The sequence below is a fragment of the Pan troglodytes genome, chromosome 7, assembly GCF_028858775.2.
Source record: "Pan troglodytes isolate AG18354 chromosome 7, NHGRI_mPanTro3-v2.0_pri, whole genome shotgun sequence".
Taxonomy (NCBI): domain Eukaryota; kingdom Metazoa; phylum Chordata; class Mammalia; order Primates; family Hominidae; genus Pan; species Pan troglodytes.
In genome coordinates this window covers 14,932,698-15,076,876 of record NC_072405.2, presented here as the reverse complement: position 1 = coordinate 15,076,876, position 144,179 = coordinate 14,932,698, and the positions used below count along the sequence as shown (strand labels likewise).

General features: G+C 41.8%; 1 protein-coding gene, 3 non-coding genes and 1 pseudogene across 12 annotated transcripts; 2 read left to right on the top strand and 3 right to left on the bottom strand.

Moving 5' to 3' along the window:
- Positions 1–22,043: 22,043 nt before the first annotated feature.
- On the top strand, positions 22,044–22,105 carry LOC112204267 (U7 small nuclear RNA). The gene has a single exon (XR_002937839.1). It is a non-coding gene; the product is annotated as a U7 small nuclear RNA (small nuclear RNA).
- Positions 22,106–35,880: 13,775 nt separating this feature from the next.
- On the top strand, positions 35,881–35,964 carry LOC112204334 (small nucleolar RNA U3; annotated as a pseudogene).
- Positions 35,965–45,974: 10,010 nt separating this feature from the next.
- MIR4660 (microRNA mir-4660) lies at positions 45,975–46,085 on the bottom strand. The gene has a single exon (NR_106622.1). It is a non-coding gene; the product is annotated as a microRNA mir-4660 (primary transcript).
- Positions 46,086–61,164: 15,079 nt separating this feature from the next.
- On the bottom strand, positions 61,165–142,210 carry ERI1 (exoribonuclease 1). 9 transcript variants are annotated; one of them, XM_063816864.1, is made up of 11 exons: positions 133,019–142,195; positions 131,718–131,819; positions 130,549–131,032; positions 91,270–91,760; positions 86,296–86,474; positions 82,694–82,904; positions 78,042–78,125; positions 76,038–76,147; positions 73,980–74,094; positions 64,419–64,708; positions 61,165–61,961 (listed from the first exon to the last, which is right to left on the bottom strand). In XM_063816864.1, the coding sequence occupies exons 4-10, from the start codon at positions 91,375–91,377 to the stop codon at positions 64,466–64,468; spliced, it is 1,050 nt and encodes a 349-aa protein (XP_063672934.1). In that variant the 5' UTR covers positions 91,378–91,760; positions 130,549–131,032; positions 131,718–131,819; positions 133,019–142,195; the 3' UTR covers positions 61,165–61,961; positions 64,419–64,465. The 9 variants fall into 9 exon arrangements, with proteins under 9 accessions (XP_063672934.1, XP_063672933.1, XP_016814552.3 ...); XM_063816863.1 differs by having other exon boundaries at positions 61,165–64,708; positions 91,111–91,760; positions 133,019–142,210; XM_016959063.4 differs by having other exon boundaries at positions 61,165–64,708; positions 133,019–136,893.
- LOC112204279 (small nucleolar RNA SNORA70) lies at positions 132,561–132,694 on the bottom strand. Its single transcript, XR_002937851.1, has one exon. It is a non-coding gene; the product is annotated as a small nucleolar RNA SNORA70 (small nucleolar RNA).
- Positions 142,211–144,179: the final 1,969 nt, after the last annotated feature.

Sequence of the window (144,179 nt, the reverse complement as noted above, 5' to 3'; positions counted from 1 at the left end):
CTTTGTTCTGAGCAGTTCGGTTGCTGGAAACTCATCATCCATCAACACACAGGACACAGAGAAGGAGAGGGAACAGAGCCAATCTCTCTCCCCTGTGCGCAGAGCAAACAGGTGGGGCAGATGGTGGGGAGGGTTTTTGCCTCATCAAAGAGGTACGTGGATTGAAAAGTTTGAGACTCAGCCCTTGCAGCCAATGCAGAGAGAGGGATTGCGAGGCAAATATCAATGCTTAACTCTTGGAGAGGCTTTTGGAATGCTGCCCAAGTCTGCACTGAGAATGAGGGCATGATCCTCTGCCCCTTGAGGAGACTCTGCTGGTTGCTTGGATTTGTCCTGAGAGTCCACGACGATTCTCATGCTCATATTGTAATATGCTATTATTTTAGAAATTGGAGCTTGTCAAGAAACACCGTAGCTAATGTTTCAATTGTCCTCAATGCCTTGTCTGCTATTTGTATTTGATAATATTCTCCAGCAAAGCTTTTAAATTGCTAATAATTACTACTATACTTGTTATTATTAAAAAATTAGTTTATCACAATTATTAGTAATTGTTGAAGCTAGCTGATTGGTGTATAGGGTACCACAATAAAAAGATAAAATAAAAAAGAAGTTTCCTTTATTTGCTTTTGAATGATAAGTAACACTTTAAACACACAGGCATCTTCCCGTAAAAGTCACACCTAGCTCTTCCATTGACAAAATAATTATTTTAAAGTCTTGGCCAGGCATGATGGCTCACGCTTGTAATGCCAGCACTTTGGGAGGCCGAGGCGAGTGGATCGTCTGAGGTCAGGAGTTCGAGACCAGCCTGGACAATGTGGTGAAACTCCATCTCTACTAAAAATACAAAACAAAAAAAAATTAGCTGGGCATGGTGGCATGTGCCTGTAATCCCAGCTACTCAGGAGGCTGAGGAAGGAGAATTGCTAGAACCCAGGAGGCAGAGGTTGCAGTGAGCGGAGATTGCACCACTGCACTCCAGCCTGGGTGACAGAGTGAGATTCCGTCTCAAAAATAAATAAACAGTCTTAAGCTGTTTTACAAACTTTCTTACTTTCTTCTTCTTCTCTTTTTTTTAGAGACAAGGTCTTCCCTTCCAAAAATATTATCCAGGTGTATGCATATACCTGTGTGTATATTTGTAATGGGTTGAAATGCATGCCCCCAAAATTCACATATTAAAGTTTCAACCCCCAGTACTTCAGAAGGTGACTGTGTTTCAAGCTTGTCCAACCTGCAGCCCTTGGGCCACATGCAGCCCAGGACAGCTTTGAATATGGCCCAACACAGATTCATAAACTTTCTTAAAATGTTAAGATTTTTTTAAAGCTAATCAGCTTTCATTAGTGTCAGTGTATTTTATGTGCGGCCCAAGACAATTCTTCTTCCAATGTGGCCCAGGGAAGTCAAAAGATTGGACACCCCTGCTGTGTTTGGAGACCTGGTCTTTAAAAAGGTGATTAAGTTAAAATGAGGTAATAGGGTGGGACTTGATCTAGTATGACTGATATCCTTATAAAAAGCGGAAATTTGGAGACAGACACACTCACACGGGGAAAGCAGCACGTGAACGTGAAGGCAACCATTAGAGTGATGGGCCCACGAGCCAAGGAACGCCAAAGACTCCCAGCAAACCACCAGAAGCCAGGAGACAGGCCTGAACAGATTCTCCCTCCCAGCCCTCAGAAGGAACCAACCCTGCCGAAACCTTGGTCTCAGACTTCCAGTCTCCAGAACTGTAAGCCAATACAATTCTGGGACTTAAGAAGCCACCCGGTCTGTTACTTTGTTATGGCAGTCTTAGGAAACTAAGACAAAACACATCTCTAAAAATATAAATCCCTGGTCTCAAGAACTCAGGGTATGAAGAAGTATAAATCTGAATCTTGTCCAAGTGGCAAACCACTGCTCATAGCCCTGGTTCCTTCCTGCTCTCAGCGCTCTCAGCTCACAGCCGTCATGCATCCGAAGAGGTTGATATGTGTGAGAAAGACCGAAGGAAAACAATTGCTCATTTGATTCCCCGTAATCTTCAGTGATGTCCCCTATCTGTTTACCCATGACAAGAGCAAATCTTATTTCCCGACATCTTCACCTACTTAACCAGTGAACCAGTTTGTGGCTATAAACAAGATATTTGCTCATTCCAGCCCGGAATCAGGTGAGCCTGACCACAGGCCATGTGTGCAGTGGTGTAGACGGGAAGATTCTGAACAGAACCAGAAGCCAACACCCCTCCAAATCCTCTCCAAATAAGGGTCTTCACACTTAAGATCCTTCACACTGTGGGGATGCCATCGCTGAAACACATACACAGGCGGGGCACAGTGGTTCAGGCCTGTAATCTCAGCACTTTGGGAAGCCAAGCCAGGCAGACTGTTTGAGCCCAGGAGTTTGAGACCAGCCTGGGCAACATGGCGAAACCCTTTCTCTACAAAAACTACAAAAATTAGCCAGGTGTGGTGGCACGTGCCTGTAATCCTAGCTACTTGGGAGGCTGAGGTAGGAGGATCACTTGAGCCCAGGAGGCGGAGGTTGCAGTGAGCCGAGATTGCACCACTGCACTCCAGCCTGGGTGACAGAGTGAGACCCTGTCTCAAAACAACAACAACAAAAACACATGCACACACTTCAGCGTAAGTTCAGAAAGCTCTTTCCAACATCCAAAAATTAACAATTTTGTTACTGGGTCTTTTTAGAGGGCATTTAGGAATGTCTGTCTCTTTAAAATATGTGGATGGGTTCTGAAATACTATTGTAAATCCAGAAACTTGACTTGACTCCCAAATGTACATTTCACATTTTTGGAAACTGGGAATAATTTGTTCTTAAGTGCTGTCATATGCTAACCAGACAGATGCTTTCCCTCGGGATTCTTTGGAAAACTCTCATAACATCAGACCCTGACCTAAGAACTACTGTCAAATTTATCTTCCCTGATGGATTCATTTACAGAAAGGCAAAGTTCAGACTTCTGTGTTTGACATTGAAATGCAAAATAAGCAAAACGTTTTTATTTCAGCACAATATCACCAAATAATGGCAAGAACTCTTTTTTTTTTTTTTCGAGACAGAGTCTCGCTCTGTTGCCCAGGCTAGAGTGCTGTGATGCAGCCTCCTCCTCCTCCTGGGTTCAAGTCATTCTCCTGCCTCAGCCTCCCAAGTAACTGAGATTACAGGTGCACGCCACCGCACCCAGCTAATTTTTGTATTTTTAGTTGAGACAGGGTTTCACCATGTTGTCCAGGCTGGTCTTGAACTCCTGACCTCAAGCGATCCACCTGCCTCAGCCTCCCAAAGTACTTGGATTACAGGCGTGAGCCACTGCTCCCGGCCAAGAATTCTTTCTTGTGGTGTTGTTTTCTAACTTTCTTGCATGTGGTGATTAAGTCAGATGCTGAAGAAGGGCCGACAGGGAGATAAAATGCATTTTCTGGGTGTTCTTGAAAAATTAACTTGCAGCATTATTTTAAACTTACACATAAAGAAAATAGGGGAACATATATGTGTTAATACAAAGACTGTTGATTTTTGGAAAAAAATATTTTCAGAAGATCATTGGTGTCCCTTGCTGAATTCTGAACTTAAATGCAATTTTCTAGCTCCTTAAATGCTAAGTATTAGAAAGTAATATTACACACTATAAAAAGTTTATAAAATACAGAAAATAAATATTATCCCAAATTTCATCACTCAGAAACAGCTTGGAATATTTCTTCTCTGTCTTACTCTCCTCTCAAGCCTCTCAAATTGCAATTATACTGGAAAGTTCATTGTTTTATTGTGTTGTTGTTGTTTTTTGATCTTGTGTCTTTCCTCCACTTATCATTACTTTGAATCCATTTTCTTGTTTCACCTATTTCTTTTCTAAAGCACAATCTATAACTGAGGACATAGTTTTATCTATAGAGGAGGACCCCAGAGAGAGTTTCCTTTCTCATTTCTTCTCTTTTGTCCTATTTAAACTTTTAACCGTGTGCATGTGTAACTTTTTCCATTTAAAAACAAATACTCCTAAAACATCATCTTCACAGGCTGTGTAATTCCATCATATTCTACTTCATTTTCCACTCCTGGTCATGTAGATTTTTTTCCACTATTTTACCATAATCAATAAGCTAGAGTAAGTACCCTTAACATAGATCTTCATCTGCATTGCTGATTATTTCCTTTGGCTGGATTCCTAGAACTAGAATGATTGGGTCAACCAATGAGAACTTTGAAAGGCTTTTACATCACTGGAGAAACAGAACAAGTTGGCACCAATGTGCCCCCCTCCAGCAAAATGCACCTGAGCTCACCACACCCCTTCTCTGTCGGCCCCTCTTCCTTTCCCCTCTCACAGCATATCAGGAGGAGGATGAAGCAGTGGAGTTTCTGCATAATTGGGTCAAGCAAGTGTCCTGGGTCCTTGGATAAGGTTTGCTTACAAGGAGAAGGTGGGATTTTCATTACCGGCTCTTGGTGCCTGTCTGTGTCTCCCGGTTGCACATCCGCACATGTGCAGATTGGAAACATGGCACAATGAGACTGATGACAATCCAAAAAAATGCAAATGTGATATCATCTCAGCCGCCATCCTTGCTTTGCAAGGAGCACACCCTCTTTGCCAACGGTCGGGTCAGGAGCCGTTCTCTGGGGTAATTTCAGGGACTCTGTGTCATTGTTCACATTCACATCCTCCTCCTCCCAATCTTATTTCCATTCCCACCAGCAAAATGCACCTGAACCCATCTTGCCACACCTTTCATTTCTTCACTGAAAAGCTAAGCGGACTCTCCCACCTAATCCCTCTATTTTTCCTAATGGTGTGAAACAACAAAAACCCAAGGCATCGCTCCGGCTACACAAACCTCGTCATTTTGTACAGCTGGTGAAGAAGAGGTGGGGAGAACAGCATAGGATTGGAATCTGTGGGCTCCGGGCAGGACTTTGATGGTGACCAGGAGTGGAGTTCTGAAGGTAGAGCCAGGAGTCTCCACTCAGAGCCAATGGGGCTCCTCTCTGCTTCCTCCTCATAGGGCATTTTCTTCCCTCTGAAGTTTGCATCATCTAGGGGACCACAGTGAACCACCAGTGGTCCATGGAACATACTTTGCAAACCCTTGTGTCCAAGTCATTCTCAGAAAAGGAAGAAGAATCTTAAGTTCCCCACTGGAAAGAGATCCAGGCTGGGTGTGGTAGCTCACACCCATAATTCCAGCACTTTGGGATGCCAAGGCAGGAAGCCCACTTGAAGCCAGTAGTTCAAGACCAGCCTGGGCAACACAGCAAGACCCCATCTCTATTTATAAATATTTTTAAAATTAAATAAACTAAATTAAAGAAGGTGAGAATGGTCTGGAATATGCCAGAATCATCTTTCCCTTTGGCCTATATGTTTTACAGGTAACAAAGAAGCACAGGTGAGAGAAACTCAGTGAAGAAAAGGAAAGAGGAGAGTGAAGCAGGAACCATGTTATTTCCCTAATCTATTTGAGGAAACCGAGCCTTAGTGATGGCGAATAACTTGCCAAATATCACACAGTGAGGAAGTGGTTGAGCCACAGTTCTACCCTAAGTCTGGCTAACTCTAAAGCCAAGGCCACCACATAACACTGTACGTGCTAACCCTGCGGCTTAGGAACTAACGTCACGCTGCTCTCCAGGGTAGGAGGAGCACGTAGTGGACCTATTAACTCACCCGCATGACCTGGTCAGGGAATGTGCTTGGCCTGTTCTGCAGAGACACTCATTGTCAACTCCCTGGTTAAACCCTCCAGCATGCTACAATCCAAAGGCAATGACGTGCATGTGAGCAATGAGGTGGATTCTCTGAAATTACCCAGGAGAACAGCTCCTGACTCAGCTGGTGAAAAGGAAGTGTGCTGCTTTCAAACAAAGGATGACTGACTAGCAGCCAGCTGAGCCCACAACTTGCACTGCGCCATCTCTCCCACCACTTATAAATGGGTGGATGGGCAACACACAGAGAGATACTCACTGTTAATCTCCCAGCAGTTTACACAAACGTCCGCTTGCATCACATGTCAAATTTCCTTCCCACACAAGGTGTGGTTTGCCGGTCACCACTCCTGGTCCTTTCCTCTTTCTCTTTAATGATAATAAGAATGTCGAGAGCTTTAGCAGAATGGGCACAACTTGAGCTAACGGAATACTGTAAATGCAAGTTCAGCGACATTAAATAGTTCAATGTTTAACAGCAAAGAAAGTGGGAAATTGAGTCAGTGAATGGCTAATTTGACCTGAATTATTCAGAAAACACTTTAATTTTTTTTTTTTAATTTACAGAGGCTCAGACACAGAACAAATGCATGCACTGGTGTTAAATGCAGAGAAGAGAAGGTGTTATCTCCTGAAATGGATTCTCCTTTCTTTGGGATTAGAAGGCCTCCTTTTTGAACTGACCTCAACCCTGCTGATTTTCTCTCCTTTCCTGGCCAGGAGGATCAGAAATCAGCGATGATTTCATAAGTAACTTCTCATGAAACCACATACCGCAGTGTGAGTCACACATGTAGCTCTGTGCACCTGTAGGCGTATATGCCATTCTTTTTAAATCTGCCAGGAATGGGATGATCAACTGGACCCAGTTTGCCTGGGATTTTCCTTATTTGTACTGAAAGTCTTGTATCCTGGGAAATCCCTCACTTCCAGGCATACTGGGGTGATTGACCATCCCACCCAGGAAATGAGGAAGAAGCAAGGGGTCCTTAATGTGTTGTCCCTACCTGAATCTGCCCCTTTCCCTCTCTGCGAAAGTAGAGAACCTGCAACTCTTGTGGGGCCTGATGCTCCCACCCAGCTGCATGGGGAGGACATTTATGTCAACTTGAGCAGAAAGTAGGGGATCTAAATTTATCTATTGAAATATGTTGTTACATCTCCAAACTAAGATGTCTGTATCTGCGTGTGCATTAAAACACATATAATTACACAAGGAATACATGATCACTGGAAAAAAAATAAAAAATAAAAATAAAAATAAGGGCAGGGTGCAGTGGCTCAAGCCTGTAATCCCAGCACTTTAGGAGGCCGAGGTGGGCCTAAGGTCAGGAGTTCCAGACCAGCCTGGCCAACATGTTGAAACCCTGTCTCTACTAAAAATACAAAAAAAAAAAAAAAAAAAATTAGCCACGTATGGTGACATGCGACATGCACCTGTAATCCACAGTTACTAGGGAGGCTGAGGCAGGAAAATGGCTTCAACCTGGGAGGCGGAGATTGCAGTGAGCCAAGATCGCTCCATTGCACTCCAGATTGGGCAACAGGAGTGAAACTCCATCTCAAAAATAAATAAATAAATAATAAATATAATTTAAAAATAAATAAAAATAAGATGAAGGTGGGGGGGGCAAGGGGAGGGAGAGCATTAGGACAAATACTTGATGCATGTGGGGCTTAAAACCTAGATGATGGGTTGGTGGGTGCAGCAAACCACCATGGCACACATGCACCTAGGTAACAAACCTGCACATTCTGCACATGTATCCCGGAACTTAAAGTAAAATTCAAAAAACTTAAAAAAAAAATAAGATGAGAAGGTGAGAAGGAGGTCGAAGTTACTCATAATCCTACCGCCCAGCACTAACTAGTTTAAAACTAGTTAAAATTTTGAGAATTTTCCTGTGTACACTTATAGATTATAATGTAGGCATATAAATGGGTATACATAATAGTAAGTCCATTGCAGGAAAACATACAGAATAATGGTTTGACACTATTGCTCAGTCAACAGTATGAGTATTTATCCAAGCCAATATGTATGTTTTCACAACATCATGTTAATGGCCACATAATATTCCATAATATGCGTATATCACAGTTAACCACATTGATTAGGTAGGACATTTAGGCTGCTTTTCATTTTTTACTGTTATAAACAGTGCTGAAACCAACAGGCTTGTTGCTATAATATTCAACACATCCTTACTTATTTTGTTACAGTGCATTCTTAAGAGTCAAACTATGGGTCAAACAGAATGAATTGGTTGGTCGGTTGGCTAGTTTTGACACGGTATCAATGTGACCCAGGCTGGAGTGAGGTGGCGTGATCTCAGCTTGCTGCAGCCTCGACCTCCCTGGCTCAAGAGATCCTCCCACCTCAGCCTCCAGAGTAGCTGGGACTACAGGTGCACATCAACACACCCATCTAGTTTTTGTATTTTTTGTAGAGATGGGGTTTTGCCATATTACCCAGGCTGGTCTCAAACTCCTGGGCTTAAGTTATTCTCCCACCTCAGTCTCCTGAGTAGCTGGGACCACAGGTGCAGGCCACCATGCCCAGCTAATTTTTGGTATTTTTGTAGCATTGGTGGTCTCACCATGTTGTCCAGGCTGGTACTGAACTCCTGGGCTCAAGCAATTTGTCCACCTTGGCCTCCCAAAGTTCTGGGATTATAGGTGTGAGCCACCACACCTGGCCCACTATCCCTGTTTTTTAGCATTCATGGTAAATGCCGCAGTCTAGACAAACAAATAAGGACTTGAAAGAGGACGGGAGTTATTTCCTAATAGTAGGATAAAATTCTCTTTTTTGTGATTCCTCCTGGTTGCTCAAGAGATTATCTTCTAGATACACACAAACCAACACATGCAAGCTTATGCACACACTTTAAAAAAGGCATCTTCATCAAATAAGAGTTTGCTAAATTTGTCCTCAGCATGGAGACTGCCATTAACAAGTTAGAAAAAACCTGCTGTTCTGCGTCTCACAGACCTCAGCTAAGGAAAGACCACCATTTTATGGACACCAATCCCAACAGCTATACTTTGTTATAAATTAGCGTCACATATTCCTGTTTCATTCTTATTGACTCCTCCTCTAACTTTTACTGTCTTATCACTTAGAGTGAATCTAAATCAGGGGCCCTGAACTTTCTCTGTTAAGGGCCAGATAGTACATACTGTAGGCTTTGTGGGCCATTACAGTCTCTATCACAACCACGACACTCTACAAGTTTAGTACACAAGCAGAGAGAGGCAATACATAAATGAATGAGTGTGGCTGTGTTCCAGTAAAAATTTATTTATTAAAAAAGATGGTAGGGCCGGGCGCGGTGGCTCAGGCCTGTAATCCCAGCACTTTGGGAGGCTGAGGCAGGTGATTACTTGAGGTCAGGGGTTCAAGACCAGCCTGGCCAACATGGTGAAACTCTGTCTCTATTAAAAATACAAAAATTAGCCAGGCATGGAAGTATAAGCCTGTAATCTCATCTCCTTGGGAGGCTGAAGCAGGAGAATCACTTGAACTCAGGAGGCAGAGTTTGCAGTAAGTCGAGATCATGTCATTGCACTCCAGCCTGGGTGACAGAGCAAGACTCAGTCTCAAAACAACAACAACAACAAACAAACAAAAACAGAAAGAAAAACAAAAAAAGCGGTGGGCACAGAATGTAGCCCTCAGGCTGCAATTTGCTGATGTAAAACACCTAGGGTTTGTTACAAAGCAAATTAGTAGGCCCCACCCCCAAGTTTCTGATTCATGAGGTCTTGGGAATAGGTCCAAGAATCTGAATTTATATAAGTTTCTAGGCGATGTTGATGCTGTTAGTTGGTGGGCTGGAGGGGGATGCAGGGGGGATTACATTTTGGAAACGACTGCTATAGGGTGGTCCCATAAACCCATACTTAATAAATCATCATATTCATACAAATCACAACATTTTTCTCCTGAGCGACTGAAGTACTTGTGTACACCTCTCCACTTCGGCTTCTTCAGAAGGTTAGAATGATCAGCTTTTGTATCAGTCCAGCTATCTGGTAAAAGTCAGTGGAATCCCTCTAGCTAGTGTGTAAAGGAAGGGCTTTATTAATGTAGTTAGGGTACTCACAAACTCCTTGGAAAAAGAGGGGGGAATATTTTCCTGGGTCATCTTCCAGGAGCAGTCCCCAGAATGCCATTGCAGAGCTGACCTGATGGCATGCACCCAACCCCTCCCGCTTCCTCCAAGCCCAAGTCCTAGTCAAAATCTTGCACCAAGAGGGTCTGACTTTCAAAACTGAAGTTGAGTGTCTGAGCTGTGGAGTTAAGGGAGGCTGGAAAATGCAAATTTGGGGATTTGATATCGGGAAGGCAGGCAACTACACAATGATAAACGTGGGGCAACAAATGTTCAGGTTTGGGGCAGCCACTGTCCATACAATTCCACTACTGGCAAAGAAAAGGTACAGTGAGAAGTAGAAAGTTACAAAGCAATAAAGTCCAGCTCTCTGGAATTCATTTCAAAATAATGTAGTTGGAATGGACAAAAATGTGGTGGAATAGATGAGGCGGTATTCTTTGAGACAGGGTCTCAGTCTCACTGTTTCCCAGGCTGGAAAGCAGTAATGCCATGAAAGCTCACTGCTGCAACCTCCAACTCCTAGGCTCAGGTGATCCTCCTGCCTCAGCCTCCCAAGTAGCTGGGACTACAGGTGCACACCACCACACCAGGCTAAATCTAAAAAAACAAATTTTAGGCTGGGCGCGGCGGCTCACGCCTGTAATCCCAGCATTTTGGGAGGCCGAGGCGGGTTGATCATGAGGTCAGGAGATCGAGACCATCCTGGCTAACACGGTGAAACCCCGTCTGTACTAAAAATACAAAAAATTAGCCAGGCATGGTGGCAGGTGCCTATAGTCCCAGCTACTCAGGAGGCTGAGGCTGGAGAATGGCATGAAACCAGGAGGCGGAGTTTGCAGTGAGCCAAGATCACACCACTGCACTCCAGCTTGGGCTACAGAGCGAGACTCTGTCTCAAAAAAAAAGAAAAAAAAATTATAGAGACAGGGTCTTGCTTTGTTGTCCTGCCTGGTCTTGAACTCCTGGATTCAAACAATTCTCCCACCTCAGCCTCCCAAAGTGCTAGGATTACAGGCATGAACCACTGTGCCAAGCACGAAGCAGTATTCTTCCCCCCCGCCTTTTTTTTTTTAACATGGACCATGCAAAACTCTGTATCATTTCAATTTTAGTATATGTGCTGCCAAAGTGAGCATCATGAGGCAGTATTGATTATGAGTTGATGATTGCTGAGGCTGGATACTGAGTACAAGGTGGTTCATTGCACTGTTCTCTCTTCTTTGGTATATGTTTAAATTTTTCCTTAATAAAGAGATAAAAATTTATAAGGCATCAAAAGCAGAAAGAAAAAGAATGGAGATAAACATCGATTTCTGACCCCTAGATGGTATGCTTTCTCTTGTTACGGTATGCTTTCTTTAGGGAGCATATACCATGTAATAAGAGATCTTTGGATGGAAGTTACCATCAGAGCACAGCCATTGTTTTAGCAACATTCCAAAAGGAATAAAAGAAGTAATATTTTTCAGTGAAAGTAGATCAAGATAAGGAATTATTACCACAGTCATTGACTTTGCTTCCCCCAGACAAATGCGCAGTGACCACTTGTTACATTCAATGGAGCGATAAAAGCTCTGTTTGGCTGGGCTTTTCTAGGGTTATCAGCAAATAAAAAATGCAGGGCCCCAGTTAAAATTAAATTTCAGATAAATAGCAAATACATTTTTTTAGTATACTTATGTCCCATGCAATATTGAGGAAATGCCTATGTTAAAAATTTATTTGTTGTTTACCTGAAGTTCACACTAAGGTAGATATTCCATATTTTATCTGGTAACCCTACTTTTATGACTTACAAAATTTAGGATATTCCATCATCCCCACTTTTCTCCAATGCATTCCATGTCTTAGTTCACCCTGAACTGACTAGACAGGACTCTTGCAATTATGACTCTTTGGGCATCTCATCATTCACTTTCTCTGTTTCTAGAAAGACTTTCTCCTAGACCTTAGATAGGTTCAAGGGTGGACTTTCTGTCCGACCTTCTGGCCCCTGAAGGGAAATGGGGAAGGAGAGAATCCATTTGCCTAAGTGTTCCCAAGCAGGTGCCTACTTTCTAAGATGAGGAGCCCAGATGTAGGTGCTCATCCATTTCTTTCAATATCCTTTCAACACAGCAGAGATTAAGACCCCCAAGAAGTACAGATCATTCCTGCTGTTGCACCTTTTACACAGATATGGACTTCAAAGGAAACAAAGGAAGAATGATTTCATGCCAGAAAGCAGGAGATACCTTCTCATCCAGCTTAACTCTCATTTTGTGAATGTCATTTTCAGAATATTAACACCAGATGATCAAGTTTCCATGGCAGAGAAGCCCTTCTGTCTTTTCCTGCCTACTGGTGACTTGGCAACTCATTAGCATCTCTACTGGACGTGAGCCAGAGGAAGGAAGTGATAAAACACCATGAGTCAACATGTTACTTGCCAGAAGTTCTGGTAAAAGGAGTAAGAGGAAAACAAGAAAAACAAAGAAAACAAGAGTCTTAGGACATTGTGAGGGTCTCCATTCTCCTTCCCCTCTAAACCAGGCTCATAGTGGACCTCACCTGATGGAAGGTTCTAGAAAGAGACTAAACTTCACTTCCTGGAGTCGTAAGAAATATCTGCCATTCATGCTTTCCATTCTACTCTGAGGTTAAACAAATATTAGAGTTCTAATGGGGTGGGGGGATACAGTGACTTTAAAAGTTGGCTGCAGGGTCCAGATGGACTAAGATGAAGGCAGAATTCTTCATACAGAGAGAACAACTTTTGCTCAGAAAAACAATATTAATGGGTTTATTTGGTCTTCCAGTGCAGGCTAATGAGAAGTCTAGACATAGAATAATTAAATTGCTTGTTTTTCATAAGAAATGGGAGTTGTGGGGGTTCCCTCTCTTGGCTTTGGAGCACCCCTCCCTTTGTCTCTGTACAGCAGAGCTTCTTTCTTTCTTCCCCCTTCTTTCTTGCCTATTAAACTCCCTGCTCCTTAAAACAAACAAACAAACAAACAAACAAAAACCAAAAAAAACAAAAACAAAAGAAGAAGAAGAAGAAAGGAAGAAATGGGAGTTGTTTTAAGTGTTCCCTTTAGGTAGGGAAGACAAGAATTCTGAGAGCCATAGAAAGAAAGAGAGTGAAGAAATGGGTAGCAGAGGGGAAGAGGGATCCCAGGGAACATATCAGGGGAAGGATGGCCGGAGAGAAAATGGCTGAGCTGGCAATGCCTGAGGGATTCCAGCATCCACTTTGAAAAAAAAATAATTTATTGTGGGAAATTTCAAGTATGTACAAAAGTAACCAGCCTAGTATAAAGAACCTCAATGCACCCTTGGCAGCTTCAACAATTATTAATGCACAGCCAATCTTGTTTCATCTAAAATGCCCCACTCACTCACCTTTCTCCCATGGATTATCTTGAAAGAATCTCCAGTGATATTGTTTGGCTCTGTGTCCCCACCCAAATCTCATCTCAAATTGTAATCCCCATGTGTCAACAGAGGGTCCTGGTGGGAGGTGATTGGATCACAGGGGTGGTTTCCTTCAGGCTGTTCTCATGATAGTGAGTGGGTTCTCACGAGATCTGATGGTCTTTATAAAAGACAGTTGTCCCTGCTTTCTCTCTCACCTGCTGCCATGTAAGACGTGCCTTGCTTCCCCTTCACCTTCCACCATGATTGTTAAGTTTCCTGAGGCCTCCCCAGCCATAAGGAACTGTGAGTCAATTAAACCTCTTTTGTTTATAAATTACCCAGTCTCAAGTAGTATCTTTATAGCAGTGTGAGACTGGACTAATAAATCCAGATAGCATATTTTGTCAGTGAACATTTCAGTATAGCATTAAATCTTAAGTAGTAGCCAACTCTGGGCTGTGCTGTCTGCCCCATTCTTTGCACCGCTGCCCTCCACCCCCCATTTAGCTGATATCTGCACTAAATGCTTGTTCCTGCAGGAGCCGAGTGAGTGGTGCCTTGGGGGAGGGGCAAATGAAGAAGTGGCCAAGGTCCACACTGGTGACGATTCCACACTCAGAGCTCTGTGCTGCTAGAACCCAAAGACACATCTAGAAAACAAGAGACAATGGGGAATAAGGCAATAGCAAGGTGGAACGGGTGAACATGAACCTTGTGAAAACCTGCAGGAAAATCAGGGCAGGGGTGCTGCACTTCACAAAGGTGTGCAGTGTGGCCTCAGGAACTGGAGAAGTGTCAGGGCCTCTCTGCCTCATCTCCTCTAGGCAGCCTAGCATATGTGCTGTTCACGTCTCTGTCTGCTAACTGGTTCTTACTGCCAGGCTGCAAGGAGAAATGTCACTGTCACTCAGAGGGCAGACTCATCACAAGCCATCCTGTCAGGACATCACATGAACATGGACAACAGAGGCTCCTAGACACTGGCAGGGCACATCTAGTCAGGCTACTTGGGTTATACAGTTGAGAAAATAAATGGACTTTGATTTGAGGAATGCAAGTCCTCTTAAATTATCAGGCCCAGGGAGACATTAAAATGAGACAGCAATCACATCCTACTCCCCTCTTAAAACTGCTTTCTATTACCACAAGTAGCTGTAAAGTAACCTAATAATGCCACATCAAACACTATAACCACACCCTATAGCCTAACAATGTACAGCCAATCACTAATCAATGTTATTGCTGTAAGCCAGCTCCTGACAAACAACTTTGTATCAGCCTACTCCCTGTCACTCAAACTTTTTTTTTTTTTTTTTGTCTTTAAAAACCTGCTTGTGGGCCAAGCATAGTGGCTCACACCTGTAATCACAGCACTTTGGGAGGCCAAGGCTGGAGGACTGCTGGAGCCTAGTTGTTCAAGACGAGCCTGGGCAACATGGCAAAACCTTGTGTCTACAAAAAATACAAAAATTACCCAGGCCTGGTGGTGTGTACCTATAGTCTTAGCTCCTCTACAGGCTGAGGTGGGAGGATCATCTGAGCCTGGGGAGGTCAAGGCTGCAGTGAGCCATGATCCACTGCACTCCAGCCTGGATGACAGTGAGACCCTGTCTCAAAAAACAAACAAACCTGCTCGTAAAAAAGATCGAATGGAATTCATATCCAAGGCTACCTGGGGGCTGAGTCTTCCCAGCAGCTGTCCTCACTTTGGCTAAACTATTCCAGTTATATTTTAGGCCTCAGCTTCTTTCTTTTAGATCGACACAGTCATTTGAACTTCAGCAAGCTCCTCTTTTTTGCTAGCCCATTCTGGACACATTTTAAATGAGAGTCACAACCAACATTTTTGCATTATTCAAAATAGCTTCAAGAAACCAGGAACCCTTCACATGTATTTGTTTTCTTCTTTAGAACAATGCATTTGTTTAGGGAAAATGAAAACAGTCTAAAGCTGAACTCATGTTAGTGTTTTCCGGAATCGAATGCTCACAGGAACTCAAAGCTCTTCTCCGGAGATCAGGGCTTACCCTTGCCTTCAGTGCTTCATCTTCGGCTCTCAACATCTGCTACTCCTCCCCATTGTTCCACCCTTTTACCAAAGGCCTGCTGTCAGCAATTTTCAGTAAATAGCCTTTTTTACAAAAGTGTCATTTCTTTCTCATATTAAAATTCCCTAATAAATCTTTTTCCCCTCCCTATGAGTTTTCTGACACCCATAAAGAATTTTCCTTTCAACATCCCGTCTTCTTGCCTTCTCCACTCAAAGCTTCACTTGACACCTGCCTTCCAGGTAAGACAACACCCCTTAGAGCTCATAATCTTGCCAGGTTAGTCTTTACATTTTTTTATCCTGATAAAATCTTTGCTCACTCAGCACTAGTAGCGATTCTGTCCTCTGAGAATTGAGGTTTGTGTACTTGTTAATGATCCCATAATGCCCCTGTAGTCTCTGTAGGACAAGGGCCCCACAAAAAAAAAAAAAAAGAGAGAGAAAAAAGATAATCTTCTCTTACAGTTTTGGTTCTCAGACTTTGAGCATGCAGCAGATACCTGGAAGGCTTTGTTGTAACAAAGTCTGCTGGACCCCACCCTGGAGTCACTGATTCAGCAGGTCTGGGTGGACCTGAGAATATGCATTTATATGCACAGATGAAAATGACTTGGTCTCTGGCTTCCACAAGGCTGCAGTCTAATGGATAAAACCCTCTTTTGATCTGGGTAGCACTTCAGAATTTGAAAATCTCTGTCATATTGATTAGACTTAAAAAACACCCTCACAACAGTGTGAGGGGAAGCAGAGTCTGCACTTTGGGTTAAAAAACTTGAGTTTGAATTCCAACCTTACCAAGTATTAGCTCTATGGTTATGGTTAAGTCGCTTAAACTCTCAAAACCTGAGTTATCTGTGAAATGGGAATACTACTCTCCCAGGTAGGTAATACTTGTGTTTGTAAAAATACTGTATGAGCTAAAAAAAAAAAAAAATGCTATACAGATACCTAATTAGAAAAAACACAGGGCAGTAGTGCAGGTGTGGTGGCTCACACTTGTATTCCCAGCATTTTGGAAGGCCAAAGTGGGTGGATTGCTTGAGGTCAGGAGTTCAGGACCAGCCTGACCAACATGGTGAAACCTTGTCTCTACTAAAAATACAAAAATTAGCCAGGTGTGGTGGCGCATGCATGTCGTCCCAGCTACTCGGGAGGCTGAGGCAGGAGAATCACTTGAACCCAGGAGGTGGAAGTCGCAGTGAGCTGAGATCACGCCACTGCATTCCAGCCTGGCTGATAAAGGGAGACTCTGTCTCAAAAGAAAAAGAAAAAAGAAAAAAAGATAGGCTGGATCAGTGTCACAAAGACCATGAGAGTATTATGGGAACACAGGAAGAAAGCAGCGCATTCCCCTCGCATAAAGAAAGGTTGGATGGGGTCGGTGTTGGGGCTCAGAAAAAAATTCCCCAAATATGCTGCTTTGGACTTCAAACTGAGAGTACCTGGGGAGTGGCAAATGCAGAGAAGAGCTTTCTCTAGTCCTCTCTTATCTGACTAAGGGAAGTTCCTCCAGAGGAATGCAATCATCAGCCAGGGAAGCTTAACTCAGGAAAATAGACTAAAGGTCTGACCTCTTGCTCAGAGAGACTTTTACCATAGGCTACCAATGTATTCCTCTGACGGCTGCTGCCTGAGACACTTTCTCTGCATTGTAAGCAGATAAAGCAGCCTTTGTTCACAGTGCATTTCTGCCCCTCTGTCTCCCACATCTCATCACCACCACCCTCCAGAAGCCCCCAGCCCCTATTTTTTTCTGTGGGGTATAAAAGCGTCAGTCAGCTGGTCCACCTCTGAGTCACAGTTTGTGCGGCTCCTGTGCGCATGGGCACATGATACATTTGTATGCCTTTTCTCCTGTTAACCTGTCTATTGTCAGTTTCTTCCAGAGACTCAAATTACTGAACCTTCAGAAGGTAAAAGGAAAGTTCCCTTTGCCTCTACGTAGGTTTCATGAAACAGGTGGAATTTTTGCTGGGCCCTGAAGGTTTTCAACAGGCAGGGAATTAAGCAGGGAAGGAATGTGGCAGGGAAATGCATGTCACATTTAAGAACTGGAGAACATGAGAAAATTATTAATCTGATGATATGGCTGAAAAAGAAGTGTAAAACCACAGAAAGCTTTGAATACCAGGAAAAGGAGTTTCAGCATACTTCAGTAGGTAATGGGTAGCTAATAAACATTCTGACCAGCAGATAAGTAACACTGGTATGCGTATGAGGTAGATCGGAAGGGGAAGAGCATGGAGGCAGCGAAAGCTGTGAAGTCCACATTCTTTAACAGCCATCTCTACCTCACCTTTGGTTTTATTCCCATGTCCCCACCTTCCACTGGTGTGGCCTTATAATAAATCCCTATCTTCTGAATCATCAACTCTGCCCCAGAGAGATCCTTCAAAGGTGGGGCAGCTCTCCTGTGGTCCCAGCCCTGCCTTCTGCAGCACTACAGGAGAACACACATCCCCGCTTCCCCCTAAAGATTCTTGGCAGCCCTCTTGTCCTCATTCAGATTTCTCTTCTTGTTAAATATGCCCAGTTTTTCATCCATTTCTCACTGAAGTGGCTTTTCCACCATTCTAGTTACACTTCTCTGGATATTATGTAGTTTCTCCCACAGAAAGAGAAGCACATGGTATTACCAAAGGCAATGGATAATTTAAACAAACAAACTCTAGATGGGCAAAAAAGAACTTAATCCCCCACCCGCCTCTTTTCCTTACTGGGTAACTTTATTGGGAGTACTTGAGAGAAAGTCAAGTTCAAGGCCCAGATGAGTTCTCACTTGTCTATGGTATCATTTACATGTTGGCACCTTGGTCATATTTAAATCCTTTATCTCATTCTGACTTGGGTTTGCTTTGACTTACAGATGAACCCTAGATGTTGTATATGTTTCCCTTAGGGAATTTTATGGATGCCAGTCCTGTAATTTATACCCTCTCTTCTGTACCGTAGTTTTAGGGGACAAAACTGTGTATACATGGCTTGCTTGTATTTTTTCCTTCAGATTTTCTTTTTTCTGGCTGGGCACAGTGGCTCACATCTGTAATCCCAACACTTTGGGAGGCCGAGGTAGGAGGATCACCTGAGCCCAGGGGTTTGAGACCAGCTTGGGCAATAAGTGAGCCCTCGTCTCTACAAAACAACAACAGCAGCAAAAATTAGCTGGGCATGGAGGAATACACCCGTAGTCCCAAGCTACTTGGGAGGCTGAGGCAGGAGGATCACTTGGACCCAGGAGACTGAGGCTGCAGTGAGCCATGAGTACATGATTGTGCCACTGCACTCCAGCCTGGGTGACACAATGAGACCCTGTCTCCAAAAAAAAGCCAAGTGCAGTGACTTACCCCTGTAATCCCAACACTTTGAGAGGCTGAGGCAGGAGGATGGCTTGAGCCCAAGAGTTCAAAACCAGCCTGGGCATATGGCAAGACCTTGTCTCTATAAAAAATAATAAATGAAAATTTTTTTATGATTATTTTTCTCTTTCACTATAATAGTTAACCTAATAGTTAACCTCTGGGTGATCATTACATTTTATTTCTTCAGTTCATGTTCATTTTCCCTGAGCCTGAAGGGTTAACCTGTCTGTGGTTGATGTGTGCACACCGTGGGGATTCTTTGTGGCTTTCCTAAGCCCCCTGTAAGTCTCTTTAGAAGCAACAACAACAACAAAATGCATGGCTAATAGATTTCCACTTCTAATAATAGGGTCAGTGCTATTCCATGTAAAGACCATGTTCATAATGAAAATAAAGAATTGCAAAAAAAAAAAAAAAAAAGGCATGTTCAGCATGTGATATTAACCTAATGTTTACATGGAGGCTCTCAAAAGTGAATGTCTTTAGCTGTGTTCTTATTATTGTACACAAACTCCTCGGTAATCTCTTAACAGTCTCCAAACCCTGAAAATATTTCGCAATACATGTCTCCCTCATTTCCTCATAGTATATAACACATGTATCCAAGGAAAACTAAGGAGAGACTGGGTTTTCGCTTTGTGTGGGAACGCATTTCACTTTGCTTGCAAAACTGAAAGGTCTGTCTGGGCTCAGCTGATAAGATGTTTTGGTTTGATAAGACTTTTCTTCTGTGTTGCTTGGTGTGGAGACATACTCAGATTCATTTAGAAAACATTTTTTATTGACTGTGACTCATTAGAAAGAATGTCATGTGCTGGCATTTCATCACCGAACAGGGAATCTTGGCCATATAGGGCCTTTGGCTCAGATACGATTCAGGAAAGGAATAATGGGCTTCCACGGGACCAGAGGAATGCAAGTAAACACGTGGTGCCCGGCGCTCTTCTGTGTCACCTCACTGTGGCGCTGGTGGGGGCAGGCTTGCTCTTGTGACACTGAAGATTAAGACCACACCAGACCACACCAGGAGATACCGCTTTTCCCTTAGAAGGACTCACAACCTCAGAGGACGATGTGCCCTATTAATTAAGGTTTTAGGAATTGAGAAATTTTTAAAAAGGAAATATGACAGGAAGTTCCCATATAAATGCAGGCACAATAAATATAAAGTACTGGCTGGGCGCAGTGGCTCACGCCTGTAACCCCAGCAACTTTGGAAGCCCAAGACGGGAGGATCACTTGAGTCCAGAAGTTTGAGACCAGCCTGGGCAACAAAGTGAGACCTCAGCTCTACAAAAAATTAGCTGGGCATAATAGTATATACCTGTAGTCTCAGCTACTCAGGAGACTGAGGCCAGAGAATTGCTTGAGCCCAGGAGGTCAAGGCTACAGCGAGCCATGTTCTTGCCACTGCACTCCAGCCTGGGTGACAGAGCAAGACCTTGTCTCAAAAATAAAAACTGAAATTTAAATTTAAAAATATGGATCAGGTGCAGTGGTTCATGCCTGTAATCCCAGCATTTTGGGAGGCTGAGGAGGGCAGATCACTTGAGGTCAGGAGTTCAAGTCCAGCCTGGCCAACATGGTGAAACTCTGTCTCTACTGAAAAAGAAAAAAATTAGCCAGGCATGGTGGCGGGTGCCTGTAATCCAGGCTACTCGGGAAGCTGAGGCAGGAGAATCACTTGAACCTGGGAGGCGGAGGTTGCAGTGAGCCGATATTGCACCATCGTATTCCAGTATGGGCAACAGAGCAAGACCATGTCTCAAAAAAACAAAAACGAAAAAATAACACACACAAAAAAGTATGGCTGGGTGCGGTGGCTTATACACCTGTAATCCCAGCATTCTGGGAGGCCAAGGCAGGAAGATTGCTTGAGCCTGCGAGTTCAAGACCAGTTTGGGCAACATAGCAAGACCTCCTCTGTAAGGATAAAAATTAAAAAATAAATTTTAAAAATAATAAAATTTTTGTAAAGTACAATGTTTACTTAGTCTTTTATAAGGTATTTTAAAGGGTTTGACTTTTTTAAGAAGTTAGTTGTGCATAAGTAAAAGACCCTAAACAAAAGGTGTACTGGATTCTACGTAGTTTCATGTCAGTCTTTAGAGTCCTGATTGCATAGAGAAAGATTAATTGAAATATGTTTAAGCCTGTTTAAGAAATAAGAGGCTTTCTAATATCAGAAGAATATAATTATTTCATACCAGAAGCATATAATTATTTCATACCAGAAGAATATAATTTTTCAGCGACATTTAAAAAATATTTTTCACCCTCCTGCACACTGATTCAGCAACATTTTTTAAAGCCTGAGTTAATGCCTCTTCAAAACAATATTTGAATATGGAATGGTTAAAAATTGAACTGGAAAACTCACCAAAATTCTACCTGTTATTTTATGAAAATCTTACTTCACTGATCTCCTTTACAATGCTCTATTTGCTAACCTGTCCATCGGTAACCTCCCCCCAGACACCCCCAACTGTATCTTCTCTCACGCTTACCCTTCTTGGAAGTATTGGGGATCATAAGTTGAGATACTTTACTAAGAGTAGACAATATCCTTCAATAAAGAAGTCTCCTCTTCAATAACAAATAGTGTCTTGCATGTTCGGGATGATTTGACAGATTAATGCTACTATGTGGTGGTTAAGATACTGCCTTCTTCAAAGATAAATAATGTTGATTCACTGCGCTTCCAAAATCAAGGACAAAGCCGAAGGCATGAGGCCAGGTGATAAAGTTTATGGCTGAGAAGGCAACCAAGATTCAAACTGACTGACAGCAGAAGCCAGATGAAGGATTATGCATTTGTTCCCTGATGAGTGTGGTGAATAAAAATAAAAAAATCCTGAAGGCCAGCAGAGTAGAAGAGGGGTGTAAATTAAAGAAAACCACAGAGTGAAAATACAGTGAGCAGCTAGACCACAAAATGTTTTTGTACTTCAGAGGAGGCCGAAAGACGCATCCCGGCAGGTGTTGCCGAAGGAAGGGGTGCAAGGCTGAGGAGGTCCTCAAGACTAAGTCAGGACTTGCAGTTCACGCGAGCACACTCGGTGCTGACCCTGACCCTGACCCTGACCCTCTGCTTCTCTCTCTGGGGCTGCTTCTGTTGGGAGTGGGGTGGGGGGTCACTCTGTTCCTTAGCACTGTGGCAGAGCACATGTCAAGATGAAGCTCTGGTGAAGAATTGATCAAAAATAGTGGCGGAGTGAGATGGAGATTTAAATCACAGGGCTGATTTATGAAGGTTTCAAAGATTTTTTTTTTTTTTTTAAAGAAAGAACCTAGATTAGTTGTTTCTGAGGGCTGGAGGGGACAGAGATAGAGGCGGCAAAGGAAGGATCCTTCAGGTTTCTTCTTGAGGTGATTAAATGTTCTGAAATCGCGTGTTACAGCTCTTTTGGAATTTGTCTAGCAGGTTTTCTGGTTTTCACTGCAAAACCCCCACAGTAAAAAACAGAAAGAAAAAATTATCCTAAAATTGGCTGTGGTAATGGTTGCGCATATGCTGTGAATAGGCTTCCAAATATTGAAATGTCCACTTCAAATGAGTGAACTGTATGGTATGTGAATTACATATCAATAAAGCTTTTTAAAATAATAACAAAAACCTTCAAGCCACTAGAGAGTACAGTCAACGTGGTATGAAAACAAGACTCAACACGGCAACCTCACAGGGCTATGAGGTAAAACCAAAGGTCACTGATCACCCAAAAGGAAAGCTATTGTCAAACATTAGGGAAAGAACTACAGGAAAACTACATCATGGTATTCTGTATTTCATTTCCACTTAGGAGAATTCTGCCTCTCTGTCATTTTTGCGTGTGTGTATGTGTGTGACAGGGTCTTGCTCTGTCACCCAGGCTGGAATGCAGTGGTGCAATCTCCACTCACTGCAGCCTCGACCTCCCAGGTTCAAATGATTCTCCCACCTCAGCCTCCCAAATAGGCGGGACTACAGGCACGCCCCACCACGCTTGCTAATTTTGTTTGTCTTTTGTAGAGACGAGGTCTCACTATGTTGCTCAAGCTGGTCTTGAACTCCTGGATTCAAGCAGTCCTCCCACCTTGGTCTCCCAAAATGCTGGGATTACAGGCATGAGCCACTGCACCCAGTCTCTCTCTGTCATTCTGTTTCCAAAGTTGAATCACCTTGCCCTGTTGGAGCTCAAAAACTAAAGGTGTGATGAAGGTGCTATAGTCTGAACTCTTTAAAGGAAGGCATCGGCCATACAGAGTGAGCCACAGGGAAGGACTTCTCCCGTTTCCCTGTAGAATGGGGTACCAAGTTCAAGAAGTCAATCATCCCGTCCTATCTGGAGAAAGCATTCCTCAGGTGAATAAACTGGAAACGGAAAACTGGAGAAGGTGTTTTTATTTCTTTTCGTAATTAGGACATCATTTACAAGACTTATATTTCTTGGATGTTCCCCAAATTTTTCACATAGAGCTGGCATTACTAGAAACTTAAATACTTGCTGCTTTTAATTATATTGAATTCCACCGTGGGAGCTTAAAGGTTAGGCATTTTGTGATGGGTGTGCATTCTACTCCCAAATGTAATAACTAGAATAGAAATTCCAGAAAAGGAAAAGTATTTATCAAACACTGAAGCTGCTTTGAGAAATGGCTTTGTCAAGTTAACTGGTTATCATTAGATTTATTACAGTGGTTAGGAAAAACTGACCTCGTAGATGTCTGTCTATAACAATGCAATCATCTGCTTAGAATAATGCCCCGCGTTAGACAGCTGTAAACACAAGAACTTTCCCTTGCGAGTTCAATAATCTTAGCAACAGTTCTCTTTCCAAACAGGCCAAGAAAGATATGTTGCTTTGGGAAACTGGAAATCAACAGACCAAAACAGCCAGAAGAACTGGGTGGAGAGAAGATAGAGCCCGTTCACTCTGCAGTCTCCGCAGGGCTACAGAGTGATGGCAGCCATGGGTGCCCTTGTAAGTCTCTGTCCCAGCTCCCAACCCTGCCACCCGGGGCCACCACCATGATTCCCTGCCCGGCCCTGCACACATGGGCTGCAAAAATGCTGAGGAAAAAGGAGATTTCAAACGAATTCATCCCCAAGTTACAAACGTGGTTCATGGAGCTTTAGTAAAAATTATTTTTAAATTTTTACTTTGATCCACAGACATGCGACTTGAACCAGATTCTTTCAGACGCCAAATGTTCTCTTTCTGTGGGCATTTGCAAGGATGGACTCCACTGCATAAGTGGACTAATTGATCCTTATGAGCAATGACTCCTGTGTGTGCTCATTAGGAATGTTCCGTGGGTGAATAAGTACTTGGGAAATGAGTCAATCAATTTCTTCCTTTCTGTTCCATACTAGTAGTTCTGAACCTGCCAATGTATCCTAAATATAACTAGGTATCTTTAGAGTCCTTTTTGTTTTTCTTGAGACAAGGTCTTATTCTGTTGCCCAGGCTGGAGTTCAGTGGTGGGATCATAGCTCACTGCAGCCTTGAATTCGTGGGCTCAAGCCATCCTTTGGCCTCAGCCTCCCAAAGGGCTAGGATTATATGTGGGAGCCACCACACCCTGCTTCTTTAGACTACTCCATTTTTAGACATATATGTTATTTCTTTTTAAATTTTTGTTATTTTTTAATAGTCTTTTTAGTTTTGGTTCGGTGTTTTGTTTTTTCTTTGAGACAGCGTCTCACTCTGTCACCCAGGCTGGAGTGCAGTGGTGCAATCTCAGCTCACTGCAACCTCTGCCTCCCAGGTTCAAGTGATTCTCCTGCCTCAGCCTCCTAAGTAGCTGGGATTACAGGTGCCTGCCACCACGCCCAGCTAGTTTTTGTATTTTTAGTAGAGGCAGGGTTTCACCATGTTGGCCAGGCTAGTCTCAAACTCCTGACCTCAGGTGATCCACCCACCTCAGCCTCCCAAAGTGCTGGGATGACAGGTATGAGCCACCTCCACCCAGTCATAATAGACTGTTTAAAATTAAGCAAAACTAATCAATAATCAGAATGACTGGAGCGACTTTCTAAAACCTGCAATTTCCTCTGTTGACTTACAATAGTTAAAATACTCAGGGAGGAAATAATATGTGCAATAGTGTAATCATTTCCTTCTCTATAATTCCTCCTGTTCCCATATTTGTAAAGTAATACTTTACTTTTTTTATTTATCTATTTATTTAACAATTTCAACTTTTATTCCAGATTCAGGGGGTACATGTGCCGGTTTGTTACATGTGTATATTGCACGATGCTGAGATACGAAAGATCTTGTCACTTAGGTGGCAAGCATTAGAGTAATTTACAAGTGCTATTTGAGTGAAAGCATCGTCTTCTATACTCTCATCTTGAGCAAAAGAAGTCATTCTGATTGCATAACTCGTTTATACTTCTCAAAATACTTTCAAACGTGTTTGATGCCCATAACTAAGACAGGGTGATACAGTCCCCTTTGATCCATCCAGCATTGTCAGGGAAGATTACCAAGGAGGTATTGACATAACGGAATGTTACCACACCTTTTAAAAATCTGTTGGAATAAAAATCTTTCTAAAATACATTGCAACAAAGAAATGCAAATTAAAATATAAGTGCTTTTAAAAATTTTTCCTATCATATTAACAAGGATTTTAAAAACTATCATAGCCAGCTTCAGAGAGGATTCAAGTGAAAAGATCCTCCTAGACATTCCTAATGGGATTGTGAATTCTGACATTTTTGGGAAGGTGATCTGAGAATATGGATCAAGATGTTGAAACTGTTAACCCCACAATCCTTTTGTCCTTTTAATAAATATTAAAAATGGCCGATGTGGTGGCTCATGCCTGTAATCCCAGCACTTTGCGAGGCTGAGGTGGGAGGACGGCTTGAGCCCAGGAGTTCGAGACCAGCCTGGGCCACACAGCGCGGCCCTCATCTCTATAAAAAATAAAAAGATTAGCCAAGCATGGTGGTGCACACCTGTAGTCCCAGCTACTAGGGAGGGCTGAGGCAAGAGGATTGCTTGAGCCTAGGGAGTCAAGGCTGTAGTCAGCCATGACTGCACCACTGTACTCCAGCCTGGGTGGCAGAAAGAGACCCTGTCTCAAAAACCAATAATAAAATTAAAAAAATTTAAAAAGAGTGCCAATCACTCTCTGGTCACTCAAGGTACTCAGGTGAACAACACAAGCCAGCTCTCTGCTCTCAGGAAGCTTACATTCTAATGAAGAGAGAGTAAGACAATACATATGTACACAGATAAAGAAAGAAGATAAATTCAGACACAATGCATCCTAGGAAGAGAAGCAAGCATGGATATGAGGACCCTAAAGGCAAGGGAGGAGGTTGCTTTGCTTGGTGCTCAATAAAGACCCCTATGGCAATTGGCCATTGCTCCCACCAATCCAGCCTCCACTCAGCGTTCATAAGAGAGTCTCTAGCCAGGCGTCATGGCACACACCTGTACTTCCAGCTACTAGGGAGGCCAAGGCAGGAGGATCACTTGAGCCCATAGGTTCTGGCCTGCAGTGAGCTATGATGGTGCCATTGCACTGCAGCCTGGGCAACAGAATGAGACTCTGTCTCCAAAAAGGAGAGAGAGAGAAAGAAACTATGAAACCCAACCTACTTTCCCCAAGGGCAGGACAGCCACATGAGGTGCGAGGGAAGGTGTCGGGCGAGATTTCCAGAAACGCTTCTTTAAATCTGAGACAGTCTCAGGTCAATTGTATATAATACTATTTTAGATATATCTGAAAAAATTTTTGAATTTAAAAAGAAGTTAATTAAGGGCTAAGGAGAAAAGCAATTCTGGATTAGATGTTGCTCTGAAGATATATGTTCTCTGCTTCCTCCACTTTTTTAGCCATAAAGCTTTGAGTAAAATTGTTCAAGGTTGAGTGGAAACTTCTTGCTTGGGGGAAGGACACTGTTGAGGAAAGAATGTTATATAATATTTGTGTATGTATATACATATATGTGTGTGTGTGTGTATTTGCAGCATAACTCTCTGTGCTCATATGTATGGCAAAATTGTAGAAAATGTGAAAGAAGCAAAAGGAGGTAAAAAAACCTGCTGGGGCAGGAGTTTGTTCACTTGGAGACCTGTCCCAGTTCTGCTCAGACTAGCTGTGTAATCTTGAAATCATTCAGTTAATACCGTGGAACCCAGTTTCTTTAAAACTTGAGGAAATTGGACTGGATCATCTGTAAGGCCTTATCCACGTTATGGAAGGTCTTGTCACCTTTTTTATTTTTTCAGACAGGTTCTCACTCTGTTGCTCAGCCTGGAGTGCAGTGGTGCGATCTTGGCTCACTGCAGCCTGGAGGTCCTGGGTTCAAGCGATCCTCTCACCTAAGTCTCCTAAGTAGCTAGGACAATAGGTGTATGCCACCATGCCCAGCTAATTTTTGCATCTTTTGTAGAGATGGGGTTTCTCCACGTTGCCCAGGCTAGGTCACCTTTCTTTTTTTCCTTCTACTATTGATATTGCACACACACACACACACACACAAACGCACACAGGTTAAAAATGAAATCCCATCATGACCTTTATAATAAACAAGTGCATAGAGCAGGAAAATTCCAGTCATAAAATAATGGACTCTTTATATCTAGAAAACTTAATACAGATTTCAGGCTGATACAGGAACGTGTATACAGTCTTTGAGTATAACATACTTCATGTGTATGAATGACGTACCCTGCAGCTAAATCAATAATGAGGGCTTATATTTGTATAGGTCTTTAGTGTTCCCAAAACAATTTTATGTCATATCGCTTGCAATTTTGGAGTCTCATGCGATTTTTAGAAATAGGTAGGGCAATGAGAATGATTTCTCTTTTACTGAGGCTTAGAAGTGTAAAATGGCTTGGCCAGGTTTACACAGCAATGGGCAGCCGTCAAATCTTCTCCCAGTTCATGGGCGTTTATTCCCATCTGCCACATTGCAAGGCAGCTGGAATGACTGTCACCGTTCGTGCTTCCTCCACCCCTCACTCCACTGCAGCTCAGCTGAGGCCACTGAGAACATCAGAACAGTGAGGCAAGGCGATCACCAACTTTCCCAAAATAGAAGCCACCACAGAGACAAACCAGCCAGCTGTTTCCCTCTCAACTCACCCGCCTGTCACATTTTAGTCTCTGCAGTGGGGGCTGCCAGACCTCTTATTTCTTCCTTTCTTTTAAATTTCAGGTAAGAAAATAGAATACTTAAAATGTTAAGTATGTCCCTTCCTTTAAAAACAATGACCGGCACTCAAAACTGAACACTCCTTGAATAACAAAATGTCCTACATCTTCACAAAATCGTGCATCTGATGCCTTTCTGCCTGTCATTTGTCACCCTCCTTCACCGTGCCCAACAACCCAAAGGCCAGGTGAACACAAAATCAAATCACTGCCAGTGTTGGTGAGTTCAAAAGTCATCAGGTGCCCACTGGCTGCTCTGAAAAGCCATCTTTGCATTGTCCCCATTTTACTGGCAGAGTCCTCAAACTCTTGCTTTCTTGTTATCCAACACGTGGGATCACCGGGGAGCCCGCTGTGTCACAGACATCCATCTGTGGACACCAACTCTGAGATGAGCACCAACCACTTAAAGGAGAAGAAACAAGTTGTGCAGGTGGAGAAAGGGGAAGAGATGCCCCTGCTAGTGGGAACTCCAATGAAGAAAATGGGGAGATGAGGCTGACGATGAGGAGGACAAAGAAGAGGAAGAAGGTGGGGAGGAAGAGGAGGAGGAAGAAGGTGGAGGCAAGGAAGAGGGTGGAGATGAAGAAGCTAGAGCCCCTGGTGGCAAACAGGGCACTGCAGATAAAGAAGATAGTGGTGTTGATATCGCAAAGCAGAAGATGAGGAGGATAGCCAGGCAGCAGAAAAGCCAAAGAAAAAAAAGGCGGCCGTGACCTATTCACCCTCCACTTCCCTTCTCATAAACTAGACATGGTCACCTTGGAGAGAGAGGCCCAGCCACTGCCGACAGCGCCGCCTGCTGGTGACACACTCTCCACCACCCACCCAAAACCACAACATGAGTTTGCAACAGGAGAGGAAAAAGGAATCAAAACTTCCAAGGCCCTGCTTTTTATTATTTTTTTTAAGTAATTTTAAAAGGAGATTTGTTAGTATTTTTTAGTTTCCTTTTATATTTTTGCACATATTGTCAGGAGTCAGGAGTCAGCCTTTTTTTTTTTTTTTTTTGAGATGGAGTCTCACTCTGTCGCCCAGGCTGGAGTGCAGTGCTGCGATCTCAGCTCACTGCAAGCTCTGCCTCTCGGGTTCATGCCATTTTCCTGCCTCTGCCTCCCGAGTAGCTGGGACTACAGGCGCCTGCCACTAAGCCTGGCTAATATTTTGTATTTTTAGTAGAGACGGCGTTTCACCACGTTAGCCAAGATGGTCTCGATCTCCTGACCTCGTGATCTGCCTGCCTCAGCCTCCCAAAGTGCTGGGATTACAGGTGTGAGCCACTGCGCCCAGCCAGCAGTCAGCCATTTTTAATGATCTCAGGTGATCAAACCAGCCTACTGAGCATCCTCTGCCTTACTTCTGACTTTACTTGTGGTGTGACCAAGTTCATCATCACCTCAAAGGACAAAAGAAACCTCGTAGAAAGAAGCAAAAACAACTAAACAATCTTATTCTAAGCATTCCAGTAACTTTTTTTGTACATGCACTTAGCTGTACTATAGATAGTTGGCGTCAGGCCTCTGAGCCCAAGCTAAGCCATCATATCCCCTGTGACCTGCACGTACACATCCAGATGGCAGGTTCCTGCCTTAACTAATGACATTCCACCACAAAAGAAGTGAAAATGGCCTGTTCCTGCCTTAACTGATGACATTATCTTGTGAAATTCCTTCTCCTGGCTCACCCTGGCTCAAAAGCTCCCCTACTGAGCACCTTGTGACCCCCACTCCTTCCTGCCAGAGAACAACCCCCATTTTTCCTTTACTTACCCAAATCCTATAAAACAGCCCCACCCCTGTCTCCCTTCGCTGACTCTCTTCTCCGACTCAGCCCGCCTGCACCCAGGTGAAATAAACAGCCCTGTTGCTCACACAAAGCCTGTTTGGTGGTCTCTTCACACGGATGCGCATGAAATTTGGTGCCATGACTCGGATCAGGGGACCTCCCTTGGGCGATCAATCCCCTGTCCTCCTGCTCTTTGCTCCGTGAAAAAGATCCACCTAGGACCTCAGGTCCTCAGACCCACCAGCCCAAGGAACAACTCACCAATTTTAAATTGGGTAAGCAGTCTCTTCTTACTCTCTTCTCCAACCTCTCTCACTATCCCTCAACCACTTTCTCCTTTCAATCTTTGCACCACCCTTCAATCTCTCACTTCTCTTAATTTCAATTCCTTTCATTTTCTGGTAGAGACAAAGGAGACACGTTTTATCCGTGGATCCAAAACTCCGGTGCCAGTCATGGACTAGGGAAGGCAGCCTTCCCTTGGTGTTTAATCATTGCAGGGACGCCTCTCTGATAATTCACCCACGTTTCAGAGGTGTCTGACCATGCAAGGACGCCTGCCTTGGTCCTTCACCCTTAGCGGCAAGTACCACTTTTCTGGGGGGCAAGAACCCCCCAACTCCTTCTCTCCATGTCTCCATCCCTTCTCTGCTTTTCTGGGGGGCAAGAACCCCCCAACCCCTTCTCCTTCACCCTTAGCGGCAAGTATCGCTTCTCTAGGGGGCAAGAACCCCCCGATCCCTTATTTCCACGCCCCGATCTCTTATCTCTGTGCCCCAATCCCTTATTTCCATGCCCCGACCTCTTATCTCTGCACCCTGACCCCTTATTTCCACACTCCAACCTCTTATCTCTGTGCCCCAACCCCTTATTTACACACCCCAACCCCTTTCCTGCTTTTCTGGAGGGTAAGAACCCCTGAACCCCTTCCCTCCGTGTCTCTACTCTCTCTTTTCTCTGGGCTTGCCTCCTTCACTATGGGCAAACTTCCACCCTCCATTCCCCTTCTTCTCCCTTAGCCTGTGTTCTCAAGAACTTAAAACCTCTTCAACTTACACCTGACCTAAAACCTAAATGCCTTATTTTCTTCTGCAATGCCGCTTGACCCCAGTATAAACTCTACAGTGGTTCCAAATAGCCAGAAAATGGCACTTTCAATTTTTCCATCCTACAAGATCTAAATAATTCTTGTCGTAAAATGGGCAAATGGTCTGAGATGCCTGATGTCCAGGCATTCTTTTACACATTGGGCCCTCCCTAGTTTCTGTTCCCCATTCAACTCATCCCAAATCTGCCGTCTTTCCCTCCCGCCTGTCCCCTCAGTCCCAACCCCAAGCATCGCTGAGTCTTTCTAATCTTCCTTTTCTACAGACCCATCTGACCTCTCCCCTCCTTGCCAGGCTGAGCTAGGTCCCAATTCTTCCTCAGCCTCTGCTCCTCCACCCTATAATCCTTTTATCATCTCCCCTCCTCACACCCGGTCTGGCTTAAAGTTTCATTCCATGACTAGCCCTCCCCCACCTGCCCAGCAATTTCCTCTTAAAAATGTGGCTGGAGCTAAAGGCATAGTCAAGGTTAACGCTCCTTTTTCTTTATCCGACCTCTCCCAAATCAGTTAGTGTTTAGGCTCTTTTTCATCAAATATAAAAATCCACCCCAGTTCATGGCTCGTTTGGCAGCAACCCTGAGGTGCTTTACAGCCCTAGACCCTAAAAGGTCGAAAGGCCGTCTTATTCTCAATATACATTTTATTTTATTACCCAATCTGCTCCCGACATTAAATAAAGCTCCAAAAATTAAATTCCGGCCCTCAAACCCCACAACAGGACTTAATTAACCTCACCTTCAAGGTGTACAATAATAAAGTAGAGGCAGCCAAGTAGCAACATATTTCTGAGTTGCAATTCCTTGCCTCCACTGTAAGACAAACCCCAGCCACATCTCCAGCACACAAGAACTCCAAACACCTGAACCGCAGCTGCCAGGGGTTCCTCCAGAACCTCCTCCCCCAGGAGCTTGCTACAAGTGCCAGAAATCTGGCCACTGGGCCAAGGAATGCCCACAGCCCGGGATTCCTCCTAAGCCACGTCCCATCCGAGCGAGATCCCACTGAAAATCAGACTGTTCAACTCACCTGGCAGCCACTCCCAGAGTCCCTGGAACTCTGGCCCAAGGCTCTCTGACTGACTCCTTCCCAGATCTTCTCGGCTTAGCAGCTGAAGACTGACACTGCCGGATTGCCTCGGAAGCCTACAGGACCATCACAGATGCTCTGATTAACTCTCACAGTGGAGGTTAAGTCCGTCCCCTTCTTAGTCAATACAGAGGCTACCCACTCCACATTACCTTCTTTTCAAGGGCCTGCTTCCCTTGCCTCCATAACTGTTGTAAGTATTGACAGCCAGGCTTCTAAACCTCTTAAAACTCCCCAACTCTGGTGCCAACTTAGAAAACATTCTTTTATGCACTCTTTTTTAGTTATCCCCACCTGCCCAGTTCCCTTATTAGGCCAAGACATTTTAACTAAATTATCTGCTTCCCTGACTGTTCCTGGACTACAGCCACACCTCATTGCTGCCCTTTTCCCCAGTTTAAAGCCTCCTTCGCATTCTCCTCTCGTATCCCCCAACCTTAACCCACAAGTATAAGATACCTCTACTCCCTCCTTGGCGACCGATCATGCACCCCTTACAATCTCATTAAAACTTAATCACCCTTACCCACTCAATGCCAATATCCCGCCCCACAGCACGCTTTAAAAAGATTAAAGCCTGTTATCACTCACCTGCTACAACATGGCCTTTTAAAGCCTATAAAGTCCCCTTACAATTCCCCCATTTCACCTGTCCTAAAACCAGACAAAGTTTACAGGTTAGTTCAAGATCTGTGCCTTATCAACCAAATTGTTTTGCCTATCCACCCCGTGGTGCCAAACCCATATACTCTCCTATCTTCAATACCTCCCTCCACAATCCATTATTCTGTTCTAGATCTCAAACATGCTTTCTTTACTATTCCTTTGCACCCTTCATCCCAGCCTCTCTTCGCTTTCACTTGGACTGACCCTGACACCCATCAGGCTCAGCAAATTACCTGGGCTGTACTGCTGCAAAGCTTCACGGACAGTCCCCATTACTTCAGTCAAGCCCAAATGTCTTCCTCATCTGTTACCTATCTCGGCATAATTCTCATAAAAACACACGTGCTCTCCCTGCTGATCATGTCTGGCTAATCTCCCAAACCTCAATCCCTTACAAAACAACAACTCCTTTCCTTCCCAGGCATGGTTAGTGCGGTCAGAATTCTTACACAAGAGCCGGGACAGCACTGTGTAGCCTTTCTGTCCAAACAACTTGACCTTACTGTTTTAGCCTAGCCCTCATGTCTGCGTGCAGCAGCTGCCACTGCCCTAATACTTTTAGAGACCCTTAAAATCACAAACTATGGTCAACTCACTTTCCACAGCTCTCATAACTTCCAAAGTCTATTTTCTGCCTCACACCTGATGCATATACTTTCTGCTCCCCGGCTCCTTCAGCTGTACTCACTCTTTGTTGAGTCTCCCACAATTACCATTGTTCCTGGCCCGGACTTCAATCTGGCCTCCCACATTATTCTGGATACCACATCTGACCCTCATAACTGTATCTGGCTGATCCACCTGACATTCACCCCATTTCCCCATATTTCCTTCCTTCCTGTTCCTCACCCTGATCACATTTAGTTTATTGATGGCAGTTCCACCAGGCCTAATCGCCACTCACCAGCAAAGGCAGGCTATGCTATAGTATCTTCCACATCTATCACTGAGGCTACCGCTCTGCTCCCCTCCATTACCTCTGAACAAACCGAATTAGTTGCCTTAACTCAAGCCCTCACTCTTGCAAATGGACTACGCATCAATATTTATACCGACTCTAAATATGCCTTTCATATTCTGCACCACCATGCTGTTATATAGGCTGAAAGAGGTTTCCTCACTACGCAAGGGTCCTCCATCATTAATGCCTCTTTAATAAAAACTCTGCTCAAGGCCGCTTTACTTCCAAAAGAAGCTAGGGTCATTCACTGCGAGGGGCATCAAAAGGCATCAGATCCCGTTGCTCTAGACAACGCTTATGCTGATAAGGTGGCTAGACAAGCAGCTAGCTTTCCAACTTCTGTCCCTCACGGCCAGTTTTTCTCCTTCTCATCAGTCACTCCCACCTACTCCCCCGCTGAAACTTCCACCTATCAGTCTCTTCCCACACAAGGCAAGTGGTTCTCAGACCAAGGAAAATATCTCCTTCCAGCCTCACAGGCCCATTCTATTCTGTCGTCATTTCATAACCTCTTCCATGTAGGTTACAAGCCGCTAGCCCGTCTCTTAGAACCTCTCATTTCCTTTCCATCGTGGAAATCTATCCTCAAGGAGATCACTTCTCAGTGTTCCATCTGCTATTCTACTGCCCCTCAGGGATTGTTCCGGCCCCCTCCCTTCGCTACACATCAAGCTCAGAGATTTGCCTCCGCCCCCCACCAGGACTGGCAAATTGGCTTTACTCAACATGCCCCAAGTCAGAAAACTAAAATATCCCTTAGTCTGAGTAGACACTTTCACTGGATGGGTAGAGGTCTTTCTCACAGGGTCTGAGAAGGCCATCGCGGTCGTTTCTTCCCTTCTGTCAGACATAATTCCTCGGTTTGGCCTTCCCACCTCTATACAGTCCAATAACAGACCGGCCTTTATTAGTCAAATCACCCAAGCAGTTTCTCAGGCTCTTGGTATTCAGTGGAAACTTCGTACCCCTTACCATCCTCAGTCTTCAGGAAAGGTAGAACGGACTAATGGTCTTTTAAAGACACACCTCACCAAGGTCAGCCTCCAACTTAAAAAGAACTGGACAATACTTTTACCACTTTCCCTTCTCAGAATTCAGGCCTGTCCTCGGAATGCTACAGGGTACAGCCCATTTGAGCTCCTGTATGGACGCTCCTTCTTATTAAGCCCCAGTCTCATTCCAGACACCAGACCAACTTGGACTGTGCCCCAGAAAACTTGTCATCCCTACTATCTTCTGTCTAGTCATACTCCTATTCACCATTCTCAACTACTCACACATGCCCTGCTCTTGTTTACACTGCCGGTTTACAGTTTCTCCAAGCCATCGCAGCTGATATCGCCTGGTGCTATCCCCAAACTGCCACTCTTAAAGTAAATAAATAATCTTTGCCGGCAAGGCTATGCTGAACCTCCTTAGGCACTCTCTAGGTAGATGTCCTAGGTCCTCCCAATTCTTAGTCCTTTAATACCTGTTTTTCTCCTTGTCTTATTCCCTTCTTTTTTCACTTCATACAAAATTGTATCTAGGCCATCATCAATAATTCTATAAGACAAATGTTTCTTCTAACAACCCCACAATATCAGCCCTTTCCACAAAATCTTCCTTCAGCTTCTCTCTCCCATTCTAGGTTCCCATGCTGCCCCTAATCCTGCTCGAAGCAGCCCTGAGAAACATCGCCCATTGTCTCTCCATACCACCCCCAAAAATTTTCGCCACCCCAACACTTTACCACTATTTCATTTTATTTTTCTTATTAATATAAGAAGACAGGAAGGTCAGGCCTCTGAGCCCCAGCTAAGCCATCATATCCCCTGTGACCTGCACGTACACATCCAGATGGCCGGTTCCTGCCTTAACTGATGACATTCCACCACAAAAGAAGTGAAAATGGCCTGTTCCTGCCTAAACTGATGACATTGTCTTGTAAAATTCCTTCTCCTGGCTCATCCTGGCTCAAAAACTCCCCTACTGAGCACCTTGTGACCCCCACTCCTGCCCGCTAGAGAACAACCCCCCTTTTTCCTTTACCTATCCAAATCCTATAAAACGGCCCCCACTCCTATCTCCCTTCGCTGACTCTGCTGACTCTTTTCGGACTCAGCCCGCCTGCACCCAGGTGAAATAAGCAGCGTTATTGCTCACACAAAGCCTGTTTGGTGGTCTCTTCACCCGGACGCGCATGAAAGTTGGTTTGTATGAGACGGTTAAAAAGGCCAAAGATAAAAGATTTATTTATTTATTTGTCTATGAAGTTGCTGTTTATTTATTTATTTATTTTTTGGCCTATTTCACAGATGTGTGAAACAATGTTGTCCAACGATGAACTGGAATTTTATTTTGCTGAGTTGTTCTAACAACAACAGCAAAGACATCATGCATAAACCTTGTATAAGATCCACACATGGTTGCCAAGATAGGAAATACCTATGCCAATTCAATTAAGTCAAGTTAAACAGAAGACGATACTTTCAGGGATCATTTCTGTAGTTTGCTACTAGAGAAGTTCCTCTAAACATGTAGAGAAAAAACTGTGAAACAGGAATATATGAAGATCATCAAAGAATGGACCAAATGCCACAATGTCATTATCATTTTTATTCATCACCTCATTAACATGGATACAACCATTGCCCCTTCTGAATTCTCATGGCAGGGATTAGTTATCATGCCCTTCATACCAGGAGCTAGCCCCATGAGTAAATGTGTTCCTGGTTTAACTCTGGAAATGCTCAGACAGTAGTTAAGGGACCATGGGGCACATAGCAACCTACGAGGTCTTAAATAGAAACTGCCCGTGGCTCCACCCTTTCTCTCAGCGCACATTCACTCCATCAGGAAATCCCATCAGCTCTGCCGGATTCCTGGATCTTTTCACTCACCAGCTCCAGGGCCACGTGAGGGCTCTGGGTAATCTGCAGCAGTCTGTCTGCTCGGCGCTCTCCTCCAGCTCCTGCCTTTGACCCCCTGCAGTCTGTTTTGAATGCAGCAGCCAGCCAGAGCTACTCTTTTCAAACGGCAGACAGATCTCATCACTCTTGTGGCTGAAAACTTTCTGGTCCTCCCATCTCACCCTTAGGAAAGCCCAAATGCTTGCAACGGCCCCCAAGGCCCTATGAGATCCACCCCCTGGACTTCTCTGACATCAACTCCTATTACTCCGACTGCTTGCCCCGTTTCGGCCTTCCTGGTTTCCTACTGTTCTTCCCCATGGTTGGTGCCTCTGCCAGACGCAGTGTCCCCAGGCAGCTCCCAAGGCTCTCTCACCTCCTTGCTGGGCTCTGTCCTGACCACACTTTACATCTGCAGCAGGTTTCACCCTCCAGTTTTCTCCAAACCACCCCCTACCCTTGATGCTCATTTTCCTAAAGCAATGAACATCTTTTAATTTATTTGACAACAGACTTAAGGATGTTTACTTTCTTCCTCTCCTCACTAGAATGTACAGTCCATACAAAGAGGGATTTTTGTCTTTTTCACCATGCCTAAAATAGTGTCTGGCTCATAGAGGGCCCATAAAAAATATGTGATGAATCAGCAAATGACTAGATGCCTAACACTTATTTTGCAAACCACACACTAGTTAACAACTGTGATTTCTAAACTTGGACCGCAAAAGTGATTGGGTCTGTGAGCTACGTGCTGGGTCATCTGGGTGGCGATTGGAGTTGTTGCCAGTCCCTAGTGGGTTTCATTCTGCAATTACAAGTTGTGTGAGGCAGCACAGCCCAGAGTTGGGCAAAGCACCTGAAAAAAATTAGTGGCTAACACGTACACAGGAGCCAGGCACAGTGGCTCACGTCAGTCATCCCAGCACTTTGGGAGGCTGAGGCAGGAGGATCACTTGAACCCAGGAGGTCAAGGCTGCAGTGAGCAGTGATTGTGCCACCATACTCCAGCCTGGGCGACAGAGCGAGTCCCTGTCTCAAACAAAACAAAACAAAAAAAAACAAAAAAACAGGCCGGTGTGGTGGCTCAGGCCTGTAATCCTAGCACTTTTGGAGGCCGAGGCAGGCAGATCACTTGAGGTCAGGAGTTTGAGATCAGCCTGGCCAACATGTTGAAACCCTTCCTCTATAAAAAACACAAAAATTAACCAGGTATGGTGGTGCTGCCTATAGTTCCAGCTACTCGGGAGGCTGAGGTAGAAGAATCACTTGAACCCAGATGACAAAGATTACAGTGAGACGAGATCTTGCCACTGCACTCCAGCCTGGGTGACAGAGCAAGACTTTGTCTCAAAAAACAGACAATTATATGGGGAAAGTGTTCCCACGTAATTGATGGGATAGTCAAAATTGATGGGTAATCAAAAGTGTTTGATTACATCAAAAGTAATCAGGGAAGTATTTATCAAATCAATACAACCATTTTCCAGCTACTACATTGGTAAAGGTTTTTAAAAACTATAATAATGCTGGCAAAGGAACGAAAAAAATGCACCTTTAGACTTTGCCCTTTAGAAAACCGAGCCCTTCGCAAAGTTATTTCGAAAATGGGCCAAAAGCCTTAAGATGTTCAGGAATTCATTTGTGGGAATTTACCTTAAATGTGGAAACATCTTTTTGGACAAATATTTTATTTACAGATGCATTTATAAAAGCCAAACTTGAAAGCAACCTGCATGACTGGCCATAAGAACATGGTTAAGCAAACTACACACGGCTCATCAACTCGATTCTGTTTTAGGGACTCACTAATAGTTTAACAACGTGGGCAAGTCCTAATATGATGCTGTGTAACCCCTTACCCCAATAGATAAGGGGAAAAGGCAGGTCAAATCACAACAGAGGTAGGAGCAGGACAGAGCTGTGCTCCTGCATTCTCTGACTTCAGGGAGTGCCCCATCCAGCTGATCCCAAATCCCCAGAGACAGTGTCTTCCACTTCCAGCGGAGCTGGGGATCACAGCTCCAAGGCCCAGAAACCTTTCCATTTCCAAACTCTTCTTCACGATGTCTCCTCGAAGCTCCAGGAACCCATAGCACATAGGCACCCTGTGAGATCCCAGAGCTTCTGAGGGATGTGTATGAATTAGGATCCAAGTAACAATGTTGGAGCTCAGAAAGTGATGCCCCAAAGTGAAGGCTTAGGAGTGAAGTTTCTCTCTGACCTTCCCCTGCCTTTCTGTCTCTTGCCCCTCATTTTTCCCTGAGGCAAACCATAGAAACTAGTATTCCTCTTCCCCAAGGTAGGTCATAGAAACCAGAACCCCTTTCCCTCAAAGCTAGCTATAAAGCTTAAAAATATTCCTCCTGGGCACAGTGGCTCATGCCTGTAATCCCAGGGCTTTGGGAAGCTGAGAAGGGAGGATCACTTGAGGCCAATTCAAGACCAGCCTGGCCAACATGGCAAAACCCCATCTGTACTAAAAATACAAAAAATTAGCCAGGCATGGTGGCGGGTGCCTGTAATCTCAGCTACTCAGGAGGTTGAGGCACCAGAATGGCTTGAACCAGGGAGGCAGAGGTTGCAGTGAGCCAAGATCGCACCACTGCACTCCAGCCTGGGCGACAACAACAAAATATTACTCTCACCTTCCCCCACCTTTCAATGTATCAGCCGGCCATAAATAAAGACCCTCATTCCAGAGGGGTCCTGCCCTACACCAAGGAAGAAGAAATGCTGCAAACGAGAGGCCAAGAAGAATCTGAACAGGCAAGCCTGGCTAGGTTTCCCCATTCAGTTTATTACCATCAGTTCTGTTAAGTCAAGTTTGGCTTAAAGCTCTCTCCTTACATATTTTAAGTTTGACCTAAAGCACATCATGAACTATAACCTAAATGGAGTTGTAAATAGACTGTAGTCTTCTCTTGTGCCAATCACTGAGTTTTGGCCAATCAAATGTGGCCAACTGTTTAAATTGCATTCAAATAACGCAAACACTAACCTATAACCAATCTGCCTGTTTCTGTGCCTCACTTCCGTTTTCTGTATGTCACTCCCTTTTTTCTGTCCACAAATCTTCCACCACGGGGCTGTGCTGGCGTCTCTGAGCCTACTCTGGCTCAGGCAGCTGCTGATTCGCGAATTGTAGTTTACTCAATTAAACTCTGTTAAATTTAATTCAGCTGAAGTTTTTCTTTTACCAGTTCATACCCTTTTTGTCCAATCACATTTCTATTTATTATGTGTTGATTTTATTTATTTATTGTTTATTTTTGAGACAGAGTCTTGCTTTGTCACCCAGGCTGGAGTGCAATGGCACGATCTCTGCCCACTGCAGCCTTGACACCCTGGGTTCAACCAAGTCTCCTGTCTCAGCCTCCTGACTAGCTGGGATTACAGGTGCCTGCCGCCACTGCGCCTGGCTAATTTTTGTATTTTTAGTAGAAATGGGGTTTTGTCATGTTGGACAGCCTGATCTCAAACTCTTGGCCTCAAGTGATCCGCCCCCCTTGGCCTCCCAAAGTGCTGGGATCACAGGCGTGGGCCATGGTGCCTGGCCCAATCACGTTTCTACGTGGCTGTCCCTGCTTCCTTGAACCTAAATGTAAACATGGATAGTTTACTCTGGGTCTTTGGGTCTTTATCCTGAAGCCTCCTGTGCCACATAAAACTAGAATCAAATTTGTTGTGCTTTTTTCCTTTCTTTTTGTTGTAGGGGTGTCAGCCGTGAGCCTTACGATGCGGAGGAAAGGGATCATCCCCTTTCTGTCGCTACAATCCTCACTCCAATTACATAAAGAATAGAAACAAAAATGTAAGAAGTATAAAAAAGAGAAGAAATGTATTTGTAGAAAAGGAAAGCTGAATCCTACAAAAAAGTGCAGCCGAATAGGACGAAGTGGGTACATAACTGATGTATTTTGATGGGGATAATTTAGCCCTCACAACTGTTTTCTAATGGGAGCCTGCCATGAGTCCAAAATAGGTTATTTAAAATGTGCTCTAAAACACCATTCCCACTACAATTTATATCACCTTTAATGTACGCAATCCCCTGATGTTGCTTTTCCATGGTAAAAGAGTTGGACCATCTCTGGGGAATTTCAGCAGAATAAATCACAAGTCTGGTCAACTTCATATGTGAATGTGGAAATGGGAGTTCGTGATCACACCCCATAGCCTATCAGGCCTTAGAACTTTGAATGCCACAGGGTGTTGTTTACCCCACCGTCACAGATGTATTTCCTTTCACTTCCAAACAATCTGTTGAAAACCACCAAAGAGAGGAAGAAAGCAGAGAAATAGAATACTATACTGTTATCAATGATTTCAACATGGTTCTCTGGAGGCAATAGAGGACTTGCCTGCTTTTCAGAAGAGAATTCTTACAATCAGTTCCTCCAAAGTTCTTATGGTTTCAACATCAATTCTCTAACATTCACTGGGTGTCCTACAGTTCAATTCTGGTACTATCTGGAGTTACTGTCATATCCCACAAATCAAGGCCTCAGTTCCACAAAACGTCCAGGGCCAGTGGGGTCCCCAGGCTACCTGCACTTCTACCTGGCTGACTATAAATTCAGGAGTTTCCATGACTGCTTCAGGTTCATTAACAGACTACAGTGACTCATAGAACTCAACAAAGCACTGTATTGATGATTCACATACAGTTTCCCATAAAGGATACCACTCAAGAACAGCCAAATGGAAGAGACGCATAGGACGAGGTATGGGGCTAGTGGCTGGGGTGTGGAGCTTCCGTTCCCTCTCTGGGCATGCCATCCTCCCAGCACATCATGAGCTCACCAACCCAGAAGCTCCTGGAAGCTTGTTGCTCAAGAGTTTTTATTGAGGTGTCATGATTTAGGCATGATCAGTTAAATCATTAGCCGCTGGCTGGGTGCGGTGGCTCTTGCCTATAATCCCAGCAATTTGAGAGGCCAAGGCAGGCGGACCACTTGAGGTCAGGAGTTCGAGACCAGTGGGGCCAACATGGCAAAACCCCATCTCTACTAAAAATATGAAAATTAGCCAGGTGTGGTAGTGCATGCCTGTGGTCCCAGCTATTCTGGAGGCTGAGGCAGGAGAATCTCTTGAACCCGGGAGGCAGAGGTTGCAGTCTGCTGAGATTGCGCCATTGCACTCCAGCCTGGGTGACAGAGCAAGACTCCGTCTCAAACAAAAACAAAAACAAAAATAAATAAATCATTAGCCACTAGTGATTGAACTCAATCTCCAGTTCCCCTCTTCTCTCCAGAGGTTGAGGGGTGGAGCCAAAAGTTCCAACCCTCTAATCATAAGCTTGGTCTTTGTAGTGTGGCCAGCCTCTCTCCTGAAACTATTTAAGGGCCCACCTTGATTCACCTCAATAGCATAAACTTAGTTATGATCAGAAAGGATTCATGAATAACAACAGACATTTGAACCACTCGGAAATTTCCAAGGGTCTTTGATGCTCAGTGCCAGGAGTCAGGGATAAAGACCAAACATATTTTTTATTATACCATAGTTCTGAAATGTGTTTTCTGGGTAAATCTCTTGATTGCAGTTTCCCTAAATGTATCCTGAAGTTAACATATTTAAACTCCTTGCCAACTGTGCCCCAGTTCTGTGTGCAAAAGATGTCCCTTCATATGTGTGCACTTAGCATGTTCCTTGATTCGTTCACGGGTAATAGTGGTATATGCTGCTTACCCAGAATGCTGCTGGTGTCAGTGACAGTACCTTGCCAGAATCCCAGAAGACTCAGTGCTCTAGAAGAGTTCAACCAATCAGCACAAGAATAGGAGGTGACTGTTCTCAAACTAGTGGAGTTTGTCCAGTTCTTTTGGTAGCAAGAGACACCTGACTCAATTTTGCTTAAAGGGGATTTATTGGAAAAAAAAAAAAGTATATCTAGTCCTTTCCATGGACACGGAAGAATGGAAGAAAGCAGAGAAATATAACACAGAGACAAAAACACTGCCAGGAAGTGTACTAGGAGCAGTAGCTGAAACTCACAGAAAACGTCCCATAGAGGATAAGCCCCAAGTTTCATCCTTGTGCAGACCCGTGTAATAAGAGCTAACACAAATAGGGTCAGTACAATAATGGCTAACATTTATTGAGGGGTTATTATTCACTAAACACTATTTTAAGCACTTTATAAACATTAATTCTTTCATTTCTCACTACGACCCTATGAGATCTGGGCTGGCATGCCCCCGTTTAACAGAGCAAGGTCACTTATTTAGTGGCATGGCATCTGAGCCTGGGCTCTCAATCCTTACACCATACTCACTCTCTAAGGATGGCTACAAAATGACTCTGCAGCTACAGTCTGAAGTTTAAGCAATTATAGTCCAAATGACTGAAAATTCTCATAAGTGAGTGCATTCGCTTGAGAAAAGGAAGTGTTCAAACTCATAATCAAGGAAAATGTATAACTACATAGGACACTTACAAAGATCTAAACATACAAACTCAGAAAAACAAAAGAAGTGGTTCTAGGCAGGACCAAGAGGAAGGCGTTTCCCTTAGTCTGCTTCTTTTTTTTTTTTTTTTGAGACAGGGTCTCAACTCTGTCACCCAGCCTGGAGTGCAGTGGTACAGTCTCGGCTCACTGCAACATCTGCCTCCTGGGTTCAAGTGATCCTTCCACCTTAGCCTCCCAAGTAGCTGGAACTACAGGTGCATGCTACCATGCCCTGCTTATTTTTGTATTTTTAGTAGAGATGTGCTTTCACCATGTTGGCCAGGCTGGTCTCGAACTCCTGACCTCAAGCGATCTGCTTGCCTCAGCCTTCCAAAATGCTGAGATTACAGGCATGAGCTACCATGCCCAGCCCTTAGTCATGCTTCTTAAAAACACCTCCAATTTGAGCATGTTAGCAGTTTCAGCCCCCTCACCATGTGATGCTGTGAGCCACCTCAGGACTCCACAGAGTCCCCACCAGCAACAAGGCCCTCACCAGATGCAGTCCCTCAACCATGGACTTCTCAGCCACCATAGTGTAAGAAATAAACTCCTTTTCATATATATATATATATATTCATCTATATATACATATATATATTCATATATACCTCCAATTCCCTATGGGAAAGTAATATAATTAATACCAGAACTAATATCTATCATACCTACTTTAAATAATAATTGGTTACTTTCAGCTAATTCTTTCTGCTATCATTTTAATGTCCAGAATAAAGAATCTACCTCCAAAGATCATTAAGTTCAGGATCAGAACCAGATGAACCAGCCCAGGCAAAGAAATGAGCCCACTGAAAGAACAACACCTTAACAAAGCTCATTTCCATCCAAAGGTGCTGCCCTGAGTCACTTTTGCACCTTATTATCTCTTTGGTCCCCACAGCAGAAGAGCAATAGGAATGATGTTGTTATTTTTATTGCATAAAGAAGGAAGAGGCCCGAAGTTGTGGTGGGATAGACCTAAGTTCCCACAGCTAACAACTCCTGAAGCTGAGACCGGAATCCAGGCTTCTCCATTCCTTCCGTAACTCTGACTCATTTTAGTGACAATTTCCCACATTTTATATTAATATGCATCAAAGCTCACTGGCTTGGCCTACGCTCTGGTGACTTATCAGTGAGCAGTGAAACGTTCCCAATGAGGACTCAGGCAGGAATAGACCTAGAAAATCTTTTTTTCTGTTCTAGCTTCAAGAACAGACCTATAATTGTTTTTTGGTTTTTTTTTTTTTTTTTGAGATGGAGTTTCACTCTTGTTTCCCAGGCTGGAGTGTAATGGCGCCGTCTCAGCTCACTGCAACATCGACCTCCTAGGTTCAAGTGATTCTCCTGCCTCAGTCTCCCAAGTAGCTGGAATTACAGGCATGTGCCACCACGCTCAGCTAATTTTGTATTTTTAGTAGAGATGGGGTTTCACCATGTTGGCCAGGGTGGTCTTGAACTCCTGACCTCAAGTGATCCACCAGCCCCCACCTCCCAAAGTGCTAGAATTATAGGTGTGAGGCACTGCGCCCAGCCTTGACCTAGAAAATGTAATAGTAAGGCGAAAATAGCTATCTTTTTTTTTTTTTTTGACCACTTAGAATGTACCAGGCACTCTGTAAAGTGCTTTATATATATTCTACCTCACTTATCCTTAAAACATCACTGTGAGGGGTATAGTATTAGTTCTATCTTACAGACGAGGGAGCCGAAGGTTAAACAGGTTAATTTACCAAGGTGACAGTGGGTAATCCTGTATGATGTGGAGGACGTGTTCAGGTCTAGAACTCATCCTAGCCAAATGAATCAACAGAGGGAGGAACTCTGCAGGCTGCCCTTGGCATGGGCTGATGGTCATGCACTCAAATTGCCTTCTCTGGGCATGGCTGTCCACTGTCCCTCTCTCCTCACCTGCGGCCTCTGAATGACTAGGTTATCTCTCCGCTGATGTCTTCTCTTTGATGCAGAAATCCCATCCGGCCTTTGGGAGGGCTAGTATTCTTTTTTGCGGGGGTTGTGGGAGGTACAGGAGGATGCCTAGCATTCTGATACTTTTCAAAGGGCATGCTTCTGAGATGTCCCCTCCCTTAATGCAGAAGGATCAACAACTCAAAAGTTGTTTAACTCCTTTAAGTAATTCCTAAAGGAAATATTTATTGGGACTCACAGTTAGGCACACAATTTAAGAAAAATAATATTTTCATGCTTTTTTTTTAAAAGTCAAAATTAATGCCAAAAAATCCACAAAATTCAAATAAAGACAACATCCAAAGGTCTAGTTGCAGGATTCCCCTCACTCCCTTCACCCCAACCTCAGCAGCCCTGTCAGATGCTATCCATATTTCAATACTTGACCTTTTTTTTCACCATTAATTTTTTTGCATTAATGTTGCCCTTTTTTTTTTTTTTTTTTTTTTGGGAGACGGAATCTCACTCTGTCGTCCAGGTTGGAGTACAGTGGCGTGCTCTCGGCTCACTGCAAGCTCTGCCTCCTCAGTTCAAGCGATTCTCCTGCCTCAGTCTCCTGACTAGCTGGGATTATAGGCTCCCGCCACCACGCCGGGCAAATTTTTGTATTTTTAGTAGAGACGGGGTTTCACCAAGTTGGCCAGGCTTGGGAACTCCTGACCTCAGGTGATCCGCCCACCTCGACCTCCCAAAGTGCTGGAATTACAGGTGTAAGCCACTGCGCCCAGCTGCCCTTTGTAAAGATGGCATTCAAACATTATTTATGTGGACGGCTGCATTTACATCTCGCTCACCTCCACCTATCTTGGTCCTGGACTGGGTGCATAAAGAACAGAATGATGGCCGAGCGTGGTGGCTCACGCCTGTAATCCCAGCACTTTGGGAGGCTGAGGTGAGAGGATTTTTTGAGCCCAGGAGTTCAAGACCAGCCTGGGCAACATAGCAAGACCCCATCTCCACTAAAAATAAAAATAATAATAATTAGCCAGGGGCACGTACCTGTGGTCCCAGCTACTCGGGAAGCTGAGGTGGGAGGATCACCTGAGCTAGGGAGATTGAGGCTGCAGTCAACTATGATTGCACCACTGCACTCCAGCCTAGACAACAGAGCAAGATCCTGTCTCAAAACAAAGGACAGAATTATGACAATGGGCTTTGATTTCCACTGGACCTTTTCCCCATGTCCTTCCCTGCCTCCTTCACACATCAGCTGTTATCTGCTGGCCCCACCAGAAAAGTGACCACAGTTTATAGCTGGGCAACGCCTTACTCCACCAGGCCCTGGGGGAGATGGAGGAAAGGAAAAGTCTTCTCCATTTTCCACCAGAGCTGCAGGAGGAGTTTGGCTGTCTTTCTTCTTCTTAAGGACGCTTTTTAAACCATCAGTTGAGTAATGTGCCAGGAGGGAAATTCCTATCTTGAACCCTCACATCAGTGCTGACATGTAATTCGAATTACTGAATTCTCATCACTGCTTCTCTAATGCAGTGATTTTCAATCTTAAAAAAAACAAATCCCTATGCCCAAGCTGCTCTCAGATCGATGAAGCAAATCAGTGCCTCCAGAGATGACAGCCCAGCGTCTGCGCTGGTCGCAGCTTCCTCGATGACTCCAGTACACAGACAAGGTTGAGCACAGTTGCTTTAGAGAAAGACTGGGCTTTGTTTTTCTTCACTCAGGTGGTTGTGGCCCTTCCCAGAGGACAATGCAAGAAAGGCTGCAGAGTCTGGGGGACCTAGGTTCAAGTCTTGGCTTTCCTACTTACTGGCTTTGTGGCCTTGGACAAGAGAGTTGACTTTCGTTTCCTCAGCTGTGCTATGGACATAATAACAGAATCTCCCTCTTGGACTTGTTTGAAGAGATCAAGCCAAGGCATCTGGAACACCTGGCATGGTGCCTGGTGGGCGTGTGTGCACTCGTGCACCCCAACACGCAGCGTGAACGATTAGTATTAGCAGTGATGAATCCCTTCTTCAAACAAAATGATAGGAAGCTCAATTAATAAATAGGTAAAGGTGGAACTGCTCTGTTTGAAGGGGAGGGGAGGGACAGATGCAGGCTGCACTCTCCTTTTCTTTCTTTTTAAGAGACAGGGTCTCTCTCTGTTGCCTAGGCTGGAGTGCAATGGTGCTATCATAGCTCACTGCAGCCTCAAACTCCTGGGCTCAAGCCATCCTCCCATCTCAGCCTCCTGAGTAGCTGGGACTGCAGATACGCACCTGTGTACAGGTGTGTAAAAATTAGCCTGGCTAATTTTAAAAACATTTTTTTTTTTTTAGAGATGGGGTCTTGCTATGTTGCCCAGGCTGGTCAGGTGACATTTTCAGCTTCAGAACTTCTGCAGCCCATTTCCCATCTCCTAGTGGCAAGCATCTGCCAGCCAGCTGACTGGCTAGGCCCAGGGACCACTCTGTGGCCACAGGAGTAAGCAGAGCAGTGCTACTTAGCCTAAGTGGCTTTCTGGCCACAGGCTAATTAGTGGAGTAAGCCATCACTAGCTGAGCTCACCAACTCACCCAAAAGGCACTGCTATAAACTCCCAGTCCCCAGCCAGATGAATGTCTCTGTTTGATTTTTAGGAGTGGGATGGTAGCTAGAGGCTGGAATGTGTTTCCTAAGTAGGTGAATATCTAAGTCCCCTGCGCAGGAAGATGGTCGGGGCATGCAGGCTTGGCAAGGAGTGCTCCTTCTGGGAAAGAGCAGCTTGCCTGTTTTCCCTGTTGGGAACAGCTGTGCTTTATTCGGTTCTTGGGCAGTATTGATTGTTTCTGCCATATGCTAAAACCTAACAGGTCAAAAAAATCTCAGCCCAGTTCACAGACCTCTGCCAGCCTCAGGCTGATTCGGAGGGTGAGGCAGAAGGTGCAGGCTGCAATCAGCATGTGTGAAATTGGCTCTGCCTGGAGCTCATCTGTGCCACAAAACTGATTGTATTTCCTCTTACCGAGGGGAGGCCGATGTGGGCCCTGCTTGTGAGAGTGGAGCTTCCACTGCTTCCTTCCATTTCTTCCAATCCAGACAGCATCCTGAATTTCTCTTTTCATAAGGGGATGTTCTTTGTACCAAGCTAATAGCTGCATAAAAGACTCAATAGTAAAAGTGTTTTTGCTTTTTCCTTCCTGAGCAAGAGCTCATTTCCAGAGTTGTTTGGGGAGAAAGTTGATATTTCATACCTAGCATGTTTAAAGTGTGTCCCTTCATTGTTCTTTAGGGATGCTATTTGAGTAAGAGTCGTAGTCACTGGGCTCTTTAATTGCAAGTAACAGAAACCAACTTGTGCTGTCCTTAGCCGGAGAGGGGAATTTCTCAAAGAAATAAAGGAGCATCTCATGGAAGCAAGGAGAGGAGTGTGGCCATGTGCAGTGTGGCCTCAGGAACTGCAGAGGTCTCAGGGCTGCTCTGCCTCATCTCCTCTAGGCAGTCTCGCATATGTGCTGCTCATGTCTCTCTCTGCTGACTGGCTTTTACTGCCAGGCTGCAAGGAGAAATGTCACTGTCACTCGGAGGGCAGACTCATCACTGCCACTCAAGAGATATGCTCAGAAGAACTAGCATCTTTCAGAACCGCTTCTCAGGACAGAGAACCTCATTGAACACATTCCATCAGCAAGGCCAATGGTGACGGCTCATGGCCCAGCGACAGTCCTCTCAGCCAAGGTCTCCAGATCTAAGGATCACAGTTACCTGTGGGAATTTGTTTCCTTAATTTAATTTTTAAATGAATTTTCTTTAACACAGGCCCAGCTCCGCCCCCTAGAATCTCTGTGTGGGGTCTGGGACTCTGTATTAAAAATTCATCTATAGATATGGCCACGTGCAGTGGCTCACACCTGTAATCTTAACACTTTGGGAGGCTGAGGCAGGTGGATCACTTGAGGTCAGGAATTCAAGACCAGCCTGGCCAACACGGTGCAACCCCATCTCTACTAAAAATACAAAAATATTAGCCAGGCGTGGTGATGCATGCCTGTAATCCCAGCTACTCAGGAGGCTGAGGCAGGAGAATCACTTGAACCCAGGAGGTGGAGGTCGCAGTGAGCCGAGATTGTGCCACTGCCCTCTAGCCTGGGTGACAGAGTGAGACTCCATCTCAAAAAAAAAAAAAAAAAAAAAAAAATCTATAGATTCTGATGATAAATTAGATTTATTTATATTTTAATACAAATAGGGGTCTTGCTATGTTACCCAGGCTGATCTCAAATTCCTGGGCTCAAGTGATGCTCCTGCCTTGGCCTCCCCAGTAGCTGAGATTACAGGCATGAGCCACCATACCCAGGGTCAATACATTAGATTTGAGAGCCACTGAAACACAGTTTTTGGTATCCATGAATGTTTCTACTAAAGTCTAATGAGAGCCTGCCTATTAAGCTATCTATTCATGGAGGCTAGACCTATACGGCTGGAGCGAGCAATTCGTTTCAGTGCAAGTATACGTAAGTGGGATGGGGAAGTCCCTACCCTACAGAGCACTGGCTGTAGAACCAGTCTAGTGGAAATCTGAGAAGCCAGCTTAGGGCTGAACGTAATATTACTACTTTTTTTTTTTTTTTTTTTTTGAGACAGAGTCTCACTCTGTCATCCAGGCTGGAGTGCAGTGGCGCGATCTCTGCTCACTGCAAGCTCCACCTCCCTGGTTCACGCCATTCTCCTGCCTCAGCCTCCAGAGTAGCTGGGACTACAGGTGCCCGCCACTACGCCCAGCTAATTTTTTGTATTTTTGTAGAGACGGGGTTTCACCGTGTTAGCCAGGATGGTCTCGATCTCCTGACCTCGTGATCCGCCTGACTCGGCCTCCCAAAGTGCTGGGATTACAGGCTTGAGCCACCACGCCTGGCAATATTACTACTCTTAAGGGCTTCGTGGTCAGGACTCTAAGACAAGATGTCAGGACTCTAAGACGAGATTTCAGAACAGTTCTCACCATGTGAAATCTGGCTCAGTGTTAGCAAGAAGATGATGCAGGTGTGGCAGGTCAGGGTGAGAGTCAAGGGCAGGTTTGGAATCTCTATCTGCACATTGAGGAAAAGGAGAACTCCACTGGGAAAATACCATCTTGGAGACTCCAGTGGTGTTTCATGTTTCTGTGTTTTTGTTTCTTCAACATGCTGTGTCTGCTGCTTCATAAACGATTGCTTCTCTTTCTAATGTCATGATTTGTTCTTTAAGGCTTAGCTTGTTTCCACCTGAAAGAGCCCTCTTTGACCCCCTAGTCCATTAAGCTTTGCTTCTGCTCCTACACTGTCCTCTGTGTACTTTGGCCACATCATGGATTGTAATTATTTCTCCATCATCTCCAGTTGATGATGGGTAGTTGGCAATTTGCTAACTAGACCTACCTGTATGGGGGCCAGTGTGAACTCTCCTACTGAACTGACGCAGTGATGTGTCTGCTGACCTGGCTGCTGGCTTCCCTTCTGTTCCTCACATCCTCCTGATTCCCACACCAAAGTCACCTCGCTTCTTTCAACAATCTCAGCACCATCCCAGGATCCGGGATCACTTATCCGCTAATCAGAGAAAATGTAAGGAGCTCTAGACTTGTTGTCCTGCATCCAGCATGCCATGCTAACAAGGACATCCTTTCGCACCATGATGGATTTTGAAGATGTTTTATTTGAAGATGTTTTATCTTACTCTGATACCCTCGCTAAATCAGCTATAATTCACTACCCATAATTCAGATAATATCCTATTTAACTCCTACAACAACCCTATAAAGAGTTTTGTAAGGAAAATTGGGAGCTCATAAAGGTTAAGTAACTTGCTGAGGTCCCACCACCAGTAAGTCTCAGAACCAAGATCTAAACCCAGGTCTAATTCCAATCTCTTATAGCCTTAAACACCATGCTACACTGTAGGCCTCTTTTGAAACTTACTTTACATTGTTAACTATCTTTCCCTGCTTATGCCTTATTTTCTCAATTAGAATTAAATATTCAGTAAATATTTCTTTGTTGAATATAAACAATACAATTATGGCCTGTAGTCCCAGCTACTCAGGAGGCTGAGGTAGGAGGATGGCTTGAGCACAGGAGTTCAAGTTCTGCCTGAGCAAGATAGTGAGACTCTGTCTCCAACGAAAATAAAACAAAAATAGTATCTCCAATAAACAACACAATTATGGATAGTGTGTCACTGGACTGAACTTTAAAAAAGCTTCCAAAATTGCCCAACCTCTCATGGAATACCAAATACATAAGAATTTTCTAGAACTATCTTTTTAAAAGCTTCTACCAAAGTGAGTCTAGGCCTATTTGCATCTCATCTGCCTATCATGGATGATGAAAAGATTTCTCCACAATTGTCTCCATCTTCCATAAGAGATGTTCCTGAACTCCAAAGAACCACCAATTCCTCTGAGCTCTTTGATTTAGGCCTGGCCCCTACATGCTTGGGTGAAGAATGTAAAAAGTAAGACAGAATGATGGGGTCCAGGCACAGCTCTGATTATTCATAATTGAGTCACAAAAGTGTCACAAAAGCTGGGCTTGAAACTGGGTGGTTGGGGGAGGGTGCTGCATACACAGGTTTCACCTACATATCTGAGCCACACAAAAACACACTCATTGCTTGTCTTAAAGGTGGGAGTTTCAAGAAGACACAAGTGTTTTGAAGGATGTCAGAAATGGTTTGCATCAATTATACACGAAGAAGTAGAATAACACCTTAAAAATAAATCCGAATTATGTACCCCTTCCACAGTCAAGCATGGTTCCAAGGCCAGAAACCTAAAGAGATGCCCTTAGACATAAGAGGAGAATCAAACACAATCTATTCCAACAGCAGAAATGAAGTGTCTACTGCCAGGAAGTGCAGCCACACCTTTCTTCTCCAGAGCCTTGCAGACTGCAGAGCATGTGCCGCGGGACACACGGCACTGCGCGAGGGAGCATGCAGGGTAACTGACTGAAGCAGGTGCAGGTGTAGGTTGAGCATCCCTTCTCTGAAATGCTAGGGACCAGAAATGTTTCAGATTTTGAATTTTCTCAGATCTTGGAACATCCGTATTATATTGATATTTATTCGTTGAACATCACTAATCCGAAATCATGACAACACTCAAAAAGCTTCAGATTTTGGATCGTTTCTGATTCTCGGACTAGGGATGCTCAACCTGTGTTACCTCCTCAAAGCGTAACACTTCCCTCCAGTTTTGTTGGCTAACTTTCATTCTGGACACAAGGACCCATCGCATCCAGGCTTCCTCCAGGGCCACAAAGCCCCAGAAGGCCTGCGGTGTGATAAATGACGCTACCTCCTCAAAGAACAGGGAACTGGCAGATTTGAGTATAATGGGAGGGTGTTCCCTGACTTGAGTGACACAAGAGTAGGCTGTGTGTGTGTTGGAGGTGGGAGAGGGGGTAGCAGTTGAGGAAATAAGCATCTGTTTGTTTCTTAATGTATAAAATTTAAAACGCTGGTGACACCTATGAAATACTCTAGAAATTGGAACTCACAAGAGAGATCAGGGCAATAGATTTTAGGAACCTTTTGCGGAGAAGGGATAGTTGAAATCTTGTGTGCCACAGGGAGAAATTATCGCAAAGTGAGGACCAAGGACACAGCGTACAAAACATACGCTGGGTGAGGCATTCTGGCAATGCAGCCCCCAAGTTCCTTCTCTTTTCTGTGCAAACATTTCTCTTGGCCTTGAGGAATTCCTAATGCTTATCTTATTCTACTACATCTAATTTCTTTCCCCCAGGTGGGTTTGGTTTGTTCTTGCTTTTCCAGTTCCTTGAGGTACTCTGTTAGGTTGTTCATTTAAAAATCTCTTGGCTGGGTGCGGTGGCTCATGCCTATAATCCCAGCACTTTGGGAGGCCAAGGTGGGAGGATCACCCAAGGTCAGGAGTTCAAGATTAGCCTGGCCAACATGGTGAAACCACGTCTCTATTAAAAATACAAAATCAGCTGGGCGTGGTGGTGCATGCCTGTATTCCCAGCTACTCGAGAGGCTGAGGCAAGAGAATCGCCTGAACCCGGGAGGCAAAGGTTGAAGTGAGCCAAGATCACGCCACTGCACTTCAGCCTAGGCGACAACAGCGAAACTCTGTCTAAAAAGAAAGAAATCTCTCTAGCTTTTAAATGCTGCCACGTATTGCTATAAACTTGCCTCTCAATACTGTTTTTGCTATGTCTCATAGGTTTTGGTACACTGTTTCTATTTCATTTGTTTCAAGGAAGTTTTAAATCTCATTCTTAATTTCTTCTTTCACCCATTGATCATTCAGGACCATGTTGTTTAATTTGCACGTGTTTGTTTAGTTTTGAATGTTCCTTGTTACTGATGCCTAGTTTAATTCCGTTGTAGTCAGATAAGATGTTTGATACAATTTCGATTTTTTAAAAGTTCTTGAGACTTGTTTTGTGTCCTAACCTATGGTCAACCCTGGAGAATGTTCCATGTGCCGATGAGAAGAGCGTGTATGCCTCAACACACCTGGTTTTTAAAAGCTCCCCCTCCTACTCTCCTACCTTCCTTGTATTCTCTCTTGGGAGAATACAAGGAAGTTGCCTGTAGTAAGGAATGTAGGATTTAACATAAATTTTACGACTTAAGGTTTCTTTATATTTTACCTGTTTCTCCTGAATTTCCAGAATCATCCCTAATACGTTGTTGCTTGGAATTCCCACATTTTCCTCACCAGACACATAGAATGAACAAAAGTCATGCTCATTGTTCCCCCACTGTACTCTTCATGCGTTTTAGGCAGGCGAGCAGAAGTGCAGCGTAATCGCTGAAACACTCAGCGGAACAAGTGCCTGGGGGCTCAGCTGTCTGCACTGAAAACTGTCTCATTACGCTATACCTTGTATGCATGCAATTTCAGCACGGCCCAGGACTGAGTAAGCACTAGACCGAGGTGGGAATAATGCTAACCCAGGTGTTACTGACTTTATCTAAAGGAACTCAAAAGGCTTGGTGCTGGCGGGCTGATGGAGAGGCTTCTTGACAATGAGGCTGGGGCAGGTTTGTGCTCCACTCTCCTTACAAAAGTCTAAGTTCGTTTTCTCAGCGCTAAGGAAGTCCTAAACAAGAACCTTATCAAATGTGAACTAACACACACACCCCCACACACACTGTATTACTGATGAAAACATTTTATTAACATACAAAAATAACAGAAATTTTCAACACTGGACCAGAGGTCTTCATGTGGGATATGTCTAACCCTAGGGCCACCTTGAAACCTTCTAAGGGGTGCGTCAGCAAGGGTAATTTTACAGGATGACCTAATTAATTTGGAATTTAAGGTAATTCTGAGCTTTCATACAGCCCTCTAACAAAAGCAAAACCGTGGCATCCACACTATTTCTTCCGTTCTACAAAACAAAGACACCACTCACCTTCCCAGCTCACTTGGCACTGCTGCCCCAAGGCGTTAGCGAACACAGAGAACAAAGCAGAAGCCTCCTACCACCCGGAAAGTCTCAAGTCAGCTTAAGGCCTTAGGGCTTTGTGACTTTCCCCGTTCTAAACTTCTGTAAAAGGGGATTTAGAAATGGGGATGTTTGGAGGCTTGTTAGGATATTCAAAATGTGAATATGTGGTAAAGTGAAAGTAATGATTTTTATTGAACAAACTGGCCACTTCCCTCTCCAAGACTCCTGCCAAGAAATAAATCACTCTTGGTGGAGGCCCCAACAGCAAAAAGCAGCAAGCATCGGTGAGAAATACTGACTGCTACAAACAGCTGTTCTTCTAAGTTACTTTTTCAACTATTTAAAAACTCATCCACAGAACAATCATTGACTGGAAGGAAAAATACCCTTGGACAGTCAAAACAAAAAGAGTTTAGTGATGCTGAATATTTTAATTGTACTTGGAATAATTTTCAGGACTATCAGAATTTTCATGAGGCACTGAATAAAACCTATAGACAAAACTGCTCACAAAAAATGAAAAAAAACTGACCACAATCATTTTGTGAAATATTTACTCCAAATACAGTCAAATATGAATCTACCTCATCTTATGAAATGGGAAATATTTACTACCTCTTAACAGAAAATAAATTAGGTTCTAGATATCTGCCAGTTAGTTTTTAGCAGGATAACATTCTATAGGAAAAGCGTAATCCTAGTAAAAGTTAATGTTATTAACACTAAAGAATTTTATTTGATTCTTAATTCTGCCAAAAGCCAAATACCTTAGTTCAATATACGTACACACCTATATTGAAAGAATATCTTGCCTTGCATCAACCTAACTTGCTTCCTAAATAACTTGTTTTTGCCACAGATGACTGTGACTTGTTATAAGTTAAATAAGGGAAATTTTAAATCTTGACTGTTTTCACTAATCATTTACAAAAGGTGTTCTGTGATGGTTTTTAATGATTTTTGTATGTTCAAAATTCAGTAACACAACCTGAATTTTCAAGCCAGACCTTTTTCTGACAAAGTCAGTCTGATTTGATTCATGACATGGCTATTTTGCTTGATTTCATTATATGATGAACATGTATCATGAATTGAATGACTAAATCTGTAGCTCCAAGGTTTTGATGAAACATATAATAAAAATATATTTAAAGCACTAACTGTGCCAAGAGTATTATATCCTAAAAGGTGTTTTGAAATTAACAGGTTGGATTTTCCCAACCCTTTATGAATATACTGAAATAAATAAAGGTTTTCTAGGTTAAAGAGTAACAGGTATAATGAATAATTATTTGATAGTCTTGGTAAAGCCCTTTGGGTTTACATCCCCAAATATAAGAATGAGTAAATTCTAAGTAAACACTTCTAAAAGTTAGGCACCTTTCAAAAATTCTGTTTTCAACAAAAATAAACAAGAAACTAATCATGCTGTCAGCTGAAGAATGATTTATCATCACAGATCACAATGTGATTTTTGTCACGGAAATTAAAGAACTGAGTAAAAGCCTTTCAGGTAAAGCTATAGAATTGATGCTGGACCCCCTTTCATTCTAGCAATGTCATATTAATCCAGATATATAAACTAATTGTAAAAACATTATCTCATTAAAGTATTTACAAAAATTTTAATATATTTATATCTTGATCCATTATGCAAATGACTGAGTAAATATAGAAGAAACTTCACACATCCTTACGGTCACAATAAATAGATCTCCGTGCAATGTAGCCTCCACCTGCTGGGCTCAAGCAATCCTCCCAACTCAGCCCCCCAAGTAGATGGGACTACAGGATTGTGCCACCACGCCCAGCTAAGTTTTTGAATTTTTTGTAGAAACAGGGTTTCACCATGTTGCCCAAGCTGGTCCAGAACTGAGCTCAAGCAATCCACCCACCTCAGCCTCCCAAAGTGTTAGGATTACAGGCATGTGCCACTGCACTCAGCCATATATAATTTTAAATGTATATACACTTGTTGCAAAGATGTATGATAGTATGATCAATGACTTTCAGGCATAAAAATACAGAGTAAAACCTGATGACAAGCTATAAGATGAAAACTGGATGTGAATGTGGTCTCTCCCTCTCTCAAAATATCTTGTTACTGCACCTTGGGCAACTGAAACCATGGAAAGCGAAACCACGGATAAGAGGGGACTACTGTATTACATTAGAATAAAACCTTGTGGGAGAACTGCACCAAAAATAGAAGTTCCAGGAGAAAGAGGAATTTTAAAAGCCTTTATGTATTTCCTATGCAGATAATGGTACTAAATTTCTATGGTATGGAGACTCCACTGATTATATAATGAAGCCTGTTTTGTTTTAAATGTCAATATTTATACTATGAACTTAGGAATAGCTTTAAACGTGCAAATAGGTACAGTTTCCTTTTCAAACAATTTTTTTCAAGTATTAGGGAGTACTTGTGCAAAAAAGTTTGAAAAATCAGTGCTCAACAGAGGAAAGGCAACCAATGACCTTTTTCAAGGCCAGAGATACTTGGAGCAGATTTTTTTTTTTTTTTTTTTTTTTTAATCAGCAATGTACAGACTGAACTACCAGGAAGGACAGCTTAACATTTGTTTGCTTTTCCTGGCACCTAGGGGGAAAGTCAAGCATAGACAGGGATTAAACATTTCTACTCGAGACAGAGCCTCTAAAAATTTATTTATGGTGCACAGTAAAAGAAAAGGGGATAGCTCATATCTGTAACTCTGCCAAAACAGCAACTCATTCATCACAGCAGTCAGGACTTACGCTACCTTTTGCAATTTCAGGAACAGGTACTAACCTCAGAGGATATATTTTACCATCACTAATTATTTTTAACTAAGCACCCATTGTGTCTTAGGTTCTTGAGATACAAGTAAGAACCTGTGCCTGAATAATTTACACTCCTGTTGGGGAAACAGAAAAAAAAAACCCAACAATACAGTACATATGAATCTCTGCAGCACAAATGAAGGGCCCAATGAATGTAACAAAAGTGCAATGAACAAATAGAGGGAGTTGTTGCCAAAGGTCCGGGTTGTCTGGGAAGAAGGCTGAAATCAGAGCAGGTCTTTAACAAAACAGAATCAAGAGAATAAGACTGATGGGCTAACTTCCTGGGGACAGAAGTAGGATGGTGCACATGCGACTCAACGCGAGTGTGATGGTGAGGGGAGTAACTATTACCCCAGAGCAGATGGTTACTGTAAAAGTTGGCAGACAGAAATCAGACTGTGAAAGGTCTTATATGCCAACAGAGAGCTGAGTTTTATCCCATCAGAAATGTGAAGGTTTCTGAGATCAGTGTGCGAAGCAACATTTTAGGAAGGTTTTTTATGACAGTGGTATACAGGAAGAGACAGCAAGACAGAAGTCAGTTAAATTTTAGCAATAGTCTGTGTAGCAATGATGATAACAGAGGCTGGGGTGAGGATAAAGTGACTGGACAATAAAGGACATTGTGCTAAAAGGGGGAGGGAGGGACTATGAGTTTCATGGTTTCAATCCTATGTGACTGATAATCATGGTCCCACTGACAAAAATAAATCCAAAGGGAAAACAGGTCTATGTTCAAAGGTGCAGAGTCGGCAAGCAAGAATGGACACTTCAAGGGGAAGGCTCAATCGCTGCCCTCCATCAATCTGCCATCACCAGTGATGGTGTGCCACACTACATTAGCAAACAGAAAATCACAACCTTGCTCCTCTTTTGTTCTTTTACTCAATAGAAAAAAAAAATGACTTGTATTCTAAACTTGTTCTTGATCATACTATATACAGGCATACCTCAGAGATACTGCAGGTTCAGTTCCAGACCACTGCAATAAAGGGAGTATCACAATGAAGCAACTCACACAAATGTTTTGGCTCCCCAATGCATATAAAAGTTAAATTTAAACAATAGTCTATGAAGTGTGCAAAAGCATTATGTCTAAAAAATACATACATACCTTAAAGATTAAATTTCTAGAAAAAGGTAACAATCATGAGTGTTCAGCAAGCCATAATCTTTTTGCTGGTGGAGGATCTTGCCTCAACGTTGAGGGCTACTGAGTGATCAGGGTGGTAGGTGATGAAGATTGGAGTAGCTGTGGCAGTTTCTCAAAATGAGACAACAATGAAGTTTGCTCCATCAACTGATATTTGTGCTTTCACAAAAGATTTCTCTTTATCATGCTGTTTGATAGCATTCTATCCACAGAACTTCTTTCAAAATTAGAGTCAATCCTCTCAAACCACGCCACTGGTTTATCAGTTAAGCTTATGTAATATTCTAAATCCTTTGCTGTCATTTCAAGAATGTTCACAGCATCTTCACCAGGAATAGATTCCATCTCAAGAAATCACTTTCTTTGCTTATCTGTAAGAAGTAATTCCTCAAGTTTTATCATGAGGCTGCAGCAATTCAGTCACATCTTCACTTCTAGTTCTCTTGGTATTTCCACCACATCAGCAGTGACTTCTTCCACTGAAGTCTTGGGCCCCTAAAAGTCATCCATGAGGACTGAAATCAACTTCTTGCAAATTCCTGTTAAGGTTGATATCTTTACCTCCTCTCACGAATCACAAACGCTTGTAATGGCATTCAGAATAGAATGGTGAATCCTTTCCAGAAGGTTTTCAACTGACTTTGCCTAGATCCATTAGACGAATCACAACCTATGCTAACTACAGCCTTATAAAATGTATTTATTAAATAGTAAGACTTGAAAGCCAGAACTACTACTTGATCCATGGGTTGTGGAATGGATATTGTGTTTGTAGGCATTAAAACCAACATTAATCTCCTTATACAACTCCATCAGAACTCCTGGATGACCAGATGCATTGTCAATGAGCAGTCATATTTTGAACAGATTTTTTTTTTTTTTCTGAGCACTAAGTCTCAACAGCAGGCTTCAAATATTCAGTAAATGATGTAGTAAACAGATGTGCTGTCATTCAGGCTTTGCCGTTCCCTTTATAGAGCACAGGCAGAGTAGATTTAGCATAAGGGCCCTAGGATTTTCAGAATGGTTAATGAACACTGACTTCAACTTAAACCAGCTACATTAGCCCTTAACAAGAATCAGCCTGTCCTTTGAAGCTTTGAAGCCAAGCACTGACTTCTCTCCAGTCCTAGATGTTATCTTCTTCGAATAGGCTATTTCATCTACATTGAAAACCTGTTGTATGGTGTGGCCACCTTCATTAGTTATCTTAGCTAGATCTTCCGGATAACTTGCTATAACTTCTACATCAGCACTTGCTGCTTTACCTTACACTGTTTTATGGAGACAGCTTCTTTCTTTAAATTTCATGAACCAATCTCTGCTGGCTTCAAATTTTTCTTCTGCAGCTTCCTTACCTCCCTCAACCCTCACAGAATATGAGACAGTCTTGCTCTAGATTAGGCTTTGGCTTAAGGAAATGTTGCAGTTTGATTTTTTATCCACACCACTAAAACTTTCTCCATATCAGTAATAAGGCTGTTTTGCTTTCTTATCACTTGTGTGCTCACTGGAGCAGCACTTTTAATTTCCTTCAACAACTTTTCCTTTGGATTTACAACTTGGCTAATTTGGATCAAAAGGCATAGCTTTCAGCCCGTCTTAGCTTTTGACATGCCTTCCTCTTTAAGATTAATCATTTCTAGTTTTTGATTTAAAGTGGAAGACATGTGACTCTTCCTTTCACCTGAACACTTAGAGGCCACTGTAGGCTTATTAATTGGCCTAATTTCAATATTGTGTCTCAGGGAATAGGTAGGTCTGGAGAGGGAGCGATGGGGAAAACACAGACATTTATCAATTAAGTTCGTTGTCTTATATGGGTGTGGTCTGTGGTGCCCCAAAACAACCATGATAGTAACATCAAAGGTCACTGATTACAAGTCACCCTAAGAGAGATGATAATAATCAAAAAGTTTGAAATATAGGGAGAATTACCAAAATATGAGACATGAAGTGAAAGTATGCTGCTGGGAAAATGACATAAATAGACTTTCTCCACACAGGATTCACACAAACCTTCAGTATGTTAAAAAACAAAACAAAACAAAATAGTATCTGCGAAGCACATAAAGAGAAGTGCAATAAAATGAAGCATGCCTTGTGGCTCCACAATGATTGAGCAGTATTCATCCTAAAACAAATCTAATGAAATTTACCTTGAGAACATTCACTTGCAAGTAGAAAAGCAGATCTGGTTTAAAGCCTCCGGCATCCGCCCCTTACCCAAGTCTTGGTAAGGAATCCAGAAAAACAAGTACTTCCACCTCTTCATCAGTCAAACTTAAGCCCTTTAGCCTCTGTGTCATTATAAACTCAAGACACTAACATTTCTAATCTCAAGAACATGGAGGAAATTTTAAAGCAAAAATCCTTCTCCTTCTCCGCTTATCCCCATCTCCGAAAAAACCTTAGAGCTGGTCACATTAGAAGTTAACAGTATTTTATATTGTTTCATTCAAAGAATGAACATCAAATTACCTCCTGATTTGCAACATTTAGTACAATCGCATTGAAAATGTCTAGTTTAAACCGTAGCAGGAAGATGTTTATTCTACCTAGGACAACCTACCTGTTCCTGGAATATCAGGTTAAGCCAAAGTCTACAACGGGAGGCAGCATAGCACAGAGATAAAGAGCAAGTCTCAAACCATACTGCCAGAATCTACAGCTCCCACTACTTAAACTTTGGCAACTTAACCGCTCTGCACCTCAACTTTCCCACCTGTAAACTGCAGAGAATGCCTCTCTCCATCACCGGATTCTTATTAAACAATGGAGTAAAGTACTTAACAGTGCTCAACAAATGTCTGATGCAAGTATCATTATTGTACCTTAACATTCAGCTCTACGCTCTCATCACAGTCGCATTTCTTGTTTGTTGATGGAACTTATATATTGCATTACATAAGGGAGGTAAGGGTAGGCAAACTTTCTCCATAAAGGGCCAGACAGTAGTATTTTTGGCCTTGCTGGCCAGATGGTACCACTGATGCAGCTATTCAACTCTGCCATTGTAGCACAAAAGTGGTCAGAGATGACATGAAAACAAATGAGAATGGTAGTTCTTTCCACAACTTTATTTAGAGAAACTAAAATTTCGTAATTTTCATATTATACAAAATATTATTTTGAGCCATTAACAAAAGGGAATATAAAAACCATAGTTTGTAGGCCACACAAAAATAGGCAGCAGGCCAGATTTGGCCCATGGGTGGTAGTTTGCTGACCCCTGCTCTAGATTAACAAATTTACGGGCTTTGGAAGCTTTGTGGGGCAAGGAGGCTTGATATACAGGTTGGTGGTGCAGAAGAAAGAGGAAATTTCTAAGTATAATAGAAAAAAGATGTAATGCTGTCCTTCATGTATCAACGCTGGATTCAACTATGTGCAAAACATTTTATCATATGTCGCTGGAATCAAAGACGCAGAAGTCACAGTCTCTGGTCTCAAGGAGCGTATACTTCTCCATGGTAGCTTAGACATGGAAAGTCTTCCTTCAAAGTACAATACATCCTTCTCAGACTTTGACAATGCACCCGTGCGTGCTCATCTGTGAGGCAGGTAGTTTCTTTGGCAACTCTACCTACAGCTGAGGCCAAACATGCATTATTATCTTGACCACCTGTGCTTCTTCCCCTCCCCAGTAATCATACCAGTTTTTCTCCTGGTCTCCAAATTATTCTGTTTTGCATTATCATTTTGGGGATAATACTTGGGATGATATACTAAAAGTCAACTGGTCACATCTTTTTAAAAATTACCAATTTAATTAGTCTTCAGAGATACCCTCTCTCTCTTAATAGGTAACATGCTTGTGACGCCTGTGTTTTTTTGTTTCAATCCAGGCAGAAACTTCTCCCTAGGAGGCAGGATAAACAGATCTATCTCAAGGCAACAAAGACACATCACAAAAACATTTTTTTCAGAGCAAATGTTAAATACTTGATCCAACAGAACACAAATAAAGATAAAATGTAATGCTCTATTATATACTTCAGTTGGTTATAAAGATTGCGGATTTGAAAAAAATCAGCAGAAATCCACTATGTCAATGTCAGAGCATATGAAGCATAGAATAAAAATTAACACAGCTAATAAAAAATTGTAAATACTAAGTAACTATTAATAAGAAACAATAGAATATACTAATATTGTTTTCATGGACATCCATCTCTTACGTGTTTCCTCGTAACAAGTTGTACTATTTGTCTTTCAAAGACAACACAATAAAAGTCAGAGTAAAAAGCAGTACTCTCAATGTTTAGTATCGTCTCATCAGCAAAATCCCAAATCAAATTGGAGGGGAGGACAGAGACTCAACAGAGGAATTAAAATGGGTTAAGATGGTAAAATCTATGGCTGAGCGCAGTGGCTCACGTCTGTAGGAGGTCAAGGTGGGCAAATCACTTGAGGTCAGGAGTTCGAGACCAGCCTGACCAACATGGTGAAACCCCGCCTCTACCAAAAATACAAAAATTAGGCGGGTGTGGTGGCACGCGCCTGTAATCCGAGCTACTCAGGAGGCTGAGGCAAGAGGATCACCTGAGCCCAGGAGGCGGAGGTTGCAGTGAGCCAAGATCGCACCACTGCACTCCATCCTGGCAGACGAGCAAAAACTCTGTCTCAAACAACAACAACAACAACAAAATAGGGTACCGAGAGCTTATAATGTTGAAGTTCTTAAAAAGAAATACAACATGAGCTTGTTGGTACTTGGCGAAAGTGAAAATAGGCAAAGAAGTTAGCAGATAGAGCTAAAAAAACTGGAAACGTAATATTTCCTCGTCATCATCAGATTTTCCAATTGCAGTTTCAGCTATTCAGTATTCAGTAATACTTTACAGGTTATCGTACAGTGCTATCTGGGATGCACAAACATCTCAGCATACATCCCTCTTATCCTAAGAGTTAACTGTATAAACTTAAAGCACTTAGATTTCCTTATTTTACTATAATCTGTAACAGTTCATCTAGGAACACCACACACTCATATGCCTTCTTTTATTTACACATTATTCTTTATGGTACTGATTATATGACTACTGCTGAAAAGCAGAAATTCATTGGCTTAAGAAATCTACCGCCCTATGTAGACAATTCCCACGCCAAGAAAAATGTCTACTTTCCTGCTTTTCACCCTATATGATATAGGTTTGGAAACCTTTGAGGAAATTCATTTGGTTATAAAACATAAATCTTTAGAATAAAGTAGCATCACAATTTTTATTAAAAGGTAAAAGGCAGGAAGTAAGCAATGTCAATGAAATTGTTCCCTGAAAGCTACAAGGAGAAAAATTCAATTCTGAAAATACATGGGTTTAGCCTCTAGATAAGAGTTTTACCTTATCAAGTCGAAATGCACATTTTAGTTTTTAGAATTAGTTAAGAATTACTCAATACTTAGCAGCCATTTACTATGTAAAATCAGAAAAACAAGTCTTTTATTGACTAACTTCACTAGTGGCCAATGAAGTTTTTTAATAACAAAAACGTAATATATGGTAGGAAGTACTGACTTTATTAACCTCACTTACGATACTGAATACAAAGTAAAATTAGGTGGTGACCCTTAATTTTCAGTCTATTTCAAAGCATGGTCCCTCAGATTTAAGAATTAAGGCATACATATGTCAAAAAAGGAAGGCGAATCAAACAACCAAATCCAAAAAGACCCCAGTGATTTATGTATTATGAAGTTTGAGCTACAGCCCTTATGATATTCCTTTTAGTACTTTCTTCTAAGTTTTCATTAACTCCTTAACTGGATTTTTAACCAAACCCTATAATCCATCATAATTCTTCCAATTATGAGTTGAAAAGAAACATAGGCAGATATGTATACCAAGTACCTTACGAAATTCACCACATACATGGTGAACTTCACATATAAACTTTGAAAATCAAAAGGACTATGATATTCTTGAAATCCAAAGGCTAGATAAGATCTACCTTCCAATCATTTCTGCATTTTAAGATATGGTTTCATCTAGTGATGTTAATAAAGAAACACATTACATATTTAAACACCAGTAAGATAGGACATTCAAGAGAACAGCCAATAAGATTTTGCATTTTAAAACCAAAAAGAATATATCTTGAACACCTTAAATTATAAAATTCAGTTCTAAGCAGGAACTGTTACTATGTAACGAATACTGCTCATATCAAAAGTGCTGGTGACAAAGAATTCAGTATGCCTTCCTACAAAATCTGTTCACATACATGTATCTATCTCTATCACCTGTAGTAAGATTTTAAATGTTTTAAGGTGCTTAGTTTGCACTATAGGACTAATTCAATGAGATTCATCTGCTACCTCTTCATAGCAACTTCAATTGGAATGATTCACACACAAAACTGTTGTTACTTTCTAAAATGTGGCATTTGTGGTGGTGGAGTGCCCTCTATTGGTAAGGAAGAGGACACACTCATTAGCTGTCCTGCATGCATTTTCTCGTTGATTCGGAGTTCACACCCATCCTGAAGCATTCGAACTGCTATTCGGGCGATATTCTTAGAGTCATCAAGACCACAGTGAGGCCGCCCATCATAATCCATTCCTAATTTTTCAAGCATTATTGTCAGTTTGGTTTGGCTTCTAGGAACCTGAAAAATAAACAGCTTAGTAAATAATTCTTTGGTGTTCTAAACTGTAATATAAGCCACAGTTAAGATGAAAAATAAGAAACTGAAAATTAGCACTAATAGCTAAATAAAGCTAGGCAAAGGGCAATACCCCCACTCAAATAAGGCAAATAAAAAATTCAGGCCAGGCAAGGTGGCTCACGCCTGTAATCTCAGCACTTTGGGAGGCCAAGGTGGGCAGATCACTTGAGGTCAGGAGTATGAGACCAGCCTGGCCAACATGGTGACACCCCATCTCTTCTTAAAATACAAAAAAATTAGCCAGGCGTGGTGGTGCACATCTGTAATTCCAGCTACCCGGGAGGCTGACGCAGGAGAACTGCCTGAACCTAGGAGGTGGAGGCTGCAGCGAGCTGAGATCATGCCAATGCACTCCAGCCTGAACAACAGAGCGAGACTCCATCAAAAAAACCCTGAAATTTTCAGAGCTTTAAAATATGATCTTAAGAGTTTCAGCTGAAAATACAGACAGGATCCTCAGACATCTAAAAACTCTGCAGTTTTTTAATTTAAAAATAATTTATTAAAGGGAATGTATTCTTCAGGACATGTAAGTTGAAGATCTACCTTTTTAAACCAAGTTAGTTATTTTACATGGTATTTTTCTATAGTGTATTACTTTACTTGACTGATTTCTTAGATAAAAAGACTAGCCTTTTTGGATGACGAAAGATAATGAAGATTAAGAATGAAAGATGATGTGGTGTGATATTTTTCAGGTTATTTAAAAACCTGTTCCTTGATAAATTAAAAAAAAAAAAAAAAAAAAAAACTCTCACACTCCCCAAATTCCAATATGTGCCTCCACTTTTAAGAATTATTGGCTGGGTGTGGTAGCTCACGCCTGTAATCCCAGCACTTTGGGAGGCCAAGGCAGGTGGATCACCTGAGGTCAGGAGTTCAAGACCAGCCTGGCCAACATGGTGAAACCCCATCTCTACTAAAAATATAAAAATTATCTGGCTATGGTGGTGTGCGCCTGTAATCCCAGCTACTCGGGAGGCTGAGGCAGAAGAATCCCTTGAACCCAGTAGGCAGAGGTTACAGTGAGCCAAGATCACTCCACTGCACTCCAGCCTGGGCCTCAGAGTGAGGTTCCATCTCAAAAAAAGAAAAAAAAAATTGTTATATTTTCTTCATATTTCTATCAAGATTTGTTAAGTTTTACATTCTGTAGTTTGTACAACTATTTTGCCTATGCATCTTGGACCTCAGCTTCTTCATCCGTAAAATGGGACTAACAGCTCTAATATTTACTCATAGGGTTACTGGGATAATCACAAAGCAAATGATGTAAAACATCTATAATTATCTTAAGCTGTAATACTGCAATATATCCTGTACCTTCCACTAATTATCACTTGGAAAACGCACTTCTAAAAATAGTTTGCCCAACACACTGGATAACTTAGGTAGAAGAGACAAATTCCTGGAAATACACAACTTACCAATAATTGAATTACAAAGAAACAGAAAATCGGAATAGACCTATACCTAGGAAGGAGACTGAATCAGTAACTGAAAACCTCTAACAAAGAAAAGCGCTGAACCAGATAGCTTTGCTGCTGAATTCAAGCAAATATTTAAAGAATTAGAACCAAGTCTCCTCAAACTACTACAAAAAAATTGAAGAAGAAATACTTCCCAACTCATTCCATTAAGGTCAGCATCACTTTGATACAAAAGCCTGACAAAGACCTCATGAGGAAAGAAAATTACAGATCAATAACCCCTACAATTATCATGTTGCAATAATCCTTGACAAAATATAAGCAAATTTAAATCAGCAGCATATTAAAAGAATTATGTGCCATAACCAAGTAGGATTTTATCCTGAAATGCAAGGATGGCTCAACATTTAAAAACAATGTTAACACAAGCATTAACAGAAGGAAGGAGTGCAGTAATTGAAAGAGAGTGGTATTAGTATAGACATACAAACTAATAAAACAGAAGAGAGTCTAGAAATAAACCTTCACAAATACATTGAATCAATGGGGAAAACAACAGCCTTTTCAACAAACGGTGTTGGGAAAACTGAATATCCACGTGCAAAAGAATGAAGTTGGACCCTTACCTTACACCATATAACAAAATTAACTTAAAATTGATCAAAGACCTAAATGTAAGACATTCAATTATAAAATTCTTAGAATAAAACACATGGAAAAGGCTTTATGACAATGGATTGGACAATGATTTCTTGGATGTCACCAAAACACAGGCAACAAAAGAAAAAATAAAGTGGACTTCATCAACATTAAAAACCTTATTACTAAAGACATTATCAGTAGAGTGAAATGGCAACCCATGGAACAGAAGATACATTTGCAAGTATATATCTGATAATGAATTAATATCCAGAATAAAGAACTCCTACAACTCAAAACATCATGATACCTCATTTAGTAAATGAGGAAAGAATCTGAATAGACATTTCTCCAAACATGATATGCCAATGGCTAATAATCACATGAAAAGATGCTCAACATCACTAATCATTAGGGAAATACAAATCAAAACCACAATGAGATACCACTTCACACCCATGAGAATGGCCATAAACACACACACACACACACACACACACCAGAAAATAACAAGCATTGACAGAGATGTGGAGAACGTAGTACTTTGTGCATTGCTGGCAGGAATGTAAAATGGTACAGCCACTGTGGGAAACAATGTGGAGATTCCTCAAAAAAATTAAACATAGAATTAGCACATGCTCCAGCAACTCCTATTCTGGTTATACAGGAAGAAGAATGGTATCTGTACATCCATGTTCATAACAGCACTATTCATGATTGCCAAAACATGGAAGTAACTTAAATGTCCATCAAACAATCAATGGATTTTTTTTTTTTTAACGTGGTACAGGTTAAATATTCCTTATCTGAAATGCTTGGGACAGAAGTGCTTTGGATTGGAAATTTTTTGGATTTTGAAATATTAAACATTTACATTACACCACTTTTGCATCACTCATCCGAAAATCCAAAATTCCAAAACCTGAAATGCTCCAATGAGAATTTCTTTTGAGTACAATGTCAGTGCCCAAAAAGTTTCAGATTTTTGGAGCATTTCAGATATTGAATTTTTGGATTAGGTATACTCAGCCCGTAAATACATACAATGAATTCTTATTCTGCTTCAGAAAGGTAGAATTCTGACACATGATACAACATGGATGAACTTTAAAGACATTATGCTCAGTGAAATATGCCAGTCACAAAAGATCAAATACTGTACGCCTCCACTTATAAGAGGTATATAGATAAGTCAAACTGATAGAGACAGAAAGAAGAATGATGATTGCCAGGGTATGGCAGGAAGGGGAAGTCCAAGAGGCACAGAGTTTCACTTTTGGAATATGAGAGCTCTGGAGAATGATGTGGTGATGGTTGTGCAATAATGTGAATGTACTTAATGCCACTGAACTGTTGTGCACTTAAAAATGATTGAGAGCATTTTTAAGTGAACAACAAGTGTTATACAGGGTGGGCATTCCTAATCCCAAAAACCCAAAATCTGAAATGCTCTAAAATCCAAAACTTTTTGAGGGCCAACATAACGTCACAAGTGGAAGATTACACACCTCATGTGATGGTTTGCAGTCGAAACACAGATACATGACACATGCTTAATTTATGTGTAACTAAGAAAGCTATTGCTTATTGGTAGCATCAGGAAAGATGATGCCAAACAACCAGACTGTCCATATCAGTGGCTGAGACAGTGACAGTTCTGCTTTCTAATGGCTCAATGTACATACACTGTTTCATCCACAAAACTGTATGAAACTTAACTTCAGGCTATGTGTATGAGGTATATATGAAACAAAAATGAATTTCATATTTAGACTTGGGTCCTATCTCTAAGGTATCTCATTATGTATATGCAAATATTCCAAAATCTGAAAAAAACCCCAAATCTCAAACATTTCTTCTGGTCCCAATCATCTCCAATTAGGGATACTCAACCTGTATTACGTACACTTTAACCACACACACACACACACACACAAAGATTAAAATGAAAAGTCCTAGATAGTGCCCAAAAAAGAGTTATTAACTTTATTAAACAAAGGCCCAGTCACTTCATCGTGTTTTTAAAAATGATGTGAAATCTAGACAAGGAACAAACCAACCTCTTGCTTCCTCTAGCTTAGCAAGGAAAAGTTCTCAATCAAGTGGCTGAGTTGAAAGGTGAACAATAGGAAAACAAAAAGGCCAGATTTTGCTGAGCAGTCGGAAGAAGCGCTGCAAAACGCAGCCTCCTTACAGACATTTTTCATCACATGAATCAGCTGAACAAGTCCCTATAAGAAGCTGGAGAAAATGTTTGACTTCAAGTGACAAGATTCTTGCATTTCAAAGGTAACGGAGTATGTCTTTGGAAATAATCATGTTACAACAGAAAACCTTAAAATGTCCACCTTTTGCTTGGGCTTGATATCAAGTGAGGAAAGCTATTGGAAAGTCTCAAGTCTGAGTGCAACATGGAAAAACTGTAGGAGATAATTAAATATTTTCCCTCCCTTTCAACACCAGAATATCATTAGGTAAGGGATCCTTTCTCTGAATCTCTGCTCAGCCTGAGAATCTGAATTTAAGAAAAGAGCTTTATAGGTACAATCTGACTGTACACCAGAGATAGACTTAATGCTCTACCCCCAGAAAAGTTGTGGATTTCTGCAAAGTATCCTGTCATTCATTTGAAAGCAGTAACATTTCACTGCACTTTCATCTTTCTACATGTGTAAGCAAGCTTTTTTTTTTTTAACATGCATGAAGAGCAAAGGCAGAAATTGTCTAATTTCCTGAGAAAAAGAATCCATGTGAGCTTATCTTAAATTCAACCTAGAATTGAGTATTTGTAAAGGGAGAAAAAAAAAAAGAAAACACATTTTACAGTCAAGAGGTGTATTTCATCCTTTCCTTTTACTTCAACAACAGCATTGTAATGCATATACATAGGCCTATAAAGATATAAAGAGGCTGGGCCTGGTGGCTCATGCCTGTAATCCTAGCACTTTAGGAGGCTGAGGGGGGCAGATCATTTGAGGTCAGGAGTTCAAAAACAGCCTGGCCAACATAGTGAAACCCAGTCTCTACTAAAAATACAAAAAAAATTAGTCCAGGCATGGTGGGAGGCACCTGTAATCTCAGCTACCTGAGACGCTGAGGCAGGAGAATTGATTGAACCCAGGAGGCGCAGGTTGCAGTGAACTGAGACCCCACCACTGCACTCCAGGCTGGATGACAGAGTGAGATTCCGTCTTGAAAGAAAAGAAAAGAGAAAAAAGAAGAGAAAAGCAAAAAGAAACAGCTGTATAATTTTGTAAATGCTAACCCCACATGTGTGCTTGATATGCCACGCACAAAGAAAGTTTGGGATTTCCCCCAAAATCTTATACAAAAATCTGTCTTAAACTGTATTTTTATTTATATTGTTTCAGCCAACTTTTAGAAAAACCAAGTCCCATCCTAAGCGAATTATTTCACAGAAATGTATTACAGTTATTTGCCTTTTAAATTAAGCTCCAAGTTTAATTACCCATTTCCACTCTTTGCCCCCACGAAAGACTGGATACAAGGTCATTTTTGGCCAGGCGCAATGGCTCATGCCTATAATTCCAGCACTTTGGACGGCCAAGGCGTGCGGATCACAAGGTTGGGACTTCAAGACCAGCCTGGCTAATACGGTGAAACCCCGCCTCTACTAAAAAATACAAAAAAATCAGCCAGACGTGGTGGCACATGCCTGTAATCCCAGCTACTCGGGAGGCTGAGGCAGGAGAACTGCTTGAACCCGGGAGGCGGAGGCTGCAGTGAGCCGAGATCATGCCACTGCACTCCAGCTTGGGAGACAGAGTGAGACTACGCCTCAAAAAAAAAAAAAAAAAAAAAAAAAAAAAAAAAGTCATTTTTACTTAAAAAAAAATGTTTTTAGACATACCATATAATATACCTTATTAGCATTATATACAGCAGAAACTTGTGACAGAGAGTTTTATTTAGGTCTTAGATAAGGTACAAAAAAAGAAGGAAAACAGAAGTTTCTTCTACTTATACAACTAATTGCATTATAGTTATCTATTACGAAGAGGGGAAAACCACACACATAAAGAGCAGGCTAACAAACTGGCCAAAATAAACAGGTGCACAAAGAGAAACCACTGTTTACTCAAAAAAGGAGGGAGCATTTTATTGCCTTATAATATCTACAACTTTCCGATTACACTAATATACTGTGAGCTGTAGATTTATGCATAACTGACTGAAAATTATTTTAAGGTTTATTAATTTTTAATAATAAAAATTATTCCATCTGGGAGTTGTAGCAAAAAAAGAACCTAAAGGGGATCGAGCTTCTCAACTGGAGTATAAACTGACATGAAATACAAAAGACAGAGACACCTCTGAAACCACATTCCAGGATATGATTACAAAATCCAGATAAGGGGAAACACAACAGGACAAATGACTCAGTTTCTTAAAAGAATAAAGTAAAATAAACTGCTAGGGAAGAAAAAGAAGAGATTAAAAAAAACTAAAAAGATGTATTAACATACCAAACATATCAAAGACTAAAAAACTTAAGAGACATATTAACCAACTACAAATCTGTGAACCTTATCCTGATCTGACTCAACACACAAAAGGTAAAAGAAAATATTTATGACTATTTGATGAAGGAATTACTGCTAATTTTTTAAGATGTCACAATGGTATGGTAGCTGTGTTTCTAAGAAAACGACCCTTAGCTTTTGGAGCTACGTAATGAAATTTTTACAGATCAGATAACATAATGTCTGACTTCTGCCTCAAAATAATAAGGAAGAGGGAAGTGGGTGGGGATACACATGAAACATGACTGGCCATGAGTTTCTAATTGTTGAACCTGGGTCATGAGGACTCATACCTATTTCTGTTATGTTTGAAATTTTCCATAACACAATTTTTAAAAAATTCACAAAATGAGTTCAAAAACACAAAAAAAGATCCACAAAAGGCCAGGTGCAGTGGCTCACGCCTATAATCCCAGCACTTTGGGAGGCCGAGGCGGGCAGATCATTTGAGTCCAGGAGTTCGAGACCAGCCTCACCAACATGGCGAAACCCTGTCTCTACTGAAAATACAAAAATTAGCCAGGTGTGGTGGTGGGCGCCCGTAGCCCCAGCTACTCGGGATGCTGAGACAGGAGAACTGCTTGAACCCAAGAGACAGGGTTGCAGTGAGCCAAGATCGCACTACCGCACTCCAACCTGGGCAACAGAATGAGACTTCATCTCAAAGACAAACCAAAAAACAAAATAAATTCACACAAAAAAATTATCAAATATAATCAAAGGACTAGCACCCAAAGTAAAAATCTATAAACCAGTAAAATACACAGGTAATGAAAAAACAGACTACCCAATTTTTTTAAAACAGAAATTTAAATAAGGGGTTCGCAAAAAAGCAATCGAGATAGCTGATACCTCAATGAGATGGTATCACACACCCGTCAGATTTACAAAACATTTAAAATGTCTGATAATATCAGATGCTAGCAAAAACTTACAGTAAGTATAAACTCACATAGCACTGATAAGAGTGCAAACTGGTACAATTCCATTGGAAAACTATTTTTGCATTATCTAGTAATGTCAATGATGTACATATCCCATGACCCAGCAACTGCACTCCTAGGTTTATATCCTAGAAGAATGAGTGCACAAAGACACCAGGGGACACGCACAACAATGCTTATAAAAGTACTCTTCATGGAAGCCCCAAATAAAAACAATCCAAATGGCCAGCCAAAGAAGAACAGATAAACAAATCTGGTATAGTCACACAATGGAATTAATAGCAATAAAGTGAATGAACTGCAGTGACATACAAGACGTGGATGGATCTCAAGCATAATATTGAAAAAAAACAAAAACAAAAACAATATAGCCAGTATAACACTAATTATATCGTGCTCAAAGCCAGACAAAACTATATAATATAAGGATATACATTTAAATAGTAAAGCTATAAGGAATAATAAGAAAATGATTACCATGAAAGGAAGAATTAGGGTTAACTCCAGGAGGAAGGAAGGGAGTTAAGTGGGTGGAAGTTACAAGGGTATTTGCTTTATAGCAATCGGCAAAACTCTACTTTTCTGCATGCATACTTCTCAGTTTTAAAAAGACTGTTAAAACACAAGAGTCTGTAAGGAAAAGCACCTTTTCTCATGAAACTACTTTAGAACATGCTTCTCCAAATTGCAACTGTAAAGGGAGAAAAATGACATAGTATCTAACGCATGAGAATTAAAGGAAATCCCCTAAGATGATTTTAAAAGAAGCCTGAAGAACTAACAGTTCAGATTAGAACAGGATTAAAGGCTCCAGGAAGATAGTCTGCAAGGGAAAAACAGATGAAAAAAGAAAACCTGACAGACTACCTGAGTGTTCTCAGTCATGAGAAGTGACTTACAGTTTGAATGGAGAGTAAGGGGATAAGTAAACAACCGCGGAAGTAAATTATTACATCCAGGGGAAAGTTGTGAACACTCTCCATAGTCACAGGAGTATGAACACTGAGTGCTCTGACTGAAAGGTAATAGAGCTATAGTAGGAAGATGCAGGAAGGGAAGGACAAGCAGGAGTGGTAACTTAATTGAGCTCAATCTTGATCTTTCAGGGCAGGAATTCAATAGATCGCAAACTGAAAAGTCAAGAAGTAGTATAAGCATGAAACTTAGAAATACAAAGGTAAATATTTGAAAAAAACAAAAACAAAAACAGAGCTTTACATAAGTTGAAAGTGTTTGCCTCAGAACAGGAACCAGTTCTGGTGAAGGCTATGGCAGAAGACTGCCATTCATTTTAAGTCTTGCAATAATATTTTAAACATTTACACGGCACACGCATATTAACTTTGATAAATGTGAAGTAAAATTAAAATCTAGCGGGGAGCATTTGCTCCATGAACAATCCACATACTGACTGCCCCTACAGTTTCAAACTTGTCAGGTATATATAGTTAACCTACTTAAATAAAGTTAACAGGTTGAATGAGAAAAAGGCTTATCTAATTTGAACATAAGGAATTTGGAATCTGAAGAGTAAGAACTAATTATATGGCTTTTTTCCATGAAAAACACCTGGAAAATTACAATCTAACGTACATGCAAAATTTAACAAATTTATCATTAAGAACCACGTAATTATTAAATATAGAAATTTTACCTTGTAAAAATTTCCATATGACTTCCGAATATTGATCCACTTTTTAGCAAAAGGAGGGTATTTGAGCCTGCTGAGTTGACACTGAATGTTCAAGAACTTACTCATATCCCAAGAACTATAAATTAAAAAAGGACAAAAAATTGATGAAATAAACGCTATGCTATTCTTACAAATGAGTATTTTAAATCATTTATTTATATATGCCAACTTTCTCATATTCAAACGTAACATCAGGCTGAGAAAATTAACCTTGCTTCCTACAAAATACTAATTCAAAATTAAGCTTTAAAAACCAAACAAAGAAGTCGAATATATTAACTTTTGTTCACAAACTAATTCCTATTAGGCTCATCTTGATTGTTTTCATGGTTCTGGGCAGGCTTCTATCTTGCTGAGTATTATGCTAAGCTTACTTTTACGGCCAGACTTAGCATGGTAAGTTGACAGCATGCTTTGAAATAAAACCAAAAACAAAAAAATGAAAGAGACAAAAGCAGCTGGTATCAAATGGTTAAAATACAATCTGTTCTGCTACAACATGTTTCTATAACACTAACCAATTTATTGTAGTTAAGGACAATACTGATTGTGTAATATGGAAATTGTGTTGGTTCCTACGTGGTTTTTCTTAGGCAAGGAGAGTCAGAATAATAGCAGCGGAAATTATAAACTTCAGCAGGAAATAAGAAAAGCCCTCAACTCAGCTGCTATACTGGGAACAGGATATAATCCTTTGTATTTTCTTATAATACTGTCAACTATATTATAGGAAAATTAAAAATAAGTGTATGTCCCCAGGATACTAGTGCTTCTGTACAATTTTCATATACTTTGACGCAACCTCACCTTCCCTGAGCTGCTTGCCTGGGCTGCCAAATTATTAATGGAGACTCCAATGATTGGTTTTTGTTAGTGCTCTGGTTACAAAATTGCATAGGTTTTGAGTGATCTGTCCCACAAAATGAGACTTTACCAGAACTGCATATACTATCCTACAGCAGAAACACCTGTATACTTTAGCAGAGCACTGCTCACTCATGTTTAAAATCAGTAATAGATTTCTAAAGAGGTCCATAAACATTTTTCCAAACTTAACAGTTATGATGTGATTAAATTCAATGCTTCTCTCCTATCACATGTGAGGATCTCCAAACCCTCTATGTTGGTGACATCTCAGGTATAGAGGATAATCTGTACAGTTTGAAACAGAAGTTGTTTAGGACGTTCTTTTCAACCTTAATGGCCTTAAGGTATCGGAGTTGCCCTGGCACAACGTCTGTCATCTATGTTTTAATCTTTCTGATCTTCCCATTTAGCTTTTCATTTAACAAATGCTTTTTGGGCATACACTTTAAGCTCAGCACTAAGGTAAGCATTATGGAAGATTATTAGGCAGCAAAAGTCCTTCTCTGAAAGAATTTTAAATTTCCTTGCAAAAGTAAGTCTTATGTATGTACACAAAGATTATATATCAGAATATATGGTCAGATGTCAACATGAATGGTATATACCATAGAAATTATAAGGTTTCAAGGAAAAAAAAGATCAGTGGCGTTGTCAGGGTAAAACACAAGATGGGCTTTGAAAAATGATAAAGTTGTCGAGAAGAGACTCTCAGTACAGAGGGAGGCATAAGTAACTACACAGAGAAAGGGTAAACCATGTGAATTCCTGGGCCAGTCTGACTAAAGAGGATTAATGGCAGGTGAATTAGATTAAACGCGTAGCGTGGGATGAGAGGAAAGGGGCTTCAAGGCCAAGCTCAAGAGTCTGAACTTTTTTGAGCAAGGAAGTGTCATGAAAAAACAGAGTTTTAGCAAAGTCTTTTTAGCTTTACATATTTTTAACTTTCTGTAGTGTTCTAGTCCTGTATTGGACTGTGACCACTGTTTTCTTCCTCTCTTTCATCCTTAGGTGAAAGGAAAAGTACTATTCCCTGTGGGGTGAGACTCTAGGGTCTCTAATAATAGTTTGTGGTTATTCTAAAAGTTAGATAAATAAGGGTATCTTTAATCTTTAAAAAGTAGATATAAAAAAATAATCTTCCTAAATACTTACCCATCTGTTAAAAGTGAGTATTTATACTTTGTTCCTAATTCCTTCAATTTCATCCAGTCAATTACTTTTTTTAGCACCTGAGGGAAGGTATCAGCTCTGTCTACCTGATCCTGAGGATATAAAAGTAAAATATACAAAAATCAGGGCTGTAGCTTCACGTAGTCCTACAAAATACCCAGACCTAAGTTGGAGGGGAAGAAACAGTATGAGAAAGGCTGATACTTTAAATTCATGGTTTCCTTGGCTTAGCTCCACCTAAAGTTTCATTTTTAAGAAATTCTAAAAATTTCATAACCAAGTACTGGGACTACTTTCAACTGAAACGTATAATCCTCCCAAAATGAAGATTTAAGATCATCCCCAGTGGTTCTCTTTTTATAGGCCTGAACCTAGTGGCTTACTGCATTTCTAGAGGAGGGAAAAGAGAAATCTCTTCTAAGCTGAAAGCCACAGCTCCCTAAGTGTCTTCCCATCTCAGGTCTCACAATTTTCCACGCATACTACATACTGCTGCCAGACTGATCTTCCTAAAACGTAAATCGGATCCGCCCTATCACTCTCATACTTAAATCCTCCAACCACTCTCCAAGGCTTTCAGGACAAATAGATGCACAAGACCCTTCAGGATCTGGATTGCCTCTGCCTATGTGGACCATTTTCTTAACAGCCCATACACATCTGAACCATCCTGAACTACCTGTAGGTCTGCCAGTTCCCACCTGAAATGCCCAGCCATTCTTTTCTGCCTACCTATCTTTCATGACTCAGCCCAAGTTCATCAACTTGAGGATGTTTTTCCCCAGGACAGTCTTCTATTCCCTCTGTCATATATGGAAGCCCTTTTCATAGATGTCCACAACACCGCAATAAAACACTGACTTATTAGGCCTACTGTGACCACTGCACAGACATACATCTATATACACATAAAGATATATACAAATCCTGGCATATATTATAGTAGGCACTCAAATACACGTGGAGTGAATGAATGAACTAACTAAATGAAAAAAGTGCCTACCACATTAGAATACAATAAAAAATCAGAGACCTAAAAATTCATGAAACAGGCTAGGTGTGGTGGCTCATGCCCGTAATCCCAGCACTTTTTGGGACCGAGGAGGGCTTGAGGTCAGGAGTTCTTCAAGACCACCTTGGCCAACACAGTGAAACCCGTCTCTACTAAAAATAAAAAAAAAATTAGCCAATCATCGTGGTGTGTGCCTATAGTCTCAGCTACTTGGGAGGCTGAAGCAGGAGAATCGCTTGAACCTGGGAGGCAGAGGTTGCAGTGAGCCAAGATCGTGCCACTGCACTCCAGCCTGGGCAACAGAGTGAGACTCCATCTCAAAAAAATAAAAATAAAAAATAAATGCAACATATAAAGTCAGGTTGTAAACAGATACATTCTAAAACTTATCTCTGGCTGGGCATGGTGGCTCACGTCTGTAATCCCAGCACTTTGGCAGGCCGAGGCGGGACACTTGAGGTTAGGTGTTCGAGACCAGCCTGGCCAATATGGCGAAACCATGTCTCTACTAAAAATACAAAAATTAGCAGCCGGGTGTGATGGCAACGCGCCTGTAGTCCCAGTTACTCAGGAGGTTGAGGCAGGAGAATCGCTTGAGCCCAGGAGGCAGAGGCTGCAGTGAGCCGAGGTCACGCCACTGTACTCAAGCCTGGGTGACAGAGCGAGACTGTCTCAAAAAAATAAATAAATCAAACATCTCCAAGTTCAGTATGGAAACAATTTGCTGATGCATTTTACAGACGAAATCTTTCGATTCATCACTACAACTCCTTAAGAGGAAAGGCTGAGGAAAATGTTACCAGGTATAAAATTTGCTGTTTTTTTTTTTTTAATTATTACAACATGAAAGATCTTTACCAAGCAAGGTATTAAATTGTTCACAACAGTAATAATTTTTTAAAATTATGTATAAAATAAATCCCTAATTTCAAGAACTCTTTCAAACTCTAGAAAGAAGAACTTAGAATTATAACCTGAGTAATTCCAGTTAGACTGATGCAGAAATCAGACAGCTGTGTGTTAATCTCTGGTCTTACATACTGCTGAAACGTGTCTTCCTGCAAGGGAAGGATAGCAAGTTAAAGTAATTTATATGAGTTAAGATACACGATACATGATACACGACGAATTCATCACAGCAGGTTGCAATTTCATAGGATCTCGCGGCATAAACCCTTCCACAGTTTTTAAGAATAATTCCCCACATCGAAAGCACTCTTAATTTTTAAATTAAAAAATGAATAGGTTCATAATTCAAAATATTTTAAGATAAAGTGAGTGTGTGAAAGATTTCAACCCAAAATTTAATTATTTTCCTGAGGAACAAAATATTAATAATTTTGTTCATAATATTTTAAAACTATAAAGCCCATTAATGCATCCTCTACTTCAAGATACTAAGTTTTAAAAATAATAAATTCTTTTGAAGAAATGCCAGCCTGCAGTTATAATAAATTAGCTTTAAACTATTTTTCTCTCATTTACTCCTGAATACTCTTTATTTTCATATAAAAATCCAATTGAACTAAATTCTAAATAGTCAAAATTTAACTGTATGATATATAGGTAGTTTAAGAGTTGCTAACACTGTGTATCTATAGCAATGCTGAATCTTTTCAAGAAGCTTTCACGATGGTCTCTTTTTTTTTTTTTTTTTTTTTTTTGGAGACAGAGTCTCGCTCTGTCTCCCAGGCTGGAGTGCACTGCCACGATCTCGGCTCACTGCAAGCTCCGTCTCCCAGGTTCACGCCATTCTCCTGCCTCAGCCTCCCAACTAGCTGGGACTACAGACGCCCGCCACCACGCCTGGCTGATTTTTTGTATTTTTAATAGAGACTGGGTTTCACTATGTTAGCCAGGATGGTCTCGATCTCCTGACACGATGGTCTTATTTTATGCTCACAACTCTGTAAACTAAGTGAGGCCAGTATTGTTATCAGGCTCCAATCTCTAAGTGCTTTTTCTTCTAGCCAGTAATGCCTCCCTAACCAGAACACACTGAGTCAATTTTGAGATTAAGGACAATTTTAAACCCTAAAGATTTAAAGGCAGCAACTGTTAATCCTAGGTAGTAGATATAGAGAAAATGACAAAAAATATTCTTCATGGCAGAAGATTTAAAAATTAAGAAAAGTTTGTATTTCCTAAGAATAAATTCTTTCTACCTACTAATCTCTTAAGTGGATGAGCTATAAATGGTTGTAAAGAATTGTAAATGAGCAACAGTAAAGAACAAAAAAGAACACTTGAGGCCAGATGTGGTGACTAATGCCTGTAATCCCAGCACTTTGGGAGGCCAAAGGGGGGTGGATTACTTGAGGTCAGGAGTTCAAGACCAGCCTGACCGAAGTGGTGAAACCCGTCTCTACTAAAAATACAAAAATTAGCTGGGCGAGGTGGCATGCACGTATAGTCCCAACTACTCAAGGGGCTGAGGTGGGATAATCGCTTGAACCCAGGAGGCAGAGGTTGCAGTGAGCCGAGATTGAGCCACTGCTCTCCAGCCTGGGTGACAAAGCAAGACTCCATCTCAAAACAAAACAAAACAAAACAAAAGAATAATTGAACTTCAAAAGTTAGACACTCTTACCAGATACACTGCAACATTCCACTTAACTGCATATCACAGATAAATTAAGTCTATATCCTTTTAAGTATCACTATTTTATCATTCTAAATGACATTCTTTCAAAAATATATTGCAACTTCCCTTATAATTCGGTAGTACTAAATAACAGATATTACTAAAATGTTATTCACTACTAAATACTTTTAACAGAAGAATGCTAGAGAGAACTATACATTCATTGGCCAAATCTTTAATCATCACTTAAATAAATTAGGTAAGTTAAAAGGTAGTAAGGGTTATTAAAACTAAAGGAACCTGGGTGCCTGTAATCCCAGCTACTCAGGAAGATAAAGCAGGAGACTCGCTTGAGCAAGCAAAGGAAAGTAGAGCAGTAAGGGGGGTCAGAAACATGGGCACAGGCCACACTCTTAAATAGGATAATCAAGTCGGCTTTATTTAGAGGTAAGATTTAAGGAAGGACTGGAAGGAAAAACGGGAGGGAGGGAGAGAAGGAGAAAAACATCAGCCAGCAAGACTTCCGGCTAAGAAAATTGGAGCTAAAGTCCTGGCAAGTAATGGGATAAAGCATGCCGGGCATTTTTGAGAATGAGCAAGCAGGTCAGTATGCCTGGAGTGGAATGAGTTAAGGAAAAGAGTAGTAAGACAGGAAACAATCAGAGGAAACAATAGGCCAGGTCAAGTAAGGAATATGGGTTGTACTCTGACTTAAATGAGGAGCCACTGCAGGGTTTTGAGCAGAGGGGTGAAATGACTTGTATTTTAAAAGGATTACTCTGGCCAGTTTTTTGAGAACTGGTTGTAGGCGGACACAGACAGAAACACAAAGACCAGTTAGATGGCGAATGCAGTAAGTCACATAAATGATAGAGGCTCAGAATGAAGTCACAGCAGTTCAGTTAAGTGACTGGGTTCTGGATATATTTTGAAGGCAGAGCCAAACAGGAATCATTGATGACCTGGATGTGAGACAAACAAGAGTCAAAGATGACTCCAAAGTTTTTGAACTGAGCAATTAGAAGGATTCTAATTAGAAAAAGCTGCCATCCCCCAGGCTACAGGAGGCTAAAGATAGAATGGGCTGGGGGTAAGTTCAAAAGGTTGAGACACTTAAGTAGAGATTTCAGATAAGCAATCTGGATTTGGAACGGGTTGGAAATATGTATTTGAAAGTCACCAGCAAAGAGATAGCTTCTGAAAGCTATGGAACTAGATAAGATCATCAAGCGAAAGGATGTAAGCAGAGAAGAGGATGTAAGCAGAGAACGGGGGCTAGGATTGAGACCTGGGTCATCTGGTATGGGGAAGCTGGGAAGGAAAGGAGGAACCAGCAAAGAAAACTGCAAGTGGGGAATCCAGTAGGGCTGGAGAAAAATCAAGCAGAACAAGTTATACCTGAAGAAAATGCTCCAAGGAAAGAATATTCAAGCCAGCAGCGCAGTCTTAATTTTTTTTTTTTTTTTTTTTTTTAAGTGAGAATGGCCGGGCATGGTGGCTCACGCCTGTAATCCTAGCACTTGGGGAACCTGAAGCAGGTGGACTGCCTGAGCTCAGGAGTTTGAAACCAGCCTGCGCAACATGATGAAACCCTGTCTCTACTAAAATACAAAAAATTAGCTGGGCGTGGTGACACGCACCTGTATTCCCAGCTACTCAGGAGGCTGAGGCAGGAGAGCTGCTCGAACCCAGGAGGTGGAGGTTGCAGTCAGCTGGGTTTGCACCACTGCACTCAAGTCTGGGTACAAGACTCTATCTTAAAAAAGAAAAAAAAAAAGTGAGAATGGTCAATTTTGCCAGGAGTTAGGGTAGAGGTCAAAGATGATGTTGATGAGTGATTTTAGTGGAATGATGGGATTGAATACACAGCTTAAACTTTATTGAAGGTTATGGTATAAATTTGAGAGAATGGAAGAAAAGGAAAGAGATACACATATAAGTACCTATAACTTAAGTGAAGAATTTTCCCAAAAAGAGGAACAAAGAAATGCAGTAGCTGGCAGTGAAGTGGGATGAAGTTTTTACACAGTGTGAAAAATATAACATGTTTTTGTGTAGTGGGAGCAATATAGACAAAAGCAATAAATCATAATGTCCACATGAGGGAGAACTGCTACAGTAACGTCCTTGAGTAAGAGAGAAGTAAAATCTAGTGACTTATGCAAGATTATTTGCCTTCATAGCTGCCATTTTTCCTTCTAATTTACTGACCTTCAATCTGCTTTGGATAAGAAAATTATAGAAATAGGCTAAGACTATAACTAAAAGAGATTTTGAATAGCACTAATAACCTATGCATTTTAATTCACAAAGCCTTTTTATACTTACTCCCAAGTGGGTTGGTAGCAACTGAGGATATCACAGAAGTGACGTTTGGAGAGATGAGATGTTAGGATATTCTTGCTCAGATTTTATAAGGTAAACAGTATTATTTTAGGGAATTCCTACTAGACTTTCTTAACTAATAAGGCACTGACAAGTATCTAAAGCACACATATTATTTGGCTTAGAAACCAGGGTTATATGAGTCATTTCACCCTTAAACTTTCCACCAGAGAGAGAGGTTCAAAAGTCATTTTTGTAAATTATCATTCTTAGAGATCAGAGTTCACACTAGACCACAGTGGTGGTTATCAAGCCCGACTGCATATTAAAACCAACTGAAAAGCTTCAAAAAAATGCTGATGTCAGAGGCCCTATCAGAGAACTAAATTAGAATCTCTGGGACTAGGGCCAGGCATCAGTATCATCAGTGTTTTATTTTTTTACTTACCAGGAGATTCTGATGTCCACACCCAGATGTTCTAAGCAAATGGAAAAAAATATTTTAACTTCCGCTACTGCAAAAAGAAAGCAGTAGTCTGTAAAATTGCTTTGTTACAGCTTTTCTATTAATCAAGCTGATATAAAGTTCATGGCAAAGAAAAAACTTACTTTAGAAGTCTAATTCTGGCTAAAAAGCAAATGAGGTCCTCCACATAACCAGTAAACACCAGAATAGTTGCTGCTAGAAATACAATTAAAATATAAAAATTCACTTACTATTTCTAAAGTATGCGTATTCAGTAAAACAACCGGAAATTCAATTATTTCATGTACAAACTCAGGTGGGTTTCCTTCTTCACAAGTGGCTTCAAAGTCAATAATACAAATGTAGTCATAATAACTGTCAGCACAATTGCTCTCTTTCAGCATCAGCTTCTGCTTCTTATAATAGTTTTTCAGTCTCTTCTTTAGAACATCCTTTACTCCTCTAAGTAGAAGAAGAAGACTAGTTACACTTAGGTAAATTCTACAGTCAAGAATCAAAACTCTCACCTGCTGGCACTGGGCTGAACACTGACAATCACAGTGAAATTTAGCAAATGCTAGCTAAAATAAATGTAAGAAAAGCAAGACTCAAAGCTAAGTTAGCAAAGAACTAATTAAAATAAAATGTTTATTACAACATTAACATTTTCCTTCACAAGTGTTTTTTTTATTTTAGTAGTATATAACAGTATTTTCTCCAACATATACTGGTACTTCAAACCATAAACACTGTCAGCATATACTACCAACACAGTCATATTGCCTTATATACTAAGATAACATATATGATACAAACATTGAAATTAATATAAAATTATTCCACTGGCCAAAATATAAACTTAAGAATATAAAAATTTGGGTTAAGTTGAAGATATCGTATTATCTCTTTCCTTTCTTTTGGCTTTTGTAGGTTAGTCAACTCAAAAGATTCATATGAATATGAAAGCATTATGAGCCTAGCATATAAAGGTGAATGTCTGTTGGCTACTTAACAAGGAAAACTCAATTAGAATACACTCTAAGTAAACTGTCCAAAGGAGCATTATCACACTAGTAGGTTCTTAACTGGAAATAAGTTTCTTAATTTATCATGGGTAGAATATGATTTAGGGGATTTCAATATTATAGGTAGCTTTAAAATATACATTCCACAAATGGAGTAGTGGGGAGGAAAGAAAGGTCATCCTAACAGATAACAGTGATCAGGTGACTTCATTCTTTAAACAATATGTATTTTTCCAAAAAATTAAGTTGCAACCAGCATTCAGGCTTCCTTCAGCGTTATATAAATGAATCCTATATTGGCCTGCAAATATGAAATGGAAGTAAAAATAAGAAGATCTAAATTATAATTAATGTGTAGCGCCAAGTAAAGTATCATGTTAACTGATTAATGACCATTTAAAAAAAACCTTTTTAGTCTTTTATTTTCCTTTCTAAAATACAATTAAGCACTGAAAAAAATCCTACCCATGAAAATAGTAATAATCAACCAGTTAGCTTTTTTAAGATGAAATGTCTTAATATTGTTTCTTTGCTTGAGATTTTCAAAATTATCAAGACCTACGGAGAAAATCCTTAACCTCTTTCATATTAAGGCACTGTGAGTGACCTCTGTGTCATGTGACAGCTTTGGATTACTTTCTTTTTTTATCTTTTTTTTTGTTGTTATTGTTGTGGGGTGGTAGGTGTGATAGGGGGAGAGACTACATTTACCAGAGTTGTCTGCAAAGCTAATGGCAGGACAAACATACAACTAGTTGCTCTGGATAGAAACCTGCTATCTTTAACATCTCCTTTGTTCTTCCAAATATTCACCATGTTTGTCAATTCTAACTCAGAAACATGTTCAGAATATGATTCTCTCTAATTCTTTCTGCTATGGCTCTCATTAGCTTCGCTGAGCATGGCAAATGCCTCCATTACCACAACCCTTCGATTCATTCTTTACTTGAGAACTGAGCACTAACACCAATTTTCTGCTTAAATATCTTCAGTGGCTCCCTTCTGCTTACGAGGTAAAATGCAGACTTCAGCATAGAGTTCCTTCACAACTTGGCTACAACCTATCATTTCAGTATCATTGTCAAATGTTCCTGAGGTATACTGTGTACTGCAGACAAAATATACTATAAGCCATGGCCTCAACCAGCCAGATGGCTCACGTCTATAATCTCAGCACTTTGGGAGGTGGGTGAATCACTTGAGCTGGAGTTCGAGACCAGCCTGGGCAACATGGAGAAACCCTATCTTCACTAAAAATACAAAAATTAGCCAGGCATGGTGGTGCATGCCTGTAATCCGAGCTACTCAGGAGGCTGAGGCACGAGAATCGCTTGAATCCAGGAGTCGGAGGTTGCAGTGAGCCGAGATCACACCACTGCACTCCAGCCTGGCGACAGAGCAAGACTCTGTCTCAAAAAAATAAAAAAATTTTAAAAGTCACGTTCTCAATACACTTTTATGTCCTATAACTTTGGTTGCACAACAGGTGAAGAAAAGGCAAGATCATGTTGCAGAAACCATACAAACTGGAATTAGAAAAGTTTCTGTTATTTTTTTTGCCTCAAATACCCTCCCCCTCCCTTTTCTATTTGGCACAATTCAAATGTCATCTTTCTGAATTCCTGAGAAATATTCTCCTCTGTATTCTCATGCTGTACCTGGCCAGACCTCCAATATAGCATTGGCCACTCTGTATTGTGATGATTTCTTTGTATGTTTTCCCCAAAGACTGAGATTGCCAAAGTGGGGAACATATCTGTATTTACCTTTATAACTTCAATGCCTAGTGCAGTACTTAGAATTCAAAACAGGCTTGTTGAATAAATGTATAAACATACATCTAGATCGCTAGCTCCCACGCAAGCCAGGAGTAAGCAACTGATCTTCACACCTGGGAAGGACAAAAATTTTGCTCGGAAAATCTTCTGTAGGCTACAAGTTGTACCTTCATAACAGAAAGAATCGGGGAAATAGGAGTCAAAAATTTCTTCATACATTATGATGTAGACAATCTAGAAATTAATAAATTTGTGCTCTTTTGAAGAGTGGTGAAACTCTCAAGAGGAAGAATACTACTTTTAAGAGAATTATGGTTCAGAGATGTCTTGAAAAAGGAAGAGTTTTTACCTATTTCATACAGGCAATTTTTTTTCTTGATGCCTGGCAGTTCTACTGTTTATCAAAAATCGATGTATTTTTCTGGACTCCAAAAGCCATTTCTGCCCCATGGCCCAATGAACGTAAAGTGATGTGTTTCGCAAAAAATTACTAAAAACTTAGGTATGTGTATATCTCATTAAAATACACACACAGTTGACTAAGTTGCATTGTTTTCTCACTCAATATACAGTGAAACATAATGCAAACGATCATTGTAGATTATTTTTTAGAAATTAAAACAAAAAATACTCCTGGTAAGTGAATGTTTTTAATTTATTGTACCTGATTTCAAACAAACTCTCTTTATAAAAGATACAAATGGCAAAAAGAAAATAAAAAATACTGTATCTCACTAATATAACTATCCATCATTTAAATGAGCAACTAAAAAAATTTAAAACACACTTGTCATAATAAGACAGAGACTCCTATACATTGCCGGTAGGTCATTAAAATATTTGACTTTGATTCAGCAGTCCTATCATCTAGAAGACAGACAAAAATAATCAGAGTTGCACATAAAAAATGTTAATTAGTTTTTTTGAATTGTTCATAGGATCATGTCATTATGGTAGGATTACAGATGATTTTTAATATTTCAATGTTTTCAAGATTTTCTAAAATGAGCATGTACTACTTTTATAATTTTATAAGTTATTTTTAATTACCTAGTTTCAAGCTTGAATTCTGAAAGCTTAGCTCTGAGTTCTTCCTTACTCATTCTATTAATACAGCCATTCGTAATGGCAATCTCTTTGTAAACCGGGTCGCTGAAGTCACTCGCACTGGAGGTAATGAACTTGGATCCTTTTGTCTCCTGGCCATCAAATTTACACTGTTGAGTTTCCTACCAAAAAAGAAAAAAAAAAAAAAAAAAAAAGGATGTAGTTTACAATTAGTACAAACATCACAGATTTAAAGATTCAAACTTTCAAACTTCTGAAGCCTCTTCATGCTACATGTTCAATGAAAAGTGTTCACTGCAGCTCCTAAACGGAGGAAAGGATAAGAAGGAAGATGCGTCTCCAATACAATTTACCCCACTCTATTATGAGTCATGAGGTTCCTCAAAGGAAACAAAGCTAAGTAAAAAGAAGACTGGTGGTGGGAGTCAACACCACCTCAATAGAGAGCCCCAGCTGACTATTTACTAGAAATAGCAGCATGACTTTGGATAGCTACGTATTAGCCTCTGATCTTCAATTTCCTTATCTATAAAATGGTAATTTGGTAATGGTAAATAGTGTTTGGGCAGAATTATTACAAAGATTAAATAAGATTATGTGTATCAGACCCCTACACCCACAGTAGCTATTAATAAATGGTAACTATTAATATCACAGGCTATACAACAAGCCCTTCACAAACAATATGCTAATATTTACAAATGAACCCATTTTTAAATGAACTTTTACATTATACATGTATAATAACTTCTGATAATTTTTTAACCTGACTTCATTTCACAAAGTTAACAAAAATTGCCCAACATAAAAACAAAATGGACTGCAAATCTAATTTACAGCTTCCCAGTACTCAAAGAAGGAAATGTATTTAATTTCAAAACTTACATTTTCCAAAAGTTGTACTTAGGTCCGCTAACCAGAAGAACTATAGAATTATGATTTTTTTCATAAATAAAAATCTGTTAAGAAAAAACATGACTCAATTCTATTTTCTCCACAGGCAGTCTCAAATTACTAATATGTTAAGTTCCAAAGATTCATTTGTAAGTTATTTTCCACATGCAATATCACAAATATTAGCTATGTTCCATAATTTTGAAAAATATTTAGTACTAATTATCCCTATTAAAGCTTGTTACCTTAGTTATAATTTACCACATTGTCCTCACGTAAACTGTAATTATAGATCAAGGAAGGATAATCAGAGAGAGGCCACAGTCCCTAACTTAGAACTGATCCTGATGGTTCAGGAACCATTTCTTACTCTAAGCTCTCAATTTAATGCAATACACGTTTACTGGAAATGTAATGCTAGGTAAGGTGCCAGAGTACTCAAGAGTGACTCACCCATTTCCTTTGAGGAAGAGGTCAGCAGTTCCAATGTGTGAACTGTCCATAAATTAAAGAATAGCCACACTGAGGTTCCTTGTTAACAATGTTAAGGAAAAAAAAAGTATTGCTAGTTGACCAATGATTCACTTTCAACAGTATATTAAATTTACAATAGATATTGCTCTGCTTGACCAGAATTTTATAAAAAATGATCTTTTGACTTTAAATTTATATTGAATTTGAAACTTCATCTTTAGTCATCATTTAGTAAATTTCAGGTTAAAATTTAGGTCAACATTAAGTAACAGTTTGTGTACCAAAACAGATGTCTCAGTTAATTTAAGCAGATTTTCTCTTTGGATAAATCCTCTTTCTGATTCACTGGTTAATTCTCATCCAAAACTGTAGCTAGAAAAATTATTCACAAGTAACACTTAGGCCTCTTCTATAGATGCTATAAATTATGACTTCGATAAAGAAAAATTTGCTTCCTTTCCTAGATCCAGCTCTAGTTCTCTTCCTTCAGTGAAGTTCTAGAGACAGCCGAGGTCCAATCCTCAGAAAGCAGTGTCTCCTCCCAAATTTCAAACCTACACTAATGGTTCACAAAGAAGGATGCTCAAATCAATCTGCCAAGGAGCAGAAAGAAAATACTAAAAACCCTACTTGTATTGTTAATCTGCAGAAACACAAAATTAGTTTACGAAATACATACTTACATTTGCATCAGCATCCGTACCAGTAACTACATCCACCTATCACATGTCACATATAATACGGACCATATAATGAGAAAAGTGATAGATTCCACAATATGGAGAGAAACATTCACCATCATAGAACTGTAACATTTTGCAATATTCACGTGTTCAATTAAGTGGATGTATGGTTTATATTATCTCAAATAAGAGAAGCTTTTACATTATGGGATGTGGCCATGAAAATCTTCTATACCAAACAGAGGTTTACTATCTTGTGGCAAACTACTTTAAAACTGTCGTTGAGGCCGGGCGCGTTGGCTCACGCCTGTAATCCCAGCACTTTGGGAGGCCGAGACGGGCGGATCACGAGGTCAGGAGATAGAGACCACAGTGAAACCCCGTCTCTACTAAAAATACAAAAAATTAGCTGGGCGGACGGGCGGGCGCCTGTAGTCCCAGCTACTCAGGAGGCTGAGGCAGGAGAACGGCGTGAACCCGTGAGGCGGAGCTTGCAGTGAGCCGAGACTCAGCCGCTGCACTCCAGCCTGGGCAACAGAGAGAGACTCCGTCTCAAAAAAAAAAAAAAAACTGTTGTTGAACTTAAAGATGAGTTACAAATTTTCTTTTACAAAAAGACAGGTATTCTATAATTGCTGTCCTCTTCTTATTGGGAAGGGTACTGGAGCCTGATTTTTAGCATTTTTTTAAAAGCAACACAATCTGTTGTTGCAAGATAAAAGAAAACACATTTTAACAGTAAGCTAGAAAGTAATTGCTTGTCAAATGAAACTTTTTCTGTATAGAGAACATTTTGAAAACATGCTCTGGAAATGCTATTATTCTGTTGCCAAAAATTTAGGTACTACCTATTAAAAAAAGGAAAGGAAAACCTCTGCATCTGCACACTGAAAAAAAACTTAGAATTTTTCTTGATTGACGTTCTTCCAAAAGGAGAGTTCTGATGAAATCTGAACCTACTTATTAAAAATATAAATACGCAATAGCTTCTACTAGTTTACAAAGACAACTGGCATTAGAGATAATGAAAATTTACCACCTGAATTCAACAAAAAACTTTGCTCCAGATTGAAAAACACTGTATCATGGCCAGGCGCAGTGGCTCATTGCCTGTAATCCCAGCACTTTGGGAGGCCGAGGTGGGCGGATCACCTGAGGTCAGGAGTTCGAGACCAGCATGGCCAACATGGTGAAACCCCATCTCTACTAAAAATACAAAAACTAGCCAAGTGTGGTGGTGGGTTCCTGTAATCCCAGCTACTAGGGAGGCTGAGGCACGAGAATCACTTGAATTCGGGAGGCGGAGGTTGCAGTGAGCTGAGACCATGCCATTGCACTCCAGCCTGGGCAACAAGAACGAAACTCCGTCTCCAAAAAAAAAAAAAAAAATGTATCATTACTATTATTTTTTGAGACAGGGTCTCACTCTGTCACCCAGGTTGGAGTACAGTGGCACGATCACAGCTCACTGCAGCCTCCACCCATGGGCTCAGGTGATCCTCCCCACTCAGCCTCCCCAGTAGCTGGGACTACGGGCGAGGGCAACTACGACCGGCTTTTTGTAAAAAAAAAAAAAAAAAAAAAAAAGTATCATTATAAAGAGCATGCAACAGTAAGTTTTTAACAATTACTACCGTCACTAAAGCCAATTTGGACCAGAGACCTAGGCCTTAAGTAGCTGTAAAAAAAGTGTCAAGACTTTCAAATATAAAGAAGCATATTCAAACACACTTCTTTTACTAAAAATAAACTTCGAAATTTATTTTAAAACCCACTTACAGGATGAGATTGACAACGTATCTCAGGCTGAAGAGGGAGGCAGGTGGAAGAGTGGTTCTTCACAAGAGAAGGGATGTGCAAGTACTCTTTGAAAGTAACAACTTTAGAAGGAGAAAGATAATTGCAAAGATCCAAAGGAAGTGCATACAGGGCAAAAGGAACATACAGAGACCCTTAACAAGACCTTCTTTCCAATGTAAAAGAACACAAGGAAGCGAGGGGCACTGGGAACAAAAGGGAAAAAACTGTGTGAGATGCAATTAGCAACGGAGGCAGGCGCCAGACCCCGCAGAGCAGCAAATGGAAGTTACTAAGGAGGGGAATAAGCCAAATTCATGTTATTGAAAAGCTCATTCTAGCTGCCAGATGGAAATTGATTGTGGACGGAAGGAGCAAGAGTTAGGAGGCCTCTTGCAAATACCCACTTTATGAAGCTTTATGAAGTGTTCAACATGTTTATTATTAGGAAAAGATCAATTTTAGTATTCAATCACTTACAATCCGCAGCGCTAATCAACAATTAACATTCGTTAAATAAGTTTTAAGACTGTTCTACAACTTTGCCACTGTAACTAAGTTCAACCGATGAGATGTCAAAATTATTCATTCAATCTTATACTATGTTTATATGAGACACCAGTTAATGAGCAAAAGCAGCTAAGACGAAGCTCCACCTAACAGGTACAGAGAGAGGGATGCTGGTGGGTGCTTTTAAAATTTTTTCTTTTTTTAAAAACAGGTATGAAGTGACACACCTAGGGTATATGGTGAGATTTTTAAAACATAAAGCCTTGCAAATTACCCATAACGGCTACATGGAGTGACAACAGCAACCGTGAACACAGAATTAAGTTTAGAGCAAAACTCCCTCTTAGAACCTGTTAACCCACTGTAGACAGAACTGGTCTTGACGATTTCCTCCCTCCCAGAGAGTGATTCGGCCCTGAGGGGGCTCCAAGACACCCACCCGAGGATAAAGCCAGGGAGCTGGGCACCGAAGAAGAGGCTGGGGTCCAAGGGCGCACAGCTGCACCTTCTGCGGGACACCTGAGAAGAAAGGGGTGCCGAGGGCGCTTTGGGGACGGGGCAGCTGGCGCCAACAGCCAGGCGCGGGCCGACTCCTCACCTCGGGACTGGGACGCGGCGGCTCCTCCCCGCCCTCCGGCCGCGGCGACTCCAGCAGCGCGGGAGCCACGGCCTCGCCGGCAGGCTCTTTACTCTGTGGATCCTCCATGCCGGCTGTCACGCCAGAGGAGAGTTGCTGGAGCCGGACACTTGCTAACTCTCACTCTGCAGAGCCCGAAAGCCTCGCCTTTCTCCGTTGAAAAATTACCGGGCTCGCGTTCCCGCGGCGGCGGCCACACAAACTCCAGCGGCCACCTCCCACTTCCGGGAGCGTGTGGCGTCCACACGCCGCGCAGGCGCAGTGAGCCGGCGTGCGCGGAACGCCAGCGCCGCAGTCCACAGGGGGAGGGAGGACGAACAAGAGGGAGGCGCGCCGGTGAGAAGACGGGGCGTGGCCGGCCGTGGGCGGAGCTAGCGCGGGTTGAAGTTGCGCAAGGATCTAGTCCAGTCACTGGACGGTAGCACCGGCACGTGTGTTCCCGTCAGTGTTTCCTGAGAAGGAAAAAAATAGGGTGAGTGGGAAGATATCATAGAGAAAGATGTTTTCGACCATAAAAAATAATAAAACAATTCACATTTTCCATAAGGAGTTTCCTAAAACTTCCACTCTGGGCAAGAAAAGAAAATGGGTCGGGACTTAGTGTCCCACTATAAACAATTAGAAAACGGAACAAAATATAGGAGACACCTATTCAGACATTGGACAACGGACAGCTGTGGACTGTTTTACCTGAGAGAAAAGAAATAAAAGGAGCCGTATATCACCCTGCCCTTTTGCCCAGAGGCGATTTCCAGTCTGTGGTGCGATGAAAGGAAAACATATGGAAACCTAGGATCTCCTGGGTTGAAAAGACAGGGATTGGAGTTGAGGAAACTGGGGTAGGCCAAGTTGGTTGGAATTTGTAGGGCAGGATTCTGGAGAGGAGGGAATTACATGGAAAAAGAGCTTCAGAAATCTGCCTAGGAGTACCTTGAATCTTTAACTGAATAAAAAACGTGAAACTCCACAAGGCCAGGAAAGAACAATTATTGGGGAGCAGTACACCAAACAATGGTGAGAGGTCACACAGAACTGGGAATCATTTGAGCTCCCAGCAACCAGAGTGAAGAGATTATTGAATACTATGGAACATGCAATAGAAACCTCAGATGTGAAACTGCCATTGCAAAATTATCATTGAGACAGTGAAAGAGATCGGACCTAACCAACTCCATCTTGCTTTTAACCTCCAGGCTATCCTTATTCATTCCTAGGCGTAGGCCAAACTAACACTGGGAGGAACTTAGTGTATAGCTTATAGTTTAAAACAAAGGTGATAGCCCTTTCTCAAAATAAACCCTCTTCTTGAGACTAGACTGCTTTTGTAGGACTAGTAAATTAGCCGAAAGATTAGAAATTATGATTTAGGACTCATGCAGCTGAAGGCTACAAGATTCTAACCCTCTCCAAATTGCTCCTGGGGATAATATCACTATTGTAAAATCTAAGATCAGTGCTTGAGATATTTTGCAGGCCCTGCACTTGATGGATCAGCTGGCACCTCCCAGATTGATAAACTGACTCACCTGATCTTGGATAAACTAGCTCATCTGATTTTGTGTCCCCCACGGGAGGAACTGACTCAGTGCAAGAGGACAGCATGGACTCCCTATGATTTCATCTCCTACCCAACCAGTCACCACTCCCATCTCACTGGCTTCTCACCCACCCAATTATCCTTAAAAACTCTGATCCCCAAATGCTCAGGGAGACTGATTTGAATAATAAAACTCAGGTCCCCTGCACTGCCAGCTCTGCATGAATTGCTCTTTATTGCAATTCCCCTGTCTTGATAAATCGACTCTGTCTAGGCAGTAGGCAAGATGAACCTCTTGGGTGGTTACGAAAGTGTCATGCCTTAGTGAGATATAATAACCGTAGACTGCAGGACCCAGAACATAAACTACTGTAGATTCTTCAAAAGCCTTAAAACAACCCCTGAAAGGATCAAACTGCTCTGTAAGTAACCTAATTACCTGTAAGAACAAATTCTAAAACTCTCTGAAAGACTACAGTAAAATCCAGGATTCAACAACATTAAATTCAAAATGTGAGACATCCAGTCAAAAACTGAAAGACACGCAGCACTTGGGGATGCTGAGGCGGGAGGATTGCTTGAGCCCAGGAGTCAGAGGCTGCAGTGACCTATGATGGCACCACCACAACCCAGCCTGGGTGACAGGGTAAGACTCTGTCTCAAAAGAGAGAGAGAGAGACCAAGTGGTAAGAAAATATCTCGTGAAGTTCATAGAAACAAACCCCAAAATGATAAAAATGATGGAATTAACAGACAAGGATTTTAAACACCTGTTATGAATATGCTCAAAGATTTAAAGGAAGACATGATAGGAGAGAAGCTGGAAAGATTTTTGAAAAATCAAATTTCTGGATGGAGGTGAAAAATATTTGAAATAAAAATTTCTTTGGATGGGATTGCTAGCACATTAAGCAATGCAGAGAAAAAGGTAAATAAATTCAAAGATATAGCAACAGAAACAATACAAAATGACACACACACACACACAGAAAAAAGATGAATACAGCTTCAGTAACCACTTAAAGAGGCTTAATACTTCAGGACCACTTGAAGAGGCTTAATACTATTGACCTAAAAGGTAGAAGCTGAGGCAAAATTAATATAACTAGAGAGTTTATTTGGTCCAAGCTTGAGGACTGCAACCCAGGAGCATAGAATTGAAGTTGTGCTGAATCCATCTACTCAGAAGATATGCCAGTTTGGAAGTTAAGTGAACACTTAGTAACCAATCATAATTGTCTTAAGTCTTGCCCATTCTAGATTATTTGCTTTGTTAAATAGGCAATTGAGATAGGGCATAATTCCAATAACAATAATCTTTGATGGGGTTAAGTAGCCCTTTCTAACCGTACGTACCTCCATCTCAGCTTCTATCTCAAGAAACAACTCTTTTGACTTTGTTTCTTTGACTTCTAGAACTAGTGCAGCAGCATCAAGAAATTAGACCTGCCATAAATAAAAAGACCCAGAAGAAGATACTCTAATAAATAGTGAGACTTTTGTCCATGAAGCCTATGATGAGCAGCTGTGCTGGGGAAACTCCAAGAAGTTTCTCTGAGGAAATTGGATTGTGAGACACAGTTAAAGAATGTCCCTTCTGAAAAATCCTAGCTAAGTGAAAATAGTCGAAGTCAGTCAAAAAAATAGTAAAAAAAAAAAAAAAAAATCCAAGCTAGATGAAAATAGCTACATGAAAATTACTATCGTGCAGTAACTTTTTTTGTCTTTAGACTCTGGTTTGAGCAATTAAAGGTTGAACCAAGTGAAACATGCATGAAATAATCAACCGAAAAGGAAGATGAGGCAAAATTAATATAAGTAGAGTTTATTTGGGCCAAGTTTGAGGATTGCAATTGTAGATTCAAGTTGCCCTGGGTATACTCAGATCAGTAGAAGCTACAAGTGAATTTTTAAAGGAAAGAGGCAGTTCCTGGGTTGTTTATCAAGAATTTACTGTAAGGCCAGGCGTGATGGCCCACACCTGTAATCCCAGCAGTTTGCCAGGCTGAGGTGCGAGGACCACTTAAGGTCAGGACCAACCTGGCCACATGGTGAAACCTCATCTCTACAGAAGGAAGGAAGGAAGGGAAGGAGGGAGGGAGGGAAGGAAAGAAAAAGAAAGACAGGCAATCAACAAAAGAAATAAGTAAAATGCTTATAGGATGGAGAAAAGTAAAACAGGAAAAGGGGATGGGAGGGTGCCCAAGTATGGAGGGGGTTACAATTTTAAATAGAATCGTTAGGGAAGACCTCTCTAATGATGTGCCATTTGTGTAAAGACTTGAAGAGGCAAGGGAGTAAACTGAGTATATATGGGAGAAGAGAAGTTGAGGCAGAGTAAACAAGTGAAAAGATCCTGAGCTGGGAGTGTACCCAAAATGTTTAAGAAATATCACTGTGTTCAGTACTTTCTTATGACTGATGTGACATCAGTATGCAGGAGACCTAAATGTTTTTATTTATTTATTTATTTATTTTTTGAGACAGAGTCTCGCTCTGTAGCCCAGGCTGGAGTGCAATGGCGCTATCTTGGCTCACTGCAACCTCAGCCTCCTGGGTTCAAGAGATTCTCATGCCTCAGCCTCCCAAGTAGCTGGGATTACAGGCGCCTGCCACCACACCTGGGTAATTTTTGTATTTTTAGTAGAGGTGGGATTTCACCATGTTGGCCAAGCGAAACTCTCAAACTCCTGATCTCAGGTGACCTACCCGCCTTGGCCTCCCAAAGTGCTGGGATTACAGGCATGAGCCACCTTGCCTGGCCGATGTTTTTAAATGTTGACTCTGCTGTAACTTGCCACATAACACCAAAGGGGAAATCCCAATGACTTTAGCACCTCCTGTTTAAAATAAAATGTGTGCCATAGTTGAACAGTTAAAGAGAAAGCTTCCCTGAGTATTTCAGCTATGCCACAGTCTAAAAGAGAAGTTCGAGAATTGGTTATTCTCTATTCACCCCCTTGGAAAAATGTACCTACCTTTCCTCTAGCTTCAGTGTCCTGGGATTAGTCAGCTGTCAGTGAAGATCAATGTATTGTTAGATAGCAGGGTTAGTAAATTACTCTAGGCTGCACTAAATATGTGACTTTCACATAGCAAAATGCCTTTTGTTTCTAAGCCGTCTCCCATTGCTGCCTGATGCCACGTGTTAGATAATTCCATATGTTTAGGTCTGTATTTGAGCAACCTGCTCTGTTCTCTTGGTCTCTGGTATCTGTTCTTATACCCTTCCCACGCTGCTTTCTATTACTCAGCTCTGCAATATGTCTTCATATCTTATAAAACAAGTTCCTCCTCTTTACTCTTCTTTTTCAATACTGACTTAGCTATTTGTGGATATTTAATCTTTCATGTATACTTTAGGACAAATTTTTTGCTCTTCAAAAAATCCAATCTAATCCAATCCAAAAAATTCATTAAGATTGAATTCACTCGATTGATTTGAGGAGAAATGACATATTAATTTATCCTCTTGTAATATAGAACTGCTAATTCAGATTGTCTTTTATGATGATCTTTAACATTTCGCAATTTTCTCCATAGATATCTTGTACATTCGTAACCAAGAATTCCTAGATACATTATGGGTTTTTTCCCATTATGAATGGTAAATTATTTTATACCATTACATAAAATATTATTGATTTTTAAGTTAAATAAACAAAAACAAAGAAATAAAAGACAACCAGATTAGAAACAAACAAACAAAGAGCCAGGCGCGGTGGCTCACATCTGTAATCCCAGTGCTTTGGGAGGCTGAGGAGGGTGGATCACCTGAGGTTAGGAGTTCGAGACCAGCCTGGCCAACATGGTAAAACCCTGTCTCTACTAAAAATACAAAAATTAGCCAGGCTTGGTGGTGCACACCTGGAGTCCAAGCTACTCGGGAGGCTAAGGCAGGAGTATCGCTTGAACCTGGGAGGCGGTGGTTGTAGTAATGCTAGATAGTGCCAGTGCACTCCAGCCTGGGTGACAGAGAGAGACTCCATCTCAAAAATGAATGAATGAATTAATTAATTAAATAAACATAATACATTGGCCCTATCACCCAGCAATTCCAGTCCTAGGTATTCACTCAGGAAGAGTGAAAGTGAATGTCCAGGTGGTGGCTTGGACATGGATATTTCCAGCAGCATTTTTCAAAATAACTGAAAAATGAAATTAACTCAAATCTCCATCAACAGGTGAATAGATAACCAGAATGTGATGTATCCCTGTAATGGTATAATACTCCTCAATATATAATAATAAGCCTTTTTTTTTTTTTTTTTTTTTTTTTCAGAAACAAAACCTCATTCTGTCACACAGGCTGGAGTGCAATGGCAGGATGGTGGCTGCCTTGACCTCTGGGACTCAGGTGATCCTCCCACCTCAGCCACTCAAGTAGCTGGGACTACAGGTACATGCCACCATGTCCAGCTAATTTTTGTATCTTTTGTAGAGACAGGGTTTCACCATGTTGCCCAGGGTGGTCTTGCACTCCTGAGCTCAAATGATCCACCTGGCCCAGCCTCCCAAAGTGCTAGGATTACAGGTGTGATCTACCGTGCCCAGCCAATAATAAACTATTGATACATGCAATAGTATGGATGAATTTGGAAAAATCTTGAGTGAAAGAAGCCAGATGCAAAAGAAGACATACTCTAATTCCACTTATATGAAGTTCAAGAATAGGCCAAACTAATCTATGATAATAGAAATTCACAATAGTGACTGCTTCAGCTTGGGGTTAGGGGTTGAGGATTACCTTGAATGGTACACAAGGGAAGTTTCCAGGTCCTGGAAATATTCTACGTCTTAATTGGGATAGTGATTATGTGATGTATATATTTATCAAAACACATTGAATTATGCATGTAAGATCTATGCATTTCACTCTATGTAAGCTTGCTTTTGATGAAAAAGAAATTAAAATTTTGAAGACAAAAAATTGGTTTTTAATTTCTTTCTTTTTCTTTTTCTTCTTCTTCTTTTTTTTTTCTTTTGAGATGGAGTCTTGCTCTGTTGCCCAGGCTGGAGTGCAGTGGCACAATCTCGGCTCACTGCAACCTCCTCCTCCCAGGTTCAAGCTATTCTCCCACCTCAGCCTCCCAAGTAACTGGGATTACAGGTGTGCACCACCATGCCCAGCTAATTTTTGTATTTTTAGTAGATACAGGGTTTCACCATGTTGGCCAGGCTGGTCTCAAACTCCTGATGGTTTTTAATTTCTAAACATTCTTTTTTTATTAATCACCAGAACTTTCTGGATAATTTCTAAACTTTCTTGTAAATTTTAATAGTTTTATTATTCTGTTGCTTTTTTTCTAAAATTATCAAATTCTGCAAATAATCGGTTTTAGCCCTGCCCTTCCTTATACCCCTTATATCTCTTTCTCTTCTTACTGCATTGGCCAGGAGTCTTTGTAATATATTAATAGTAATGGTGCTGTGCTGATTTCATGGGAAATGTGTATAAAGCTTTTCTATTTAGTTTAACGGTTTCTGCAAGTTACAAAGTCTTTTCCTTCAGTCATTTAAAAACGTTATTTTCTTCCTGTATCCTATGTTTATTTGAAAAGTGTAATGTTGATATGATTCTTGCTCTTCTATGGATAATCTGTTCTTTCTCTCTGGAGTCTGCAAATTTTCTTTTTGTCATTGATGTTCTTAAATTTCATTGTAATAGATCTAGGTGAGGATTCTCCTTTTTTTCTATAATAAAAAACATAATTTTTTGTATTTTTAGTAGAGATGGGGTTTCACCATGTTGGCTAAGCTGGTCTTGAACTCCTGACCTCAGGTGATCTACCTGCCTTGGCATCCCAAAGTGCTGGGATTACAGGCATGAACCACCATGCCAGCCACCTCATTTTAATTTAACCACCTCTTTAAAGACCTAATCTCCTGCCAACTGAAGAATGACAAGGTTCATAAGTATAGAAAAGAGAACTTTATTTCTCGTAAAGGGTTAGGGTTATGCATCCTTGCAGGCTGCCATTCTGTTAGGCTGGGAAGTGTAGCCTCCAGCCAGAAGCCAGAAATAGGCACCTTGAGGGAAGGACGCATAAGACAGGAATGTATGCTGAGCATAGTGGCCAAATATACATATTTAATAAGCAATAGGTGGAATCATTAATGTTTATGAAAGGAGAAGCATGCATGTGCACTTGAGCTTCATACCTCTTCATGGGTCACATGTACACAAATGGCAGCATTAGCATAATCTGAGTGTGGAGTTTTCAGCCTTCTGACATCAGAAGGTGAAGCAGAGGACCGAAAATCCTCTGCGCATCCTCTATAGACTGGCCAGAGCATCTCCATCATCAACGGTCTCTGATAAGGAAGGTATGCATTGTGAAACTGGCGAGCTGTCATGTCGAAACTGTAAAGAGGGAAGGGAAGTCTCGTCATGGCCTCAGACAATTGGCTAATAGTGATAACAGAGTAAGTCGTGTGCTCTTGTCTTCCACAGCTGATTCCTGCTTACTTCTTAGGAAAGATTCTGGTTAAAGGTTAATAAGGAAGGGGCAGACTTGAGCATGTCTGACCTCCTGTCCCGACATGGCCCGGAACTCTGTTTTAAGGTTTCTCTGGGGTCTTCTTGGCTGGAACGGGGTCTGTTCAGAAGGTTGGGGGATTCAGGATTTTTTTTTTTTTTTTTTTTTTTTTTTGAGACAGAGCCTCACTTTGTCACCCAGGCTGGAGTGCAGTTGCACAATCTTGGCTCACAGCAACCTTCACCTCCCGGGTTCAAACAATTCTCCTGCCTCTGCCTCCTGAGTAGCTGGGATTACAGGTGTGTACCACCATGCCTAGCTAATTTTTTTTGTATTTTTAGGAGAGGTGGGTTTGGCCATGTTGCCCAGGCTGGTCTCAAATGCCTGACCTCAGGTGATCCGCCTGCCTTGGCCTCCCAAAGTGCTAAGATCACAGGTGTGAGCTGCCACACGTGGCCTTAGGGGATTTAGGATTTTATTTTTATTTCTCACTCTAAATATGGGTACATTCTGAGGTACTGGGGGTTAGGTCTTCAACACATAAATTTAGGGGGGACACAACTCACCCCATAACATTTGGCATTTACATTCTATTTCAGAGCTATCATTTCACATTTGATTTAGTTTATTTCTCATATTTTGGCTTATTACCTTGCTGGCTTACGTTCAACAGCCCCTTATCATAACTTACCATAGCTTCTGTGGTCCACTATCATAAATCCCTTGCCAATATCCTAACCTTTTTCCCTGTGAAAAGCCGCCATGATCATAAATCTATTTTCCTTCTTCATGCTTTCTCTGAGTTCTGAGAGAGGCCTTAGAGATCATACAATGGCCAGATCAGTGATGTGAAGAATTAATGACCACCTGCTCCACCTGGGTGCTAATCCTCCTTGGCAGCCATCACATTTCTCTCCTTGTCTTGTCTTCCCTCTCTCCACAACTTCTGCAGCAAACCTTCTTTGCTCTCACCTCCAACCTCCCATCTCCTTTCCCATGTACTCTCACCAGACAACCTTGCCTCCTGCTTCACAAAGAAAACAGTTTTAGCTTTTTACTGCCAAATCTACATGCTCACATCTGGTCGTGTCTTTGTTTAATATGTTGATTTTTGTTCATCATACATTTCTTACATTAATTTTGATGTACTAAGAGATTGATGCCTGTAATCCTAGCACTTTGGGAGGCCGAGGCAGGAGGATCGCTAAAGGCTAGGGGTTTCAGACCAGCCTGGCCAAGATGGCGAAATTCCTTCTCTACTAAAAATATAAAAATTAGCTGGCATGGTGGAGCATGCTTGTAATCCCAGCTACTTGGGAGACTGAGGAACAAGAATCACTTGAACCTGGGAGGCAGAGGTTGCAGTGAGCTGAGATCGCACCCCTGCACTCCAGCCTGGGCGACAGAGCAAGATGCTGTCTCAAAAAAAAAAAAAATTACACTAAAGTGTTTATCTTAATTACTGATTTTGGGGGGATGCCTCCTTAAATTTTGTGCCTGAAGTGAGTGCCTCCCTCGCCTCACCTGAGTCCTAGCCCCGCCCCACCTGAGTCCTAGCCCCGCCCCACCTGAGTTCTAGCCCCGCCCCTTTCAGCCACTCCTCCCTCCCACCTTCATTTTCTGCTTTGATACCACCACACGCTCCCTCAATTCCCCTCCTCTCCTACCTTCCCAGGAATCTTGAATTTTGTATTATCCACTCTCTGTTCTGTATCTTCAGTGCTTTCCTCATCGGTAGACCTTTCCCTTTGGCATTTAAATGAGCTTGACTCAAAATTTTCCAACTTAAATAGCCCTCCAGCCAAACAAAACACCTCCTTCAACCTCAGAATTCCTATGGCTGCTGCACTATCTTTTCTCCCGCCCCCTTTGGTGCTAAACTTCTTGAAAGAATTGTCGCTTTTTTCACACATCTACCCACTATTCAACCTACCCTAATTTCTCTTCCACCCCCATGGTCCACTGACATCTACTTCTCCACTGAGGTCACCAGTTATCCCCGTGTAGTTGAACCCAGTAGCCTCTTATCAAAGCTCATCTGACTTGATCTTTCAACAGCATCCAGTGTTGCTAACTATTCTTTGTTTGTTTGTTTTTGTTTTTTGTTTTTTGAGACGGAGTCTTGCTCTGTCACCGAGGCTGGAGTGCAGTGGCGCGATCTCGGCTCACTGCAAGCTCCGCCTCCCGGGTTCACGCTATTCTCCTGCCTCAGCCTCCCAAGTAGCTGGGACTACAGGCGCCCGCCACCACGCCTGGCTAATTTTTTGTATTTTTTAGTAGAGACGGGGTTTCACCGTGTTAGCCAGGATGATCTCCATCTCCTGACCTCGTGATCCGCCCACCTCAGCCTCCCAAAGTGCTTGGGTTACAGGCGTGAGCCACCACGCCCCGCTGACTATTCTTTATTTACTGCAACACTCTTTTCCTTTGGTCTCCATGACAGCACACTTGCCTGCTTCCTTCCTTTTTCTCTGGCCATTTCTTCTCAATCTCCCTGATCAGTTCCCCCTCTTATATCCAATCATTTAATTCCGGAATTCCTTCAGGACTTGGATCTTAGGCCCTGTTCATAACTTTTATATTCTTTTCAAAGTATAGATTCTTGCTCTAGGTATTCTATGCATTCATCTAGCTTTATTTACCATCCGGTAGCCAATGACTCCAAAACCTGTTTCTACCCACGATCTTAACTCAGAGCACCAGAGCCACATAACGACTTGCCTATTCACAAACACCACAAACTTGACATATCCAAGGTGAAATCATCATCTTCCTCCCCAAACCAGCCACTTCTCTAGTGTTTCTGTTTTTCTTTTTGTTTTTTTGTTTGTTTGTTTGAGGCAGGATGTCCCTCTGTCGCCCAGGCTGGAGTGCAGTAGCGCAGTGATTGCTCAAGTGATCCTCCTACCTCAGCCTCCCGACTAGCTGGGACTACAACCGCTCACCACCACACCCGGCTAATTTTTGTATTTTTTTAGTAGAGGCAGGGTTTTGCCATGTTGCCCAGGCTGGTCTCCAGCTCCTGGACTGAAGCAATCCTCCCACTTCGATCTCCCAAGGTATTGGGATTACAGGTGTGAACCACCATGCCCAGAGTGGTGTTTCTTTTCTCAGTAAATAGCTCTGCAATCCACGCAGTTGATTGGGCCAAAAATAGGGGCATCACTTTTGACTTTTTTAAATCTTTTCCTTCCTTAATGCCTTCAGGATGATCTGGGTTATATTTTTGTCTCCTGATTTAGCAAAAACTACCTTTTTTCTCTTTCCATTCTTCTTTTAGTACCTCCACACACCGTGCCGGTTCCCATTTCAGAACTTTTGTTAGCTAATTTCGTTCACTGTTTAGGTCAGAGATTCAATTTCCCTTCCTGCAGGATCTTCCCCCCAAACTCCCAGATTTTGTTACATCTCACCCTTTGTGGAATCTGTCTCCTTTCTTGGCATGTTTTCTTTTTTTTAGGATAAAGATTTGAAAAAAAGGAAAAAAGACCAGTGGCAATGGTTCACACCGGTAATCCCAGCACTTTGGGAGGCTGAGGCGAGAGGATAACTTGAAGCCAAGAGTTTGAGACCAGCCTGGACATCACAGTGAGACCCCATCTCTACAAAAAATAAAGAGGAAAAAATACAATTAAAATTTGATTGCGAATAAAATAGGCCTTAAATATATGTGGCTTCAGTGAGGTAGAAGTTAACGTATTTCTCTCTGAGGTTAATAGAAAGATGTCAAGGACTTAGGGCTTTTCTGTCTTGTAGCTTTATCATTCCTAGTATGCTGTCCTCATTCCCATGTTCCAGACACCTCCCCATTGCACACACCGTTCAGCCAATGGAAAGACAGAAACAGTAAAAGGGAGGCTATGTATTTCTCTATAACTTCTCACATCCTGAAGTCATGAATATTAATTCTGCTTATATCTTGCCCTTTGGTACTTAGTTATAGGACCACTGTGTGGTGGTGACCCCACATATCCACACATACCGTTTTTCCTACACATAAAACACACTTGCCCTTTCCCTAATGGAGGCAACGCCCAAGTCTCATTCTAAGCATTACACGATTGTTTAAAAACATTTGTGTGACCTGGTACAAATCATGCCCTATCTAACCTTGATCACAAAAACAAACAGGATCCTCTGCTCTAATCACAGCACCAGAATGTGTACCCTTGCTGACAAGCACAACCCGCTGATAGGAAGGTATACACACATCCAGACCCTTTCATTAAGAATATCATCCACCAAGGCCTGGTGTGGTGGCTCACGCTTGTAATCCCAGCACTTTGGGAGGCTGAGGTGGGCGGATCACCTGAGGTCAGGAGTTCAAGACCGGTCTGACCAACAAGGTGAAACTCCGTTTCTATTAAAAATACAAAAATTAGCTGACATGGTGGTGCATGCCTATAATTCCAGCTACTTGAGAGACTGAGGCAGGAGAAACAGTTGAACCCAGGAGGTGGAGATTGCAGTGAGCCGAGATTACGACACTGCACTCCAGCCTGGGCGACAGAGTGAGACTCTGTCTCAAAAAAAAAAAAAAAAAAAAAAAAAAAAAAAAATCACCAAAAAAAAAGAAAAGAAAAAGAAAGAAAACCAAAATCAAACAAAAAAAAGAAAAGAAAAAAAAACTGAAAAAAGAAATAAAAGAAAAAACAAAAATAAAAACTTAAAAAATATGTCATCCATCAAAGTTCATTTTGCACATTTTATGTGTCTTTGTTTAAATAAATATGCTTAAGCCTGTATGTTAAAAATTTCAGATTTGTTTTGAAATTGAGTGGAAGAAACTCAATTTTTTTTGGCATAAAAAAGAAAATGGACTTTCTAGTATGAAGAATTCCAGATTTTTTCTTACCATTTGAATTATAAATGATTAATTTGAGGCTTATCATAATTTGACTCACTCAGACTGAGAAATAAGAAAGGTAAAGCAGGCCGGCGCGGTGGCTCATGCCTGTAATCCCAGTACTTTGGGAAGCCGAGGTGGGTGGATCACCTGAGGTCCAGAATTTGAGACAAGCCTGGCCAACATAGTGAAACCCTGTCTCTACTAAAAACACAAAAATTAGCCAGGTGTGGTGAGACGTGCCTGTATATGGGAGGCTGAGGAAGGAGAATTGCTGAAACCCAGGAGACGGAGGTTGCAGTGAGCTGAGATTGCACCACTGCACTCCAGCCTGGGCGGCCTGGGCAACCTGGGCGACCTGACCCACAGAGCCAGACTCCATCTCAAAGAAAAAAAAAAAAAAAGCAAGCAAGCATTAGAAATAGATTAATTTTAAAATACGTGCAATTTCTATTTGTATGTTTGTTCAGCTTCCTAACGTCTTCTGTTGTCTCAGAAACTCATAAAGTTGTTTTGGAAAAAATTATACAATTTTTCTGATTGCAAAAGTCATGCATGTTCAATTGAGAAAATTAAGAAAATGAGGGATGTCTTCCATCAAGCTTTTAATAGCAACAGAACCAGATATCAGGCTGTAAAAGAAGTTAGTTTCTTGAAATGCCACCAGAGGGTACTCAAACGAAACATTGCTCTATCTGGAATGCAAGAAACAGGCTTCTATGCTGTTGAAGGAGCTCACCGGCTTTCAGTTTTAGTTTAGTTTGACAACTGACAAGGAGGAATTAAAAATTCCTAGTCAGTATAACATGTATTTGAATAAATGTCCAATTTTTGAAAAGGTTCAGCAGTATCCTTTTTGGAACCTAATTACACATTCCTGTAGATAGCAAACATTTATCAAATACATATTGGTATTATGATGGGTGCCATGGATAAAATTAGAGTAAAACTTGATCCTGACATTTCAGGATTCATATTTTCTCTGGGGGAAGAGGCATATGTAAACAAATGGATTAGAATCCAATGTGTTGTGCACCACACTAAAAATCTTTTGAAGGACAGGATTAATTCTGCTAAAGGCAGATGAATCAAAAGAATGCTTCCCAGAGGAACGGGACCTTACAGAAGTAGGCAGTTTTGGACTTCCAGGCTAATGTGGTGAATTGAACATGTGCCTTTAATTTTTCTCTCTCTTGAACCCCATAAAAATAGGAGTTGTTTTGTTTTAAGACCTAAACCCACAAGGACTAGAAGAATAGGAGAGGAGACAACAGCTATGACATTTTAGAAGCTGCAAAACCAGTGGATCAGTGCAAAGTGATTTAACAAACTTGTTTCTCATAACAATATGAGAAAACAAAATCCCAAGCTGCCAGGGGGAAAGCTGAGAACGAACCACACTTATACCGCAAAATCTTCAAAGGTTGTTAACAACAATTTACTGTATATTTCAAAATATCTAACAGTGAAATTGAAATGTTCCTAACACAAAGAAATGACAGATCCTTCAGGTGATGGGTATCCCAGTTATCCTGATTGGATCATTACACATTGTATCCTTGTAACAAAATATCACATATACCCAATAAATGTGTACAACTCTTATATGTCCATAATAAAACAGGAGATCTAACACAGGACAGAGGCAGAGAGAATCCCCAAGATGATGGAGGAAGATCGCAGCATGACAGCTGTGCTCCAGGGGACACTTGTCAGGATCGGAGCAGCGCAATTCAAGAGACAGGCACGTTGAATGCTGTTACCACCAAGATGTTGAATGCTATTGCATACTCTATTTAACAGGTGAACAGAAAGTCCAGTGAATCTAGTCAGATTTTGATGTGTGATTACTTTGCCTTTTTTTTTTTTTTTTTGACACGGAGTCTTCCTGTCACTCAGGCTGGACTGCAGTGGCACAATCTCGGCTCACTGCAACCTCCACCTCCCAGGTTCAAGCGATCCTTGTGCCTCAGCCTCCTGTGTAGCTGGGATTACAGGTGTGCATACCCATACCTGGCTAATTTTTGTATTTTCAGTAGAGATGAGGTTTCTATGTTGGCCAGGCTGGTCTCGAAATCCTGGCCTCCAGTGATCTCCCACCTTGGCCTCCCAAAGTTTTGGGATTGCAGGCACAAGCCACCACACCCAGCTGCTTACTTTGTCTTGATCAAAACTTGAGGAAGTTCCACTTTCCCCTCCAAGTCCTGCTGCTATATCAGTTGAAGATACTCATTCACCCCACAGAAGTATTGTGCTTTGAATTATGCAAGAGCTGGAGATAAAACGTGGTAAGCTAAGAAAGAGAAAACGCACTGTAACTCACTGTGTCTAACCATATATCTTTCTTTTTTTTTTGAGACAGAGTCTCACTCTGTCACCCAGGCTGGAGTGCAGTGACATGATCTCGGCTCACTGCAACCTCCAACTCCCGGGTTCAAGTGATTCTCCTGACTCAGCCTCCTGAGTAGCTGGGATTACAGGTGCACGCCACCACGCCCAGCTAATTTTTGTGTTTTTAGTAGAGATGGGGTTTCACCATGTTGGCCAGGCTGGTCTCGATCTCCTGACCTTGTGATCCACCTGCCTCGGACTCACAAAGTGCTGGGATTACAGGCGTAAGCCACTGTGCCGGGGCTATATGTCTTCTTGATATTTGGTAATCCACGCCATAGTTCTGTCTGATGCCCTTACATGCCTACATTTCCTAGGACACACATACACCTTTGCCCACCAATTTCCAAAGGTTTCCCATCAGCAATCAAGCAAGATGGAGCCAGGCTGTGACTTAGAGACTGTTCAGATTAACTGGGAGACTTCATGAAATAGAGACGATTTTGTCCCTCCTCATACAGCTAAATTTGTGTTTGCATCTTAATTTTCAAAACTAAACAATATGATAGCTAGGCGCATATCCCTACATGAAAAATAGATTTTGAAAAGGCAATAAAAAAGAGACAAGTGGGGGCTCCTAATGCACTAAGTTCTATTTCTCAGTGGGGATGATAGATGCAAAAAGCATTTTATGAATAGTAGTATGTTACTTATATGTTGTTAAAAGTTCATTTGTGTATATAATACATTTTACCATTTATAAAAGCACAGAAGAGAAAAACATTATTTGCAAAAAATTATAAGCCTCTATTTTGCTCTAAATAATATAATTATAAACTTGAATGTTTTATTAAACTATGGCAAAATATAATAATGAGGAGGAAGTTTCCAGGCAGAGGAGGCGGGGGTATACTTCAGGAAATTCGCAGAAAGGGGAGGAGGCTTGAAGGTACCTGGCATGGTACTCGTGGGACCAATAATCAAAGATGCAATGGAAGGCAATAGCCTGTTCCCAGAAAACATTCCTAGTGCGAGAGCAAGCAAGATTAATGGCACGTCTTGGCAAATTTTTGAATTAAAATGATAAAAGATTACAGAATTATCCAGGTGTAAAAATACTAGAACTCTTTTTTCTTTTCTTTTTTTTTTTTTTTTGACACAAGGTCCCACTCTGTCACCCAGGCTGGAGTGCAGTGGCACAATCACAACTCACTGCAGCCTCAACCTCTCAGGGCCAAGCGATCCTCCCACCTCGGCCTCCCGAGTAGTTGGGACTACAGGTGTGTGCCACAAGCCCGGCTAATTTCTGTAATTTTTTAGAGATGGGGTTTCATCATGTTGCCCAGGCTGGTCTCAAGCTCCTGGGCTCAAGTAATCCGCCTGCCTCGGCCTTTCAAAATCCTGGGATTACAGACATAGCCATCACACCCAGCAAAAACTAGAACTCTTAAAACAGCAAAAATTAGATAGTCCTCAAATTTATCTGAAACACTAAATTCCAGAAGCCAATGAACAACATTTTGAGGGAAAAAGTTTACACTCTAAGAATTTTATTGTCAACCAAGGTATCTGTCGTTTGTGAGGTAAACAAAAATTCTTAGCTATGCAAGGGCCCATTAAAAAATGCTTGAATAAGTACTCCAGGCAATTGAAAATTATTACATTTAAAATGAAGATTTCATGATGGAATTTTGTAGGGTTTTATTGAAGGCATTTCTTTGGTCATTGTCAAAATCACAAAGCTCAATATTATAGAAACCATATGACAATAGCCCTTAAATTTTAGTGTGTGTGAGAATCCCGAGGAACTCCATAATAATGTAGATTTCTGGGGTCCTTATTTCAGGATTTGACTTTATAGATCTGGGTAGCCTCAGAATCTTCATTTGTACCTCACATTGCAGGGATTCTGAGTAGGTATTAAGAATAACCATATTTTAATGGAAATAGGACAAGATTAAACTGCTAAGTTTCAGTCTTAGTGACAAAACCACTGATATTAAGAAAAGAAAGGGAAATTTCAAGAATATTTAAATTCTGTAATCAGAAGAAGCACTGTGCATCTAAAACACGATGATATTTTCAACTTATGATGGATGTGTGAGGTCATAACCCCACAGTAAGTTGAGGAGTATCTGTACCTTATCAAACGCCAGCACACAGGCTGGAGCATTCATTACCCATTCCTGTCTGAATCAACCATCATTATGGTAGTCCTTAAACAATGACTTTAACTTTTTTTTTTTTTTTTTTTTTTTTGAGACAGAGTCTCACTTTGTTGTCCAGGCTGGAGTGCAATGGCACAATCTTGGCTCACTGCAACCTCCACCTCCTAGGTCCAAGTGATTCCCCTGTCTCAGCCTCCAGAGTAGCAGGATTACAGGCACCTGCCACCAAGCCCAGTTAATTTTTGTATTTTTAGTAGAGATGGGGTTTTACCATGTTGGCCAGGCTGGTCTCAAACTCCTGATCTCAGGTGATCCACCTGCCTCAGCCTCCCAAAATGCTGGGATTAGAGGCGTGAGCCACCATGCCCAGCCTTAAATGATGATTTTTTCTATTTCCATAATTCCTTCTGTAGTTGACATTCTACTACAAAGAGATGCTTTCCTATTTAATTTACATATATATATATGTCAGTATGGACTCATGGCTTCCTATTTTATTTGAGGAAATGTAATCCATTTCTATCATTTTTTTTAGGGGAGGGGGGTGACACAGATTAACCTAGATTTGGCCAAGGGAGTTTCTTCAAGCTGCTTCCTATGTCCTTTTGACATGTTCCCATTATTTTTTTTTAGCATTTTCTTACATTCTTGCGCAACAAACTGTTTCAAGCTCATTCTGTCTTTCCCTTGTCCTGGCCCAGGAATTTGCCAGTTCTCTAAGGAGTCCCGGGTCTTTTAGTGAAGAATTTTTTTTTTTTTTTTTTTGAGGTGGAGTCTCACTCTGTCACCTGGGTTGGACTGCAGTGGCACAATCTTGGCTCACTGCAACCTCAGCCTCCTGGATTCAAGTGATTCTCCTGCCTGTGCCTCCCCAGTAGCTGGGATTACAGGTGTGTGCCACCACTCCTGGCTAATTTTTAAAAAAATTTTTAATAGAGTCAGGGTTTTGCCATGTTGGGTTGGCCAGTCTGGTCTTGAACTCCCGACTTCAAATGATCCACCCGCCTCGGCCTCCCAAAGTGCTGGGATTTCAGGCGTGAGCCACTGCGCCTGGCCTAGTGAAGAATATACTCATTGCTACAGTAGGGTCATTGCTTCTGAGACCTCTCATTAACAGAGATGGAAGACACACACATACACATACTCTATATAAATATTTCCATCTTTATATATCTTTGTCTATATAAATATGAGTTCACACTGATATCATCAGTTTCAATCCCACACCTCAAGGTTTTTCTCAGCCTTTTATATTTGTAATCTCTTCCTCCACAGTAAAATATCTGCCTTTAATTTTTCCCAATGTAGTTATTTACTTGCATATTTCAATATTCCTATCATTTTATCTCAGTCTCAACGGTCTCTGCTGTCTCCTTGCACAGCCATCTTATTTCCATTTAAATCTCTGCAGGATCTATGACTTGTTATGTTTATTGAGAGGAAATAACCTTCTCAAAATAATCCAGAGGATGCTCACCTGTTAAAAACTTAGCTCTCGACTGGGAGTGGTAGATGTAATGCCTGTAATCCCAGCCTTTGGGAGGCTCATGCCTGTAATCCCAGCACTTTGGGAGGCCAAGGCAGGTGGATCACTTGAGGCCACGAGTTCGAGAACAGCCTGGCCAATATGATGAAACCCCACCTCTACTAAAAAATTACAAAATTTATCCAGGTGTGGTGGCATACTACAGTAATCCCAGCTACTTGGGAGGCTGAGACATGAGAATCACTTTAGCCCATGATACGGAGGTTGCAGTGAGCCAAGATCATGCCCCTGCACTCCAGCCTGGGGGACAGAGTGAGACTGTCTGAAAAAATAAATAAATAAATAAATAAAAACTTAGCTCTCATTTAACCTCCTAGAAAGGTGACTTTAAGCTACAAAATGTGTGATCACACTGTTATAAAACATTGAATTAATTTTTCATTCTACAAAATATGTTGATTGAAAAAAATGGAATTTGTTTACTGACATAAATGAACTCACCAGACTTGTGTTCAGCAATTGTTCATTATATGATTATGTAGAGTATTTTATTAGTCAGAAAACACCGGGCTTTCTGGTGTTGTGCTTTCTCTTTCAGCCTGCTCAGTGTAAAATGTATTTTTAGCAGATCCAAACACAAACACAATAGGAAAACTGGTTATATGATACACTTATTAAGTGCTTTCATGATAAAGAAATAATATTATTGCAATTTTAACACCCGTTTGCTGATCAGATCCTTAAAACAGTTCTGTAAGGGTGTGAACGGTGAGGGACGCCTGTAATCCTAGCACTTTGGGGGCCAAGGTGCAAGGATTGCTTGAGGCCAGGAGTTCAAGACCAGTAAGGGCAGCATAGCAAGACCCCATCTCTACAAAAAATTAAACAATTAGTCAGGTGTGGTGGCAGCATCTGTAGTCCCAGCTAACCAGGAGGCTGAGGTGGGAGGATCCCTTTAGCCCAGGAAGTTGAGGCTGCAGTGAGCTATGATCGCACCACTGCACTCCAGCATGTGTGACAAAGCAAGTCCCTGTCTCTAAAAACAGCATACAAAACAAAAACAGTTCTGTGAGTTGTCACGGCAGTTAGGTACTGTGGATCCCACTTTGTGGAATAAGAAAGTGAGGCTGCAAGAAATCCGTGAGTATCAGTCCAGGATTTTAAGAGCTGGGAATTGACTGGTCCAATTAGAACTACATTCCCTATTCCAATTCCAACAAACTTTTCAACTTTCAGTAGAAAAGACAGTGCAAAGAAAGAGGCTGAATTTATACAACAACAAAAAAAATTATGTCTCTCCCAGTCCATGAAAATATTTCAGGTTTAAAAAGCAATAAGCTGGCCAGGTGCCATGGCTCACACCTGTAATCCCAGCAGTTTGGGAAACAGAGACGGCTGGATCATTTGAGGTTAGGAGTTCCAGACTAGTCTGGCCAATATGGCAAAACCACATCTCTACTAAAAATACAAAAGTTAGCCAGGCATGGTGGTGCGTGCCTGTAGTCCCAGCTACTCAGGAGGCCGAGGCAGAAGGATTGATTGAGCCCGGGAGGTGGAGGTTGCAATTAGCGGAGATCGTGCCACTGCATTCCAGCCTGGGCGACAGAGTGAAACTGTCTTGAAAAATAAAGTAAAATAAAATAAGCCTTTTTCTGTAAAAAGTCAGCCCTGGAGGAATGGTTCCAAGCATGTGGACAGCACCACTCAGTTTCCCTACTATACCTGCGGAAGGAAATGATAGTTGCTGTATTTCTAAATAGGTTGAATATTAACATTTCTGCATTCTCCTTCCCAAGAAACACCATGGCCTGATACACTCACTGCGGCCCCATGTGGGGCAAAATGGCTGCCATTCATATCTTTTTTTTCTTTTTTGAGACAGTATCTCACTCTGTCACCCAGGCTGGAGTGCAGTGGTGCAATCACAGCTCACCGCAGCCTCAATTTCCTGGGCTCAAGCGATCCTCCTACCTCAGGCTCTGGAGTAGCTGGGCATGAGCCACCACATCTGGCTGGTTTTTGCTTTGTTTTGTAGAGACGGGGGGGTCTCTCTATGTTGCTCAGGCTGGTCTCGAACTCCTGGCCATAAACAATCCACCTGCCTCAACCTCACAAAGTGCTGGGATTACAAGCGTGAGCTATTGTGCCCAGCCTTGCCACCCATATCTTTGCTTCCTGTGGCTGAGTTTCAAAGCATCATGAACCTGAAATAAGAGGTCACAAGTTCGCTGCTCGGCTTAAGCTGAATGGCAGCTAATCCATTCCAAATAGATGAAAATCTCTTCTACTCTGAAAGCAATCTAGAAAAGATATCCCACAATATCAAATTCATTAAAGCTCTTTGTGAAAGAAGGATAATGGGTGATCCTTTTGTTTTGGTTCCACTTGCTTATTTCAAACTACCCACATGTTCTGTTTTCTGTTCACAATAGTTAACAATGGCTAACATTTGTTGAGCACTGTTCTAAGTTCTGTTCACATATAAAAGATGTAAAAATGAGGCTCCTTCTTTCCCAGTTTGGCTGAGGCATGAGGATAATAGATACTAAATACCAAAGTGAGTTTTCACACAGACCACCCCAGAGGGCTTTTAAGTAGGATTTAGTCAAAAACTAGTTACACAATTTTGGGCTACTTCCACTAAGTCAAATACAGTCCTGGCCCGGACACACTGGCTCACGCCTGTAATCCCAGCACTTTGGGAGGCTGAGGGAGGCAGATCACCTGAGGTCAGGAGTTCAAGACCAGCCTGGCCAACATGGTGAAACCCTTTCTCTACTAAAAATACAAAAATCAGTCAGGCGTAGCGCATGCCTGTAATCCCAGCTACTCAGGAGGATGAGGCAGGAGAATTGCTTGAACCTGGGCGGCGGAGGCTGCAGTGAGCCAAGATCATGCCACCGCACTCCAGCCTGGACAACAGAGCGAGACTCCATCTCAAACAAACAAAAACAAAAAAGAAATACAGTTCTGCAGTGAATAATGGCTTTTCAGTCAATGACACACTGCACATACGTTGATGGTCCCAAGAGATTATAATATTGCAGTTTTACTATACCTTTTTTAATATTCAGATATACTTAGATATACAAAAACTAATAGTATGGAAATTGCTCACAGTTTTCAGTGCAATCGCATGCTGTGCACGTTCATAGCCTGGGAGCAATAGGCTGTCCCACAGGGCCTAGGTGTGTTGTAGGCTAGATCATCTTCGTTTGTGTGCGTGCACTCTATGATGTTCGCACAGTGATGAGATCATGTAACAATGCATTTCTGAGAAGTATCCCCATCGTTAAGTGATACATGGCTAAATATTAAAAAGTTGAAATTGAGGGAAAAAAATTGAAGAAACAGTATCTAGAAAGAGGTGCTGTATGGGTCCTTTATCACATGCAGCAAAGGGGACTGGTAGGGATGCCTCCTCTTCATGTCAGGTCAAGAGAGACTTCACTAGGACCGAGTAGAGCTTGGTTTGTGTCCCCTGGGAGGTGGAAGCACAGTAGACTGCAGTCTGACTTGCATCCAGAGAATCTAGAGGTCAAGAGAGAAGGACAGTCTGGAAAAGACATTAACAGGGTGAAGGAGAGTTTCTTCTGCACGGAGGTCAGTTTGCACTCCCAAAGTATGTCAGGACAAAAAATTCACGTGTGGACCATGAGGAAGAGGAGGATGGCTTGGAGCTGGTTTAAACTCTGGTCAAGGGACGCCTGGAAGAACAGGGGTCTTCAACAGAGATTCTATGCATGGTGGATAGCTACACACACACACATGCGTGCACGCGCGCGCACGCACACACACACACACACACACACACGGCTGAGAGAAAAGCAACCAGGAGCAAATACATTGCCCTCAACATGGGAAGCACAGTTGAAAGTCACGGTGGAATCTGAAGCACCAGGAAGAAAAGGTCACCTTTAACCATTTGCCAAACCCAGAAAGTGAGAACATAGCCTACAAGAGTGTCACTTAAGGAGAAGGTTTCTGGCCACACCCTAACCTTTTCTGTCCTAACCCAACCTAAGCCACTTCAACTGATGAGAAACTATGGTTATCAAATTGGGACCGCAGGGGTAAGGTGACGGTCTAGAAGAGAATCATACCCCCTAAACCTGGCTCCGTAGCAAAAGACCCCAGCTAGGGGGAACTTTCCCTAAAACTGGAAGCTTTTATTATTACATGGGATGTGACATTCTAAATCTAGAAATGAGAGTGTGTTTTGCAACTTAATGTGGTTGTAGAACTTTTTATTACCTAAGGATGGTCAGAAGCATTAGAGAACCACCTGATTTCACATTTAGGAGCAGGAAAAGACTTTCTCCTGCTGAAGAAATTTTAAATAAACAATGAGAAACAAAATAAAGGTGGTTTCTTATCATGGCCCATGAATATTGCTTATACAACCTTTTGGTCATGTATGAATTATTGTATTTAATCCCCACAGAAACCCAGTGAGGTAGGTCCATTGTTATTTTCATTTCACAGATGAGGAAATAAAACACAGAGAACTTCAGCAACTTGCCTAAGGCCACACAGACAATAAATGGTAAAGCTGGGATTTGACTACAAGGCTTATATGCATCATAATACAGTAAGAATATTTTAACATATATTTCCTGTCTTTGTTCTAGGTTCCAGAGACATTTCCTCCCTACTCGATACTTGTTTTGTGATGCAAACGCCCCTATTTGCATGATCATAATAGTGTGAAATTAGGTGACTCTTTATTAACCTTAAAGCAACCAATCAACCATTAGCAGTGGATGCTCACAACAGCTCTGAGTGATACAGAGAACAGATACAATTATTATTATTCCCCTTATACAGAAAAGGGGGATTTCCCCTTTCAGGAAAACTGAAAGCAGAGAGAGAATTAATTCAGGGGATGTTGACAAAGGTGTGGGGTATGCTAGAAGAGCAAAAGAGAGAAGAGGGGTGTTACCCAGAGGGTAGAAGCTGCAGCAGTCCCCGGGCTGGAGCTGCTGAATGTCTGGAGACGTCCCCAATGCTGGGGAGCAGAAGCCAACCCTGTGTCTCCACTGGAGCCTCAGATGCTTCTCGGGCCCCCTGTTGTATACAGTCACTGGTACCGCTGCCGCTGGAGCCAGAAGTAGGATGGCTTCTCCCTGTCTCGCACCTGCTCATCTTCCCCTGGAGTTAGGGAACATAGGCAATGACACAAAGGAAGGCAGAGAAGGGTGCGAGTTTGGCAGAGAACCAGCAGACACTGTGGCTTGGAGGCAAATGGAGATTTGTTGATAACTAGAGTTAGGGGCAGTCAGGACTAGAAGCCAGGCGTGAAGTTCAGGAGGCCCCAAAGCCACTTTCACTTCAGATACTAACTGCAAGTTCAGGGATCCTCAAGACCACCCACAGATTTGACCATCTGTTGGAAGGACTCACAGAACTCACTGAAAGCTGTTATACTCACAGTTGTGGCTTATCACAGTGAAAGAATGCAAATTTAAATCAGCTGAGGGGGCGGGGCGTGGTGGCTCACACCTGTAATCCCAGCACTTTGGGAGGCCAAGGCGGGCAGATCACCTGAGGTCAGTAGTTCGAGAACAGCCTGGCCAAAATGGTGAAACTTCATCTCTATAAAAACACAAAAAAATTAGCCAGGTGTGCTGGTGGTGGCACATGCTTGTAATTCTAGCTACTTGGGAGGCTGAGGCAGGAGAATTGCTTGAACCTGGGAGGCAGAGGTTACAGTGAGCTGAGATTGCACCACTGCACTCCAGCCTGGGCGACAAGAGTGAAACTCTGTCTCTAAATAAATAAATAAACTGAGGGAAGAGGCATATAGGGAAGAGTCCAGGAGAGCTCCACGTGCAAAGCTTCCAGTTGTTCTTTCCCAGTGGAGAACTAACTCAGCAGTGATGTGTGAGGATATGCATGAATTGCCACCCAGAGAAGCTCACCTGAGCCTCAATGTCCACAGTTTTTACTGGGGTTCTGTCACATCGACATGGTCAGTTTCCAGCCCTTCCAGAGGCTGAGTTGGAGCCGTGTGGCCCAAAGCCTGCATTATCGATTACATTGTTGGCATAGGTTATGGAGCTTGTTCCAAAGTCCTCAGGTAAACATTCTTATCAAGCAGGATATTCCAGTGGTTTAGAGATTATCTCCCAGGAGCTGAGGGCAAAGGCCAGATCCCTGTATGGGCAAAGTTAATCCTCTCCTGCATATGAGGTCTTCCCCTCTCAACTTGGTGGTACTTTCAATGCTCTCAAGCTCCTTATTTGATTCTCAAAGCCCCATTATAGCATAGCCAAGGGATGCAAAAAGACAACTAAAAAAAATTCTATCAACTTTGCAGGGCATACAATATAAAATAATTTCAAGTATAAAGTGTATTTTCAATTAGCATATGAGTTCATTTTTATATAATGTGTAGTAATATTTAAAATATATAGAAACATTTAGTTTTTTTCCCACTTAACAGTTGATACATACTATTCATTTAAATCAGGTTGGGCACAGTGGCTTACGCCTGTAATCCCAGCACTTTGGGAGGCTGAGGCAGGTGGATCATTTGAGGTCGGGAGTTCAATACCAGCCTGGTCAACATGGCAAAACCCATCTCTACTAAAAATACAAAAATTAGCCAAGCATGGTGGCACATGCCTGTAATCCCAGCTACTCAGGAGGCTGAGGCATGATCACTTGAACCCGGGAGGTGGAAGTTGCAGTGAGCCGAGATGGCGCCACTGCACTCCAGCTAACAGTGACACTCCATCCAGAATAATTAATTAATTAATTAAGTAGCAAAAACATGCTTTATAAACAAATTAATTCAAGAAGAATATATATGATATTTAGCCTTAGGATCAAACATATATTAAAAACTGGTTTAAAATTTAAAATTGCATACTACTGTATAAACAGATTGCCTTTAGCACATTAAATAGGAAATTCACTTACTATAATTTCCATGTTTTGTTTCTAAGTTATCAATTCAGAGGAAATATTTCAAGCTTCTAAATATAGGTATTTCTGTGCAAACAACGTATTTCAGGTGCTAATGTTTACTTTTGATAAATAAGAAGTCAAATTAAATTTAATAGGCACCATATTTTCTCTCTTAATATATTTTGAAGTACAAGAAGTATTTTGTTGTGCTAAATAACACTTTTGTTGAGATGAATACAACATACAAACTGCAAATATCTCCTTGAAATAAATTTGCATAATTATTATCATTTTAATAATCCTCAACAAGTTGTTGGATTTTGACATCTGTATGCTTCTTACCTTTAACGAATGATGTTGATATGAATTTTAAAACAAGAAAGTGAGAATAAAATAACTTTATATGTATGGTTGGAGTATTTTTTAAGCTTCTATAACAAAAAGACCATAAAATGCATGGCTTAAAGATCATAAGGTTTATTTCTCTCTTATTTAACGTCTGTAGGTGAGTGGTTTCACTGAGGATGAGATCTGTTCCGCATGTATTCTGAGAGCCAGTTGTTCTGCCATCCCCTGAGACAGAACGACTAGAAAAAAGAAACCATGTTGCTTCTTAAGTTTTTTGTGACAAGGTCCCGTTTGATAGTCTGGTGAAGCTTATGGACTATCTCAGAATAATTTTTTTCTTTTTATCATTATTATTATTATTTAATAGAGATAAGGTCTTGCTATGTTGGCCAGGCTGGTCTCAAACTCCCGGCCTCAAGTCATCCTCCCATGTCGGCCTCCCATAGTGCTTGGATTACAGGTGAGAGCCACCATGCCTAGCCTCAGAATAATTTTTTCAAAGATATAAAAGAAAATGTATAGGATTATAAAAGATAGCAATTATATTGAAATATATTCATCACAATGCTTATAAAGCAAATGTGTGAATTACTAATATATTTGCTTCTTTATTAATACATTAAATAGAAAGATCTAGTAGGGTCAAATTATCTCGTATCACAATTTCAAACTGGTGAAGAGCACAAATAATATTTTGAGATATCTTCAGCTGAAATGTGAAATAAAAATATCTTTCTATTGGTCACAAAGTTACCTGTACTCTTAATACTGTGGTTACTTTCCTGTATTCATAATTGAAAAACACAATTTCATTTAGAGTTAAATTGAAATGAAGACTTTTTTTCCCTGATTTAACTTCATTAACCCATATGGCTTATATCCCCAAATTCCTTGAGTATTCATAAAACCCTGATTAACAGCTCCTGGGCTGGGCACGGTGGCTCATGCCTGTAATCCCAGCACTTTGGAAGGCTGAGGCAGGCAGATCACTTGAGGTCGGGAGTTTGAGACCATCCTGGCCAATGTGGCAAAACCCCGTCTCTACTAAAAATACAAAAATTAGCTGGCCGTGGTGGTGCGTGCCTATAATCCCACCTACTTGGGAAGCTGAGGCAGGAGAATCTCTTGAACCCAGGAGGTGGAGGTTGCGGTGAGCTGAGATCAAATCACTGCACTCCAGCCTGGGTGAAAGAGCGAGACTCCATCTAAAAAACAAAAAAACAAAACAAAAAAACTGACCTAGGGCTATGAATTAATCTACATGATCAAAGTCAAGCAGCAAACATAGCCATTTTCTGATTCAAGAAAGGGAAAAAATGAAAATCTGTAACAATTTGGGGGGAAGTAAAGGCCAAGTTTTGGGGAGTGTTTTAAGGAAGTAAGACCAAAAAAGAAAATTTTTTTTTTTGAGATGGAGTCTCACTTTGTTGCCCAGGCTGGAGTGCAGTGGAGTGATCTCGGCTCACTGCCACCTCCATCTCCCGGGTTCAAGTGAATCTCCTGCCTCAGCCTCCCCAGTAGCTGGGATTACAGGCGTGTGCCACCACGCCTGGCTAATTTTTGTATTTTTAGTAGAGATGGGGTTTCACCATGTTGGACAGACTGGTCTTGAAGTCTTGAGTGCAAGTGATCCACCCGCCAGCTTCGGCCTCCCAAAGTGTTGGGATCATAGGCGTGAGCCACTGAGCCCGGCTGAAATCAAAATTTCGTGCATTATTTCCTCTCACAATTCACTGATGAAAACTTAGCTGCATGGCCACACCTAGCTGTAAAAAAGGCTGGGGTAGGCAGGGTATGATGGCTCATACCTATATTCACAGCACTTTGGATGCCTGAGGTGGGACGATCACTTGAGAACAGGAGTTCAAGACCAGCTCGGGCAAAAACCACATATCTACAAAAAAATCTAACAACCAGCCAGGCGTGGTGGTGTGTGCCTGTAGTCCCAGCTGCTTGGGAGGCTGATGTGGAGGGATCGTTTAAGCCAGTAGGTTGAGGCTTCAGTGAGCCATGATTGCACCACTGCACTCTAGCCTGGGTGAAAAAGCAAGACCCTGTCAGGAGAAGGAGAAGGAGGGGGAGAAGGAGAACAAGGCGGAAGAGAAGGGGTTGGGGAGGGTGAAGGGGGAGGGGAGGTGAAGGGGAAAGGGAGGAGGGAGGAGGGAGGAAAAGGAGGAGGAGGAGAAGAAGACTGGGAAATACAATTTGTAGCTGGCTCACCATTTTCTAATGAAGAACGGGAACATGAATGTGGGGTGACAACAAGCAGCCTGCCATGCTCCATGGTCGTCAGAGTCAACATGGTGGCCTGTTGTGCTCAGCTGGTGCTAACTCAATAGAGTGACCGTGTCATCAGCCTTTTTATCTGATCCCCCAATTGCCCCATATGGTTAGTTGGTACATACTCAAAGGCTCTCAGGTGAGAGACATTTGTCAAGATCACCTCTAAAACTAGAGAGTGAAAGACTTGCCATGATACCCTCTTAAAATCCCAGGTATCCACATACTTCTGAGAAATGTTGCCCTCAACCAAACAGAAAGGCACGAAACCCTGGAGACAATGTCCTAGCACCGACCCCTAGGGGACACACCACATTCTTCTCTCCACCTGTTCTGCAGCCCAGCTCTCCCCTCACTGCACCGTTTAGGGGCAGGAACGCGGATCTGTAGGGGTCAGAGGCCAGGGCATTTGTTTCCACTGTCACGGGGGTGAGGTCTCTGTGTTTGTGATTCAGACATTTGGGGGGATTTGCTTTCTCTTCCATAATGCTGGCCCAAAACTGCATCTGTTTGGGGGTTGCTGCATCCCAGGAAGCAGGGTGGTGGAGAAACCACGGATAGGTGGGTGGTGGCAGATGGGGGAGTACTGGCAAGTTCCCAAGTGCAGAGGTAGCGATGCCTGCATCAGCAACCACTATCTCGTGCCAGCATCAGCCATGGTGAGCATTGTGGTCTTGTGTCCAATGCCCACTGCACTGGTGTCCTCACTGACTGACTTGTGCTCCTGCCTGCCACCAAAGCTTTGACTTTAAGCCTGCTTCTCCCATCTGCTCAGCACGAGCCGGAGCGCCTGAATAGCCTTCTGCTAAATTTCTTCCTTCCAAAGTTATTGGAGTTGGATTCTGTTGCTCACAAATAAGATTCCTGACAGATAACAGTTTGAGGGGATTAGACACACTCCAATCTAGCTCTCAGGAGGAAGCGTATTCCTTCTTTTTCCTTGGATTTGTCTTATTACATTGAGCTGTTCACGAGGCTGTGGCTTGCACTGGGCTTAGAGGAAAGGGAGTCTAAGACGCCGTTCATCCCACTTTTACTGGGGCAGCTCCTTGAGCCTGTCTCTATCCAGGCGAAATGAATCCTTCACATCATTTACCCCAGCTCACAACTCTCTGGAGGCTTAGAGCGAAAGCCTAATCATAACAACGACAGCCAGCTTTGTCTGCTCTCATTCTCCCTCGCACCACCCCCCTCCCCACGTTTGGAAAGGATTTAAGTGATTAGGAGCCTGGCTCTCCCAGACGCTTCTTTCCATCTGAGCTCCACAGATCACTTTATCACCTTTCACCAAACTGGTAGACTGTGCGTTATACAAGAAGACAATCTGAGTCCATTTTGTGGAGCGCTTGGGGCCAGAAAGTGCTGGCTACACAAGTCTGGAATTAGTATTTATAGAGCATAAATCAACAGAAATTATAGACATGGGATATTCTGAGAGAAAATAAATAAAAGCTAGTATGGGCTTCTGTGGAGGAGGATTAACAAGACGCGGTTCAAGGCTGGGAATGCCAGAAAAAGACTGGGGACAGATCCAGTTATGAACATGGAAATCCATGAAACTGCCTCCCCCAATCTATGTTCAAAGGAAAAGCTCTCAGCAAATATAAAATGATTTTTAAAAAATTTTTTGCTTTGAATTTCAGAATTTGCACTTATTTTTGGAGGCAAATATGTTGTATATAAACTTCTAATCCAATGTGTTTATTCTCTAAAATGACAATGAGAAGGATGACGAAACACCAGTCATTTACTGGGCACTTTGTTTGTTTTTGAGAAGGAGTATTGCTCTGTCGCCCAGGCTGGAGTGCAGTGGCATAATCTTGGCTCACTGCAACCTCTACCTCCCGAGTTCAAGCAATTCTCCTGCCTCAGTCTCCCAAGTAGCTGGGACTACAGGTGTGCACAGCCACACATGGCTAATTTTTGTATTTTTAGTAGAGATGGGATTTCACCATGTTGGCAAGGACAATCTTGATCTCCTGACCTTGTGATCCACCCGCCTTGGCCTCCCAAAGTACTGAGATGACAGGCATGAGCCATAGCACCCAGCCTAATTTTTGTATTTTTAGTAGAGGCGGGGTTTTGCCATGTTGGCCAGGTCGGTCTTGAACTCTTGACCTTGGTGATCTGCCCACCTCGGCCTCCCAAAATGCTGGGATTACAGGCATGAACCACCGTGCCCAGCCAACTGTTTTTTTTTGGGGGGGGATGCAGTCTCTCTCTGTCTCCCAGGCTGGAATGCAGTGGCACGATCATGGCTCACTGCAGCCTCAACCTCCTGGGCTCAAACGAACCTACTGCCTCAGCCTCCCAAAGTGCTGGGACCACATGCATGAGCCACTATGCCTTGGGCCTGTCTGTTGGGCACTGTCAAGCACCATGCTAAGTGATTTACACATACTAGCTCATTCAATCTTCACACCTGTATATGGCTGGTGCTATAGTTTCCCTCCTTTTAAAGATGACAGTGAGTCTTAGATAAGAGAGCCAGCTCAACATCATATAACTAGTTAATATCTCAGGACTTAGCTTCCTTTTTTCCCAGCATTTATATGTATTTAATTACTTTCTGGAAGCGCCCAATGGGAAAATGTTCACTCTTCTTTTGTTTCCAGCCGCCAGATTGGTATTCTCCACCCCAACTGCACATTAGAATCACCTTATCAGCCTTTAAAAATTATTGATGCCAGGGTCATGCACTCGGTCGTTTAAGTCAGAATACCATGCGTGTATTTCACTGTAGAGCAAGTTAAGCTAACTACTGGATTAGGATGGAAAAAGAAAATGAAACGGCCATTGCATTGAAACTACAACGGTAAATTCCTGGTTAGGAGAGTGGGGATTAGAGCCACTAGGGGATAAGGACTACAGAGTCTGCTTTTAGCTCCAATAAGCAAGAGGTTAAGTGAAGGAAGTAACGCATTAAACAAACGCGGAGTCGCTTCTCTTTTTCATAATGTGTCTCACAAGCACTGAATTTGAAGGGAGAAAACAATGAAAATTTAGGGGTGATTCTCAAAACTAATCTCCCTGGGGACAGATAGTACACAAAAGCAAGGACGTAAGACTAAGAAAATTGCTAACATTTATCAAGAAAAAAAGAATACCACAGGAATGGGCCCAGGCATTCATATTTTATAAAGTCTTCCCAAGAGATTCTGTTGTGCAGCCAGGGTTGAGAACGATTGCCTCATCTCCTTCCTCGCAATCCAGTTTTCCTACCCTGCACATCTCCACTTTGCTATTTGGTATATGGCACACAGCATCTGCCTATGAGTGATGAAATTGCCAGACAAGCAAACGGCATGCGGCCCTGCAGAAGGGATACTGTCCTCAAGCTAGCTTGAAACGGTTTCTACAGGCGGGCAGCGGTTTGAAGTTGAAGAGATGGGATGCTGGATCCCATCCCCCCCATTTCATTCAGCTCATCCCTGGACATGTATTTCCTGCAGTGTTATTCCCCGTGGCTGAGCTTCTAAGAAAGAGCTCCTGCACCTGCACTTGGGGCCAGCTCAGTTATAAAATGCCTAGAAAACTTTTGGAGACTTTGCTCTTTTTCTCTGTGAATAAACTCATCATTTCAATGCCAAGCTTCTCATTGGGATTAGTTTACCAGCTTTAGACTTTTTTGTTTCTTTTTTCTTTTTTTTTTTTTAGACAGAGTTTCATTCTTGTCACCCAGGCTGGAGTGAAATGGTGTGATCTCAGCTCACTGCAACCTCCGTCTCTCGGGTTCAAGCAATTCTCAGACTTCCAAGTACTTGGGACTACAGGCACCTGTCACCATGACAGGCTAATTTTTGTATTTTTAGTAGAGATGGGTTTTCACCATGTTGGCCAGGCTGGTCTTGAACTCCTGACCTCAGGTGATCCACCTACTTTGGCCTCCCAAAATGCTGGGATTACAGGTGTGAGCCACTATACCTGGCTCAGCTTTTGACTTTTAAGTGAGTCTGGTTTTTCAGCAACTTCACCTTCCTTCTTGGACTCAAATCTCAAGTCAGTGAATAAAATTCATAATGTTCCTGTTGGAGAAAGAGTTATATCTTTTTCTTTTTCTTTTTTTTTTTTTTTTTTTGCTAGGCAGGGTCTTGCTTTGTCACCCAGGCTTGAGTGCAGTGGCGTGATCATGGCTCAAAGCAGCCTCGCTCTTTAGCTCAATCAGTCTTCCTGAGGTAGAAGAATAGGTCCTGGAAGGAAAACCCTAACTTTCCACACCTAAGTGACAAGGACCAGAGGCTACTCCCTTTGCAAACCCCTGTCTTTTCTGCTCGGGCAGATGGGAAATTGAAAGTACCTCTGATTGCAACCAATCAGACGTTTGCATAGGAGTGTAACTTTGAAACTTTACTTTAGCCTCTGATTGTTAGCTTTCCAAGACCAATCTCTGATTGCCAGCCAAGTCTTGGTTTGCATGGAAGAGCAACTTTGTAACTTCACTTTAGCCTCTGATTGTTAGCTTTCCGAGACCAATCAGACGTTTGCATAGGAGTGTGACCTTTGTAACTTCACTTCAGCCTCTGATCGGTTACTATCCGTAACCAATCACACTGATTGTGAGCCACCACTCCATTTACATGAGGTGAACATCAAGTGGCCAATGGGAAACCTCTAGGGGGTATTTGAACCCAAGAAGATTCTGCATCTGGGCCCTTGAGCTGCTGCTCCAACTGCTCCCACGCTGCGAAGTGTACTTTTACTTTCAATAAATCTCTGCTTTCTTTGTTTCATTCTTTCCCTGCTTTGCTGTGCATTTTGTCCAATTCTTTGTTCAAAAATGCCACTAACCTGGACAACCTGCAGTCAAGACCCTCTATGAATAAGTAACAGCTCAGCCTCTGGGAATACAGTCACATGCCCTATGCCCAGCTCATTTACAAAATTTTTGGTAGAGACTGGGTGTTGTTATGTTGCTCAGGCTGCTCTTGAACTCCTGGGCTCAATCAAGCAATCCTCCCATCTCAGCATACCAAAGTGTTGAGATTACAAGCATGAGCCACCACACCCAACCAAGTTCCATCTTTTAGAACAGTAGTTTTTAAAGTAGGATTTTTTTTTCCACAATGTTGGGGTAGCACTGTTGGCACGGGACAGTTCTGTCAAATTCTGAATATCCCAACAGATGTTTGTGTAAGAAAAACAAACTAAGCACCCTATGTATAATTATCTGCGTCTAGACCTCAACTCTATTTTACATATAAACACGAAATGTGTTTTGTGTAATTTTAATATACAACAAATTTCCACACATGCAACTACAATGTGAAAAGAAGGAAGATTATACTTTGTTTTGCTTGCTTTACTGACAGTTGTTTGCCATTTTAGAGAATATCATTGCTGATTTGGGATATTTTACTTGCCAATATGAGGCACTTCCATGGTGATTCTATGACATTTAAGGGCAATCATCTGTCTAATTCTTCATGTCTTCTCTCGTGGGGTCCCTGTACTATGTCATTATTCATCACTTTCCTTTTAGTCCTTTATTTCTTAGAGCATTGTATTGATTATTTTAACAATTATGTTGTAGGTAAATGATACTAACTAAGAACTGCATTTCAGAATTGTTAAGGAGCTGTTAAGGATATTTGTTATACGGCAAACACATGAAAAGATGCTCCACCTCATATATCATCAGGGAAATGCAAATGAAAACAATGAGATATTACAACACACGTATTAGAATAGCCAAAATCTTGAACACTGACAACACCAAATGTTGGTGAGGATGTGGAGCAACTGGAATTCTTCCACAGTGTTGGTGGAAATGCAAAATGATACAGACAATTTGGAAGACAGTTTGGAGGCTTCTTACTAATGTAAACCTACTCATACTCTTGTCATATGATCCAGCAATCATAGTTCTTGTATTTACCCAAATGAGTTGAAAACTTATGTCCACACAAAAACCTGCACGCGAATGCTTATAGCAGCTTTATTCATAAATGCCCAAACTCGGATATGACGAAGATGTTCTTCAGTAAGTGAATGTGTGAAAAAACTGTGGTACATCCAGACAATGGAAAATTTTTAGCGCTAGAAAGATATGAGCCCTCAAGCCATGAAAAGGCAGAAAGGAAACCTACAATGTATATTATTAAGTGAAAGACGCCAATCTGCAAAGGCTCTATACTGTATGATTCCAACTATATGACAGTCTGGAAAAGGCATAACTATGGAGACAGTGAAAAGATCAGTGTTTGCCAGGGGTTGGTGGGGAGGGAGGAATGAATAGATGGATCTCAGAGGATTTTTAGGGCAGTGGAACTACTCGGTATGATACTATAATGGTGGATACATGTCAGTAGACATTGGTCATACCCATAGTATGTACAGGAGTGAACCATAAGTAAATCACAGATTTTGGGTGATAATGATGTGTCAGTGCAGCATCACCAATTGCAACAACGTACCACTCTGACTGGGGATGTTGATAATAGGGGAAGCTATGTGTAGGGGAAGCTATGTGTATGGGAAATCTCTGTACCTACCTTCTACTCAATTTTGCTGCGAACTTAAAACTGCTCTTAAAAATAAAGACCGTTTTTTAAAAATTAAGCATTGTAGGTATTACCGAAAAATTTGCTTATAAAAAGTGAGCATGGACCAGGCTCCGTGGCTCACGCCTGTAATCCCAGCACTTTGGGAGGCCAAGGTGGGTGGATCACAAGATCAGAAGTTTCAGACCAGCCTGGCCAACGTAGTGAAAACTGGTCTCTACAAAAAGTACAAAAAATTACCCAGTCGTGGTGGTGGGCACCTGTAATCCCAGCTACTTGGGAGGCTGAGGCAGGAGAATCACTTGAACCTGACAGGCGGAGGTTGCAGTGAGCCAAGATCACGCCATTGCACTCTAGTCCAGGCAACAGTGTGAGACTCCATCGCAAAAAAAAGAAAAGAAAAAAAGGAAAGATGATTGGTGCATGCCTGTTGCTATAGGGGAGGCCGAGAACTCAAGGAGGATCCCTTGAGGTCAGGAGTTCAAGGCCACAGTGCAGTCTGATGGTGCCAGTATTGAATAGTCACTGCAGTCTAGCCTGGGCAACATAGCAAGACTCTGTCTCCAAAAAAAAAGGAAGAAAAATGGTGAGCATTGGGTCTGATAGTGTTACAAGTCTTTAGAAGGAAATAAAGACTTGTTTTTTAGGCTGGATCCAGAGGAATCCTAAACGTCAACTCTATATTTAATATAAGAACTTCAGATAGGCCGAGTGAGGTGACTCACGCCTGTAATCCCAACACTTTGGGAGGTTAAAGTGAGTGGATATCAAACCCTGTCTCTACTAAAAATACAAAAATTAGCTGGGCGTCATGGCATGCGCCTATAATTCCAGTTACGGGGGAGGGTGAGGCAGGAGAATCACTTGAACCCAGGAGGTGGAGGTTGCAGTGAGCTGAGATTGTGCCACTGCACTCCGGCCTTGGGGACACAGCCAGACTCCTCTCAAAACAAAAGAAAAGAAATCATACTGAATGGACAAAAACTGGAAGCATTCCCTTTGAAAACTGGCACAAGACAGGGATGCCCTCTCTCACCACTCCTATTCAACATAGTGTTGGAAGTTCTGGCCAGGGAAATCAGGCAGGAGAAGGGAATAAAGGGCATTCAATTAGGAAAAGAGGAAGTCAAATTGTCCCCGTTTGCAGATTACATGATTGTATATCTAGAAAACCCCATCATCTCAGCCCCAAACCTCCTTAAGCTGATAAACAAATTCAGCAAAGTCCCAGGATACAAAATCAATGTGCAAAAATCACAAGCATTCTTATACACCAATAACAGACAAACAGAGAGCCAAATCATGAGTGAACTCCCATTCACAATTGCTTCAAAGAGAATAAAATACCTAGGAATCCAACTTACAAGGGATGTGAAGGACCTCTTCAAGGAGAACTAGAAACCACTGCTCAAGGAAATAAAAGAGGATACAAACAAATGGAAGAACATTCCATGCTCATGGGTAGAAAAAATCAATATCTTGAAAATGGCCATACTGCCCAAGGTAATTTACAGATTCAATGCCATCCCCATCAAGCTACCAATGACTTTCTTCACAGAATTGGAAAAAAACTACTTTAAAAATCATACGGAACCAAAAAAGAGCCCGCATTGCCAAGTCAATCCTAAGCCAAAAGAACAAAGCTGGAGGCATCACGCTACCTGACTTCAAACTATACTACAAGGCTACAGTAACCAAAACAGCATGGTACTGGTACCAAAACAGAGATATAGACCAATGGAACAGAACAGAGCCCTCAGAAATAATGCCGCATTATCTACCACTGTCTAATCTTTGACAAACCTGATAAAAACAAGCAATGGGGAAAGGATTCCTTATTTAATAAATGGTGCTGGGAGAACTGGCTAGCCATATGTAGAAAGCTGAAACTGGATCCCTTCCTTACACCTTATACAAAAATTAATTCAAGACAGATTAAAGACTTACATGTCAGACCTAAAACCATAAAAACCCTAGAAGAAAACCTAGGCAATACCATTCAGGACATAGGCATGGGCAAGGACTTCATGTCTAAAACACCAAAAGCAATGGCAACAAAAGCCAAAATTGACAAATGGGATCTAATTAAACTAAAGAACTTCTGCACAGCAAAAGAAACTATCATCAGAGTGAACAGGCAACCTACAGAATGGGAGAAAATTTTTGCAACCTACTCATCTGACAAAGGGCTAATATCCAGACTCTACAATGAACTCAAACAAATTTAAAGGAAAAAAACAAACAACCCCATCAAAAAGTGGACAAAGGATATGAACAGATACTTCTCAAAAGAAGACATTTCTGCAGCCAAAAAACACATGAAAAAATGCTCATCATCAATGGCCATCAGAGAAATGCAAATCAAAACCACAATGAGATACCATCTCACACCAGTTAGAATGGCAATCATTAAAAAGTCAGGAAACAACAGGTGCTGGAGAGGATGTGGAGAAACAGGAACACTTTTACACTGTTGGTGGGACTGTAAACTAGTTCAACCATTGTGGAAGTCAGTGTGGCGATTCCTCAGGGATCTAGAAATAGAAATACCATTTGACCCAGCCATCACATTACTGGGTATATACCCAAAGGACTATAAATCATGCTGCTATAAAGACACATGCACACGTATGTTTATTGTGGCACTATTCACAATAGCAAAGACTTGGAACCAACCCAAATGTCCAACAATGATTGACTGGATTAAGAAAATGTGGCACATATACACCACGGAATACTATGCAGCCATAAAAAAGGATGAGTTCATGTCCTTTGTAGAGACATGGATGAAGCTGGAAACCATCATTCTCAGCAAACTATCGTAGGGACAAAAAACCAAACACCGCATGTTCTCACTCATAGGTGGGAATTGAACAATGAGAACACATGGACACAGGAAGGGGAACATCACACACAGGGGACTGTTGTGGGGTGGGGGGAGGGGGGAGGGATAGCATTAGGAGATATACCTAATGCTAAATGACGAGTTAATGGGTGCAGCACACCAACATGGCACATGTATACATATGTAACAAACCTGCACGTTGTGCACATGTACCCTAAAACTTAAAGTATAATAATAAAAAGAAAAGAAAAGAAAACCTAGAAAGGAACCATGAGGCACCACTTGAAGCTTAAATGAGGTGGTTTTATGATGTTGGTGGGTATAGAAAAATCATTCTTCAAAATATGGCACCTGAGCACGCCGGGCGCTTTTGAAAGCTGAGCGGCCTCAGAAATAAGCCTCAGAATGAAGGTCCCTCTAACCTTGTCTTGTGCCTCCCCATACCACAACGGCAGGGACTATTCCTGGAAAGCCCTTATCTGACCAAGAGAGCTTACCAAAAGAAACATAAGTGCTTTCTATGCCCTCCCTGGAATCTCATTATCTCAGAAAAAAAGCCTGACGAATGTGACCACACCTGACAGACATTTTCCCGAGATAATGTCTGCCTCTCAGGCCCATTCAGATTCCAAAGAGAATCACTTAAAATTTCATTTCGGTCTCTGTGGCCCATTCATTCTCCCTAATCATGACTTACTGCCTCTCAAAAGAGAGAACTTAAAACTGGGCAACTGAGTGATACTCTGTCTCAAAAAAACAAAAAAGAACTTAAGATAAACTTCAGTGTATAAAATGTCCGTGTGTTTCCCAAACAGTGTCTTCTCTGAAGTACAAAGTTTCAAAAGAAAAGTTATATAATTATATTCTACACTATACATACGATATATAATTACATATACATCCTACAGTATATTCATTGGACACATATATAGATATAAACAAAGATCAAGAATAATGCCATTGTTTGCAAATGAGCTAAGATGGAATACTTTCCTTTCCACGTAACTGTTTTTAAGAAGCATTAACTCTGAATGCCAATATTTCCTTCTAACTCAAAAAAGAAGGGCATACTTTAAAAAATGTTCAGTAGAAAATGCACAAAACTTCACCATGAAAGCATCGTCGTCATACTGGCTTTTCTTCAATGCCTCCTCATCAGACCCTACTTTCCTAGGCCCTAAAAGGACATCCACACCCATGACTCCAGCGCCTGGCTTTCTTGGGAGGTTTCTTCTCCCGACCCTGGTGAAGCCTGATCTTGTTTTGTAGCAGTTGCCATAGGAGCAGCCCGTGTTGCAGGGCGACTCCATCCCTAAACAAATACATGCAAATAGCTGGGAAAGCAGACTTCAGCCTTAATACTTCAGACACCAAGGAATGGAAACGATCTATGTAATTTAAATAAAATAAATGCCAGTGGCCCCAAGGGAAGTGTGTGTTTATTTTTAAACACGATGCACCGCGACCCAGGCTTCCCGCACCACTGACTGAGCTTTCTAAGCGGGTACCTGCGTCTGTTGCACGGCGGGTTTAAGAACCTGAGCTGGCCAGAGGAGGTGGGGAAACAAACTAGCCCTGGTCCGGGCTTCTCTTCCTAGTGTCCTGGTCGCCTGCTCCTGAAGCGGTGAGCCACGGCTGCCGTTCGCACCCCGGGGCCGGGAGCTGCCAAAGGTGCTGGAGCTCAGACCCGCTTGCTCTGCGCCCGGCGCTCTGGCAGAACCACAAGGCTGGGCGGACGGGTGGAGCCGGGCTCCGTGTCCGCGCTGATCGCCACCGCAGCACGCGGGGTGTACCTGTCCTGCCCTTGCGCCCTGGGAGGGCGCTGGAGAGCGCACGAGGCCTGCGCTTTCCAAGGACTTGAGGGCGGACGAGGGCGCTCCAGTTCCTCAGCCCGCCTGGTTCCTTTCCAAGAGCCAGGACGACGGAGGGAGGACCCGCGCCAGCTCCAAGACGGCTCTGCAAACTGGACAGCGAAGGAAAGCATCGCCTAACCTTGAAAACAACAAACAAACAAACAAATAAACAAACATGGATAAGAGCATCATAGTCCTGACTTGGTTTTGAAATACTAGTTTTCTATATTAGTATGTTATTAGTAGCCTTTTATTATGATTATGTTTAAACAGCATTAACTTTGTTCTTAATTTGGGTTTTAGTTTTTGGGGGGCAGCTTTAGGTTCGCAGAAAAACTGAGCAGAAAGTCCAGAGAGCTCCCATGCATCCTCTCTTTGCCCAGCAGTTAGGCTGTTACCATCTTGCATTAATGTAGTACGTTTGTTATAATTGACAAACCAATATGGATACATTATTATTAATTGAATCCATGGTATACATTAAAATTCACTGTTTGTATTGTACACTTCTATGGATTTTGACAAATGCATAAAGTCCTCTCTCCATCATTACAGTTTCATACAGAACTAGCTCCACTGAGCTAAAATTCTCCGGTTCTCCACCTATTCATCCTACTCTTTCACTCCTTCCCCAGCCTCTGGCAAACACGGATCTTTTTACTGTCTCCTTGGTTTTGCCTTTTCCAGAATGTCATACAGTTGGATTGTATGTCTGTAGCCATTTTTACTGGCTTCTTTCATTGAGTAATATGGCCGTAATACCCCCCACATCTTTTCATGGCTGATAGCTCATTTCTTTTTAGCGCTGAGTAATATTCTGTTACCTGAATGCACCATAGTTTGCTTATCCATTCACACTCACACGCTGAAGGACATCTTGGTTGCTTCCAATTTGGGGTGATTCATGACTGGCCTTTTTTGTGTGTCTGTAATTAAGAGATTACACAACAGAAGTAATCTTCACACAGTATTTATTAGGCAAACATGATAAGTAATGGCTTTCTGCAGTCAAACACACTGGGACTCCAGACTTCCTCATGTGTGGTTCTAATGCCTCCCTCCTCTGCATTCTCCCCTTGCACAGATTAGGCACACAGCGAAATATTTTTTGAAATTTAAATGTTATAAAAATGATACCCACTTCCGAACAGTTTTTCAAACATGGAATATGTCCAGTGAGAAGTGAAAACTCACTTCCACACCAGCCCTATTCTCACTCTCAAGAGGTGACTACACTTTATCATTTTTTAGGGTGGACAGGAAGTAGGATTTATTGGTGGGCATTAGGAGGGGGCAGCACTGTAGAAGCCCTCATGAGTGCAGGGCCCACCACTTTTCCGGAGGGTCAGGATTGGGGGTATACTTGACCCCACAGTTATCTGGGATAAGCTGCTTCTCAGCCATCGTGTCTTCAAATTCATCCACACTGAACTTGGTAAAGTCCCACTTCTCTGAGAAGTGGATATTCTGGCGGCCAGGGAACTTAAAGTTGGCCTTGCATAGGGCCTCAATCACATGCTCTTTGTTCTGCAGCTTGGTGCAGATGGACATGATGACTTGGCCAACGTGAACCCTGGCCACAGCACCCTGGGGCTTTTCAAAGGCACCTCGAATACCTATTCAGAGCACTGAGGGTGGTGCAAGGTCAGAGACATGAACAACCATCTGACTGTCTCCAAGGTCCCTTAGAGCAACCCATATAAGAAACAGGCTGCATACACTACCAGGGAAGCTGCTGTTTGCAGCTATTGCACACTGGGCCCCATGAGGAAAGGAACTCCATCAGCTCAATTGGCTGCAGCCCTTTATCATTTTTACGTGTAGCCTACTATCTGTTTCTTCTTCATATACAACTATATGTGTATATTACCTTTTTATGGTAACAAAATATATATGCCAATTGGAATATGTATAAATAATTTCTTTAAAAAGCATCTTGTATTTATTTTTAAGAAAATGCATTTGAAAATAAAATCTGATATGGTTTGGCCCTGTATCCCCACGCAAATCTCATCTTGTAGCTTCCACAATTCCCATGCATTGTGGGAGGAACCCACTGGGAGGTAATTGAATCTTGGGGGCGGGTCTTTCCCGTGCTATTCTCATGATAGTTAATAAAGTTTACCTGCACAAGCTCTCTGGACATCCACGTAAGATGTGACTTGCTCCTCCTTGCCTTCCACCATGATTGTGAGGCATCCCCAGACACGCAGAACTGTGAGCTCTCCATTAAACGTCTTTCCTTTGTAAATCGCCCATTCTCGAGTATGTCTTTATCAGCAGTGTGAAAACAGACTAATACAGTAGATTGGTACCAGTAGAGTGGGGTGTTGCTGGAAAGATACTCGAAAATGTGAAAATGACTTTAGACCTGGGTAACAGGCAGAGGATGGAACAGTTTGGAGGGCTCAGAAGAAGACAGGAAAATGTGGGAAAGTTTGGAACTTCCTAGACACTTGTTGAATGGTTTGGACAAAAATGCTGATAGTGATATGAACAATAAGATCCAGGCTGAGGTGGCCTCAGATGGAGGTGAGGAACTTGTTGGGAACTGGACCAAAGGTGACTTTTGTTATGTTTTAGCAAAGAGACTTGGTGGCATTTTGTCCCTGCCCTAGAGACTGTGGAACTTTGAGCTTGCGAGAGATGATTTAGAGTATCCGGGGGAAGAAATTTCTAAGCAGCAAAGCGTTCAAGAGGAGACTTGAGTGTTGTTAAAGGCATTCAGATTTAAAAGGGAAACAGGGCATAAAAGTTTGGAAAATTTGCAGCCTGACAATGCGATAGAAAAGAAAATCTTATTGTCTGAGGGGAAACTCAAGCCAGCTGCAGAAATTTGCATAAGTAACGAGGAGCCGAATGTTAATCTCCAAGACAATGGGGAAAATATATCCAGAGCACGTCAGAGGTTTTCACGGCAGGCCATCCCATCACAGCCCCAGAGGCCTAGCAGAAAAAGTGGTTTCATGTGCCAGGCCCAGGGTCCCTACGCTGTGTGCAGCATAGGGACTTAGTGCCTTGCGTCCCAGCCACTTCAACCATGGCTGAAAGGAGCAATAGTGGAGCTCAGGCTGTGGCTTCAGAGGGTGCAAGCATCAAGCCTTGGCAGCTTCCATGTGGTGTTGAGCCTGCCAGTACACAGAAGTCAAGAATTGAGGTTTGGGAACCTCCTCCTAGATTTCAGAGGATGTATGGAAACGCCTGGATGCCCAGGCAGAAGTTTGCTGCAGGTGTAGGGCTGTCATGGAGAACCTCTGCTAGGGCAGTGCAGGAGGGAGATGGGGGGTCAGAGACCCCACACACAGTCCCTCCTGGGGCACTGCCTAGTGGAGCTGTGCCCAGAAGAGGGCCACCGTCCTCCAGACCCCAGGATGGTAGATCCACCAATAGCTTGCGCCATGTACCTCAAAAAGCTGCAAACGCTCAATGCCGGCCTGTGAAAACAGCCGGGAGGAGGCTGTACTCTGCTAAGCCACAGAGGCAGAGCTGCCCAAGACCACGAGAGCCCGCCTCTTGCATCAGCGTGACCTGGATGTGAGACATGGAGTCAAAGGAGATCATTTTGGAGCTTTAAGATTTGACTCCCCTGCTGGATTTCGGACTCGCATGGGGCCTGTAGCCACTTTGTTTTGGCCAATTTCCCCCATTTGGAATGGTTGTATTTACCCAATTCCTGTACCTACATTACGTCTAGGAAGTAACTAGCTTGCTTTTGATTTTACAGGCTCATAGGCAGAAGGGACTTCCCTTATCTGGATAAGACTTTGGACTGTGGACTTTTGAGTTAATACTGAAATGAGTTAAGACTTCGTGGGACTGTTGGGAAGGCATGATTGGTTTTGAAATGTGAAGACATGAGTTTTGGGAGGGGCTAAGGGCAGAATGATATTGTTCGGCTCTGTGTCCCCACCCAAATCTCACCTTGTAGCTCCCACAATTCCCATGTGTTGTGGGAGGAACCTGATGGGAAGTAATTGAATCATGGGGTGGGTTTTTTTCCAAGCTGTTCTTGTGATACTGAGTAAGTCTCATGAGATCTGATGGCTTTAAAAACAGGAGTTCACCTGCATAAGCTCTCTTTGCATGCTGCCATCCATGTAAGATGTGACTTGCTCCTGCATGCCTTCTGCCATGATCATGAGGCATCCCCAGCCACCTGGAACTGGAGCTCTCCATTAAACCTCTTTCCTTTGTAAATTGCCCAGGCCAAGTACGTCTTTATCAGCAGCATGAAAATGGATTAATACAAAGTCAAATAGAATATGTGTTTTAAATTATCTTTTTGGTATCTTCAATGAGAGAGAGAGACTTTTGATTCCTTTTCTCCAAAGTACAACTCAGTTTCATGATTCCTAGGGCTTCATTAAATTAATAAGACATTGATATCACTCCTGAGAAGTGGGAGAGTTGGGAAGTTGGCTTAGTTTGTCTCAACTTCAATTGCAAATTATTATATCAACCATTATTTGTATTCTCTCGTTCTATCTTCTTCGTAAAATCCCCCTATCTCAGGAAGCAGCTTGTCTCTTCTGTAACCAAAGTTCCACTCAGAGTTGCTCAGTTCATTTTTGTGGAATAAAACGAATATTCCCAATTTTATTTTATTTCTCTACTTATGCTTTTTTTTTTTGTCAGGAGAGAAAATGAGTTAAAAAAAGTTTGGTTTTGATAGCTGAACTCAAAGCTAACTAAAAAAAATTAGAAAGGGAAAAAAGATTTTAAAAAGTTTGATTTGATTTGTGGTTTTTCCTCTTACTGTTTATGTGTCAAGGAGACTTTACATATCTAGCTATGGCAATATACTATTATTTGTATAAAGTTATATTGTATTTTCTATGTGGCTATTTATTTATTAATTTGTTATCAGTATTCCATTGAGCCTCAAAGATGTGACACATACTCTTCTAATTGAATTCAGGTATCTTTTCTGATGATCATATTTCAACCATGTAATTGTTTTATTAAGCTATATATATGTGTGTGTATATAGCTTAACCAATATATATGGATGTATATATTTTGTTGTTGTTATTTTTATTGTTTATTTGTTTGAAATGGAGTTCTTGCTCCGTTGCCCAGGTTGGAGTGCAATGGCGCGATCTTGGCTCACTGCAACCTCCACCTCCCAGTTTCCAGCAATACTCCTGTCTCAGCCTCCCAAGTAGCTGGGATTACAGGTGCCCGCCACCATGCCCAGCTAATTTTTATATTTTTAGTACAGATGAGTTTTCACCATGTTGGCCAGGCTGGTCTCGAACTCTTGACGCCAGGTGATCCTCCCACCTTGGCCTCCCAAAGTGCTAGGGTTACAGGCCTGAGCCACTGTGCCCAGCCTTTTTGTTTGTTTTTTGTTTTGAGACAGAGTCTTATTCTGTCTCCCAGGTTGGAGTGCAGTGGTGCTCACTGCAGCCTCAACCTCCTGGGCTCAAGCAATCCTCCCACCTCAGCCACCTGAATAGCTAAGACCACACGTGGGCTTCACTATACCTGACTAATTTTTAAATTTTTTGTAGAGATGGGGTCTCCCTATGTTGCCCAGGCTAGTCTTGAATGCTTGGGCTCAAGCAATGCTCCCACCTCGGCCTCCCAAAGTGCTGCGATTACAGGTGTGAGCCACCATGCTCAGCCACCTTAACAATCTATACAAAAATCTGGTAATTTCCTTTTGGGCTTGGCAATACAATTGCAGAAAGGGGTTGGATATTAACAGAAACTATTTCAAGTAATTTGGAACAATTGGCACTTCCACGTCTTCACATTTTTCATTTGCAAGGAGAGTAATAAAACCCCAAGTAATTACACTCAAATGGCCCTCCAGCTGTGTTCTTCTGCACACATCAATCACACCCTCTCAGTGTTCTATCAGTCAGATGGGCCAAATTGCCCATCTGACAATATGGCAATTTGGGAATATATCTACTAATTCTATATAACTCTTGAGAGAACATGAACAAGTAAATCTGATAAAGTTCTTTTTATGTAAATAGGATTTATTTTCACAAAGATAAATTAAGAATTCCAATAACGATAGAAAGAGCTTGTTTCTTGTGACCCATTCTGTTGGCAGTCAGAGAGAAGAGAGGTCACTTCAGTTTTCTTGTGACTGGGCTGGACGGCCCCCTGATTCTACTTGCAAGGCTTAAGGGAGAGAAGCCAATTATTCATTGTTTTTTGTTTTGTTTGTTTTTTAAGACAGAGTCTTGCTCTGTCACCCAGGCTCGAGTGCAGTGGCACGATCTCTGCTCACTGCAACCTCCGCGTCTCGGGTTCAAGTGATTCTTACACCTCCCTCCTGAGTAGCTGGAATTACAGGTGTGCATCACCATGTCTGGCTAATTTTTGTATTTTTAGTAGAGATGGGTTTCACCATGCTGGCCAGGCTGGTCTCGAACCCCTGACCTCAAGAGTTCCATCCACCTTGGCCTCCCAAAGTGCTGGGATTACAGGCGTGAGCCACCACACCTGGCCAATCATTCATTCTTGGCAGAGCCAAAGCCCAATTCCAGTCATCAGGGGACAAGCATGGGCAGAGGGGACAGCACATACGAGGACTTTAGCAAGCTGGGGGTTCATTTCCTCAGCTGTAAAAAAAGACATTTGCCAGATGAAAAGAATCACACAATTCAGTAACCTGGGTGGTGCAACTGAGTTCTTGCTAGTCTTGGCGTCTGAACTCTGTCACCTTGTTAGTTCCCATCAACATATATGCAGGACCTCAGTCCCCACATTTAGAGTTCTCCTGGCTGTCAACAGGTGACTGGATAAACAAAATATAGTGCATACATATAAGGGAATATTATTTAGGCATGAAAAGGAAGGAAATTCTGATGCATGGTACAATGTGGATGGACATTAAGGACATTACGCCAAGTGAAATAAGCCAAACAAAGACAGACAAACATTGTACAATACTTTATAATTGTACAATATTTACAAATTACAATTGTACAAATGTTGTCTAATAATTGTACAATATTGTACAAATATTGTCTAAGGTAGTCAAATTCCTAGAGACAAAATGTAAAATCAAAGTTGTCGGGGCTGGGGTAAGGGGAGAATTGAAAATTATTGTTTAATGAGTGCAGAGTTTCAGTTTGGGATGATGAAAAAGCTCTGGACATAGATGGTGGTGATGACTGCACAACAATGTAAATATACTTAATGCTGCTGAATCGTACATTGTAAAATTATTAAAATGGCATAGTTTATGTTATGTATATTTTACCACAATAAAAATAAAATGGTTGCTATTCAAGATTTTTTTTTTTAATAAAAATTATCTTAGTTGTTCCAGGGACTCTCCAGAATTGTCTCACATTTGCTCAGAAACAAATTCACTCATGTTCATTAATTTTGGCATTGCATTTAAAATTTTTTTTTTATTTTTGAGACAGAGTCTTGCTCTGTCACCCAGGCTAGAGTGTAGTGGCATGATCTTGGCTCACTATAACCTCTGCTTCCCAGGTTCAAGCAATTCTCCTGCCTCAGCCTCCCAAGTAGCTGAGATTACAAGTGTGTGCCACCACGCCCAGCTAATTTTTGTATTTTTCAGTAAAGACAGGGTTTCACCACATTGGCCAAGCTGGTCTCAAATTGCTGACCTCGAGTGATCTGCCTGGCTTGGCCTCCCAAAGTGCTGGGATTACAAGTATGAGCCACTGAGCCTGGCCAACTTTCTTATATGAGTAAGTCTTCTACTTAGAAGTGTTTGAGAGAGGAGTCACTTATTCACTGCCATAGCTACCAGTGTCTCTTCTCTAACACACAGAAGGCGACTTCCTTACTTGCTATATTCTCCATGCTGCAAAGGTTCTCATACACGGAATGGCACAGGTTTCCGTTTGGTCCTCCTCCCTGCTGCATGGTCAAGCTGTGTGTCCACAGAAAAATGACAAAGCCTCCCTCTCCCTGGGCTCTATGCCCCAGTATGAACCCCAAAGCAGTATGCTTATGTCTTGAGACTCCTCAATTAACATTTAGAGCAGCTTCTGTGTCTAACTCACTGTCTTGGTCTGCTTTCTGTTGCTATCACAGAATACCACAGACTGGATAATTTATAAACAATAGAAGCTTATTTAGCTCACAGTTCTGCAGACTTGGAAGTCCAGGAGCAAGGCACTAGTGTCTAGTGAGGCTTCTTGCTGTGTCATCACATGGCAAAAGGCAAGAGCCTGCCACCTCAAGTCTCTTTTCTTCTTATAAAGCCACTAGTCTCATCATGGGGTCCCCGTCTTAATGACTTTGTCTAATTCTTATTACCTCCCAAAGGCCCCACCTCCAATCAACATATGAAGCTGGAGATTAGGTTTCCAGTACACGGAATCTGGGGGGCACATGCAAACCATAGCACCCATTTAACCACAGAGGCTCAAAACTCTTCCCAGAACCTCCATTGTCTTAACTTCTCTGGACTTTGGCACAGAAAACTCTGCCCAATGCATACTTTAGCTAAAACATAGCAGCAAACATGGCAGTTTATTCAAATAGAAATTTGGAGTAAGGATAAAGATGGCTAGATTCTCATTCCAAAACCTTAATTAGACTCAGCCAAGATAAACTGATCATGATTCTAAAATCTGGTATTCTTCCAGGAAGCTTCAGTTCACAGTAAGTACTGACAGTGCTTTTTCTATTTCTTGTACAAATAACTAGCTGATACAGCTAATACAGCTATTGTTATTTATTAATGCCCCTCTGGGCAGTTCAGAACAATCTGTTAGAATATGCCGGACATCCAGGTGGTCAAGGAGTCATCTTTGGGGTGATGAGATACAAGAGGGTGGAGCACAGGAGGGGCTGGATACTCTGGGAGCAGGGCAGCTGGAGGAGGTGTAAATGTTTCCGCTACACCCTTCAAGTTTTCTTTTGTAAAGACCTGTGAATTTTGTCCCCCAAAAATACATATTCAAGACCTAACCACTCGTACATGTGAATGTGGTTTTATTTGGAAACAGGGTCTTTGCAGATATAATCAAGTTGAGATGGGGTCCTGCTGGATTTAGGTGGGCTCTAAATCCAATGGTGTCTTAATAAGAGAAAGGAGAGTGAAATTTGGATACAGAGACAACAGGCACACAGAGGAGAAGCTCATGAGATGCCAGGTAGAATTTGGAGTGATACAAATATAAGCTAAAGAATGCCAAGGGCTAGGCGTGGTGACACACGCCTGCAGTCCCAGCTACTCAGGAGGCTGAGACGGGCAGATGGCTTGAGTGCAGGAGTTTGAGATCAGCCTGGGCAACGTGGCAAAACCCTGTCTTTACAAAAAATACCATATATATATATGTGTGTGTGTGTGTGTGTATGTATATATATATATATATGTATATGTATATGTATATGTATAGCCAGGCATGGTGGTGCATGCCTGTAATCCCAGCTACTTGGGGGCTGAGGCAGGAGGATTGCTTGTGCCCAAGGAGGAGGCTGCAGTGAGCCAAGATCATGCCACTGCACTCCAGCCTGGGCAACAGAGGGAGACCCCATCTCAAACAAACAAACAAGAATGAATACCAAGGGTTGCCAGCAGCCACTAGAAGCTGGGAGGTCATCCTGGGACAGCCTCAGCATCCCCCAAAAGAATCTGCCAACACCTCGATTTCAGACTTCCATCCTCCTAAACTGAGAATACATTTCTATTGTTCTGAGCCACCCAGTTTGTGGTCATTTACTATGGAAGACCTAGAAAACTGATGTTAAAAACCCATGGGAGAAGATTTTCTCAGAACAAGGATCTAGAAAAGCTTTTCTGTGGCTGCCATTATTTTACACACAATGTGAGTTTAGTAACTAATCAAGTTTTCTTTTCTGCTTGGGCGACCACAGAGTTTTGCATAGATGTGGACCCAATTATAGGACATTAGGGAATAAATGTGTGTGTTCATCTCTTTTCTCTTCCTCTGTTTTTAAAGTACCAGTATATATTTCTGTGTTACTATATTCATTTATGTTCATATGCTGCCACAAACTCTTTTATTTTTTAGACTGAGGAGAGGGGGAAAAAGTAGTAACTGGATAAACCTGTTTTCCCCTTCCTTCCCCAGGGAAAAGAGCTGAAATGTGATTAGCCCAGATTATGAGCTCTGAAATAAGCCATGCTACTTTTTCAACTGATACGACCTTCTCATTTCAGAGTTCAGAGTTCAACCTTTTCATTTCAAAATTGAGAAAATGGAAGCCTAAGTTCACATGATTAAAAACTAGTACAGGTCACCATCTGTGTCCCTGGTCTTTCAAAACACTTTTATCAACTGAGTACCAGGTGCAGAGATAGAAAGACAGTGCTAGTTGGAATTTCATACAGCGTTACAAATAATGAAGCCAACTGAAATGATTTATCTTGACTATTAATAATAAACATTAATTCTTTAATAAAATCAAGCTATATTCACCTACATTTTTATCAGCAGATTCCCAAAGCAAAAAACTTTTGAGTTATTCTATCTTTTGTTAATTACAAAGTTCAATATTTCTAGCAGAAGACTTCTTTTTTCCAGAAAAGGAGGGCTAGGTTATTTGGATTGCCTTTAAAAATTGAAAAGCTGATAAAAGTTGACGACTCAATGTCCACTTCTAGGATAAAGCCTGTTTTCTGAATAATATATTGAACGGGGTTAGGGGAGATACAAGCTACATATTCCCTGAGGGAACTGGGGGCAACACCCAGTTGGCCAAGGTTGTTAGTGTTGTGGAGTGAGGGAGACAGAAGTCCAGCACAGGAGGACAGTTCCAAAAGTGTCCCTACAGCCCTTAACCACAGGTGCAACCCCCACAGCATGAGAGTTAAGCAGAACTAAACATGCTCTTCTGCCTCATAACCGCAAGAGACTAGAAAACGTAAACAGGAGAAAAAAAGAAAAGGAAAAAAATCCTTAGAAATATTGGCCACAGACCAGCTCTCACGTATATTTGCATTCTGAGCACACAGAATCTAAGGGAGCCAGAGAGCCTCAAGCGTTAATTTGGTTTGAGATGGTTCCCAGGCAGCAGTGTGTCTAAGCACCAGACAGTAGCACATGCGCAGCCTCCCAGGGGAAAGCATATTCCTCCAGAGCCTCAGGAAACCCTCATGTGTAACTTTCAAGAGCAGTGTCAAACATGTAGTTAAAGAGACTCACACTCACATGAAAGCAAAAGCACTTGAGGGAGAACCAGCAGAAACAACAGATAATAGAAAAAGGCCACACGGACTTCAGGGATCAGAATTTTCAGACGCAGATGATAAACCCATTCTGCTTACCAGGTTTAAATAAGTAAATGACAAACCTGAAAATATTTTCAGAAAAGAAGAAACTATAAAAATAACATATAATTATATTCTAAATCATAATTTCATAAATGATACAATTTCAATGTTACATAAACATGACTTGAATGTGTATGACCGGATGAATGTGATCTGAACATCACCTGTCTAGAGGGTCCCCAAGGATCAAGGGTAGATAATGAAAAGGGAAGTGGAAGAAAGATTTTTCTCAGATAGAATTTCTAGCCATGTAGGTTTCTTCGTTTTATTCCCTCCCCAAATCTAGTCCTCCTCCTGTAGTATTATTTTTTTTTTTTGAGATGGGGTCTCAATGTGTAGCCCAGACTGAAGTGCAGTGGTGGGATCTCAGCTCGCTGCAACCTCAGCCTCCCGGGTTCAAGCGATTTTCCTGCATCAGCCTTTTGTATAGCTGGGACTACAGGCACAAGCCACCACGCCCGGCTAATTTTTGTATTTTTAGTGGAGACAGGGTTTCACCATGTTGGCCAGGCTGGTCTCGAACTTCTGACCTCAGGTGATCCACCTGCCTCGGCCTCTCAAAGTGCTAGGATTACAGGCGTGAGCCACCACTCCCGTCCCTTCTCCTATAGTCTTTACGACTAAGAGTCATCCTTGCCTCTCTTTCACCTCCCACATCCAGTTACCAATTCCTGCTGATTTCACTTTGTAAACATTTCTCAGATAACTTCCCTCTTCCTTATCCTGTTCTCATTGCCATGTTGGGGTCTCATTCAATTCACTACCTGGACTATTGCAGTAGCCTCAGGACTGATGTCCCACATAGCTGCCAAAATGATTTATAAGAGATATATATCTGGTGGTGTTATTTCCAAGCTTTCATTCAGTTCCACAAAAACTTATTTAGCACCATTTAGATGCTAGGCACCATTTTAGGTATTGAAGATCCATTAGTGAGCAAGACAGACCAGGTTCCTACACTGAAGGAGCTTAAACTCTAATAGGAATAAATAATTCAAAGCCATGCTTGAATGCCCCTTCTAAGCCCTGACCTCCATGACTTCTGTGATGGTTCCTGTATGTACCCCTCCAACCATCAGAGCCCAGTGTTTCCTGCCTCATGCTTTATGTTCAAACAGTGTTCACTGTTCTGTGGTTCACCTTAGGCATCATTTTCCCCCTGAAAACCTTCATGAGCTTTGCATTGGCCTCAGTGTCCCTTCTCTGTGCTCCCATAGCACCCTATGTACAATTGTATCATAGCAATTTCCCCCTGCCTTTTGTTGTTGTTGTTGTTATTGTTTTTTGTTTTGTTTTGTTTTTTGAGATAGAGTCTCACTCTGTCACCCAGGCTGGAGTGCCGTGGCATGATCTCAGCTCACTGCAACCTCCGTCCCCCAGGTTCAAGCAATTCTCCTGCCTTAGCCTCCCGAGTAGCTGGGATTGTAAGCATGCACCACCATGCCCAGCTAATTTTTGTATTTTTAGTAGAGATGGGGTTTCACCATGTTGGCCAGGCTGGTTTTGAACTCCTGACCTCATGTGATCCACCCGCCTCAGCCTCCCAAAGTGCTAGGAATACAGGCATGAGCCACCGTGCCCAGCCTGTTGTTTTTGAGACAGAGTCTCACCCCGCCTCCCAGGCTAGAGTGCAGTGGTGCAGTCATGGCTTTCTGCAGCCAAGAATTCTGGACCTCAAGTGATCCTCCCACCTCAGCCTCCCAAGGAGCGGGACTACAGGTGCGTGTCACTACACCCTGCTAATTATTTATATTTTTTGTAGAGACGGGGTCTTGCCATGTTGCCCAGGGTGGTCTCAAACTCCTGGGCTCAAGCTATCCTCCCGCCTTGGCATCTCAAAGTGCTGGGGTTACAGGCATAAGCCACTGTGCCTGGCTAAACATATTTTATTAAAATTAAATGTATATGTGTTTGTCTTTTTCACAAGGCTGCATGATCTTTGAGGAAGGAGAGTTTGTCTTAATCATTTCTGTACTTCCAAAGCTCCATGCAATGGAGGTAGAAAAGACAGAAATCAGGATTAGTAGGTTAAAAAGAGTTG

What these genes read in the sequence shown, in the direction of transcription:
- ERI1 (XM_063816863.1), bottom strand. Translation starts at nt 91,377, where the DNA reads ATGGAGGATCCACAGAGTAAAGAGCCTGCCGGCGAGGCCGTGGCTCCC. An exon ending in GAATTCAAGCTTGAAACTAG is followed by an intron (nt 82,905 to 86,295) that starts GTAATTAAAAAT and finishes TCTTCTACTTAG; the next exon opens with AGGAGTAAAGGATGTTCTAA. An exon ending in GTCTAACTGGAATTACTCAG is followed by an intron (nt 76,148 to 78,041) that starts GTTATAATTCTA and finishes TTATATCCTCAG; the next exon opens with GATCAGGTAGACAGAGCTGA.